Source organism: Corapipo altera, unplaced genomic scaffold (assembly GCF_003945725.1).
Source record: "Corapipo altera isolate COAL_440 unplaced genomic scaffold, ASM394572v1 133, whole genome shotgun sequence".
Taxonomy (NCBI): domain Eukaryota; kingdom Metazoa; phylum Chordata; class Aves; order Passeriformes; family Pipridae; genus Corapipo; species Corapipo altera.
The window spans coordinates 1,683,733-1,823,984 of NW_020884939.1; the positions used below are offsets into that span (position 1 = coordinate 1,683,733).

Consider the following 140,252-nt stretch of genomic DNA (forward strand, 5'->3'; position numbering starts at 1 on the left):
GGGAATTGAAGTGAAGCAGGTGCCCAGTTGAGATATTCTGTTTTCTGTGGCATGATGAAACCCATGTGAGGACATTTGCCCTTCAAGCCCATGATTCAGGAAAACAAATGTTGGAGTGGCCTAGAGGGGCCTGGGGGGGACCTGGCTTTTATAGATGGGGGGCTGGGGGTGTCCATAAAAGAGGGATGAGGTTTTCTGGAAATGCAAGTGCAAAGGTAACTCATGCAGAATAATTAACTGGCACTCTTATGGTTGTTAATTACTGGGCTTTCCCTCTGGAAATGGCAGGGACTTTTCACAATGCTATTGTACTTAAACGTAGAGGCTGGGACACAGCAGGAGTGTGCTTCAAGTGTAAATAAACATCAGTTTTTGGTACAGGGTGAGTTTGGCAGAAAAGCTGTTCTTGTAGGAGCAGGGAAGCCAGGAGGATATGCCATGGAAAACAGCTTTGTGCTGAGGCCTGAGGGTTTTTGGTGTTGGCTATTTTGTTTTGTTTTTTAATATGTCTCAGTAAGGTTATGAAAAAAAGTACAAGTGGATCTGCTGAAAGATTTGTAATATTGAAGAGAAAACCTCACGTCCTACAGATGGAAAGAGAAGAAAATACACTCTATGTGTGCATGTGGAGAACAGGGGTGAGGTGAAATTAGCTTGTAAGAGCAAGAGTTACTCATAGGTGATACTTCACCACCCCATCTTATATCACTCTTGTGGTTCAGGCCAACTCTGTGCAGGAATGTAATGGCATGAGCCCCTGCCAGCAGAGAGGAGCTGTTGAGTTTTTGTCCAGGGCTCGGTTTCTGAATCCAGCTCTAAGTGCTCCTTGATATGCAGCAGGTCTGGATCCTGATCTCCACCTTATTGAGGTCTCTGATTTTTCTAGCCCTGATCTTCAGCTTGCAACTCCTGCCTCCTGCTCCTGTTTTTGGCCAGGGAGGTTAATCCTTGGCTCTCTAGCTTGCATATGAGTGCACAGCAGTGGGGATGTGTGTGTTGTCTCTGTGCTTTTTGCAGGCAGCAGTGTTGTGATGAGGCCAGCATGGTATTTGCTAAGGTTACTGCTCCTGGTTTGGCTTCTGCACTGGTATCCATTGTGCTAACTGTGGGAGGAATTCTCCTTGTTTGATTTCAGGTAAGGAAGTGTGCAAGTGCAGGTAAGTACCTTTTCCTTATCATGCAGAAGTGAGCAGAGATCTCCGGGAAAGATGAGAGCTCATTGCAGGAAAAAATGAATAAAGCCAAGGCAGCATCACCTTACGCCTCTTGCTGCCAGCAGGGTCTACTGACCTAATACAGGAAATTGCCAACAGGGAAGAGGCATTTTGAGGGACACTTCTGGTTTCCAAGGCTTGGGAAAGTAGTGTGTGAAAGTACCTCCTCACCCCCAAGGCAGAAAACTACCTTTACCATTGTACCGTTTCTTGAAGTCAAACACCTTGGAGGGATTTGTCAGTGGGTTGCTATTCCAGACAGGTTTCTGCAAAGTTTCTCTACCTCTTACGTAGATTCTCTGACCCCAGCCACAGGGACCCTCCTTGGTGCAGCTGGAGCAGGAGCAGCCATGTGCAGGGAATGCTGGATGCCCAGGCTTTGCCATTGGAACCTGAGGTAACGGTGCAGGCACTCACTGCCTGCCTTCCCCATGGAAGCATCATCATCAAAAACTGAGCAATGACACCTTTCCTCCTCCCTCCTTCCCCTTTTTTTCCTTCTGAAGAGGCTCAAAGAGCACAGGTCCCTTCTGTGGCTCTCCTCTCCACCAGCTCACCTCCCTCCCTACCCTCAATTGAAGACAGCTGCCAGGAAATATTTTTGGTGTTTGGCTGAAGTGAAAACACATGGAGGTGGGGGGGAAATGAAAGGCAGCCTTTACAACTTAATTTGTGTCATTTCGGGAAACTTGGGTTGAGGTAGGGAGAGCGGTATATTGAGCGTTCATGTGCACAGGGTGAGACGCTCAGAAGATGGCGGCTTTGTCTGAGGCAAAGCGCCACAGCCCTCAGTGGTCCCTGTGAAGAACTGGGGCTGCTACTTGAGCACAGACACCAGTTTATCCCAAGTATCCAGACCACCAAGGGTGAGCATGTGCCCTCTGCCCAGGGCTGTCAGTGGGGCTGAGAGATCTTTGAGGAAAGGCAGGAATGCCCAGGGATGATAGTGAGGTTGAGGGGTCTCTGTGAAGGGAGGTGAGAGCTGCCTGGGGGCAACAGTGAGGTTGAGGGGTCTTTGTGAAAAGAGGTGGGAACTGCCTGAGAATGGCAAAGGGGCTGAGGGGTCTCTGTGAGGAGATGTGGAAACTGCTCAGGGACGGAAGCAGTATTGAGTGGTCTTTGTGGGGGGATGGCGGGAACTGCCTCAGTCACGGCCAGTTCCAGCTGGTTCTGGCGACTGTGCAGCCCTCACAGCCTGTTGGTGTGGTGCCTTGGGGAAATTGAGGTAAAAAAGGGAGAAAATGCTGGAAAACGGAGAGGAACAAGGGGGAGAAAGTGAGGAACAGCCCAGTGAGCACTGGGGGGTGGAGGAGGAGGTGGTGGTCCTCCCCTGCCTCCTGTGGAGACGCCATGAAGGGGCAGGTCTGTGCCCACCATTATCTCCCTGTTGTGCTGAGGCAATGTGTGGATGACAGCTGGGCACCACTAACACAGCACAGCCCGAGCTTGGCTCATGTCATTTATGCGAGGAAAAGGAGGAAAACAAGCCCAGAACCGTGAGTTTCATCTGTGTGGCTGTGGGTTCAAATGACAGACCCCGAGGTGTCAGCTCGAGCCCTAGTGGGCACTAGTTCATGCTGCTGAGTCCACGCAAGGCTTTTAGTTCGGTTTCCTCACTGAAAGAATATTAGGGGAAGTGTTTGTGTGGGTTTTCAGTTTCACGGCACTAGATGCTCTGATGACAACCCAGGTTTAGTGCTGAAGCTCAGAGGTTTCTCTTTTCATGTAAAAAAACCCCATAATGTGTTCATTTTCTGGGGCAAGAATGTGTTTTGTCTACGTAAGGAGGAAGAAAAGTTGCTTTGGCACTTGCAACTGATAATGTATTTTGTGAGACAACTGGTTTTGACTATAGGCTAGATTTGATAGATTTGTGCAAAGTTAAATGAAGATAAGATAATTTTATTGCTATTGTGATGTAAACCGAGACACAGCTCTGCCAAGAAAGGTATCCCTCCCTCTGGTATATTGTAAACTCACATATAGTTTATGAATGTGCAGATTAGCCAGTTTAGGGCTAAAAAGGGATGTTGAAGACTACTACTTTGGATCATTCATTGTGGTTTTGTCCTTGGGAGGGTGGGAGAATGAGGCAGCTTGATGGACTGATTTGCTGTTAGCACAGCCATGGCTTTTCACCAGAAACAATATTTAACTGCTTACTGGTAGGCTTCAAACTGAAAGAGGAGAGATTTAGATTAGGTACTAGGAAGAAATTCTTCCCTGTGAGGGTGGTGAGGCCCTGGGACAGGTTGCCAAGAGAAGCTGTGGCTGCCCCATCCCTGGAAGTGTCCAAGGCCAGGTTGGACAGGGCTTGGAGCAACCTGGGCTAGTGGAAGGTGTCCCTGCCCATGGCAGGGGATGGAATGGGATGAGCTTTAAGGTTCCTTCCAATCCAAACAATTGTAGGATTCATTCTGTGACTCTATGCACTTCCAAACACTGCTCCACACAACAACCCTTGTTTGGTAGGGTAGCCCCAAGAAATCAGTCAGATGAGGATATTTATGAAATAAATTCCCTGAGAGAAGGAGCTTTTGATCCACAACGGATACTTCTTGACATGGAGTGGAAAAAGGTAGTAGACTGCTGCTGCAAACCTGGCTCTGTCTATATGAAGGCAGAGCAAGAAGAGAGAGCTGGTGTGGCAGGCAACAGCTCAGCATTAACAGATTGATAAATATGCCTGCTACTGAGAGGATACCATTGACAGAAATTGCAGACAATTAATATAAATAGTGGAGGTGTGAACTCCAAGCCAGGCTGGGATTTTTCAGTGACTGTTGCCAGCAATGGGCTGTGAGGACTCTTGCTGGTGCTGAGACACATCTGACATAGACACAGCAGCATGGCTGGCCAATATGCTTTTGTCAAAAAAACATACTTTATTTTTCATTATTTCTTTCTGCATTTGGGTATTTTTTTTTTATCAAAACCATTACTGTTTTCTTTCATTTTTCCAAAGGCGCCAAACAAACAAGCCTTTAAAGTGAAATGAGTCCGAGTTTTCTTTTCCCTCAGGAAACTTGTTTTCCATATTTTCAGAAACCAGTTCTTGCTAGTCTCTGCTGCTAGGCCTCCCAGGCCTGTGTCAGGGGAGCATCAAAGGGGACAGGGCCTGAGAGGAGCTGTTTACAATCTGAGAGTTTTCAGGACCAGTTTTGGGTTCACTGTGCTGCAGTTTCCACACTTTCCAAAATGCTAGTTTTTGGGGAGAATCGCCTGAGTTTGGCTTGGATCTTACTGTATAGCTGCCTAGTCCTTCAGACTTTTCAATTTTTTAATTTAATCCAGTGCAGCAATTGAGTATCAGCCCTGGAACTCTCTTGCACACCTGCAGTGATTGCTCATAGTTTAACATGTCAGTCCTTCTGCATATGTTATTTTTTTCATGTCTGCTTTTGCACACATTATTTGATTTACTCTGCAGAGAAGTACAAGGACTTGGCCACAGCAGCACAGGAGTCCAAGGCAGAGCCTGTTAGGACCACAGTGTCCCTTGCGAAGTCAGCCAGGAAAATATTGCATGCCTGCAAATATCCCAAACAAACAGAGGGCAGTTTCAGAGAGATGTGGGCAGGGGAGTGAAACCAAAACAAACTACTCCTTTAAAGTAATATATGGCCCTGGTCTTTGCTACTGTGGACTCTGTGTAATTGTTTGGGCCGGAGCTGAAGTGGCTGTAAAGTGCAACCACTCAGATTTGATGGTGGTTTACACTTCTTTGCTAAATGTGCGTCCCTACAAGAGGTACTGGGAAATGGAGACTCGGGAGATGCGTGGGCACTGTTAGGCTGTGTAGTGGAGACCTGGCAGCAGATCTGCCGGTCTCTGCTGGGTGTTGCTCAACACCTTGGCTCTCCCACACAAGAAATGTGCCTGGCTGAGCCTCTCCATCCAAGCCAGGCACTGTGGTCCTGTTCTTGTGTAATGCAGTGCTCGCTGTGAGGCCCATCAGGCCTGAGTCCACCCAAATGCTCTTAGTTGCAGCACTGGCTTTTAGGTGTGGGCTTCACAAAGTCTTCCAGGAATGATCTTGCCCACCCACAGCATGACTGACATTCATCTGATCTTCTTTGCAAGCTCTGGTTGCCCAGAGATGATGGCCCCAAGTAAGCTTGTTCTCAACCTTTCCCCAAAAAGCTAATTTCAGTCCCATGCATGTTGCTAGGCTGACAGAGCCCCTGAAAACATGAAGATACTTAGGAAGGGCACAGAGGCATTGCAATGGGATGGTTGTTCTTCTATCAGCTTCAGAGCATTAAGAGTGAGGGAGGCTTACTCGTTAGTGTCCCTATGGGCTTCTCAGGTCTCCCTCAGCACCACTCACTGCCTTTCCCTGGACGACACATGGCACATGTCTCTTGGAGGTGTAAGTTGAACACGAGCAGGCTTTTAAATACTGTCCTGGTGACAGGAGCCTTTCCAGATGATGAGGAGGATGTGTTTGTGGGTACCATGAGGCTCAAGACTTGCAAGGTAAGGGTTTGATAACTCTGGCTTGAAACTCTTTGTGGTTGATGGTTTATTCATATTTTTTTTTTCTTCCTTGACCCTGATCAGCAGTTTATCTTAAAGCAACTTATAGTAGCCTTGTTTCCCTGCAGAGGAAAGGAAGGAAGACTCAATGAAAGGCATTCATTGGTCACCAAAGGCCACCAAGCAGCAGAGTGGCATACGGGGGAAAAACACCAAGTTGCCTATCCATCAGGCCACACAGCCCTAGAATTATATGTGCCTTGTAACAGAAAGGCTAAAAGGACAAAAAATGTCACGGGACTGAGAGGAAGCCCCAGACTGTCTATCTGAGCTCTTGTGTGAGCTTACACCAGCCACTGCTGCAGATGATGGGTATCTTCCAATGCCATTTCCCTACAAGCAGTCAGCCCCTGGCATTGCACCTGCCTCTGAGACAAAGTTTGCTCATCTCAGCCTGAGCTGCTGTTCCCAGCAGCTCCTCAAATTGGACACATGGAACAGGGCAGCTCAGAGACCTGCTCCCAGCCACATTTGGGGGCTGCCTCAAGGCACTTGCCACCTCACCTCAGTAGCCCTCAACGAAGCAAATGATAGCTCAGGCTTGTCGTTGTCAATGGCAGCATTTTAACACCCTGTGGCTGTCAGCAGTGTGAGTGTCCCGTGTGTAACGTGCCACTGGCCAGACCCTGGCTGTAACCTAAACCAGGGTTGAATGTATCCTTGATTCCGCCCTGGCAGGAGACAAGAGGATCTTGTGCTATTCAAATGCAAAAGCAGCATGGTGTTTGCTTTCTTAAAATTGCTTTTGATTTGGGTTGGTGTTAAAACAGGTTGAGCAAGCCCAGCAGAGAGAGTCACTCTTGAAAAAGGCAACCTGAAAGGACTTTCCCAGGGAGACCAATCCCTAATCTGGCAGTTACAAAGCTGCTGCAGCTGTCGAATAGGCTTCTAGGAAAAACAACAGGACAGCGAGGCAGGGCTGAAAGCTGAAGTGGTACAGGTGATGGAAAGCGATGCTGCCTCACCAGGAACTGAAGTGACCATTAGCTGTAAAAAACCAAATTGTATGCCAGGGCATGACTTGGGACCTGAATGCACTGGGATATCTGCTGGTGAGTGCAACTGGGTTTTCCATCTGGAAGGCATGACCCAGAAGCCAATTTAAAGTACAAATTAGATCTGTCTCCTCCCTGAAATGCAATAAGGACAGGGTGGTTATATAATATAAACCATTCTTGGTAATTTAGTGGTCCCGAAACAACAAACAAGCCAAGAGGGGAAAAAAATGGTTTGCAGAAGAATTCAAAGCCGAAAGAGCTGGACTGAGGAATTCAGTCCATATGATCCGGCAGAGATGTGTGCTGCTATTCCTGTACGTCTTGAAAGGAAACTGCCACCAGATCCTCTGCTATTTTCTGTCCGCAGGGCCCTACAGATAGGCGTGATATTTCAGCCTCCACGCTAACCCCCCATGCTCCAAATGTGCAGGGACAGTTGTGTGCTCAGCCCAGCAGCGTTCTCCGGTGTGCCTGTGAGAGGCAGCTCTTTCCTTGCTGACGCACAGCAGAGCCCTCAGGAAAGGCAAACCTCTGCGGATCACATGGGCTGTGGGAGCTTTGCCCTGATCCATTGCAACGTCCACTGACATGGGCAGGATGGGCATTTCAGGAAGAATGTCTTCACCGAAAGGGTTGTCAAGCATTGGGACGGGCTGCCCAGGGAGCTGGTGATCCCATTCCTGGAGGTGTTCAAGGAACGGCTGGACATGCACTTAGTACTGTGGTTTAGCTGGACAAGGTGGAGATTGGTCATAGGTTCGACTCAATGATCCTGGAATTCTTTTCCAACCTAAATGATTCTGTGAATTTGCAAGGTGGGTGGTGGGCAGCAATGCCTCCAAAGAAGGGGTTCCATGCTCTCTCCCCGCTGACCCCTTTTAAACAGAGAAGTGTATTTTATTCACTGCACTGATAGCAGCATATGGCCAAATTAAAACAAAAATAATGTTTTGATCCTGAAGGAAGTGAACCACCATTTCAGGTGAATCCTTCAAGGACCATTGCAAGGTGTGTTTACTACTTAATATTGGTCTACTAAGTATATATGCTTTACTCCCTGCTTTTTGAAATCAGCAACAGGCCTCTCAAATTTGAAGCAGGTATGAAGCCCTCACACAAAGTGGATAGCACTGGTTTATTGAGGAGAAAGAGAAGAGGAATGTTGCAATGCATCAAGATGCAGTTTCAGATGCCTGTGGTAAAAATGGGGGGCTTGGCTTTGCCGTGTAGAGACTGAGTTTTGTGGCCAGAGGACCTAGCTCTCCCCCCTTCTCATTGGGACCTTTTTCTGGACTGGCATAAACGTGGAGTGACCACACTGACGTCAAGCTGCCGTGAGACCTAAGTGCCAAAGACTAAGGAGGCTAAAAAGAGCTTTTTTCCATTGACTTTAATGAGTCCCAAGCGAGAAGAACTGGACCCTTTCTCTTAAAACAAGTTCATTTATTGGCACTCAGCTTCAGACATGTCCCTTGGGTGCCGAGCCTGATGGGGATGCAGAGCATTGACACTGCACATCCTGGAGCACTGCAGCCATTGTGTGAACTGGTCTTGCCAAGCGTGCCTTAGGGATGGAAAAGCATCTTTCCATAGTTCCCTTGCAATGCTGCTAAAAGGAGACAAGCCCCTGGTGACAGGTTAAATCCCAACAAGCTGGAAGAGACTCCATAGGTGGCTCAAGGTTTACTGATAGAGCCGCTTTGAATAAAGCAGGTTAACTACCTTGCCAGGAGCTGAGAAAGCAACTGTGGTGGGAGCCATGCTGCTTCCTGACACCATCAATCTGCTTTCAGGAATGGCAGCTCATGTCCTTCCTGCTTTGCTTTGGCTTTGCTCTCCCTCACACTGGAGTGCCGGGGGGATCTGCAGGGAGCTGCGGTGTGGGAGGCAGAGAGCACAAGTGAGGGCTTTGCCCCGTGCAAGGGAAGCACTGGTGTTGCAGAAGGACATTAGCAGTGCTCCTTGTCTCCTGGCTTTCCTCTGCGAGCAATTTCCAGGGAAATTGAACCCGACTCTGCTCCATTAGCCACTAACCTCCTGTCTACTGGGCCTGTCTTTTGCATTACGATGGAGCAGAACTGCTTTGTGCGCTGCTGTCAGGGTCTGAATCAGCTTTGATAAAAGACCAAGTGCTGGAGTGAGAGGAAGTATTTACCCAAAGTTGTTTTCAATTTCCTGAGCTTGCTGTATCCATTCTCCTTCACTTCTGGACTCCAAAACAATCATTCTTCTAGGGGAGCCTCGCTTCATTATTTTTGCTTCCCCTAGTGCAGTTGACACTTAGGCTGGGTTTCCCAATCCTCCCAGCTCTGATTCATTAACTTCAAAGTCCATACAAAGCTGCTGCGGGTTCCCCGGCTGCTTGCACAGGGATCCCCGCCTGCCCCGGCACTGTAGGGCTTGGTTTTCCTAGACAGAACTGTGACACAACTCTGCCAGCCTCTGCACATGCATGTGGCATCTGGTCTGCCCTGGGCAGGATTTTGGGGTTTCCAGATCACCCTATAGTGTGTTCACCCCACGTATGGGCTGGTTGTCCCAGGTGGGTGGCAGCTTGAGCCTGATCTGCATCTGAAGGGTTATTTTAGTGATGTGTGTGGAAATAGGCAGTGGAGGATTAATGGAACTCTGTACCTGGCAGAGGTGAGGGGGAGGCAGGATAGCCCAGCTGTGCAGTGAGGCTAGAGGCATTCAGCAGTATCTTCACACCAAACTGTTTAATGGTAAATCCAAATGCAAATCAGTGCTCTGGCTTATCAGTCCCTCGCGTGCCAATGCACCGCAGGGAGCACCTCAGTGCACCAGTAACTAACTGAGCACACAATGCCTGAGCTTGGCCTTAGCAGAGGGAGGTTTTCTGCTCAGCAAGGAGCTGAGGGGGAGTTGCTGTTGGGAACAGAGGAGCTTTTCTCCAGAGTCCCAGCCTTGTCCTGGAGAACATTGTGCCCTACTGATTTCATGCCTGAAAATCTCACCCTTATTTTTCCACCTGGCTGAGCAGATTTTGAGTGTTCAGTCTGAGAACCTCTTTGCTGCAGCTAATGCTTTGTACTGCTCTAGCTGTGCTGAGAGCCTGTAGTGGTGCTCTGCACCAGGGGTTTCCCAGGTTCACCAAGAGTTTCCAAAGCAGCTTTCCCAGTGTAGGCACATCTCAGTCCTGAGCAAAACGCATCTCCCACAAGGTGCTGTGGGAATTTTTAAGCTTGCAACATACTGGAGAATAGTACTGTAAGGGTGGAGGCTTTTTCTTGTCTTATTTGTAGCAATGTTGTTCCTTTTAATTTACCATCTCTTTCCCACCCAGGCTCTGCAGGAACCAAGATAACAGTGAAAAACAGGCTAGAAGAGATGACCTTCTCTGCAGACTGTAGCAGCACTGAACACAATCCATTAAAAATCAGCTCCAAACACGGAGGAAAAAAGCCAGCAACAAACAAAAAACCCCAAACCACTGCTGAAAAGAAGTAAAACATCTCCATGTGAAATGCTTCTTGGCTGTGAAATGCTTTTTCTGTGAGAAAAAAGTTCCTTCCTCCATGAAGAAGGGTGCAGAGCCTAGTTTGCTCAGAGCCATTCCTCTTGTCATCTGAACAAAAGGTGAGAGGTTAGTTGAAAACACAGGGAGAAGCGTGGGCAACTTAACTGTGTGTCCACCACTTGCTGCCTCACTGTCCTCCTGCAAAGCCTTCCCTCTGCGGGGGGTGCGGGAGAAGGGGTGGCCTTTCAGGAGGGTTGGCCCCAAACTGTGCACAACCCGGGTTTGCTTCACCCTCCCTCGGAGGCTCTGAGCCAGCCTCTGCAGGAGCTGCTGGTGGCTGCATTCCCACCCCTGACGCAGCCCAGCTCTGCTCGGTTGTTCTCACACAGCTCCGGGGACAGGTTCCCACCACTGCGGCTGCACGAAGCCAGTTTGGCTTTGATGGGAGGGAGGCAGCAATGAGCTCAGGCATTTCAGGGTTATGAAAATATAAACCCCCAACCAGATACTACTAACTCTGTTTCTTCCCTACTTTCCTTGCTGCTACCAATGCTAGGAGTTCATATTGTGCAGTGAGCCCCTTTGTTTTGTAGGAAACCAAGTGATTGAAAACAGCCATGATATTACTATGCGTGGACAGTACATTTTTTCCATGTATTTTCATAACTCTTTTCCCAAAGGATCAAATGTGTCTTTATTCTATAACTCTACAATGGGTTAGAGCAGCTCCTTGGGCGGGAATTGTTCTGCTCCATAGGCTACTTAATACTTCCTATAAACAAATGCCAAATTGGGTAGGTAATACTCAATATTACTGACCTTCCTAGCAAAGTATGTGTAGCTGCCCATTAGAAAGACCAGGGTGGAAATACCTATTGTGAACCTAGGGCTAAAGATGGTAAAATACTGGTTGTGGGTGTTTCTTTTTTGTTGCTGTTTTTTTGTTTGTTTGTTTGTTTGGTGTTTTTTTAGTTGTTTGTTGGCTAATTTTTTTATTTTATTTTTATAAGAAGCAAGGGTGTGTGTTCAGCTGCATTTCCCACAAAAGAAATGCATGGAAGCTTTGATCTCAGACCTCTATTGTAACTTGGGCATCTCTGCTACCTAAGCTAAAATCTATCTAGTTGAATTTCACAATAATGCTATAGGATGTATTTTTAAGCTTGCATTTACCTGCTTGCTTTTTGTCCCTAGTTAACACTACGTAATTCTCTAAATATTGTCTAAACCTGAGCCATGACATCAAGACTCTTCATCAGAGCACGACCTTCACAGTCCTTGGGATGGGATGGGAGGTTTCCACTCTGCTTACCCTTTGAGAAGGAGCTGCTTGGGGCAGACAGGACACTGGTGGTGCCCCATGGGGACCCTAGACCAGTGGAGATGCTGCCAAATTGTTGTGGAGGTGACATTACCCCACCATAAGCCTGGCAGTCTCTGGGACATAGAGCAACTTAGGACGAGGGAAGGTCTGTGACCAGGAAAGGAAAAAAACCCACCCAAATCTCTCTGCCTCAGTATCCTATTTGTGTGAGAGCACTATAGCTGTTCCTCACAAGGGCCTTGAAAACTGATGTGAGTTTTTCTATTCCCCCACTGCTGTTTCTCTCAAGCAGTCCCCCTCAGACATCCTACTCTCACTGCCTTGCCTGGGAGGGACACGGCTGCGCTCGCCTCGGCCCCTTGCAGTGCTCCATCTGAGCAGCATTGTGCAAAGGGATGGTCTGCAGGCCATGCACTTCCACTTGCAAGAGTCCTCCCCTGGCCTCGTTTTTTTACTCTCCTCCCTCCTCGCCTTTGCGCTCAGAAAACATCTGTTTCCAGATGTTGTTCTTGAGTCTAATAAACGCAGCGAAAGGCCTTGAGTTAATATATTTACAATAGCTGGAGATGTCGGCTGCTAGTTAATGGCTCATCGAGCACACTAAGACCCCCACGTTTCCTGAGCGGGGGGAGGACAAGAACAGAAAGGAAAAAGAGAACTGGGGTGGGGTTTTTCCTCCCTAGTAAATGACCTGAAAAGGGGAAGTTCTCCTCAGGCAGTTTTGGAGGTTGCTGGTGGGATTGAGGACACAGCCATTTCCATGCAGTTGGCCTCAACTTCCAGTTAGTGACAGGAAGGGCACATGATTTCTTTAAGGAAAGGTTGTGCTTAAAGTGAAGGAAGGTGAGGAAAGCCTGCTGCTATTATCCACCGCTTTCCAGGCCAAGTGAAGATGAGCTGTAGATACCTGGCAGACTTGAACTGTGCTTATAGAAGCAAGAACCTCATCCATGCGCAGGTCTTCTATTTCTGGCCTGTGGCATGGAGTGGTTCATGTCCACAGTGCCTACCTTGGGTCAAAGAGGGTCTGCTGCAATGATACCACATTGTGCCCTGCCTTACACATTGTGCCCCTTTATGAGCACTGGGTGTCCATTGCAGAGCAGTGATGGGCAAACTTTTCCCACGTAGCAATGCCCCCTAGAAAGCTGAACTGACAGTGCCAGCAGCAGACCGAGCAAGCCAGAGGCTTGCCAAACTCTTTGTCACTGATCAATTGCCCCAGTGCCATGTGCTAGATGGGAAACTCTTTCGCTGAACAGAGGAATTCAGCTGCTTTGGGAGGTATACATGGTTATGTTTGCTCCAGATATCATTGTATGTTTGTGCTGAGGTCCATAACCGCCCCAGAGGACCTCCTAGAAGTGGCAGAAGGGTGTGGTTACTGTCCTTGTAAAGAATTGCATCAACCTCCCTGAGGAGAGAGGGATACAGCCTCAAGCTCAGCATATCGAGGGCGGTCTAAGAGTCACCGGTCAGTGAAATCACTCCTGATTTTAACGGAGCATCTGCTTCTACTCAATGAGCCTCAAGAGACACAAACTTGCAGGAGGTTTCAGGCCGGCACCCAGCTCCTCAGGTGCAGTGGGGAGAGCTGAAGGCTGAGCTGTGCTCACCTCATGGAGCGATGACTCCACATGCTGGGGCCCGTCCCTGGAGGCAGCTCATTTGTCGGGCAGCGCTGCAGACGCGACATGCGCAGTTGGCTCAGGTTCGTAGCTAAATTAGTCCATTTGTATCGGTGTGGGATGACAGGGCTCCTTAATGCCTCATGGATAGAAAAATTGCCCTCCTGCACATCTGCAACTAAGGCTTCCGCATGAAACCCGGATGAGTGCGGCTCTCCAGCCTGCGGCATCCATGGCATACCCCCTAAATGAGCTGATCAGCTGGAGAGGGGCTGGCGGGGAGGCAGGAAAAGGCACTTACAGAGTCATTCAGCCGATGCTTGTGTCTGGACAGCAGGGTCTCTATCACAAATAAGAGTGAAAGAGCAGAGACCTCTCCTCAGCCAGTGTGGGGAAATGAGATGTAGACACCCAGCAGATTTCCGTTTTCAGCTTAGAGGGTGGCTTTTTGTGATTTTAGTGCTTAGACTGGTATGAAGGGGAGATAGAGACAGCCTGAGGTGAAACAATGTATAACACAGGCAGGTAGCTGCAGTCATCAGTAGTTCAACCTCAGTCTTAGTGTACTTCAGCACTCTCTAGGATACTCAGCACCCCAGTTGCCAACTGACATTTCCCTGATCTCTGCTTCCCAAACACTGCATCATCAGCCTCTAAGCATCTCCTCTTCACTTCTTGCTGTCTGCTTATTTTTTGTGATTGCAGATGGTATTTTTGGTAACTCCATGGACCATGGTTTATCTCTGGAAAAGCCACAGCCTCAGGGACCCCCTTTCCTTTTGCAAAGAAATTGGCTGCTAATACAGGGAAGAGACCGAGCAGGGGGTAGGAGACGGGGGTGGCTGCGCCTTCCAAACAGACACCCAGTGTGCGCCAGGTCTGTGGGTAACACGTTTCTGCCCTGCTCATATGAGAAACTGTTGAAAGGCTGCAGCCATCAGAGAGGTGTTTTCCATGCGTGCCGGAACAGCAGCGCAAATTGGAGCAGCGAGATGACAAGAAACCTGCTAAAAGAAATAAAGAAAGGATTTCCTGCCTTGCAGACACTAAAGCCCCGTTTTGGGAAGCGAGTGGCTGTGAAAGGCATGAGGCCATTCAAAGAATTGGGGCTGTGTGCTACCGGGTCCTCCAAGGGTTTGTCTGGTGGAGGAGAAACAGCTCATGCTCGCGTTAACCTGCTCCCAGAAGGTCTATTTCTTCCAGCCCTCTGAAACAGAGACCGGGCCAGAGATGAATATGAGTTTTCTCTGCCAGTAATTTCCAGCACAGACTGCACGCAAAATCTTCATTTAAAACGTGTAAATGACAGCGAAAGAGCCACAAGGGAGCCAGATTTTAAGGAGACCAATTTGCTGCCCGGGTTTTAAGGACTGTGCACCATGGTGAGCCCTGTGCTGCTTTGCTGCTGAGCGTGCTCAAGGAAGGGATCAAAGAATGGACAGACAGGCAGGCAGGGGCTCAGCAGAGCCTGCATGTCACCCTGGAGGATAAAATATTGTATGTTATGCTCAGAAAAATTGGGAGAGGTGGGCCTCCCTTGCTCCTGAAGAACAGAAAGAGACTTTGTTTCCCAGACGCGTGGCTCGGAGCTGCCCTACAGCACGTTTTATGGAGACTGCTCCCTGCCAAAGAGGGTTGTCTGTCTGGTGCCCTGCGCCCGCCGGGACACGGAGGAGACGACGAGAAGCTCTGCTTCACTAGAGGGCCTCAGCAGATTATTTCCTCTGAACGCCCTTGGCAGGCTGTACCCCCAAATCAAGTCCCAAAAGTTCCCCCCTTGCACTGCAGCTTGCCTGCCTGGGGTGTTTCTCCCTGTTGCCCTTCGCTTGTTTCTTGCAGAGCCCTCAGCTGCCAGCTCTTGTTTCCAAATGTTTCCCTCTGTTTCTCACCCTGCCTGGCTGATCTCGTCAAAATATCAGGGTCAAAATACCCCGCCGCTGGTGCCTCAGGGATGCCCCAGGATCTGCGTGGGGGACGCGACAAGGCTTTTGCACCATCCCATAAAGTGCTCTCGGCTGCGGGGAGGAAAGGAAGACGCAGGCTGGTGTGAGCCCAGCCTCTGCTTTACAATCTCTTTCCTGCCACTATAAATAACCTCGGCGAGAGTCACTTCAAAGGAAGGGCTGGCGGCGGAGAGGTGCTTTGGGGACCGAGCGGGACAGGGGCGTCCCACTGCCCGATCCCACCCCGGCGCTTTGCATAAATAAATAAATCATGCAGCAAGGGAGAGGTGGAGAGAGAGGGCGAGCAGAGGAGGTTACTTTGGGAAGCCGCGCAGCTCGCTCATCCCAGCCCCGTAGTTCGAAGGGAGTGTGTCATGTTACAGGGGAGCCACGATCAGCCAGAGCACAACGTCGCCAGAGCAGCTGAGAATTACCTCTCTCTAATGGGGACTTTCATGTGCAAGCTCCTGGCCAGTTTGCGAAGGAACTGAAACGGGCGGCTTAGAAGGAATCAAAAACCTCCCAGCGAACCAAAAGACAGAAACACAGGAGGAAAAACAAAAATCTTGATCAGATTATTTTTCCCCCTCGCACTCTTTGCTACAGTTGGATCTCTTTTTTCTGCACCTCTTTTATGTGTGTGTGGTTTGTTTTTATTTTTTTAAAGACTCCCCACCCCCCCCATCCACTTTTGTCATTATTGCTGTCATTTGTCATTTGCTGGCACTGGGATCCTCTTGGATGCTCTTTTTCTGTGCCTTCTGGATTGTGCTTCTTGGAGTAGGAGTGAGGCTTTCTTTATTCTATTTATTTATTTATTGTTTCTCAGGACAGGGAGGGAATGTTGGAGGAGAAGAGCTGGAAAGGCGTCGACGAAGCAGCTTTTGACAGGGGGTGTGTGACTCCCCCCAGGACCGGCGATGGGGAGAGATGCTGCCGCCTCCCTCTCCTGCTGGGCTCGGGGCTGCCCGGCGTCTCCCTGCTTTCTCTGGTGCTGAGCCTCCTGCTGTACTTTCGGACCTCCGATCTGCAGTCCCGGGTGTCCCACTTGGAAGCGGACAGACCCACACAGCTCCCTGCCTGGCTCTCAGCAGACCAAATGGAGACGGCTATTTTGGGAAGAGTTGACCAACTGCTTGATGAGGTCGGTGTCCTTTCATTTTGCATGTATAGTTTGCAGTGCTGTAGATTTTAGGCACGTGCATGCTTGCATAGTTGTGTTATCCATTTTTTTCCCCCCTGCCTTAAAAACCTGTCTCTGCACAAGTGATGCTGCTTCTAGGTTGAATTCCCTGTGTCTCCAGGTCCCTCCCACCTCTCAAACTCATCTGGTGTTTGCTTGTCTCTTCCCTAGCCCACACTGTGGCTGAACCCTGCACTTTGCAAAGAGGAAAACCTCATCCCTGGTCCTGGCAGGGAGGGAAGAACCTCCAGCCTTCTCCGTCTGGTAGTGTTGCCTGCTGAAAGAATTTGAGCTAGAGGTTAAACCTGGGGATTCAGTGTGTGTCTGAGCCCCAGGAGAGGGAGAGGCATGGCACATTGCAGCTAGGGCTTCTATGGGAGGAGGTAATTGCAAACACCCCAGTGTTATGATGGGCTGGCTTTGCTGCTGTGCCAGCCTTGACCCCTTCCACAGCTCCTGGCTCAGGAAAATGAGGCACACACACAAAATGAGGCATTGCCAGGATGGCTTCTAGTATTGCCAGAGCATCAGTGCAGAGCATATGCCTGTGTTATGCCTGCTTGAGCCCCATCCAAGCTCCACTGGACCCTGTGGGTTCTCCTCTGAGGATGGGGGAATGCTGGTGCTGGCTTCAACAGGTCAATAAAGAAGCAGATTTTTGTTGGTGACACCCTTTACTCTGTTGGTGCTGCTGGGGGCTGTCTGAGCTTCTCTACCCTGTGCGGGATGAGTATCCTACAGTATTCCTTGCCTTGTTGGGCTTTGAAGCAGTGTTGACATGTCTGGGAGCAGATGGTGGTTCATGTCTCTGAACTCTTCAGATGGGTCCACACTGACCTGTTCCCACAGCTCTGGGGGAGGCTTGGGGCTGAAATTCAGGGCAGGAGCTGTTTCCACCCACCTCTCATTTTCTCTGTTTACTCCAGCTTTGGTTTGAGTCATGCTGGAGAGATCCCTGGGGCTAGCCCAAAAACTGTTTGTGTCTGAAAAAACCCCCTCTTGTGCTGCTACTGCCAAACGAGGTGAGGAATGGAATGATCCGAGTGGTGGCTATAGGGACCTGCCTTGGGCAGTGCTGCCTGGTACCTGGGGTGACCTTGGCCCCCCTCCTGCTTTCCAGGAGCAGCAAAGGTCTGTGGTGAGGAGTTTAAACCTGCAGCTGACAGGCTCGGCTTCTGTTTATGAGTCTTGTGAGAGCAGTCCCTGGATCGGCTGGGGTTTGCAGCCAAAAGCTGCGAACCTCGAGTTAGCAAACACTGCAGGAGCTGAAGGATTTGGTTTTGAGTTGTCTCTTTGGATGAGGAATAAGGGGTCCATGGGGTAGTACCCCACTTAAAAGAAGATTTTTGGGGAAACAGAAGCATTGCAAGTGGCTGGAAGAGTTGTGCTCTTGAGCTGGAACTCCTTCCCCACTACCAGGCAGGGGATAACATCCAGCGATCCCCCTGTTGCTGCTGGCATGAGTCTGCTGGGAAGTCGCAGTTTATCTCTACCAAGTGATTTGAGAAGTGCTACAGGATGCCTGCCGGGAGCAGTGCCCGAGGCCGGATGGCCCCCTGTGTCCTGCGGGCTCTGCTGGCCACGGCACCTTTCCGCCTTTTTATAGCTCGGCTTAGCGAGGAAATGGGGCTCTCATGGTGCCCGTGTGCCAGGCAGCGCCCCTGTTTTCTGAGCAGCCCCTCCTGTGCCCCTGGGCATGGCACAGTCTCCCTCGCAGCCAGCGTGGGGAGCAGCCGTGGAACAGGAACGATGGCTTGAGGGGCCAGCACTTGCTCCCAGGTACCACCAGGGTTAACAGCTCCATACTGGGTCACAGCTTCCGAAAGAGCTTGGAGAAAAGTGCCGGAGCCTGTGGAGGAGCAGGGATGCCTGGCCCAGGTCTCCTGTCCCTTTACACCTGGGAAGGGCTACTGCCAATGGAGAGAGGAGAGCTGTGCCCCCTGGGTAGGAGACCTTCCCCAGCTCCACTACCCACTTCCCCAGGCTCCTAAACCTCAGGTCTCCACACTCAGCCAGAAGCACTGTCATGGGCCAAGCGGCTCGAGGTCCAGGGTGGGGGTCTGCTGGTGGACAGATGGCGAGATGGCATATGGGGCTTTTGCTTAGGAAAGAAAAACAAATCCCCCTGGTCCTCCTTTTCATTGCGTCTGAAGTGGGGCTAAGTGGGATAGGTCTGGCTGGCAAGGGGCAAGGATGGAGAAAAACAGGGAAGATAAAGGGGAGCAGGAAAAGGATGGGAGAAAAAAAATAAGGAAGGCAAAAGACTGTTCTGAGCATGACTGGAGGAGAGGGGCTGTGAATGGGCTGCCGTGATGGACGTGAAATTCACTCCCCCCTGCTCAGACCCTCGCTGCCTCTCATTGCCACATCCTCACAGAGTTTTCTGGTGTTTTGACCTTAATGGGTTTCACAGCTGCCAGCTCAGTGTTATCCATCACAAAATAAAACAGCAAAGCTTAAAGGAACCCCAGCTTTGGAAAAACCTGGTCTGAGGCAGGCAGGGAGGTGGGAGGTAAGGGGAGTCACGACACAGGAGCACATTTCTAGCTCTGATGGCTGTGAAGATCAGCTAGGGAAAAATGAAGAAGCCAAGTCTGTAAGGGCTAATATAGAGGAACTCTAAGGTTTTGCTCAAAACCGGTACTGTTCTGTACTCCAAGCTGGAGTGTGTAATGCTCTCCAGTCTGTGCCCAGGTGTGCCCTGGATGTTCCCAACGGTCTGTGAGGGACATCATACAGATTGCAGTGAAAAGTGCAAAATGCCAAAGCTCTGTTAGGTGCCTTTCTTCTAGACATGCAAAAATAAAGCAAACTGGCAGGGAGAGGAGCTGGTTTGGTTTGCTTAAAATGTTAATTTTAAGGCAGTTGGTGGGGGTGTTTTCCTGATCTTGGAGCCTGGTTTTTGAGCATCACTGGGTGCTGTGTCAGTGTTTCCATCTCAGTTCAGGAGGAGCAAGGAGAGGGCGGCAGATGCTTTCCCAGAGGCAGCCTGACCAGTGCTTCACTTGCTACTGTGTAAACCTCTTGCCTGGTGTAGGCGAATACCCGAGGGGAATTTCTACCAGACACAAAATGACTGGGTTTTCCTATAAGAACATCTGTGCAGAATGGGCCAGAAACAGGTAGTTCGGGGGAACTTTACCTTCACGTAGGAATTCCTCTGCATTTATGGGACATCATAAAATCATACAAAGAACACAAATAAACTCATATTTGCAGGAGAGGCAAAGCTTTCCAAAGAAGAAAACAAGGTCCTTTCCCATACTGGGTAACATTTGGTACTACTTCATTTGCCGAAAGCTCATCAGGGTGGAGAACGGGATGGATTCAGTGCTGCTGCTAGGAAAAACAATCCCTGAATTTGTGAGCTTGTAGGGATGGAAGTGCGTAAGTGTAACACAACAGCAGGTATCCTGTGCAGCCTGGAGGAAGATCAGCTGCCCCTCTGCACCGTGGTGAGCATGCTCAGCTTCTCAGGGGTTTGTGCTGAAGGTATTTGTTGTGGCTTTAGTGATGCTGAAGGGATTCAGGGACTGTGCTCGTGAATGGGGAGGGAGCATCGATCCTCACTGCTTTCCCAATAGTCTCATTTCGCTGGGATTCTTTCCTCACTTGTGCAAGCAAAGGAGGGACAGCTGAAAACTCCCTTTTCCCTCCCGACTTAAAGCTTTTTTTCTTCTGCTCTTATTCAGTATCTCAAAGCACACTGCTCAATTCTGCTTCCCAGTGTCTGCAAGCTTGCTCTCAACCTGGCCTCCATCTTCAGCTTAGTGTTTTCCATCCCAAAATACCAGATCTGTTTTTTCCTTCCAACTTCTCTGGTAGCAAAGTCCTGCTTCCTTTCGGCTGCTTGCAATCCCTGCACCTAGATGGTGTTATATCCAAGCTTTTTGCTCTATCTGGGAGGACTCCCTGCTTGCTTTTGCTCTGGGCCACATGGTCCCGTGATTCCAGGAGCTGGGCCTTTAAGAAAAAACAGTGAAATTGGAGATAAAACAATAAGAGTTAACAAAACCACCCACCCTTGAAATCCCCCTGATGGTTGTAATAGATTATCTATTTAAGATGTGTTTCTTTTAGCTGTTGGAGATAGTGGTGGGAAATGATTTCACCTTCCCCGGGTGACTGCAAACAACTGGGAATGCTAAAGAGCTATTTATCTGCCCCCTTTGAAGAGGTGCCCTCCCTCTCCCCTGATCTCAAGTGCCCCTCCAAAACAGACAGGCACTTGCAAGGTTTAGGAGACCACAGCCATGGTCCTTTAATGCCAGAAGAGTTCTTGCTTTCTCTTCTCTGTCCGCCCTTGTCAGCCCTGTCCTGTCATGCTTGCAGTAAGTTCACCCACGGGAAAACCCCATGCTGGCTTTACTGCCATTCCCAGCACGTGTGTCAGCCCAGCCCTCCTTGCCTTTCCCTCTTGCAGACAGAGGGTTTCCCCCTTTCCTTGATGCTCAGTGATGTGTGATAGCTCCCTAAACATACAGTGGTGCCCAGTCGGAGCTGGTCAGCTCTGGCTCCAGCGCTGGCAAAGGCTTTTTCAACCACGTTCCTATGTGCAGAGGGAAGGTGCAGCTGTTATGTCACTGGAAAACATGACAGGCAAGAGCAAGCTGGCTCTGCTGACAAGGCAATGCTCTCTAGAGGAAGTGTTTTCAGCCTTTCTGCCAAGGCAAGAGGGAGCCAGTTGCTGCTCTTGGTGTTACATGCTCCAGGTATCCCCCAGGTGAAAAAGCAAACCCCAGTTCCCAGGAAGGAGATCACAAAGCCTAGACTTCCAGAGCCCCACCTTCTTTTAATTTTGCTTACACAAGTCAACCTTGCCCTAAAATTGAATGGTTTTGTGTTGCCTGGGAATGAAAGTTTTCCCTTGAAAACACCATTTTTAGAGGGAAGCCCATTTGTTTTGCTGTCCTGAGCAAAGGCAGCTGCTTGTGTTGGACCAGGCGATATTTTCTACAGTGGTATGAAGGAAGCAGAAAAGGACAGAAAATTGTTTTGTTTCACCATCTCAACTTAAAGTTGAATTGAGGTCTCCAGAAGCCAAGGTTTTTTTTCTATGTTTCAGTTCGTGTTTATTAGACTGTGCAGGAAACTGAATTCCAGGCGCTCCTAAATTCCTGGTAGGGTTTGCCTCCCACTGAAGGGGAGCAATCCCATGGCACCACTGCCCTTTGTATTCCCCAGGGATGTGCAGAGCTCTTGGACTCAAGGGAGGTACCTAGGATGGGGAAAATGCCAAATACCAGTGAGTGCCTGATGGTTGATGGTCATGGTGCACAGTGCTGTGCTCCCATCCCTGCCCAGCAGCTCCTGCACCTTCCTCCTGAGGGCCCCCCCATCCTTGAGAAGGCTATTTCAGTAGTCCCAGGTCTTTCCAGGACCCTGACCCTGCAGATAAAGCCTTGGGGAAATGTTACTGCTCCGGTTCCGTTCCCGGTTATGCTGAAGTCCTGCTGGGTCAGCACTTCCCTGACAAGTCCAATTGCTGGCACAGCAACCCAGACAAGGCTTCTTGCAGCCCACCCAAACTTGGCCCTTTCCCCTTAGCCTCTTCAGTGCCTCTGCACTCAATGGGGCAGCGATCTGTTCCAGGTTTCCTTGCAGATTTCTGTCCTACAAAGGGTCCTGCTGCAGCCAGGGTGTTTGGATCCTTACTGGTTAGGAAATGGCTTTCTGCTCCTGCCTTTGCAACCCATTATCCCTCCCTTGTGCTGAGGCCAATTCCCAAACATGGGAAAGCCACGCAAATGTGGTGGTCTGATGTTGAGACATTTTGGTTGGCATGTGTGTAGATGGAAATGGGAACGTGTATGCCTACATACCAGTGTGAGTATCCAAATAAAGGCTCCTCTGTCCCGTTTGTGCCCATGTTTGACCATTAGCACAAAGTGATTCAGTGCTGCAGAGCAGAACTGTGCCATCGGGGAGGTGGCAGCTAGATGGGAATGTGCTCAAATGCAAAGATTCACATATCAGTGCTTTTAAACTGAGAAGATAAACACAGATAAAAATGCTCTATGGGAACTGGCAATTCTCACCTGAAACCCCCTCCTCACCCTGATATCAAATCAACTCTCTATCAGAACGTTTCAGCACTGAAAATACCCAATCTCTAGTCAATCACAACAACCCTTACTGCTTTTGACTTGCAGTAAGGAAGCCAGTCATTTTAAAGTGAAAAAATGGAAGTGTTCCAGTCAGTTCTGCCTTCCCTCATCCAGGCAGAACCAAGTTGCTTTACTTTTTTCCTCTCTAAAAGGAATTGCCCCCTAACTGATGGCTTCTTTCAGGAAGGTGCTCGATTACTTGTGAAAATAAAGTCATTTCTGTATGATCCTGGGCATGGGCTTCTGTTGCACCCAATATTTCTTTTGGAATGTTGGCCCAGTTGTGAAGTAGGTCAAACAATAGGAAGGTGTAACTGGGATGGGAAGCTGGGCTTGAGGGTTAGAAGGCAACAGGGAGTGACTCATTAGCACAGGCAGCCCAGCAGCTCAGCCTTCTCAGATCATCTCAAATCATTAACCAAGTGTACTTTGCGGGCATTAATGAATAACTTCTTTGGGTTGATTTGCATTTTCTTTAATAAATTACAGCTATTTTAATACAGTCTATGAGGGGTGGTGGGGATGCTGTCTCTAAAGCACATTTGGCTCAGGACATGGGTTAAGTTTAATGACATTTCCAGTGAGGGAAGATTCGGTGACCTCAGGTGGACTCTATTTGCCCTTTAAGAGATACACAGGTGGGCCCAGAGAGCAGGAGACTGACCTGCTGGCACCATTAGAAATCCAAACTCATGGGAAATGAGCATTCTGATGCAATTCGACATTGTGGAAGCTCTTGATAGGTTTTGTTCTGTTCTGCACTTGGAGAAAAGTTAAGTTTCACAGCCTCTGAAGGTTTCAGGAGATGCTGTTGCTGTTCTCAGTTCACCTTCAGCCACAATTTTTTGGTGGGACCCTCCTGTCCATCCAGGTGTATCCATGAGCATAAGGAGCCGCAGGGGGGAAGAGTACCTGCTTCAGATCTTCGGTTTTGTCTGCTGAGTGAGTCTGCTGAGAAATGCAGCTTTTTCACAAGGGCACAGTCACCAATTTATTTGCCAGTGCCAGCTCTTGGTTTTGTAATGCCTGTAAGCACCACATTTGGAGGCCGTTACGAAACTCCCTCGGCCTGCTTTTAATCAAACCCCACATTTCTAGTTAAATACTGTGAACTTTAATGCCTTTCTTCATTCCCAAACTGTTCTGCCCTGTCTTTCCCATCTCTTGGGCACCCCCCCCCCAACTCCCACTTTTCCAAGAATTTGAGGCTTTGGTTTCGATGGTATAAATTAATCCTTTTCCTGTTTCTCCTCTCTTGACAGAAATTGAAATTTCACTTGCCGAGACATCGAGAAGTTCGAGACACACACCAGCGATGCAACTGCCCAGCAGGTAGGGATGTGGGCACAGCTGGCACTTTGGAAGGACCTTTTTCGTCTACATCTCACTGAAGGCTTTTTTAATGCCGTGTCATGTATGAGTGCAAAGTTGTGCGTGTTTGCATCATAGTGCGCTCCAGATATGGGAATTCGATTTGGAGGGGTGCGCAACAAGTCTGGTATGTGCCTAAATACCAACAGGTGACAGGAACAACGGGGCAAGTGTCAAAAGTCCAGATAGATTCTAGACAGACAATAAAGAGAGAAAGATAATATCTAGAGGGCAAATATTCCCAGTGATTTTAGACATCAGTGTTGAAGTGGGCAGAGTGGCTCTTGGGGAGGTGCGTCTTTCTTGGCTGGTTTTGGAAGGTTTGAGACATGTAGGCTAGACCCAACACCAAAGCTGAACAGATGGATTTTGGTGAGCCAGAATGCCTCTGGGATGAGAAGATTTGAATTCCTTGGTGTTGTACCACTATCTGAGGCATCTTGCAGAATAACAGCCTTCTGCTAGAACTGTTCATTTATGAGGGGGTTCAATGAAGTGGTCACTCGAAGTTCTACTTGTATAACATACAGAAATATTATGGGATTGCTTAATTGCATTATGTTTTTAATCATGCTAATATCAAAAGGCTCTTTGAGACACATCTTCTGAAGTGGTTTCAATACAATAAGTGACAAATTGCTATGGAAAAAACATTTGTGAATGGCATTTCATTCCATGACTATGAATCATTCAGCCTTCCTCATTGTCTTTTGATGCATCGAACTGTGTAGAAAAAAAACCAGAGAAGTGCCAGCTACCACTCACATCCTCAGCTGAATTTTTGGGAGAGTTTGAATTTGTATATCAAAACTGGGTATCTGAAGCTCATTTTGCAAAGAAAGAGGCAGGGGAAGTTGTGTCTGGACGAGCATATGCAAGCAGCATTTCTATTTTCTGTGGTTTCTCCTTTGGTTCTCTTTGGTGCCCAACATGAGGTGTTTGACAGTGTCTGGTGGTACACATATCAAAGTGTATTCAAATATGGTCAGCAGTGGGATAATGGTGGAAATTACGGGGGGGTTGTCTTTGCTGTAAGTAATGTCTCAAAATCATTGTATTTAGACCTGTGTAGAGACATAGGAGGCAGTCTCTTGCCACGTTAAAATGGATTTGCAAGGTGGCAGCTTGTAAAAGCAAGAGTTAAAGTTGTACAGGTTTATGATGGAAAAGAACTAAAATCCAGGATCCAGACTTGTAGAACATTGGAAAAATCCTGATTTGACTACTCTGGATCAGGACTGTTGGTCTTCCTTTTTAGTCCCAGAAAGAAACAACTGTAGCTATTTTAGTTTAAATTTAAAAGATAGTACAAATGAAATGTCTTCTACGTGTCTATTCTTCTAAGTATCTATTCTCTAAAGAACAGATCAAAACTGAGCTCAACTGTTTTTAAATGTCAAACTTTTTCCTCCAATGGGAACACAAATCATAGCCCTACTCCATTTTCAAGTTCTTGCCTAGACTCGACATATAAATGCCATAAAACCACAGGAATGAATATCCTCCTGGTGTTTCTGAGCCAGCTTGGAGAAGGAAACTTAGAACTTGAATGCAGAGCAGAGAAAAAAGAGATTCACTGATTTTTGAGGCCATCTGAATGTGACCCCCTGCACCAGGCATGTGATAGATGAATCGCCCAAGTATTTCAGCATCAAGGTCATAATACTTGGTTACAGATACCCACATCCCGTGGGAAGGCTTGGCAGCAGTTGGTGATGGATTTCTCCTAGCACTTGGGTGCCCACTCATCCAGTTAAGCTCATAGTATTGCTGAATGACAGCTTTGATTGAGGAGGACAGTAGTATCGTCTCATAAAGGTTCAGGCTGCCTTTTTACCTGTTAAACTTGCTCGTCTTCATCAAATATTCTACAGATAGGGGTACTATATGTAAATTTTCCCCCCACCCTGTCACCTAATCTGTCGAGGGAAATGAGACCACGGTCTAAAGCTGACATTGTGGCAGGTGAGGTCTTGATTGTCTTGGAGCAGTGCAGAAATGAAGGCACCTTCAGCCAGTTGCTGTCTCTTCTCAGACCCTTTGCTCCAGGGTATTTCCCTTTGGTCTCCAGGCCGATGCAACACAGGCCACCTGAATGCACTGTCGCGCTGTTTCAACGTGGTCTCTCTTCCAGCCCGAGACCTTGGGAATCCTTTTCCCCAGTGCATTTTCCCCCTTGTGTTTAAAATGCCCCAGGGACCAGACAACGTGACTTTTGCGGGAGACCAAGGTATTCAGAAGCGTCAAGATGTTGCAAGACTTGGCGCATGCCCGTTGCTTCTCACTGGCCCACTTCACTGCCTATAAACACATCGTACTCCTCAGCAAAAATAAATGTTTATCAGAAGTGACATTTGAGTTCATCCCGAGCTGCGAGCCAGGTCCCTGCATGGCAGAGAAGGGGAAAAGGAAGACAAGTTCATTTGCTGACCTGTTCAGTGCGGATGTGGAGGTCCAGGGCAGTGTCACCCATTGCCATAGAAGAGCTTCAGAACACAGGGGGCTGTGAACGTAAATGGTTTGGAAACGCTGGGAATAGGAGAGCAAGAAGGTTGTGAAGTGTGTGACTGCGCTGTGGATATCTGAGTGTGTGTGATAAGGACTGTAGGAATAACACGGTCAGGAAAACAGCGCAGCTGTATTTATAGCAAACGATAAGGAAATATAAGTTTCCTTTGGCTGGGAAGCTGCTACTTCAGATCACTTGGGCTGGGGGTGGGTGTGGCTACCTGTGACGCGTCGCTCCTTGGCATTGAGTTTTTTGAGCTCAGGGGTCACAGTGGGCTTTTCCAGCAGCGTCTTGGTGGGGAGGACACAGCCTCTAAATTTAGCACAACCTTTCTGGGTAATTAATGACTTGGTTCCCTCTATCTGATAGGTAACCTACGTGATTCCTTCTGTCCCCACTGTCTGCCAGACTGACCTGGGACAACTTTGCACAGGTTGGGAAAGAGACCCTAAGGCTCAATGGTAGTAATGACTGTAGCTATTCACCACCCCCAGAGCCTGTGCCGTGCTGGGGCCAAGTGTGGGGAGGGAACTCAGCACAGGTTTGGTCTGAGGTTTTTGCATGCTAGGATGAGACTGGGGGAGGTTTTCAGGGGCTGAGCAGATGCTTTTCCATATGGTATGTGGATGTGGTTGAGAGCTACCTGAGGCTGGAGGATCCTCTTACAGCCAACTGGCCTCCCTTGATTTCTTTCACGTAGTAACAAAACACTGTGAGGGAAAGCATTGTCTTTCAAGTCGACAGAGCAAAAAAATCTAAGCTTTCTGTAGATCAGGTCTAATCTAAGATTTCCTTAGATTTTTTCTTATATTATGTCTAATCCAAGATTTCCTTAGATTTTTTCTTAAATCAGGTCTAATCCTGATCCAGTTACATATCCAGACTGTGTCTGCCTGGACAGCCTCAATAGCCAGAGATTACACCAAAATCCGTTCCCACAGCCGTCCTGGCGGAGGTGGGTGCTTGTGTATTTTGTGTACTGTGACTTTTTATTAGACCTTTCCCATCATCCTCTCTTCAGCTCTGATTTTCACAGTCCCCACGTGGCTGTTTTTCACTCTGCTGGCTCTCTGCTCCAGTCTTCAATATCCCTGGCTGCTTTCTGTCTACCCCCACAATGCTTGTTTTGGTCCAGTTTCTCCTTGGGCAGGTTAGGAGCCTGCGGTGCTGGAGGCGGTCAGCCATGCAAGCAAGGAAGCAGCTCGGAGGGATGCCGAATGACTTTTCCATCTCTCCCTGTGGCAGCGCTCGCGGGCAGAGGAGGGACCTCGGCTGCAGGAGGAGGCAGCTCCCGGGAGCTGGGACTGGCAGTCAGAGCGAGGTTGCACAACCCCGCCACAAACCAGCGTACCTTTTGCTGTTACAGGGGCTTGGAGGATGGTGTGGGGCAGCCGCAAGGATTTTGGCACTGAATGGGAACTGGGGTATTCTCGGGAACGTCTGTGAGACTTTACAAAGGAATGTCCCCTAGGCATTTCTTCTACAAAATTCCACCCACGTTCCCTGTCTGCCCCAGCCTGGGGCACAGGGAAAGGTGCTTGGCCACTCTTCAGCTGCAATTAACCTTACAGAAATTATAGCAGGAGATACGGCAACTCAAAAATGTTGCTGCTGTTCCCCTTCTTGCAGGGAGACCTGCAGAAGTCAAGGTGCAGTGGTGGCCCCAGTTGCACCCAGGAGACAAGTGCCATGTGCTGTGCACACTCGGTCCAGGCATTCTGGTCTCCCCCTTGGGCACCCCCCCATCCATGCTGTCCTGACCCCTCGGCACACTGGCAGCTGCTGGAGGAGCCCAGCAAGAAACAGTGTAGGGCTGCAGTGGGGCTCTGGCTCCCACCCAGGATGTGTCACCCAGAGCCAGCAGGGCCAGCTGACGGGAGGCCGCAGGATTAGAGGCATATCCTGACCCCTGCCTGGCCCCATAGGCAGCTGCAGAGGGAGGAAAAAACGCTGGGAAAGGCAGGATTAAGAGTGATGGGGATGGCTGAAGCAGGGGTAGACCCCTGGGCAGCATGGGCTGAGCCTCAGCTCCACAGCATGCAGGCAGAATATTGCATCCAGGTAGATGCATCTGTTTCTCCCTTGGGATTCATATCTTCTCCCCAGATGACTCTGTGGAGATGAGCCAAAAAAGGGAACAGTGACTGAGTCCTGCCTGCTCCCCATATCCCAGCTGACATGCTCCTCTCTTGACAGGTTGTTTTCATGGCTTTTATATTTTCTTGTTGTCATGTTTGGCATGATCCTTTTTCAGCTTGCTGGGGCTGCTTTGGCAGATGATAGAATCATAGATTGGTTTAGGTTGGGAGGGACCTAAAAGATCATCTCCTTCCAACTGCTGTGGGCAGGGACATCTTCCACTAGACCAGATTGCTCCAAGCCCTATCCTGCCTGGCCTTGAACACTTCCAGGGATGGGGCATCCACAGCTTCTCTGGGCAACCTGTGCCAGTGTCTTAATGCTTCTCAGGGGCTCCCATGAGATTAAAAGCCTGAATGCTCTGGTGAGCACTGAGAGGTGGAGAAGGCGTTTGGGATCCCTGGCGTGGGGCAAGGGTGTGGGAGCTATTTAAACACCAGCAGCCATGAGCCGTGTTGGAAGCTCTGGCTCAGAGCCATGAGGAGCATGAGGTGGGAGGATGTAATGAAACACCCATCCCCATGGCCCTCCTGTCAGGAGGTGCAGTGAACTAATTGAAATGATACAGTTTTGTGTTTGACCCCTTTTCAGGATGGTAAATCAATGTGGCTTCCTATGCTGACTGTGCAGAAGGTGTTTTCAGCTTTAAAAGTGTCTGAACACAGCTTTTTGACAAGTGCTAACAAAAAAAATTGGAAAAGAGGACTTTTATCTCAAGCAGCCACTCCTTGCCAAAAGCTCTGAGCTTTCTGATTTGCCTGTTTTCCCTTGAATGCACTGGCAAAGCCCTCATGGCCAGGCTGGCTGGAGAGCCGGGATCTGGAGGGAGCAGTGCCCGGGCTGCTGCGGCACCACCGCAGCCACAGCAGCATGGTGCTGTGTCAGAAAATGTGGTTCTCTGGCACGCCATCCTCATGGCACAGCTGGGAGAAAAATTGCGGCATAATCGTTGCTTAAATAGTACTCCTCCTTTTTTCCCTCCTTTGTAAGACATCTCCCTGGGAATTCCCTGAAATTTAAATATATTCCCCCATCCACATATTTTGGGCCCTCCAGAGTATACACACACTTCAGCCTGGAAGGTTGTTCATGCGCCCTGGCCTGCTGGCTGTATTTTTGGGTCGGGGTTTGTTTGGTTTAGACATACTGTTGTTTCATTTGTTTTGAAGATGCAAACCACACAATGAATTCCACGGATTCTGTGAGCAGTTATGAATAGATGAGGATGAACAATTCAGGAAAAAAAAAAACAAACAAATGGTTTGCTTGGTCACTTAACTCTCTTTCTCTGAACATGTAGGCTGCTGTGCTCTTGCACAACTGCCTGGAGCAACTCGAGGAGTCACCCCCACCTTGGCTCTTGTCACCTGGAGATTGCCATATCCATGGCTGAGGGACAGTAAGAAAGAGGAAGTCAGGATGTTCCTTATGCCTCTAAGCACCATCTCATCCAGCTTAGTCTGTGTATGGGATTTAAGCTGACTTTATTAAGGAGTGTTTAATTGATGTTAATGAACCTGCTGTTGTTGTCTGAGTGCAGACTAGGAGGGCTTGCATATGCCGTTGGTACAGCTGTGAGCATGGCCTGGGCTGGAGGACTTAGAACAGCCCTGTGGTGCTACCATGCTGATGGAGTTTGGATGGCAAAAACCTCGGCCTCTCCCTCTTTATCCAAAGTATGGTTAGAAACAGCCAATGAATTGAAAAGGGTGGGCTCTGAGGCACAGTAATGGGCATAAGTGCTCAGCAAGAGAGTGGCCTGTTTATTCACACTCGTCTGCTTGTTGGTATGATTCCCTCTTGCCGTTCTTAGGCCTGTGTCTGGGACACCCCAGGGCTCCTCTCTTTGCCTTCTATGTGTCTTCTTATTTTAAACTTTTTATTTTAGTTTTTATTATTTTAAGCTGGCTGGAAGGTGGGAGGAGTTTGCTCCAAACACACAGAATTGCTGTGGGACTTTTTCTTCGGAGGCTGAGCTCTACCCAAAGGTGCAAACAGGTGAACCTTTATGTTCAGGTGTGCATGAGTCCTGGTGGCACAAGCATTAATTTTAATGGTGCTTGTATATTATAGCCCAGGTGTTATATCCCAGCCCTGTATAAACCTTGGTTGTTCAGTACAGCCATCTATGCAAAACCATAGATAAACTAACCTCTTCTCTAGGCAAGGGTATGGTGCAGAGAAAGACATTGAGGATTAAATGCACGGGAAGGAGGTTTCCGAGCAGATACCCACCGCAGTGGGCTCCAGCCGGAAGCACAGATTGAGGCAGGAGAAAAGCATTGTGGTTGTGCTGATTTTTATCAGGTGATGGTCCCACTGTGACCTTTGCTGTCCCTGTCCAGCTGTGTCCGAGTAACAGATTCAGTGGCACATGGCATCCCGCATGCAGACCAGGGCCTGACAGGTTGCCTGTGGGGCAGCTGGGATGCATGTCAAGGGCTGCAGCAGGGAGCTTCTGCATATTTGACGGGTTTGTGTACAGATGTTTGGTAGAAGTGTTTACACCATTGCGTGCCTTGTGCTTACAATGTATATGGTACATATGGGCATAAATCAGCGCCTTGACAAAGCAAGGCAAAAACATCCCAGCTGGCTGAGGAAACCCGAGGAGCACATTCGCTGCTACTGTACGGCGACGGCTTTGATTGAGCACGAGCGTGCTACCGGGGTGGAGGATTTTTCCCAGGCCCGGGCTGTGTGCACATGGCCGGGCTGGTTTGCGTCAGCCGCTGACGCACGTCCGGGCCCCGCGACGCGGGCCTCGCGTGTGCTGCCCATGCTGGCAGCGCTGTGGCGGCCGGGGGAATGAGGGCGAGCCGTACTGGCCGCCAAGCGCGGCGGCGGGCGCGGCGCCCGGTGGCGGCCAAGCCCCTTGCGCAAAGCGTGGGCGCCCGCCAGCCGGCGAGGAGCACCGAAAATACCCGGCATGGGCCAAGGGGGACGTCGCAGGTGCCAAGTGGCTCACTTCAAAGTTGCTTGTGAGGGGACTTCGTGCCAGCGCCAGTGGGACATGCTGCCATGTGCTTGAGGGCAATGGGGAAGTAAAAGGTGGGCTGCTGGCCTAGCCAGTGGCAGGATGGCTCTGTTAGGTGTCCCTGTGGTGGGGCAGAGAGGGGCTTTACAATGGGGTAGAGAGGCTTGTGAGGAATCCTCCTCTCCAGGGTGTGTAGTTTCAGTGTGGTGATACCCGATGCCCTCTTGGCTCTTCCGGGCATCTGCCCACACCTTTTCCCTGTGGGGACCAAGGACCAGGCTGATCCCCTAGTGCCCAAGGGTGTCCCAGGATGCAGATCAACAGGAAGAGTGGAGGAGCAGCTTTCCTTCCCCCGGATTGTCTTTCAGCCCTCGTGCCAAGCTGAGGCCACAGGTACGCTGACAGTACAGGGGCAGAGGCAGCCTTAAAAAGGGAGAGGTTGCATCATGTGGGGCTGGGCAGGCTTTGGGAGGCAGAAACCTCATCTGTTAAACACATACCGCCCCCCCTCCGCCAGGGAACATTCAATCCTCTCTTTGATGGACGTCCAAGAAAATACTTCTTCCACATCCTAAACTTGTTAGCACCAGTTAATCATCTTAACCTTCTTCCCCTCTGAACACACACTCCAATGAGTTTCCCATCGCTGGCAGCTGTTAAAGACGCAGCAACGCTTTTCTCACCGACCTTCGCAGGCGAGTGTGCAGCCATTAATTATTGAGCATCCTGGCTGATCCCAGGTGGGAGAGCAGAAACCCATGTCTTCTGCTGAAGGCTCTTCAAAGTGACTGTCCAGTGCGTCACTTTGAGAGTGGATGCAGTTGATGCAGCTCTCCCCTTGCAGGAGCTGGACCAGGTCTCTACCCCTCTGGGCCCTGCCTCACTGACATTCATAACCATAGTAAAAGAGAAGCCTGGAAAATATTTGTCTGCAGTGGAGCAATGCTTCCAGATTAATGTTGCAGAATGCCGGCAGCATGACAACCAGAGGGTTGGAGAGATGTGCTCACCTGAGGGGTCTGTGCCATGCAGCTGGTGAGGGGAGGGGGGGTGTAGCATGACACCTGCTAACTGGGCATTTCCATTTCATCTGGCTATTTCTCCCCTTTCCTGTATGAAAACCCCCTTGTTGCCCATTGCATGTCTTTGATTTTGCCTCCAAAATAAGCTTGTGTTTCAGATAGAGGAAAGGCGACTCCTCGGTGCATCCATCCCCTCTGCAGTTCCTGTGGCTCCAGGGTGGCAGTGATGCCCTTTGATGCTACCTGGCTCTTGTACATGTGGGACTGGGAGGCAGCCCGCTCGCATAGGCTCCCTGGACCAATTCACCCCCTCACTCCTTGGGAGGAGTGATGATTCCTGCTCTGCTTGCCCATCCTGTTCCAGCCTGGCTGCTGCAGCTCAGTGTCCGTTTCTTCCTCATGTGATGTCTTGGGTGAGCAGCGTCACAGACTGTGCAAGCAGGAGGTAATTAAATCAGCGTATTCCCCAGGGAGGGGAGGCTGATTAACAGCACATTTTCCCCACGCCGGGGGGCTGAGACACACACGGGCAGCAGTATCAATCCATTGCTTGCCTCACTCCTCTCCCTTAGGATGTCTGGTTTTTTTCTTTTTGCTTCTTTCAAAGGGAAGATGAAGATTATATCAGCTGAACTGGAATCTGAACTGACAGAGCTTTGTGCGAGGGACTTGTTTATTATGATTTGGTGTTGCTCCGGGCAGTGTACGCGCCTCACTGGGGACCACCCAGCTATCCCAGCCACACCAGGCTCCCCTTGCCATGCGGCTCAACCAGCAGCAGGTAGAGGACCACGGGGCTGCTTTGCCTTTGGCAAGGGGTCTTACAGAGGCCAAATCTGATTCTGGAATGTGGCACTGGGTGGATGTGGCCAGATCCTGGTGGCTGCTCCTTTCTTGGCCTTCACCTCTGTCATCTGCCACTGCTGTCCAAGGGAGGAGATGTTGCTGGAGGCAGTGGCAGCTGCTGGGAGTTGTGTGAAGCTGAAGCACACAATGGGTTGGGATTTTTTTTTTTATCCTTTTTTATTTAGTTTTTAAATATTAGCTTCTTATTAGAGCAATTTTGGCAGCAAAGAGGGAGTACTTATATCTCCCAGAAAGGCAATCATTACCTACAGATTAACTTCCCCTTAAACCCTACTATATACAAGTGCCACACAGATGAAAGAGGGGTTGAAACCCCAAAAGCAGCCCACAGAGCTTATGGGTCTTTGGCACTGCCCTGGCCACAGCGAGGGAGCCATGTCTCAGCTCTCTGCTCACCAGGAAGTGAGGTACCTGGCTCAGACCTGTCACAAACCCAGGGAAAAGCTGTGGTATGGCAAGGCTGTTTGCCATCCCCTGTGCAGTGGGATCTAATGTGGGCTTAAAAACAGAAAGAAAGGAGAGGGGGGAAAAAAGCCCATCTTTTTTTGGAAGATGTAGCCTCATGTTTTTTAGTTTATCCCAATGTGTCTAGGGATCTTTTGCTTATGGATGACCTGAGTGCTTATGGAAAATGCTTTTTTTCTGAGAAAAAAGGAGGAGGTGGGAGTTATCAGGTGCGGTTGTGAATAGTTCTCTCCTTGAATTCCAAAGCCATCCTGGATAAATCCCCATGCTCTGTTATTGCACTAACCCCTATCTTAATGGGCAGGGTCCTGGAGTTTCTTGGGACAGTGATGGGAAGCGCCTCTCAAGTCCTGTAGGAAGGGAAGCTACAAACATGTGACTCTTGGACTGGGAGCTGGTGTGGTGCATGCACTATCCCCAGCCCCACGTGGTTTAGCATGCCTTCAGCCATTCCCCCTTCCTCTACATGGGTTTCTCCATGTGCCTTTCCCCTGCAGCAAACTGCTGCAGACCTCAAGTCCTCATTCCTCCTCTTCGGTCTCTTTTGTTTCTAGAACACTGAGGATTTCCTGTTTCGGTACGACTTGGACCTCTTTAGTGGTGGCTGAGAAACCTCAAGAGTTATTTACCAGGTGTAACACACGCCCCATGTACTTTGGAGAAGTTTCTCTCTAAATGTAATGCCCTTTTCCCCTTATGCCCTCAGGGCCTTTCCTTTTGTCTGGGAGGAAGAGCTTCAGAGTAACTAGTTTCTAAACTTGCTTGAGTTTCTTCCAAGTTGTTTTTTCTCTGCTGTGGGGAGAGGGCAAAATATGTCTTTTCCGTTTTCATTGTGCTCTCTTTTCTTTTTGAGATTATAATGGGATCTCTCACTACCCTAAAAACTAACAACTTATATGCCTAAATAAGAAAAATCTTTTAGTCTCAAACAAGATGAAGGTTCTGACAGAGTTTAGCAAACTTATTGAGTCAAATTTGCCGTGTTGAGAAGACGAGAGAATACAGGTGCCTTCCAGACTGTGCTCTGAGGGAGACAGCATTGGTTGGGGCTATTTTTTGCCTTTCCAGTTCGATGGCTTTCTCCACAGTGTGTGCTCTGCAGAGCATCTGGTTTTGGCACTGGGGGCGGCAGGGAAGGGATCCGCACGCTCAGTTCATTCTAGGTAAGGGAAGCCGTGAGTCCTTCGTCCCTGTGAGCCAGTGCGGGTTGTCTCCATATGTGCAGCTGTCCCAGCCTGGCTCCCACCAGGCAGAGCCCAGCGCTGGAGTAGCCAAGCAAAGCCAGCCTCCCCGAGTTCGAGACGTGCTAAGAAAGCATCAGCTAGATTTGGATGAATGAATGAATACTCTCCTCTTCCTGCGCCATAAAACACGCTGAGCAAACCCACTTAGGCTCGTAAACCCCATCACATTTTTCCTTTTGAAGGGACTAGCACCAGCCCCACTCTCCTCCACATGCTCTGTTTGGAAGCAAGGCAGTGCATCAGGAAGGAGCCTGAAGGAAGAATTTATGGTGTCTCTAATTAGTCAGTTTGTTCCATCCTTGAAGAAGAGGATAACGAGCTACAGGGATGCATTGCTGGCCTCTGGAGGAAGAGTGCTGTGGCTTAGGCTCATGTCCAACTGCTGATAGGGTAATTAGTGGTAACTGGGAGCTATCAATCATCTTGGGTGGAAAAATGTCTGGGCAAAAGGAAAGACCCTCCCAAACATTTTCATAACTCAAAAGGGTGTGAGACAGGGTCTGGAAGACAGTACTGGCAGTCCGTGAGGTATTTGAGGAAGGAGTCTATTAAAAGATAAATTGAACACAATGGCCTTTTGTTCGTCCCTGGGTAGGTGACAGAATTTGCTGTTATAAAAATTGCAAAGTATTTTAGAAGGAGGAAGGAAGAAGAAAAGAGTTAGCAGATGGAAAAGAGGGAAGAATAACAAGAATTCGGGGGAGAAAAAAGTAACAGCGCACTAGTTATTAAAATCAGCTGCTAATTGCAAAAATGATATAGGACGAAAAAGAATTATGCAATTTGACAAGTAAATAAAACGTGTCATTTGCATTTTAAGTGCATGACAGAGAATTTATTTAAATAACTATTAGATATAGTAAGGTCCAACTTTCTACTTTTCCCAGACAACCACATTGTGTGAGAGAGATTTCAATTTTCAGCAGGAAGTAAAAACGCCATGGATTTTGGTTTTTGCTTTACCCAGTCATGATTTACTTTGGCCAGTTTTCCCCTGTTGTTCCTTCCTAATTCTGAGGCTCTCTGAGGAGTAGGACTTGTGCAGGGCCTGGCTGAGTGCTGAAGAAGTGGCCAGCTCCTTGATGGAGGAATGTCAGACTCCTCCTGAATAACCAACTGCAGTTTTCAAACTGGTTTGGATCTCCAGAGTTTTCAGACACCACCCTTTTAGTCCTGCCATGGAATAGGATGTGTTAGCAAATGTAGGATGGGAACTGCAGAGAGATTATCAAACATCTACTCTGCCAAGAGTAGGGTTTTGTTGGAGTGGTAGCTTGCTGCGCTGGCACGTGTGTCTTCAAGCTAAGAGTTGTGAGGTGCTTCTGGAAATGTCCAGGTATTTGAGGTGGATTTCAAAAACATAGAAGGAGCTGGAGAACTGGTGGAGTAGTGCCCCTAGAGAGCAGGAGCTGGGGAAGAAGTTGAGGAAACTCAGCAACCTGGCAGGGAAACTGTTGGAAGCATGAGGAGCTACAGGAAGGGATCAGAGCTACAGGAAGGGATCAGCTAAAGAAAATAACGAACTCCTCAGCAAGCTGAAATTCAAGACAGGAGAAAAGTAAAGCTGAAAAGATTTAAAATGTATGGGTATGCAAGATGAAAATCTGAGAGTCTAGGGTCAGGTGGGACTGTGAATGACACTCAAGAAAATGCTAGAGTTGTTCATTGTGAGTGAGAAGGAGGCCTTCCTCCTCACTGGAACATGAATGCCGGTCACACCAGGCAACAAGGACACCAACTTCCTGAAGAAGTCTCTGAGCCTTTAAGGGCTTGTGAAGGACAAGTGACATGTCAGAACATAAGGGCAAGGCAAAGGTAGTGACAGGGAGCAACTTCATGTCCCTCTGTAAGACCCTGCAGATAAAGTAAATAATCAGTGTGTCTTCTGCCTTCACCACGTTGTGTGCTGTTGACTCCTGCAGTGAGCCAGAGACCAGGTTACTGTTTGAGAACTACACTTCAAGGCGCAAACGGGCCACTGACAGGGAGCAACGAGAACAACCAGAGGTCCAGAAAACATGGCTTCTGCAGAGAGACTGAAAGAATTAGGTTTTGTTTAGTCTAAAGGCAAGAGAAGACTGTGGGGAACAGGACAGCAGACTTCAAACGCATAAGAGGTAACCGCGAGAAGGAGGGAAGTAAAAAAATCTGTTCTTCAAGTTTGCTGTGCATCAGAGGTCACTGACTGACTTAAACAACAACACTGGAAATTTTGGGTAGTCTCTAAGAAAGATAATAAATATGGCCTTATGAATCAGGGCTTGGGTATCGCCTGGACTGGATCACTAGGGAAGCATGTGGTGTCATCATCCCCAGAGGACAGCAACAGGTTAGAGAAATATTTGCCCAAATGGGCTAGGTAGAGACTTTTTATTCCTTTGGTTGCTTTGAAGATGTTCCCTCCTCAATTTCGTGTCACTGTCATTCCACAGGAATCCTTTAATCTCTGTTTGGTTTGCTCAGAGGAGGCAGAAGGGGAAGAGAAAGGGGATAGTCAAGAGCAGCAGTTTTGGGCTGGTGGTTTGCTGTAGCCTGGGGGCACGTGGGCTCTTTGGCAGAAGGTGGTGTAGAGGAATGAGCCTGCCACCATAAGGTTTCAATTTACTGTCCAGGGGTCCGCACCGCTACTGGAAAACCTTGAGGGGGCCTCCAAGCATGAAAACCCACTGGGGGAGCTGACCCCGGGGGTCCTTCTCTGCTTTCTGTGACACTAAGTGCTTCAGCATGGCAGGGACAAATGCGATTGTTTGCTGCTTGGAAAGAGCTTGCTGACCCACGGATGCCTGCCCAAAACAAGCATTGCTGCCCAGCCCTGACCATCCCAGCATCTCTCCCCTGGCAGTGCCGGAGGTGCTGTGCTCGTCCTGGTGCAGCCAGCGCTGTGTGGGCCATCTGTTCTTGACCCTTTCCTGTCCTTTGTTTTCACAAGGAGCTCTCCAAAATGTTTGTCAGACTATTTCTGCTTGCCTATTGTTGAACCCTTGTCTTTAAGCACTTTAATCTGCCTAATGGGCTGCCTGCTGTTATGCCAATGGCCCCAGTTATCCTCATGAGATTCTTCTGGCTCTGGAGGCCCACTGGTTCCCATTGTCCTTACAGACATTTCTTAAAACAAGCAGAGATGCTTGGAGATGCACTTGGAATCTAAACTAAATTCCACTATCAGACCCTCTCTCTTATTTTTGAGACTGCTGCTTAATCATGTTAATTTTGCTGTGAGGCTCCACCTCGGTGTTCACTTTGCTCATGGCATCCTTTGAACTTCTCTCGGTGCTCTGCTTGTGGCCTTCTCCTTGGCTTGGGCTGGTGGTGGTGATGGTGTGCCGGGATGCTCAGAGTGCCTGAGCAGCGACTTTTATCCTCAACAGCTGCTGATATTAACTGCCGAGTCTCGGTGATGTCATGGGTTTGATTTCGGAGGCGAGCTTGAATGACTGGCATAACCTGGTGCCTCAGCTTAGCGTTGGTCAGATTTTTTGGCAGTGAAATCCTGATAGCCCTTTTGCCGTCCAACATTGCTGCGATCCTTTGAAGAACCTCTTGCCACTCTGCAAGGGTGTAGCCGAGAAGGGATTGTTCTGGGGATGGAGAGGCCTGGCCTTTGCAAGAGGTTCACACTCTCTGGAGTGAGTTATAAACTCAGATTGGCTGCTACTGCTGACAACACCTGAAGCATAATTTCTGGAGGTTGTGCTTTGGTTTGCACTGTTGCTTAAAATTTTTCTTATTATTTTCAAGATTTTTCTTGTCTTTAATTTCCCCTGCAGCTAACAATGAAGCTCTCTGAGTTAACGTCCCTTTGCCTCCCCTTGTATCATTTGTCCTCGGCTGGAGATGGGGAAGATGGCTCTTCATGGCTATGAGTACTGTGGGTGTGTTATTTGAAAACTGTAGCTTGGCCAGTCTCTAAAACAGGCCCAAGCCACCATCTGGGCTCCATGCACCCAACTGGGGTCTGCCTGCTCCAAAATGGGATCACTCTGCACTGGACACCCATGGAGCTAGGAACGAGGGGATCCAGGCCACCCTGGATAAGGTCATGCTCAGGCCACTGACATTTTAATCAGCATTTCATAACTAATTGCCTGGCCACAGCTATCTTATTATCAATTAACATAGTCCTGAATGTCAGGAAGTAACTGTATCTCTCTAACTCGCTAAGGCTGCCTTCTGGGTCTGTGAAATGGCTGGATTTCCTCACAGGGATGGATTACATGTTTACATCTTCCCTGCTGCCAGAGTGTGTAGTGTGGATGACCCAAGTAAGCAACAATAATGTCTTCATGTTCTCTCTCTGTCCTCCTCATCTTGTGTAAGCTGTAGAGGGGGAAAAAAGAATCCCCTGTGTGTGAGCTTTTGGAGTAGGCTGGAAGACACCCACATTGCAGGCACTGTACTGCCTGAATCCAAGAAATTAGAGAGAAAAAAAAAAGCTCCAGCATTTGAGAGCCTTTTTAGAATGGACATTTTTCCAGACAGCAGGAAATGCCCTTAAATGGATGGGATCATTTCAATGATCCTTTTGGTCCAGAGAGCATTGCTGTCTCTCAAGCTGGGGGATATCTCTGCCATCAGCGGAAGGTCTCTTACCAAACTGACCTGCTCCAATACGTCCATCTTTTAACATCTGCTATTTTGGAACACGGGACTTTCCAGATTAGGATAAATATGACCCACTTAACAAAACTAAGCATCTCCTCTTGTGAGGCTGAAGAGGGTACAGCATGGAGGGTGGCTTTTTATCTCTCTGCGTGGGTGAGAGCAAAGGGTTCCTTTTAGTTCTGTTTTCGTTAGTCACTGGTTGAACGGGCCATATGGAAGGTCAGGTGAGGAGAGGGCTCTGTGGCATGGCCTTGCTGTTCATTGCAGGTGTGTCCCTTCTGTATCTGCAGTAAGGTGGGTTTAGCCTATCTGCAGACCGTGGCTGCCCATTTACTCATTTGAGCTACAGGGAAGGCAGAGCTACTTTAAGGAAAGCTTGTCTGCATAAAAACCAGAGCAGCTGAGAAGGGACAGTGCAGATGGTGCTAATTTCCAGAGGCCATATGTTTGGAGGGACCCCGGGTACCCCTACAAGAATTCTTTGTTTTCTCAATGTTCAGTTTCAAAGGTGCTCTGGGGGTCTCCTCTTTGCAGGAGACCGCTGCTTCCTCCCACTCATCCACTCCCGACACGTTTGCTCCGTCCCCTCCTCCGTCCCCCGCTGCTCGCCGAGCCCTGCAGCTGGATAAACAGCGATCCAGTGCTTACAGCCCTCCGGTGCCTTCCAGCGAGGCGCCGGCACGGAGAGAGGCTTCCTGAGCTGCCCGTCGTGGGCGGACGGCCGTGCTCAGCCCGCGTGCCAGCGCCAGCATCGCTCCAGGCCCAGCAAGATCAGGTTCAAAACACACGGCATCTGGAGGTGCTAATTACAAATGGAGGTTCTCTGAATGTGCATGGCTGAGGGATTTGGTGGTCTGGGAGCTCTGGGTCTGTCTGCTGCCCGGGCTTAGCTATGGAATGGGCTTAGAAACATTCGTGGTAGCTTTGATCTCTGCTCTGTTGACTCATTGTCCCTTCTCTGTTGACTGTTTGTATGGAAAGGGGATCTAGCTCTTCTCCTGTGCAGCACCACCTCTCACCCCAAAAGAGCCTGCTGTAGGGAGAGGAGGAAAGCCCAGAGGTGTGATTTGTACTTGTGGCTGTTGATAATATTGGCTCCTGGTTGTTTGTGGAGCTCTTTGGAGTTCACCACCATCAAGAGCTGGCCCACCTGGGGGCCAACTGGCAGGCCTGTTTCAACACAGCTGCCCCAGTCTGGCTGGGAATGCAGAACACTGGTGACATGAGGGACAATGTGCATTGGTGTTGTGGTGACTCTGTTGCAGTTCAGGTGGCTTTTGTGAAGGCTCCCATACAGCCTGGTGGACTTGTGTGTTTACCCCCTTGGCTTACAGAGTTGTCAGCGTCCCTGACCAGGCCAGACCTCTGACCAGGGGCAAGTCCAGTGCACTGCCCAGGAGAGGCTGGCTCAGCCTGGCCACCAATGGTTGGAGCAGTTGGGAGTGGAGGTGTACATATCCCTGTCCTCCTTTGCCAGCTGTTTCCTCTAATGTGCCTTTACTACTTGTTTTATTAAGAATACACTTTAGAACCTCTGCTCCACCTTCTTGTTTATCACTGGGACAGAATATGACCAGTGCATTTTGCTGAAGCTTTATTCTGCTTTGTAAAATCCCCAGTGCTTTGCAACAGCTTATCCAGCAACACCTCCTCCCTCCCCGCTGTCTTTGAGACATCTTGCCTCCTCCTCCTCTCCCTTTTCCTCCTCCTCCAGCCCATGTAAGATGATGTTGCTTTTGGAAATGACTCTGTCTGGGGGCTTCGCTTTCTCCTGGGTCACACAGATGATCCCGGCATTTGAAGCCCAGTCCCTGGATGGTCTCTACCAACTGACTTATTGCAGCCAAGACTCTGTCCCTGCAGCTCCCTGATGTGTGTTTACACAAGACTGTGCAGTCCCCCCTTCACAGAACCATTAATTTTATAGAGGGTATATAACAGAGATGGGCCTCCACTATGCCTCCTGCCTTTGATCTGTGTGGGGTGCGTGGCCTGGTGGGCCCAGAGCTGCCGGCAGTGCTGATTTACTCTGCTCTGTGGACAGAGCTTCTGGAGCAAACAAGAGCTTATGTTTTCTCGCAGTGGTAATAGCAATACCGTTACAGGCTGTGCTGCTGGCTGGGTGTTTTGGGGCTAGAAGGGCAGGGATGGCTCAGGGTTTGCTTGTCTTTAAGTTTTTCTTTTAATATTAGCTCAGTGGTTTGGCTCATGCAAGTCGTGAGTGCCCCAAGCCCACGCAGACAGGTAGGCGGGTTATTAAGGGTCTGCAGTGCTACTAATGGAAATAAAGTCCGTGTATTGGCAAGCCATAAGCATTGACCTTGTGACAGGGCGCTCACTCTGAAACAAAATCTCTCCAGAACAGTTCTCTCAGAGAACTTCATTGTCATCCAAGCCAGACTCAGAAAACTTTCTTTTTCTTTTTTTTTCTCCCAGTCTGGCATAAATTAGGATTCCTGGATGTGAGTCTGACCTTGCCCTCCAAAATGACCTCTCTGATGAGGAACCCTTTTGTTGTTTAGACTTGATGTACCAAGTAGGACACTGACCTCAGCATTAACACTGGTTGTGGGGCAATTGCCAGACCAACCAAATCTGGGTTGCCCCTGAAATCCTGTCCTAAATTTGATTGGAGTTGAGCTGTTGAGCCTTCTGGCTGTGAGTGTTGACCTTAGCTCGCTCTGTCAGTCATCACGAAGGTGCTAAGCTTTATTTTTTAACCCAAAGGTACCCTTTAGAGGTAACCTCTTCTAAATGAACCACGATGAAAGCTGTGTCTAACAGTGGCATTTGACAGGGCAGTTTTAGGTCACCAAAGCTTGATAGCCAAACCATTTGCTGAAGCCCCTGGTATGAAAGAGTCATGCTAAGTGAGAGATTTCCAATGTGGAAAACGTTTGTTCATCCAGAGTCTCCGGTTTCTTTTATGGACTTTCAGCCAGGGGCATTTTCAGGATGACGACGTATTCCGCAGGTGCTCACTGTGACATCCGCCTCCCGTGCAAGGAGGAGGCTGCTGCCTGTTATCTGTCAGCTCGCCTGTTATACTGCTTAGCCTTAATTCTTGGCACTCTGTATAGAGAAAAAAAAAGAAAACAAGAGTATCTATAAAGTATGGAAAATGTAGAAGCCCCTGACAGTTGTATGGTGTGTCTTGCTTCTCCCACAGAGAGGAAACCACAAAATAGTGAGTCCAGGGGTTTCTTTCCACACACACAATATCTGTCAGGATTTTGAGGAATTTTCTGGGAACTGATGAAAGAAGCGTGCTCTTTAAGCCCTGATATATACTGCACAACTGTTCTGTACAAGGGAGTTGCAGCACTCCACACTAGCAGGTTCCAAAAAGCTTTCCAAAATAAAAGAAACCCAAAGGATTTCAGGGAATTTCTTCCAAGAGGGCAGATTGGCTTCTGTTGGAACATAGGCAGAAGCAAAGGGGAAAATTTGCTTGTATTAAAGAGAAAAGATACCTGATACGTTTAATAGCTGTAGTTTCCTAATTACCTTTTCACACCTTTGCAAGATCACCAATGCTGGTGGGAAGAGCACAGGAATTTTAGCAGCAAAGGGGCTCTTGCCTCCCTAGATTCAACTTTTTCAGTCCCCAGGGGTGGCAGGGATGTGAGGTGGAGTCACACAAGTAACAAGACCCCCACTCACATGTGCAGAAGGACCAAAACTGTGTGTAACAGCATCAAGAGCCTGACTTGCATGGCCTTCCCGACACAGGGCTGTCAGAGGCTGCCCTGCACTCAGTGATTATTAGCAGCTGCTAATTGTGGGGATACCTTAATTAACAAGCAGAGAGTTGGTGAAAGTGCATCAGCAAATGGAAGCAGCCTCAGGATCAACCCCAAAAGATGGTACAATGTTTTTATCTAGTCCTTCTGGTTAGCATTTATTACATTAAAATAATTAATGATTGTTAATTTTTTTCCTCTCTTTCAGGTCCGCCTGTAAGTACCAAACCTCTATGGTTTTAGAAGCTGTTGACACAGAGTTTGTGGGGCATGAACTGGCACAGTCTCCTGTCTGTGGTGTCTGGTGTGGTAGCCAACTTTGCAGTCCTGGTACCCTGAGATCTCCCAAACAGCAAGTACTGTGGGTTGTCAGGACCTATATTGGAGTGGGATTGCTCTTGCCTGCAATTCAGCCTGTGAGGGGGAGATAGAGTGAGCCAGGGATGGGGACACAGCAAAACCATGTGGTACAGGTGTCTGTGTGTTACCAGTTGGCCCCACATACTCCGGGGGAACCGCCTGCATGTGCTTCACATGCACTGGTGCCACACACTGAACAAGACGTGTGTGCAAAAAAGAGAAAGACAGATCACAAACATGTGGCAGGAGCTGAGCTGGAGGGACTTGTTCCCTGCTACTTCACCCAGGCTTGCTGAACTGCTGGGCTCTCAAGTATAGCTGCACAGCTATCAATTTCCAAGGAAAAATTGTGTTGACAGCTTCCTTTTCAAATGTTAGCTAATGTAAAACCTCAGTGCGGATGATTTAGGCTTCAGGAAAATAGCTAGGTTATTGCAGAAATTTTCTTGTAGCTATTAAGAGACCCACAGTGAACCAGCAGCAGCAATGCAAGGACTGAGGCCATGTATCTCTCAGGATTATAAAGAAACACTATATTGTCTCTAGCACAGTCCTTCCAGGGGAAATGGTTTATATTCGTGTACAATAGAGTGACTATAGTGGGTTTCTGTGGAGGAACATGAGAAGTTAAACATACGGTAGTCATCTTTTGTCTGTTCATGCAAAAATGTCTTAAACAGTTTGCAGATGACGTTCTGAGGAGAAGTAGTTGCTGTGCACAACCTATTTTCTTTCCTGTTTCATCAAGCTGAAATGCTATAGACTGAACTCCCCCAGATATATGAACACAGACGTATTTAATGACAACAGACTTCCAAAAAGTTGAACCTTCTAGACCGAAAGGTCTGAAAGTGTTTCACAGCTGGAAGCCCTGATCCACACAGACCTTCAGCTTATCCCAGGGGCTTTGAGGATGAGGACAGAAGTGGATGTTTTTCAGCATTAGCTGTGCAGCTTTGGAGGGGGCTGCAAGTGGAGTCCGTCCATGGCTGTCCCTCCTACTCCAGCCTGGGCAGCCAGACGTTGGCATTAAATAGATGGGGCGGGCACAAAATTGGTAGTGGTGTTGGTATGTCCATTATTGCTGTGAGAAATTAAAGAGAAATTAATAGCTCAGCACAGACATCTCCTAGAGAGCAGTCGGTGCCTTGTGGGGTGAGGAAGACGCACGATCCAGGCTTCCTCTGCAGCACTAAGAGTTAGAAACCTAATATTGTAATGAGAGATTGAAGCCTGGCAGAAACACATGAGACCACCAGAGAAGTGCTGACATTGTTTGCTACTGTATCCTGGCTTATTGCGACCCCTGAACCTGCCTCTGCATACAGACTTCCAGGACAGGCCATGAGGAGTGCTACAGCCAATGGAAATAATAAGAGGAAGTCAGGCAGACGGAGTGTCGTTAGCCAAGGTGGAATTTGCCCTGGGATAGCAGCACCCTCATCTCATTCAGGACCTCTTGGATTTCTGATGGCTGGTGAGCGAAACCACTGTGAGCGAAAGTTCACCTCTGAAGAGCCAAATGGAATCCTCCATGTCACCACAGGAAATATTTTCCCCCTCGTATTTCTTGTGATTAAAATGGCAATGGTTTTATGAGCAAACTGGCTGACTGTCATATGCACTGTTCCGGAGAGCAACCCCAAAGTGCTGACCACCTCACATCTCTCTCCTGTTTTTGTTTTCCATCTTGCAAAACACAGCATGCAGTGTGGCAGGGCTTAGCTCTCAGTGCTGGTGTTGGCTTGAGTGTGGAGGTGAGCAGAAATTCTCACTAGAAATGCACTGGACCCTGCTTGTAGTCTAGGACAAGGAGAAGAAAAGCCAGGGAAGTGGATGAGCAACACCACAGCAGCAGAAGGGGTCTCCATGCACTCCTCTTGCCCAACTGATGCTCCCCCCCTTATTCATGAAGTCAGTTGAGGCTCTGGTGAAGGCAAGGGCAACCCGCAGTCACGTAAGATATTTGGTGAGATTAAGACTAAAAGGGGCAAAGGAAGGAAGGAAATTATGAAATCGTGCAATAGTCCAGAGGTTTCCAGACTCTTTCACTGTCTGGACCACATCCAAAGCAGAAGATCCTCTCATGGACATTTTCTCTCCCATTTCTGATCATGCAACATTTCTGTGGCAACTGCAGCAATTCCATACATGAAAAAATAATATTTAGCAGATGGAAAGTAAGGAAGAAAGTCAAAGCCCTGTAATTAGCTTGTTCTCCATGGAGTTGCAGATACCTTCAGAGCCCGTGCAGAGAGCTGTGGGCAGAGCCCCGCCGAAAGGAGAGAAAACTTCACAAGCAGGAGATTAGGAAACCAAAGCAATCAGAGCTGATGGTCAAGGAGCTGCGGAGAGTTTTTTAACCATTCTGTTTCCTAAACCCTTCCATGTGATTTCATCTCTTTATCAAGCCCTCCCTTCAGAGTTTGAAGGTAGTTTTTGCTGTTTCTGTGTATTTGTCCCAGGGCCTCACAGAAAGGCCTGGGCTCCCAGTAGGTTTTCCGTCTCATCCCCTCATTCTCTCTGTCTGGCAGTACTTTGATCAGGAGGCCTCCAGCGTTCATAAACTGGGAGAAGGAAGTCTGGCATAGAAAATGTGCTGTGGAACAGAGTATTGCAAATAAGACATGGCTCATACAGAACAGGGACTGCAGGAGCTTTGTAGGACCAAACCTGGGGGTAACATAATCCCCATGAGCCCTCCTATGTGTGGGAAACACTACTTTTGAAGATACCTTTGTCAGCTTAAGAGTCTGGTCGAAGAGGCAGGGTGTGCAGTATTCTTTCTGATGGGACTTGCTAGTTGCAGCAGGATTTAGAAGGCCTAAGTCACTCTGGGACAAGTGCAAAAGTCTGTAATAACAGTATCTGCATCTGAGTTAGTCATGAGTGAGTGAGGAAGGAGTGTGGGTTTTGGAGTTAGAGCTGTGTGCTTTCCTGGTGATGGCTCCCTGCTCCCCAGGCTGCTGCTCACCTGGAGACTGCACGAATTGCAACAGGCAGTTTCCTAATGAAGGAAATGCAAACTGTGCTGCTGGCTCTCCCCTGACTCAGGACAGAGGCTGCTTGTTGCCTTTTGTGCTCCTCTAGCTCCAATGTGGGAGCTTCAGGCGGTTTTGCATGACTTTGTAACCAACCTACATGGTATCATCCACCCACGAGTGCTCTTTCCTGGCTCCCTGTCACAGACAACCTTTCCTTATAAACATCTGGCATTTATTTGCTGTCCTACTGGGAGCTCCCCCTTTGCTGTTGTTGCTCGGAGGGCTGTAATGCTGTGCAGTCACATACCAGATACGGTGCCGTCATGTACCACTCCGACACCAGGTACTCACGGGAGACCTGACACGGCTCAGCCCCGACCTTGGGCTCTTCCTGTTCAGGCACCAGCCACAGCAGAGCCAGGAGAAATGAACTCAGCTTTTACCTCAAACCACGAGGGAGATCAGCCTGGGCTCAGCTGTGGAGGAAAGCAGCATTTAAGGGACTAAAAGCAGAGGAAAGCTCGGTGTTACGTTTTCCAGCAGCCACAAAGGAATCCCAGGCAAGATGCTGACACCAGGAGTTTTGCTCGCTGCTGGCACACAGAGATAGGCAAATATTAGCAGGACTAAGAACCCGCCTAAAACCTTGGAAGAAAGCAGTTTCCCATAATATATCAGGGACAAAATTTAAAATCAAGCAGCTGTTTAGCGTTTGATCCGTCTGCAAGGGATGCTTTTGCAAAGCATGTATTGCTCTTCAATTTATCAAAACATGGGCTGCATGGGAAGGAATGCTCCCCACACCGAACAGCTCCACAGAGGGAAGTTGCTAAACTTCCACCAAGGAATGGTTTGATCCCAGGCAATAATGTTGGAGTTTGGGCTGTACAACCAGAAGAGCCTTTGTGTACACCCGGAAAAACGAATATAGTGAAGTGCCTTCCCTTTCCAGAGATTTCAGAGTATGTTCACACGCGCTGGGGCTGAATGTGGGGGAAGGCACGAAGAGGTGGCACCGATGAGGCTGGTGTCTCCAGCTGCAGAAACCAGAAAACCAGGTTTGTGCCCACAGACACAGTCAGCCATGGGCAGGAAAACTCTGTTTTACATAAGGAAACCCTAAACATTGCTGGAAATAGAACTGAGAGATTATTATCATGTCATTTTTGCAAAATATAGAGCAGAAGCTGCATGACTGCTGAAGCCATAATCATCAAGATCCTTTAGCAATGAGCTTCTGTCTTCCAGATCTGCACAGCCTTCAGTTTTGGTGACCAGGAATGCAGAGGGGAGTGGTTTGTTTTTTTTTTAATTGCATAGTTAAATTTAACTGCAAGAGGCAGCAAACTGCCTTGTAGGTAAGTGGTTGAAGAAAATTGCCACCAGTCCTGTGTTCATGTGTTTACGAGGCTCTGTCCAGTGTCTCCTGACCCACAGTCATTCCCAAAACCACTGTTGGGATCGTTCACACCCTGACAAAGCACTGGGAAGTAACTCAAAGGGGTAGAGGACACTGAACACAGCTGCTCGTATGTCTTCTTCCAGACATGCTTTTTCCTGTGTCAGCTTGTGTTCTCACATTTTTCTATTGCTTCTGGACAGCACTGTATTTTCAAGTCTATGAGAATTGTGTTTCAAAGTGATAACTCTATAAATAAGTAGCTAACACCCAGCTGACTTTGGTCAAGAAAGAGAAAAACGTGACAGTTGGCTACTTCAGGAAGCCAGTTCCCAGGACCTGGATTTTATGAAGTGTTGGAAATCGGGATTACACTTTGTTTGACTGGAGACTCTTGTCCTTCTTTTGCCGCCTAAATTGCAATGTGTGATTTCTGTTGTGAGATTTGCTGGTTTGTCATATATACACATGAACTCGTGGCTCACACATGTTCTCAAAGACAGGTTTGGGCACACGCAAATGCACTTTCCTCTCTTTAACTTTCTTTTTACCCCTCAAAATCCCTTGACACTTGCACCACAGCACAAAGCTGCTGCTGTGGCACACTTCATTTGTGCTGTTTTATAACCTTGCTTTTGGTTAGTTACCAATTGCCTCTGATTTTGCCTTAATTGCCAGGGAGACAAAGGTGCGATGGGGATTCCTGGGCGGCCGGTAAGTCAAAACCTCTTGTGTGTGCATTATCCTCCCCACTCTCTTCCAACCCCCAGGATTTGGCGGGGGGAGCTTTGAGGATGGTCCTTGGCAGGTGTCAGTGTTCTTTCTGAGCCCCACACCTGAGGGGCTCCCCTTGTTGCAGCAGGGTGACCAGCCCTGCAAGCCACACACATGCCAGGAGGGGTGTTTCCATTCCCTCTGCTGTGCTATCCAGGTCCTCCTCTGGTTCAGCATCCCCCTGGTTGGGTGCCTCCTGCTCCACCTCGTGCGCTGGCCAGGCTTGCTAACTGTGGGCTTGCTAACACGCACCCCTGCCTGCCACCAGCAGCTGCCCTTTCCAGATAATTCTGCTCTGAGTGAAGGGGACCATCCCCTGCCTGGCTCAGGGCTGTATTTTGGAGCTGCTCCTTGCTCGGGCATCCCATGATGAGGATGGGGAGGAGGAGTGGGGCAGGAGCTGAGGCCACCCTGCTCATCCCAACCCCATAGCCAGGGTTTTGGGGCGGGAGAGCGTGCCCTTGCCGCTGACACCTGTGTTTGTCTCTCTCTCTCTCTTCCCTGCACCCTCTTGCATGTGGCTGCGGTGGGTGCCACTGACCCAGGGACTAAAAGGGCAATCTGGAGAGAAGGTGAGTCAGCTTCTCATAGCCTGTAGCACCCCCAGACTCTAGGGCCTCCTCTAGGGCCAGCCCAAGCTCCCTGGTCACAGTCGTGGCCACTGCAGCCAGCTTTGGGCTTCCACACCCCCAGGCTGCCCCATCTTCCGTGTCAGTGCAAGTATATTTCCCAAATTCCTTCCAGGCTACTCAGCCTCTGAAGACGCTGCGTTTCTTGTTTATGACAATTTACTAACAGCATAAGAGCCAGCGGGCACACGCAGGGCTTCCCTCCAGGCTTCCTGGGTTTTAACCATTGACTTTCTTCCCCACTGGCAGCTCTGCTTGACCTAATCAACCTGCAGCTCCCCTCCACCTCCCAGGTTAACCTGATCCCTGGTGCAAGCAGGAGCAAGGAAGAAAATGGCACAGCATGCTTCTATTTCTGACACAGTGGGACACCATCTCAAAGACTGCTTGCTGTGTAATGAGTTGGTGTTTTGTGCCCACAAAGAACTGGTGGTTTGCAAAGCACTCTACTGCTGGCCCCTGTTTTGACATTTCAGTGTTAGTGTATTTTCCCCAGAGCTGTGAGTACTTCCCACCCATGAGAACAGGGAAATGGAGGTTTTTGGGGTGTGTGAAAAACTGAGTAACAATGTGTAGGAATTAGGAAAGGGATGAATATTCACCTGACAGGGGTATCACCTGTGCACTACCATACCAGCCCTATTTGCTCCTCTTCATAGTAGATAGAGAGAAAAATACAACAAGGAAGGGTGAGGTAGGAGATTCTCCTTCCTTGCTTTCACTGCTTGCTCATTGGAGCCAACCAACATTATCCAACAGACTAAGATTTCCCCACCTGAAGCCATCCTGTTTTTTCTCTGCATGTCCTTGCATTTTTCTCTGGCCAAAGTTTTCAACATGAAGGGACAGCAGATACATACAAACAAACAGTGGAAAAAAATCCATTGTCCCTTCTTCCCCAAAGCCCTCTGTGAGAGCCCTAGGTCCTTGGCAGGCCACAGCTTTGTTTTGCAGAGAGCTCTACTTGCTTGCAGGCTGCTCGGTTTATGAGATGCTCCATCCCAAAGATCCCCAGCCCTGGGCACTTCTGGAGCTGCCTCTCAGGAGTACACTGTTTTCCAGAGAGAGGGACATGTCTTGCCCATCACACGCTGTGGGTGGCAAGGAACTGGAGAGGCAGCTGTTTTCTTTTCCAGCAAGCACTTTGCTCTGTTTTCATCCACATCTCAGCTGAGTTTGAGAAGTACACAAGCTGCCCACAGCTCCAATTTCCCTGAAGCCCAGTACATCCCTCCTCCTTTCCCTTCTTCTGCAGGACACAGTCCTCCTAGACTCACAGTAAGGAAACAGCAAGGGTTTCAGGCCGTCTTTCACACTTGCAATGGGGCAGAACCTCTGTTTTGCCAGAAAGTGTTTTATGTGTTTATAGTTCTCCTTGCTGTGCAGTTTCCATTTTCTGGCACTTCTGAGCGGCTACAAATGACATCTCTTTTCTCCTAAAGTGTGAGGCAAGAGCTGGGGGAGGCCAGAACGGCAGCTGCCCCATAAGCCCTGAAGGTCTCACACCTGAGGCACCCTCATTTAACCCCAGTCTTGACAGGAGTATCATTGTCTTTGTATTTTCCTTTCCTCCTTTGCTCACTCCTCTTCCTCTCCCTCGTGTCTCTGCAGGGTGCTCCAGGAGAAGCCGGCATGTCTATCATTGGGCCCCGCGGTCCGCCTGTAAGTGGCTTTTTCTCTCTATTTTTGGCTGATGCAGGATGTGGGCAGGTTACTGGGAAAGACTGAGGAGGGGCACTAAGACACAGCATCAGCTGGAAAGAGCAAAAACCCTGTATAATGTGGTTCCCATACTGAGCCAGCCTTGCTTTTATACTGCTATTATATACTATATATAATGAAATTACAGCTCATTCTCCAGAACAAATAAGGAAGCCTTTCCTTGCAAGGAAACCATATTCCTGCATTTAAAAGGAAGAAGCATCCTTTCTTCTTGCAACAGGGCTGCTACCACTTTTGCAGAAAATACGCCCTTTGCCTGGCTGATCTCAACCTTGGTTTCTTCAGCAGGGGACAAACTCCCTGATTTTGATGAAGGAGCAGGATGAGAGCTAAGCTGATGAGTGGCAAACTCACGAAGACGAGTAGTTTGGAGGTCTTGTCAAGTACCCAAAATCTTGGAAACTCTTTGTCAGCACATTTAGTGCTATCTGGGCGGTCCCTTAGCTGTCTGGGGCGATGAGGAAAGTGCAGGCAGGATTATACATCCTGTTCCAGCAAAAGTGTCCCTGCAAGGTGCAACGAGTCAGCCAGACAAAGCTTTTTGCAAGGATAAGGTCATAAAAAAAGACCAAGTTGAAGGGCTGGAGTGTGTTTACGTGCCCTAAACACTGGATGTTTCTTACACTGCGGTTCAGCCGGCAAGCCTCTGCTTTTGTGAGGGTGCAGCCAGTCCTCTCCACTCCATCCCTGCACAGCCTCCACCAGAGATTTCCATGAAAAAAAGACCTGGAGATTCAATTCTCTCCCTCCCAGTGGGCACTTCCGATTTTGATTAACCTGTGAAGAGCACCATCCTTGACCTGCAGAGAGGATGGGCCGCTGGAGCCTTTGTTTCACAGCAGAGGTCAAGTGAGAGAGACCTAGGCAGTGAGAACACTTGGCTACATCTGGCTTTCCAATTAACTTTCCAAAAGCCCCATGGCAAGTGTTTCTAATAACAAACAGCTTTGCCGGTTCCCAGACCCACCTGCCTGGGATGCTGGAGTTTGAGAAGTGACAGAACCAAAACTCAGGACCCAAACAATATGCCCAGCAGATGGTCCCTGGCCATATGTCCAGGCAAGGAGGAACAGCTGGCAGGTCTCTCAATGCCAAGATCTGAGCAAGACCACCCTGCTCCACAAAGAGCAGATTTTGGAGGGTAAGTGTCCTGTGGATTTTGCTGTTTCTCCCAGGCTGTGGCTCTCAGCCTTCTGGACAGTGTAGTTACACTAATTGGAGAGAAAAGCCATCAGTCCCTGTCCATGTAGGTCCTGCAGAGAGAGACAGGCATCACTGTTTTCTTGAGGGACACATGCCTGGTTTGCAGGACAGTTTTTAATATCTGCTTTGGTGCTGCTGCTGTGGTTTGGGAAAGTGCAGAACATGTTGCATCTTCAAAGCAGCAGAAAATTTAGATGGCAAATGGTACCTAACATGGGATTTTGCCTACACCAGTCAAAGCCCTGATATGCCAGGACTGGCACAATTCCCCACTTTTCCCGCTGCAAGCCTACTGTGAAGATGATCCAGTTTCCTGGGGAGCTGGTGATAGGTCAAAAGGATGGCTGAGCACTGAAGACAAACACGGAAACCCTGGCCAAGGGGCCACTCAGAAAGACGTGGGATGACAAATAGTTTCCAGATTTTTGTTTGGAGGTTGAAGTTTTTGCTCAAGCTCAGAGCTGCTTAACTTCTGGCCAGAGAGGGACAGTGCAGCGATAGTGGCAGAAACAGACAGTCTCCATGATTTGGCAGCTCCCAGGATTACATTCTTCATACAATCAACATTTTAAAAAGAAGACAAGGAAAAGCAGCCACCCAACAAAAACAGTCTCTTGGAGTCACTCACTGCTGAACTGTTGTCTTGGCGTGAAACTGTGCAAATCACGCTGCTGTCCTCCAGAGAAAGAGGCAACAGTCTGTAGTCTACAGAGGAAGCCAAATTGCACCATTTCCAGGTTTTTCTCTCTAATTCTTTTTTTAGCACTTCTTGTCCGGGGAAGTGTCCAACCGGGAACCAAAACTAATGAATTGTGGCTAGACTCTTCTTGCTTCTTGCCTTTTCAGAAGCCAGCGGTGGACACATCCTCTAATTTATAGCCTATCTTCCCTCCTGGTCACTGGCCAACAGGACCAGGTGGTTTTCTATGTATCTTGCAAAGCAAAGCTGACCAAGTTCAACTCTGCAGAACTAAAAAGCCAGTGCAAATGTGATAAGTTCCTGCTAGCATTGTGTACAAAACCAGAACTGCCAGTGCAACATGAGGCATTTTGTGGAACGGGCACATCCCTCAAACCCTGCAAAAGGACTGTTTGGCCCCATCCTCTGCAGGGTTAAACATTCACTGAGTCTCTCTGCAGATAGAGGGAGGAGATGTAACCTGAAGGTGAAGGTTTTCCCTACCAGTGTAGCTCTGAGGTCTCTCCTAAAGGGTTCTTATTGCTTCACTGTGGCAAACCTCAGTCTCACAGCCCAGCAGGCCTGTCCCCTCCTTCCCCTTCCCTTCCCTCAGCACCACACAGGATCACTCTGGTTAAGGCAGAGTTGCACCCTTGTTTATAGCTCTTTCCTGGGAAACCCTTGTGGGACTCAAACAGTCCAGTCATGGTGTCTCAAATTGCTGAAGAAAGCATTTTCTTCCCCAGAATGGGAGAGTACATAAGGAACCTGGGCTTTTTGGCATCATAGCATAGCTTTCAGGGTAGGCAAGATGCTGCAGTGGTCACCTGATGAGCATGGTACAGGATTTACCTCATCCTTCTGCTTCCATCTACATGAGTGCTTCAAAATCTGCTGAAGTCTGGACCATATGGACCGTAAGCTTCCTGACTTGGCTCACACATTTTTTAATTTTTTTTTTTAATTTGAGATTGAAAATCTCTAAGTAAAGTGGTATCTTTTCTGGATACCCACAAATCTACGGTCACTGTGACCTGGGGTGTCACAGGTCCCAAAAACTGAAGAACTGGGGAAAAGTAACAGCCAGGACATTTTCTTTTTTTTTGGTGTTTTTAAGTGGGTGATGAAGAAGCTGCCAAACACATCCCAAGCCAGTGTTTGCTGTACCTGATCCCAAACTGGTAGCCAATTCTGGCTAGCTAGCAAGAGGCGGGGAAAAGACTTGGTGCTCATGTTCCTCTTGTCACACTGCCTAACTCTCCTTTTTCTCTTAGCTTTCAGAGGACCAAAAAAAAAACCACACCAAAACAAACAAACCAGAAAAGAAAAAAATCATCTCTTCTCCAGAATTATTTGTGAGGAAAATGAATGTGCTGAGACTTGAGATTAGGGGAGGAGGAGAAGGGGGATGGTTGTGTTTAGACAGCAGTGATCTGTGAGGCTTGTCTTGCACAGAGCAGCACCCTGCATTAAACGCCTCCGGTTTATGGCAGCAAGAATTGCCATAAAATGAGCTCAGCCTCTGGAATATACTCCAAAAGCCTAGCATATGGGCTAGGGACACCCATTTAATTAATGTAAAAACTTCAAGGAAACTGCTTGCAGTCCAAAATGGAGCTGCTCCAGCATTTTCTTGGCCCTATACAAGCTGGAGTGGGGATGAGAGATTTCCCCTCCTTCCCAAGACACTTTCCCCTTGGAGGAGAATTAGGTGTCTCTTCAGAGAGTCCTAGGATAATTGGTCAGAGGCTGGAGGAAAGGCTCTGTAGAGAGGACTTAGGGTCTATCAAAATTCATTTCAGTTCCTCTAAACTGCTGTCTGTGTTTCATCCTTCCCAGGGACAGCCTGGAACAAGAGGTTTTCCTGGATTCCCGGTAAGTGTAACTGTTAATTTATGAGGTACGAGTGTGTGATGTTACTAGGAAGCCTCATTAGTGCCTGCTGTATCTCATCATTTCTTCCTGAAACCAATTACCTGATCTGATATCACTGGAAAAAGTAATTCTTTCTTCATTTGTTTTTCTTTTTTTTTTTCCTTTTAAGTGATACTTAGGGGGGAAAAAAAACTCCAAACCACACAACTCCAGAAGGAAATTATTTTAAAAAAAACCTCAAGTGTTAAAATAACATAGGTGAAGCCAGATCTGTTCAATAAAAGTAAACCATCCTAAGAAATATCCCCCAAAAAAGAAAATAACCCCTAGGTAGATGAAATTCCAACCTTAATTGAGCTTTTAGGTGATATTCCAATAGCAGGAAGTGCCTGGGATCCAAAGGGGGCCCTACATGGTGAGGGTCAGCTGGGGACTGTGCTGGGCTGAACACCCTGGTCATGCCAAAGGGAGAGTACATAAAACATGAGAGGGAATTCTTCTGAAACACTGTTGCAGATGGGCAAGGGAACAGAGAACAAACAAGCCCAGGAGAGGACAAAGCAAATTTCATTTCAATCCTACAGCTGCTGGCAACACTCTCTGAAGCACTGAGGCTGCTGGAGAACTCAAACGGTTGCTATTTATTCATATGCATTTATCCTGGACAACTAGGGAGCCTAAGGCAAACACCCCCCACATCCCTGCTCCTGCCAGGCAGCTCAGCTGCTGCTCCAGGACACTGGATGTGCCAGAGCAGGTCTGCGGGGGAGACTCTCATGCCTGGAAAATGGGAGGAATTGGCAGCCTCTGAGCTGTCTGACCACGCTCAGTGGCTCTGCCCTGTGTGGAAAGAGGGGCTGTGAGCTGCCCCGGGGCTGAGGAGAAGCAGATCTCTCCGGGCCATTGTGGTCTTTTGCTTTTGGAGGAGCAGAAAACAAATCAGCCCAGCTCATGAGAAAGTGCCGAGTGGGACTGCGCTCTGTGGAGCCTGTTTCTCATCAAACACTACCTTCAGCATGTGCTCAGCCGTGTGTCACCTCTTCCTGGGGACACTTTTATTATTCTATCACTTGCAAAAATGCCTTTTCCCCAAAGGTGTATGCCCTTTTAAGTTAAGTCTTGAGAAAACTGCTGATTTTCAGCTAGTTTACCGGACACCGTAGGATTTTAAATTCTGAAGGCTTTTTGCAAATTGCCTATGAATCCCTCCTCTCTTCCCTTCTTGTGTCCAGCATTGCTGCTGAAATGGGCTGACAGTGAGCAGGTCCCTGCTGGAGCAATTGGGAATCTGGGCTTGTACTCAGTGGGCCAGGGACCTGCCAGGACCCGGCCAGAGGGCACGGAGAGTCACCTCACCTCACCCCAGTCCATGCAGTCTTGTGGCACATGGTGCTTCCTGGGGCAGATGGACAGACACCCCGGGAAAAGCACTTCTCATCATTTTTCCTTTTTTATTTCAGGGCCCTATTGGCTTGGACGGCAAACCGGTAAGCAAAAACTTCTCTGCAGGCTTCCTGTCCTGCCTCCTGCTAGGTCCCACTGCCCTGCCAACCTGTGTCTTATACAGTATGTTTTTAAGGGGATTGTTTTGCAAAGTCATGCACGTGCATGAATTAAAAGAAAATTAGGAGATTGGCAGGTAGGAGGATACCACAGATGCCTTGGGGGGAGATGCAGGAGTCAGGAGAACTCGGGAAGGCAGAGTGTGGCCTCTTCCCTCCTAGGCAGATCTATAAAATAGCACATCACAGGGAAAGCCTTAGCAGGCACTCCCAGCCCGAATCAGACAGGCAGAGCAGGTCCCCAAGGCAGCAGCCCTCTGCCTCAGCCAACAGCTTCCTTTGAAGTTGACCCTACAGCGTCTTTCTCTTCACTGCTTTGCTGAAAAGAGCTGCAGTAGAAGAGGGAAGGATCCTAAAGATCTCCATGAGACCTCCATGCTTTCCTTAGAGCCTCCTCATAATCAGCTTTGTAGTAGAGAGACTGAAGTTCTTCCCATCCTTTGGAGAGCCAGGTGCAAACACAGCTACTTCCCCATGAACCCAGCAGACATGAAACCCACAGCTCCATGTAGCAGCCACACAGCCAGGTTCACCACCAACTTCCTCTAGCCATGCTGCAATGGAAAAGGAGCTGGTAGCTCATACCTCTGGCATCTAACTTCCTGCAGCAGGATCCTGTTTTTGCCATGAGGAACATGATCCCCAAGAGAGACACAGCAGCCTCTCTCTTGTACTGCTCTGTGGGCACACACTGCACTCAGCAGAAGCTGCTCTGCCAGCCCGAGGGGGGCTGAACTTTGTCCCAGCCATGCCCTGCAGAGCCTTTTCACCCTGTATTCAGCCCCCAGAGCTTTGTTCTGAGCATTCTGCGTAGCAGGGAGTGGTGTCCTCTTAGTTGTGTGAGCAAAGCTCGGCGCTGCATCCCCCTTTGGAGGTACCTCCCGAGGTAAGGGGGAAGTGGGGTAAATCAACATCTTCTAGTGACTGTGGCGGCCAAAGCTGATGCGTATTTTCTTTCTTTTGCAGGGTCATCCTGGACAGAAGGGAGAGACGGTAAAAATATACATGTTTGTCTGCAGGTGATGGGTAGGTTTGAAATGATGTTGCCTCTCAGCTGGAAACAAGCTCATAGGCAGGGTAGCAATCTTCGTTCAGCTGATGCACGAGCTGCATCCCTAATTCTGTAACTTCATAATAGCAGTGCTGGGATGCATGGCTGTAATTTTTACATTATGGCTATCAGATTCATCATGTCACAACAGCAACTCTCTAGTTATGCCCGGGATGTGTTTTCCTTGCACTTAGCAATTATGTTCTTTAAATATATTCTGGGAACTGACATTTTTCGTGGTTGGCCTCATAGCAAAAGTAAAAGTTGATGGAAAGATTTCTCAAAACCCATCTGGCAGCTTTCAACTTATCTAACAACAACCAAAACCCTCATATTTTTTGTATTAAATGCGTTCCCCCTCCTCCCCCTTGAAGCTCTGTTTCATATGTGCATCATACTTAAAATGCGTTTGGTTGAAAATGATAAACTTAGGCTGCACTTGATGGAAGCCCAAATGCGGTCTTGTTCCTCTTGACATCTCTGATGATGAAATCCCAAACATGAGTGTGCCGAGCTAGCAGCTCTGTAGTCACCTTCGCTCACTGAGTGCTGAATGTTTTCTTCTGCTAATTCTGTTTTTTGAGCCTGAGTGTCAGTACAACCCTCTGGCAAGCACATGTTGAAGATCCCTGCTCCCCACTCCCATTGTGCAATCCTAGCTCAGGCTTCAGTCCTGGCTGCTTCTGGTTCCATCCCAGTGCGTCGGCCGAGGAGCTGCGCTGTCAACTGAGGTCCTGGGAACAATAAGGGTGTGTTTTCCTGATGATTTTTCCCCTCTCCTTTTAATAATTCCCCCCTGCAGTGCAGCCAGAACATGTGTGCATTTTTACTCCTCCGGAGTAACAAAGGGAGCCCAGACTTCTTTTGGGAGTTTTCTCCACAATTGTTTTTAAAAGCTGAGTTTTTCACCTACTTCATACACTGAGAGTTGTTGTCTTCTTGTCACTGTAAATGGGAAACCATCTCATGCTCACATATGTATTTCTTTAAAGGGTGCTCCAGGTCCCAGGGGACAACCTGTAAGTATCCAAGTATCCTGTCTCATCCCTATCCCATGTCTCCCCCTAATCCCTCTCCCTTGGCATTCACTGAACTCCTTAATTTACTGAGGCCTATTTCATCACTTTTCTTTTATAGGGACCCCCAGGACAAAAAGGAGAAAAGGTAAATTCAATGGGAGACGTGTTAAGAATTAAATGTAAAGAGCGGAAGGGACTCAGTGGACTTGGTGCTGCTCGGTCTGAGTGGCTGAGGAGTACAGCAAGAGCAGAGGGCTCAGGGGATAGGTGACAGGAGGCAGGCTGCTTGTCGGGTGCAAATTGGTATAACTGCACTGAATTTGATATAGTCACAATGATTTACACCTTCTGGATCTGACCCCGTGTGCCTATTTCGGTCCCCTCTGTTTGTGGTTTAAACTCTTTCCTTTTAATCCTGTTCTTTCACAGGGTCAGTGTGCAGAGTACCCGCACAGGGTAAGTCATTAGTGTTATTATCCTCTGTCCCGTGCCTTCCTGCATGTTAATCCTCCCTCGTTTGAATGGCTTTTTGTTGTAAGTAGAGATCGTCTCATTAATAAGATGCGTCATCTGGGCCCTGAGGGCAGCGCTCCGCTGATTGATGTGTTTCACAGAAAAGCAGCAGATAAGGTTTTCCAGGAGGGATGTTGGTTCTCCGGTCTGTTCCTGCCCACCGGGGCTGACCCCTAGATATCTGCTGTCATTGCTGCTTCCTGGAGATTTGTGCTGGAGAAGGGAAGGTCTGTGTCCTCACCCCAAAACCCAGTGAAACCTGAGGTTTCTGGAGAAGTAGGGGTCACTCACATCTTGTGCTGCTGCACCAGCTCCGTGCTGCTTCCACAGCCTCTGCGGTGGTTGTGTGGCCAGGAGCAGTGTGGGGTTTGAAGACGTGGGGGAAACTATCACCCCTGCATAGAGGCAAGAGGCTGTGCTCCCTGACCCACCCACAGTGCTCTGGCTGGTCCCTGTGTCAGTCCCCAAGCCTGGTGGACTTTCTGCCTGCAAGGAAGAGGCTGAGAGGTCGATGCCAGCAACCATTTAATGAAAGCCAGGATGTTGCCCCACTTGCCCCTTCATCCTGGCCTGGCCAGCATCCACAGCCAAGAGCAGAGAGAGTACATCATAGGGTTTGAGGGGATTTAACCAGTTCTAAAAACAACCAGAGTGCTGAAAATCCACTGGAAATGCATTGGAACGACATCATATGAAGTGGCTGGAATTTGTAATCTGGGTGTACAGGGAGACAGGCTTAAGAGCTTTCTGTTTATTTTTGACGGGCCTCTGGATAATTAGCTGGGCTCTGGTCCCTGGCCCCGAGGGAGCAGGGCTGGGATGCTCGGAGCAGCAGAGCCAGTGGAGAGAGAGCTTGGCTGGCAGCAAGGGAGAAGGGAGCTGTGGGTATGTGCCAGTCCCCGTGCAATAACAGCTGGTCAGCTGTGTTTATTTAGCGAGCGGGCTCACTAGATTGTTATGTTAAAAAGAAGCTAACAACCGTGTTCACCGAGCAGCTCCTGGGTCATGTTACAGCCCTTGGCTCCCACCCTCCCAGCGCTCAAGGTGAAAAGCAGTGGCAGACCCAAAGCAATACTGGGAAGGGAGATGCAGCTGCTGCATCCCTGGAAGTAGCCTAGGCTCGGGCTCGGGGGCAAAGGCACGCTGGTTTGGTGGGCTGGGGTTGTAGGGTGACACGCTGCAGGGCTGTGACAGCAGGAAAGGGGTGGGTGCAAAGCATCCACATCTTAGCAGTGTTTCCTTGGCTCTCATGGAGATACTTTTGGTTGCATGAGGCAGCAAGTTCAACATTTTCAAAAGCCTATGAGTTGTTCCAAGGCAGAGACATGCTCATGGAAAGGGTGACTGTCCTCAGATCAACTCAAGAATGGGCTGTGCTGAAGGCTCTGGTCACAGACTGTGCAAGCTCAGGGAGCCAGAGGCACAGACCAGTTAACAGAGGTGCAGTTCTCTTTCTTCCTCCCTGAATGAAAATTAGGATGTTGTAAAAATGCTACACAGCTGACTGAATTGCAATTTATTCTTGCTTTTCTGTTTGACAAGGTTCTTTGTCAGATGTTCTGGGTGAGGAAATGAAAACCAGCATCCTGAAAAACCAGGGATGTTGTTTCAGTTTTGTTTCATCTTTGTTTTTGTAGGAAGGAAATACAAAGTCAGGCTATATGCCTTGGCTCTTGTTGTAGTTTCCTATTTTTTTTCTGTATAAGTCTGTATGGCCTGCACTGCTGTGAGGGATGAGCCCAGGCACTGGGGCTACACATGTGGGGTGAGATGGCCACTCGAGCTGCTCGAAGTGCTGCTTGGGGGAAGGGGGGATGAGCTGTGCTCCGTCTGCTCTCAGAAATGCCGTGTGTGTCTAACTGACCCCGTTTGTCTCATGTGTCTTCACTGTTCCCCAGGAATACCTAAGTACCACCCTTGCAGCCCTGCGCTCTAACCAGATCCTTACGCTGAAGGTTTGTGGGTAATAGTCTGATGTGACCCAGTTCTGAAGCAAAGGCATGAGGATGTGACTCCAATATTGCACATTGCCTTCTGAAAAAACTTCCCTTTGGGACACAGAGGAGGCAGGGCAGGAGCTGGGTGGGAGAGCCTTCAGATTCCTTCACTAAACTCTCCCACTTGCACCTGAATCCATTGCTGGGTCTTGTCTCGCCTCTGTTTTTTTCCTCCTTATCCTTTTCAGCATCCTCCTTCTGCTTCTCTGTAAGCTGCATAATATTTCAGATACCCTTCAGCACTTGAGGAGCCAGTCAAAGCCAGTTCAGCTGGCTCTCCTGAGCTGTGGGGCCTTCTGCACTGTCTTTTAGAAAGGGATAGAATTGCCTTTGGATAAAATCAGCCCAGCTGAGTTTCCAGCAGCACTGCTTCTGGAGTGATAGCTTGTGGCTGTCTGGATCGAAGCATTCAAACACAACCACTTGATCACAATGCTGCAAGATTGGGTTACCTCTTCTCTTTGCAACAGAACTGGATCCTTGCTTTCACTGCGCACAAGAAGTACAATGTTCAATGGGAATAAAGTGCGCTGCTTGGAAGCGTATGGTGACGGTGGTGGGAGACCCGTGGGCACACCTCTGGGATCTGAGCACACAGCTCACATGGGGAATGGCACACACGGGCACGATTTTGTGTCTGGGCACAGAAAGCCTCTCCCTGTGTAAATCAAGAGCAGCTTCAATGGAAAACTGATAGCAACAGGAAAGTGGATCAGGCCAGAGGAGCATTCCTGGGCCTGGAGCCGGCACGGTGGGTGCCAGGCTGACAGCAGCGTGCATGCAAGTGGAAACTGGATACAGCAGAAGGATGAACAAATGCTCCTGAGCTTTAGTGCATTTGATTTCTGTGTGTCCGGGTCAGCTTTGTACCCTAAGGCAGCATTCCTGGCTATAAGCAGTCAGAGGGTGATGTTACTGTTGAGCAGAAAAAGCAAAGCACTGGCTACCAAGGCAATGTCCTTCTGCAGAAAACTGCCATTTGGATAGTTGCCCCAAATCTGATGATGAGAAATTAAGAGAAACAGTTTCATCACTGCAGATCTTAGCAGAGCCAGTGGGGGTATGTCTTGAAGTGAACAGTGCCTACCTAAGGATATCAGTGGAGCTAAGTTAAAAACCCCCTCGGTAAGTTCTGTTTCTGAGCAGAGGAAGCTGTAAAAGCTCTGTACAGTGGGAGCATCAAGATGGTGAGTGACCACCCTGCACCTGCCAGGCTGGCACTGCCAGTCCCTCTGTGAGCAGCGTGGGGAGCTCAGAGGTCTGCCCGCAGGTCCCTGTGCTGTGCTCATGCTGGGCTTTATTTTCATGGCAATCTCTCTGTTCCCCTCTTCTCTGTTCTCTCCCCTGGCTACTCTCTGACTCTTGGTGCCCTAATGGCCTCCTTTGCCCTGTGACCTTCTGGTTTGATCTTCTTCAGCTGTTGCCTCTCCTCAATTCAGTGCGGCTGGCTCCACCTCCGGTCATAAAGAGACGCACTTTCCAGGTAGACTTCTCCTCCTCATTGCCTGTTTCTAAGCTTATCCTGATGCTTGCCATTAATCAGCTTGCTACCTGTCTTTCTTCCCCTACAGAGGGGTTTCCAAGAGTTTCAGGCAGAGCTGAGGGACTTTCTTTGAAGCAGAGGAAATCTTTGATGTGATAATGTTGCTAAAAAGAAATGCAGTGAAGCCAGTTTTTTAAACTGAAAGAAATGGGCCATGAAACTGTTCTTAGGGCTGTCGACAAGCAGCCTCCTCCCTAAAGGAGTCAGTTCCTGCATATTCAATCTCCAGAAAAGGTTAGAAACCTCTTGCTGAAATGCAGCTAATGTCTGTGAAATTTAACTGAGATGAATGAATAGGCAAATGCTTCTTCCGAGGACTAGTCTAGTCTGAGGCACTTGGGAAATGTGTTTAAATAAGCTCTTAGAATGGTTTCATTAAATTGCATTAAATCTTTGTGTAAACACATTTATTTTTGTTTCCAGGACCATAATTCATGTTTAGTTTATTTTGGGAATTAATTCATAAAGTGAATTACGGACATATGAATAGTGAATAAGAGTGTCCATAGTCAGAGTTCATGTGGCTTTTAATGAGCCCACTTTAAGCTCCCTCATTCCATCAATTGGAATTAACTCTCCGTGTGGACAAACCGCTGTACTTACCCCGTGAAGTGTGCTGGGCACTCTCTATTAAGTTGCTGGGTTTTGTCACCCTGCTGCCTGTCTAGACAGTTGGATGCTAGCAGGGAACTGTAGGATGCAATTAGAGACCTTTATCATGAGGTGCCTGGTCCTTGCCCAGTACTGGACAAATCTTGACCTGACCAGTTGAGCCTATGCTTTCAGTTCAGTTTCTATCGATTCAGCATTTGCACCACACAGAGCCCCATGGCTTGCACTGTTTGCCCTTTAAAGTGACAGTCTGGAGAGCCAGGCCAAGGACTGACCTCTTGGGAAGGCTTTGAAAGCTGAAGTTCCTCTCCAGGATGAAGTGGGAAACTTGAATAGCTGCCCTACGTCCTGTCGTCAGCCAGGGCTGCAAATTCCCTCTGTCCGCAGAGGCTTTAACTTCACCGGAGAGTTTTGCCATGATCTGTTTTGCTGTTGCTGTTTCGTTCTCTAAGTGCAACAGAGTGTAATCCGCTCCTACAGGTCTGCCAGCACCAGGCAATTCCAGGAGCCCAGCATATGAATACTAAGAAAAAAAGTGAGGCCGCAAAATGAATGTAGTGCCAGCGCCTGGAAGAGAGGAAAACCATGCTGCTGCCTCTGAGCACATCAACAGGAGTGCTCTGCCCAAGGGCTGGGGCTTAGCTGAGAGAGGGGCTGAGCAGGGTCCTGTGTGAGGAGGCTGAGCAAGAATTGCAGTACTGGGCACAGTCAGGGTGGCTGCCTGGCGTTTAAAAGAACTGAAAAGTAGCTACAGTCGATGGCTAAAAATATAGAATACAACTGACGAAAATGACACCTGATCTCCCACTTACTGTCTGGTTAGCTCTGTGGGGGTCCTTTTGTGCTGAACACATTAATAAGACTATAATGATGTGGTAATAATGCTTTGTGTGTTTAGGGATCTGCGTGGACGGGCACTCTCCTCAACAAAACACGCTCTAAGACAGCAAAGCAAAGCAAGGGTGATGTGAATGGGAGTTTGGGTGAGCTCCTTCCAGCTGCTCCCCATGCTGGGGCAGGGTGCTGCTCTTCCCAGCACCTTGTCCCCTGCCAGCACCCCTTCCCAGCACCATGCTGAATTTTAGTGCCCTAAATCTGGAGCATGGACTGGGCTGGCAGAGAGCAGATGAGCTGGGAACAGGACAGAGAGCCAAAGTGAGATGGGCAAAAAGCCCCTTTTGCCTTCCCATGGTGCACCCATGCTGGGGGTGCTGTAAGATGGAGTGGGAGGGAAGTCTCTGAAGTTGGAATGAGAGGTCAAGGCATGAGGAAATCTAGGAATACACTCTAGCATCCTCCCAACATCTTCATTAGATCCAAATTACCTTCCACATTTAAAAGCTATGAGACCATTTACAGAACAGTTGAATAGCACTGAGTGTGGAGGATAGTGAAGCTTAGGAAAGATCCTGTGTTCCCTTGCATGGGCCATAGGATACACTTAAAAAATGGGGGAAAGTGAGGATGCCCCTCCTGCCTGGCCCAGCAGGCTTCCCAGTGTGGGCTGTGGGTCCAGTGGTGAGGAGCAGGAGAAGGGCTGTGGCTCTACACATGACTGAGCTTCTTGTGAGCCTGGCCCACGTGTTGGAAATTTTCTTTTAAATAAAGCTCATGGAAGAAGGGGTGAAATTTGCAGCTTATTACTTTCATCTATCATTCTAAATAAAGCAAACATCCCTGTATCTGCATGTTTTACTAAAGGCAGCCAGGATAAACAGCACACTTGGTAGGAACACGTGCAGGGGACAGATTTCATGCATCCTCCTGCAGTGTATAAGGCTGTAGAGAGGATAAATGCAGTGGAGACCCAACTGCACACCTAGTGATTTTTAACTGAGAAACAGCCATGTTTGATTTCTGGCTTCCCATGGATCCACCAAGTAGTTTTTCAAATTTAAATTGGATCACTAACAGTGATCACTGTCATGATACTTTATCCAGGGAGGGGAGCCTGTGAGACGAACAGTGCAGCGCGGGTGCCACGGTGCCTCAGGATCTCGCTGGATTCATCAATTATGGATCAGCAGTCTGGTATTCAAATGTGGCGCTTCCAACCCACTGTCTCCTCAGCGCCGCTGGGTCCCACGTCCAGGTCCTTGGGGCCAGATGACATTGCTGAGGCATGAGCCACAGCCCCCGAACGGCTACTGAGGGCCTGGGGAGGAACCGGCTCAAACGGCCCCGTGGCAGAGAGCTTAAAATGGCAGGTGGCTCGGCACGCACTGCCTTGTTAAATCTTAGAAAAACAGGCTATGCCTGGTGCACATGGGCCTGCTTTGGGTGGGCTCCAGAAATGCCATGATGATCGTGTTATTTTCTTTTGGGTTTGTGGCATTTCTACTTTTGGTCCTTGGCAAAACAGAGGGAGTGTTGTCCAACAAATATAGCATGGGGGAAAAAATAGGCTGAGGTAAGACACTGCGGGTTTGCCTGGAAGTGCCAGTGTGGTCATGGGAGGCTTTGCTTCACATGTGACTGTCAAGTGCTTTGGAAACCCTCCTCAGAGGCTCAAGAGACGTCGGTCTTTCACATAAATATTGTACTTGACCGACTCAATGAAGAAAAAGGTCTCTTTGGACTGCTCTGTCATCTATAGATCCCTTTAAAAGAGAGGTCTGACCAGGCAGCTTCAGATGTCTTTGCAAACCGTAGGGTGCTGGCTCCTGCCACCCAGGCAGCCCAGCCATCCTCAGCAGGGCTCTCCATCACTCTTGGAAACTTCTCCTGGCACTAACCTGTGACTTGCTTCTACCTCATCTGCTTCAGCCAGGCTGGTCTGCCTTGAGCCCTTGGGGTGGCGGTGTGAAGGGTTTGCTCCGCCAGCTGATAACCTCTTGCTTTACAAACCACAGGGTGAACAAGGACAAGCGGGGATCCAAGGTCCCCCGGGGCCCCCTGGACCACCAGGGCCCACTGGACCGGCTGGACCTGAAGGAACCCCAGGACGTCCTGGGCCAGCTGGACCCCCTGTAAGTCCAATTACTGAAAAACAAATTCTTCTGCTTCCCCTTCCCCTGGGGCACAGGCAATTTCCTCTGGCCTCTCTTGCCTCTGCTGAAGCTGAGATAGTCACGGACAAGAGACTTGCAGAGGATGTGGATGTGTGGAGCGGATGAAGTTCCCAGGAAGGAGGGGAGCGAGAGGGAAGGCAGAGGTGTGCACAGGGCACTGCTGCTATCTGGGCACACAAGGCTCATTTCCTCCTTCTCAGACCCTGCAGAGGGCCCTGGAGAGGAAGTAACACGAAGGGTGTAATTGTGCTCAGAACAGAAACCTGACTGATAAGAATCCCTGCCACCCCTTTGAAGTCCTGTCCCTGCTCTAGCAAGCAGCCAAGGAGGGAGAGGACAGAAGCACCATTTGTGAAGTCATACCATTGCTAAATGGCAGGGGACAGGGCAGAAACCCCTGCTAATGTACCTCTCTCTTGTAACAGGGCAGAGCGGGAGAACCTGGGAAGCCTGGCAGAGATGGAAAGGTGGGTACCAGGAACCAGCTCCGTTCCTGGGAGCTGCAGGGGGAGACATGGCACACTGGCTCTGCAGCCTCTGCGGAATGAAAGGAGTTTCCATCTCAAAGAGTTTTCAAGGCCTGCTAGCAGGACAAGCAGGTCTTTTCCCCAGAGGCAAAAGCACCTCTCCACACATAGTACCAGCGTCAGGGATCCTGTAAGCATCCTGTTTCTCTCTGAGCTCTGAGGAGCCAAGGATAGGATGGCTGAACACTTGAATTGCCATAAGCAGGCAACATCAAGGGTGGTATAGGCATCAGAGCATATCTAGAGTAGTTTCCCCCTTCTGTCTACTCACATACAGCTCTCCCACTGATATTTTGTTTATTTATATTTACATACACACATATCTAGTATGTTTCATGGTTCATATCAGGTAAATTGTTTAGTTATTTCTCATTTAAAGACATGAGTGGTTTGTTTGTTAATATATTCTATTTAGCTTGTCAGAGGAAGCTGCAAATGCCTGATTTACTCCAGAGCTGCACAGTGGGTACAAATTTCCCAGGCAAGCCAGAGAAGCAGAAAAGGTTCTAGAGCGTAAGGCAAAGCAGCTCTTTGGTTTTCAGATTCAGCTAGATCAAAGCCAGGGGGATGGAGCACTACAGACATGGATTTATTTGAGTCTATGGGTTAAGACAGTATTCATCTATATGAAGAATAGATTGGGGGTGTTTGAGCTCACCAGCATAAATCATCCCGGTAAATCATCTCATTTCAAACCAAAGCAGCCAGCGTCTCCCATCACCCTGCAGCCCATGTAATGTCTACGTTTGCCAACCCCAGTGTCTGTTTTGATTTTATCCACAGGGCTTACCTGGGCCTCCTGGACCAAAGGTGAGACATCTCACCTCATTTAGAGGTGTAGCATGGTGATAAACAGGGATGGATACTCCTGGTGAGGACAGATGTGTACATTTTGACGGATGGAGGAGGGGAAAGGAGGTTACATCAAATCGCTGAGAAAGATTTCTGACCCAGCTCAGCATTGCCTTTGGGGCCCAGCCGGTGTGCTGATTCATGGGTTTTGTCCAGGCGACACGTCTGAGTTGCATCTTGACTGAGCCAGGCACGCCTCATCAGCCCCTCTTGCAAAATTGTTTGCCACACACAGCTTTATTGGCTTCTTCCATTCTCAAAGCATTTCCCAGCGCTTCAGGAATGGATTTTGCAATGCTATTGTTAACTCCGCCACGGGTTCCCATTTATTCACTTGCCAAAGTGCGAGGAGGGGGGTGGTTGTTGTTGTTTTTCAGCTGCAGCCACCCACCCTAATTAGTTTTTATCTAAGATATGTAGCCAGGGTGAGGAGATGGGAACCATGGAGCTGGGGCACAGAGCTGGCACGTGTTATCCGGCTGCCAGGGATTACTGTGCCTTTCCTGCCAGGACTTAGCCCAGTGCAAGAAATGGTGACCCATGGGTTTGAAGGGTCAGGAGCTCAGTGGAGTTGCTCTGAGCAAAAGAGGAATTTCCTCCCCTGGAATGCCCTCCCATCCCAGCAGTAACTCAGGGAAAAGAGTAGAGATTTGTCCTTCTCAGGCCAAGCCTCACTTTCTTTTGTCTTTTTGCCTTTTGCAGGGAGAGGCTGGGATTCAGGGATACCCTGGCAGAAAGGTAAGAAGGGGAGCTCCAGTGCTGTTATATGAATTAAGTGCACTGATGCCCTGTGGAATCATGGCTGCAAATCAGTGGACTACTCTGGAGCCCGCTGTGGAGCTCTGCTCCCACGGGACATGGGGCTCTGGCAGGCCCACAGATCTCCTCCTGTCACCCACATCAGGAGAGCCTGGGCCCAGAGGTGTCTTTAACTCTCCAGCAGCTATGGAACAGACTCCCCGTGTGTGTGCCCCTCTACACCCACTTCCAGGCTGAAATGCAGGTCTTGTTTATCCAGACCTGAACAGGAGGCTGGAAAGGGCCAAATCCCTGGCTGTGTACTGCTTTCTGGAATACAGGAAAGAGTCCTTAACCTCCTCCAGGTTAAGAGGCAGAAGCTGGCAATGTCCGAATGCCTTCAGCAGCAGCTGATCAGCAGCAGGGTTGTCAAGGCCGGAGGGTGTAATGAAGAGACAGAAAGAGAGACAGAGGAAGGACACAAAGGAAGATCAAAGGGGAGAGAGAGAATAAAGAGATGTTAGCTGGAGAAGGGGAAGGTGAACGTTCCCAGCAGGCAGGAGTCCTGTGTCCCCTGTTATCTCCACCTTGCTTTATGGGTGCTCTGCGAGTAAAATGGCAAGACCTGAGAGCTTTTTAATTAGATCTGTATAAACTGAGAAGTTTTTGTTATGTCAGGAAGTGGAAATTATAGCCCCTGCAGACCACAGCCCACTCCTGCAGACAGACACAATTTATTGCCCCTTCTCCCGGTGAACCGTTGGATTTTCCATTAGGAGCCCATCCTGTTCTGTGTGCGCTGGGCGGGCGGTCCCGGCAGCGACCTCACAGCGAGGGCCTCTGCTACCAGCTCCTCTTACACAAAACCACTTGTCTGGCTAATTTACTTCCGAGCAAAGAGCCTGCACTGATCTTGGAGGAATGAGCCCAAGGTTGTGACCTTTCTCTGGGAAAGGTGGAAGGAATAGATGAAAGTAGGGGAGCAAATCCTAAGAAAAGGGAAAATAAAGCAAAATGTAGGGGAAAATTGTTAACTCAGATATAATACAGGACATGGGACCACTCCCTTCCCGACATTTCACGCACATCTTTTTTGATGCAGAATGGCGCTCCTCTCCCAGAGAGACCCAGGTGGTAGGTTGGTGTGTGGGAGAAACCTCAGTGTGGGACATCCCTCTCACACCTCTGCTGATCTTCCTGGCAACCCACAGTTCCTTTTCTTGCTGCTGTGTTTGCTCCTTCCTCCATTTTCTTCTCTTCCTCAGGGTGAGGTGGGCGAGTCAGGCCTGCCTGGTGCCCGTGGCCTCCCTGGAGCCTCTGGCCCCAAGGTAACCCTTAAACTCGAGTCAGTGGGGGCATCTCCCAAGGGCAGATAACTGGCCCACAAGGCTAGAGACACACTAAAGGATGTCAAAGGCTGGGGACTGGAGGCAGTTCTCTAGAGCCTGTAACGAGCCATGTAACCAGGAACACTTGCTCCTGAGTGGGGAGCCTGGGCAATTGTTGGCCAAGGTGATTTCATGCTATCTGAACCAGTACCTGCACAGGGCTTCATTATAGACTAAAACTGACCCAGCCTTTAGAGGCTTTTGCACCAGGGTTGAGGGAATGAGGGAATGAGCCATGAAACATTTTGACGGTTTCTACACCCAAATCATGTGGAAGAACATTAGTATGGGTGACCTCCAGCATCTACTCCAGAAACCTAAACTGCCTTGCATTCCCTGGGAGGGGTGGGCTGCAGCCAGTGCTTGGGCTGGTACCGTGTTGCTGTCAGGAGAACCAGAGGCCTGGGGTTGCATTATCACACCTCTCTTTTGGCTGCTTCCTCTCTGTCCCTCACTGTTATGATTGCTTGCTCAGTTTCTCTTTATGTTCACTGTCCCTCTCTCTCTTCCCCCCCCCCCTTCTCTCTCTTTTGCTGGGCAGGGTGAAAAAGGGGACGCTGGCATAAAGGTAGGCATGAGGAATATGTTTCTCTAAGGCGCGGTAGATCACCTGGGAGATAGATACTGCTCCTTGGGCTGATGGATTGCAAGGGGAAGTTGGGTCCGAGGCAGCTCTGTGGGGTATTTAATGGAGTGCACATCTGTGCTCTGATTAACCACAGACAGGCACTCTGAGCTCAGGCAATAAAAGCAGCCTTTATCCGTTCGGTGGAATTCGATTCTTACCAAAGGCATTTCTCTGACTATGAAGCTTGCTAGTGATTTGTTACATCTCTCTATTTGATGGGCTAGGTTGGGGTTTCCTCATAAAATCTGGTTAGCTGACGCATCAAATCCGCTCAAACTCTGCAACTCAGGCTGAGGTTTGGCACCAGGCATTTCTGTCTGTTTCTGGACACTTTTTACAGGCTCATATGGTCTGTGCCCAGATGTTATCTATTTGACTGAAATTTACTGTACCCATATATTTAAAGTATATTACTCAATGTAGGCTGTGCTTAAAACATTACAACACTGGCTAGTGTTCATGGCAGTCAGAGCACACTGTGTCATTCCATACATCTTAAAACATCACGAGGAAAGACCGGTCCTGTAATACTTGGAAAAGCATTAGCTGTGACACGTATATTTCAAGTATCTAGTGCGTGGCATGCAGCTCATTTATCGTGCAGCACATACACTTTCTATATCTTTTCCATCTGGGTGGATTATTGTTTGAAGGGAGAAAAGGCCCCTTCAGAGGTTACCGGGGATGTGTAACATGGAGTTTAAAGAAATATTCTTAGGGAATGCAGGATCTGGGTCCATAGTTGAATAGAACAACAGCAATTGTCTTCCTACAAGAAAACTATACCTCCTCAGAAATACTGAGATGCATGTACAGTCCAAAGGTTCCCTGTGTCCATCTCCACATCAGTGTAATTCCATCAAGCACAAAGGCATCGCTCCTGTTTGTGCCAGTGTGAATAAAGGTGGAATTGCACCCAGAAGTGATGTTTTGGGGCTCAGAGTTTGTTTTCATCTCTCCTGTTAAGCAGAACTGGAGGACTGAAGCTGAGTGTAGCCCGGGGGGAAGGAAAGGCTGGAAGGGGAAGTCATGTTTCACCCCTGCTTATACTGCCATGTTTCACTGCCAGCAGACATTTGCTCTGCTTGTGCACATCTAACCAGCCCTTCACTAGATCTCTGGCAAAGGGCAGTCTCCAGGTATTACAGTGATGTCTCAGGGCCATCCACAGGCAAAAGCCTTCCCTCACTCAGGGTCATGCTGGAGACACACTCTTCCTACTTGGCTCCTTATTCATCCCATGTCACAAAGAGCAGAGATGAAACCGGAGACGCTTTTTTGTGTTACTAAATTGCTGCTCCAAAGGGGCACCTCCCCAGACCCAAAGTGGCATCTTCTTTCACACACAGACTTTAATTTGGTATTGTCAGGATCACTTTTCTCTCGACTTCCTTTCTTTTTGCTCAGAGGAGTTGAAAGGGAAGTGCAGAGGTACCCTTAAATCAGCAGCCAGACCTCACCCAGTAGCAGCTCTTGAGCGTCTGACAGCACGTGCATTTGTTGTCTTCGGAAATTACTTCTTTCTGTTGTCTCCCACCTAAGAGGATTGATTTAGATTCTAGAAGACTTTTAATGCTTCCAATGTTGGATCCAGTTATTTGGGCTAGATTCTAGCTTCTCTTAGCTTTGAGGAGCTCTGGACAAACGCTATTATTCATGGTTTAGCTGTCATGACCAATTTTGCATGGGATATCACTGCTTTGGCTGGCAGTGAAGAACATCTCAGGCCCGAAGAGGTTTGCTAGTATAACACAGACCCCGGTGCTAATTTAACCACCTCTCCCCACCCAGTGACAGATGCAGCACAGTTTAGATTCTCTCAGCTATGGCCACGATTCGTACTTTGATCATGTAAGGACCTAAATCTGTGTCCCATAAAGGTCATTAGCCAGTGATTGTGATCACCTGGGCTTCTTGAATGAGCATTTGACTCACTGCCCCCAGCCTGTCACATGCAGCTTCACTGATGTTTTCTTTTTTCTGAAAGGTCTGTACTATGAGGCTTTTTGTCGTGCTCTGAGGAAGGAGCAATAAATAAAGTGCCCACAGCCTTGCTATATAACCCCCTCATAATCTACCTCTCCCCTCAAGGAGCAATAAGGAAGGGTGTCTGCTTTAATTGGGGGCTAACGAGCTAATCAGCCTGGGGCGTCACTGGCACCCCGTGGGGATAAAGCTGCTCACACCAGGTGGAGGGTAAGCGAGTGTGAGGGGAGAGGTGTAGCCTAACTTTTCGGGAGACATGGGGGAGGTGTTTCCTAAATCGGCGTGAAGCTTCTGAGAGCTGGGAGATGCTGCTGATTGCCTTCCTGGAGCCCACTGGGGACTTGTGGTGGGTGTTTTGCCTTTTGCACCCACCTTTGGTGATGTTTCCGAGCTCTTGGCTTGGCTGCACCCTTCCAGTGCTGCTTTTGATGGGCTGCTGCTGTCTGGCTACAGTGCCCTGTGCAGCTTGGAGGGCACCGGGGGATCACAGAGGGATCAGCCCAGCGGGTGCTCATTGCGCTACAATGGCTTTCAAACACATAAGGGTTTAAAGATGTTTTGGAGATGTTTTTCTCTGGCTCTGGGATTCCATTCTGCTCTTCAGTGGTGCAGTGTCACGTTTGCTGCTCCCACTCTCTAATTAGCTCTAGTGCCTGTGTGATCCTGCCGGTGCCGGGGCAGTGCCAGCGGGCTGAGGCCGTCTTCAGAAAACACAGGGCGGGGTGGTTGCTCTGTAACTTGCCCCCTGTGGGGGGTTACCCTGCTGCCTCTCGCTGAGGGGGCTTTGCTTGTGCAGAGCTAAATAATTAAGCATCTCTTCAGGCAGGCAGTGTTTCCAGGAAAGTCTCTGGGATGAGGAATTACTGTCACAGCCAGAGCTGCCCTGTGGGAATGGTCTCTGCAAACAGCGTGGGTGCCTCCCAGCAGAAAGCATTGGTCTTCTTTGCTTGGTCTCACTAAAAAAAACCAGGGAGCATAATTGGGAAGGAGAGTGAGAGAGTGGTCCCCATTTTCCATTACAAAGCATTCATAACTATTGCTTTACAGCTGAAAATAGGGTAGTTAAGTATGTTGTACAGGGCAGGAGGTGCTCACACTGCCTCGGTTATGTGTATTATGGTATTAGAAGGTATTTTACAAAATATAGTTCACAGGATGGCACAATTACAAACAGTGCTTTTTAAAAAAAGCATACACATACATCCCTGCTGAATAGTCTTTCCAAGCAAGGACTAAACACCCAGAACAAAACAACAACAGCATGCAGATTGCCTGAAGAGGTTTTATTTTCCAGTTATCACCAGACAAAATTCAGGCTAACAGTACGAAGGCAAGCCTTGGATTCTCTGCTTCTCCAGATAAGTTTGTTTGTCCTGTAGTCACTGCAGACTGACTCCCTGTGCCCCTGCAGCATGCCATGCCATGTGGCAGCAGGAATCAGAGACTGTGGCACTCTAGTGGGGTTGGTCATGCTATAAGCAACAGGCTTGAGAGGTGCCACTGAAGGGAAAGGTCTCTGGTTAGGACAGTCAGTTGGGTGAGAGTCAGATGGGGAGAACGGGCCATGTCTCATCTCACCCAGGAGGGTTTCTCATCACCTGTGCCCTGGGCACTCTGCATGGAGGCCTGAGAGGACTCATCTCCTGTCTCCTGCTCTCTTTCTCTGTGTGTCTTGCTCTGCTTCCAGGGGGAGAGAGGCATGCCAGGGCTGCCAGGAAGACATGGCTCTAAGGTACCTTGTAACCAGAGGAGTGATGCTTGTCTGCTTGATCTCACCCTTAACACTCGCCTGTCCCTGATGCACAAGCATCGCCTGGAGTTGTGTGTGTGTCCGTTAGTTAGTGACTGTCCTCAGCTGAGTTATTTCTGCTTCTAAATTGCAAAATATAGGGCCTAATTTATGCAGGGGATAAAGTGTTTTAGCAAGCAAATGGCATGCCCAGTCCAAGGCTGACTTGCAGCATCAGGATCTTAATGCTTTACGCCAGTGAGAGCGGCCAGTGCCAGTAGGGAATTGGTGTTTTGTAAATTGGGGGTCCCAGGTGACTGCAGCAAATGTGGGATCAGCAGGGCCAACCCAGACTAATGCAGCGGTGAATCAGGGTCAGTGTGTGAGCAACCCTGCATGTCTGTGTCTTGCAGTTTAAGTACTAGAGAATAACCTCATCCACACTCACTGCCATCTGAAGGCCGAAGAGTGAGGAACAGGCATCCCACCTGCACTGCAAAAGTCTAACCCAAAGCTGCTTGTTGCACGTTATCCCTTTTCATGGCTCTAGCCTGTATTCACTGAAACCTACTGACCCTGAGACAATCTGGAATGCTTTTTCCCTCCGTTTATTGCATAGAATCCCTGATCTCCATCTTCTGTCCTTGTGTTTTTTAGCTTTTGTCCCCGATTTCTGTTTCAGAAAGCTGAGAGGTATGATCCTGCTGCTCTCTGGCTCCCCACTCCTCCTTGTTTGAACTTTTCCAAGCTCTTTTCACTTTCAACTTGGCTCCCAGTCCTCCTCTCTGCCTTGTGCTACATCCCAGTCCCTCACGTTTCCTGACTTCTAACACCACTTCACTCCCTGCCCTCTCCTTAGTTGACCCTCATATTTGTTTTTGTAACTTGACCTTTATGCCAGGACCTAACTACTACTAATACAGGGCATTCAGAGATTTCAGAGCAGAGGGTTGATAGGGAGACCTGCTTTTTGCATTAGTGCTATCGAGGGCAATGTGGCAGTGCCTATGGGAGCAGCTGCCGGGGGCTCCGAGGCTCCCGTCTGGGATGGCAGGGCAGGCTGGACCCCACTGTCCTGTGGCAGTGCCTCGCTCTGTGCTGCAGAATGACACCTGAGTGGCAGATGTGTGGCTTCAGAGCTCTCCTGAAAATGTTTTACTGCAGGGTTTGTCTTCTGTGATAAAAACAGAATGATGGGAAATAGCAAGGCCAAGGCTCTGGGGTACGAGCTGGCCTTTCTCGAGATGCTCAGGCTGATGTATCTGGGCTCAAGCACTGAACTGGGGGTTTGGTCCTTGGTCTGTCTTTGCATTCCTCAGTTATTTGACACTGTTCATCTTGTTGGCCTTTGCTTCACTTGCAAGACTAAAAGCAGGATGGGGGTGGAAATCTGGTTGTCTTGACTGGGTTGTGCTTTGGAGGAGCTTTCTGGAATGCAGAGCCACTGCCGTAGGTGAGTGACCTGCGCAGGGAAGGAGAGTGTGTGCTGTGTGTTGTTACAGCATTACTTCTGAGTTGTGGAAAGGAAAAGATGTGGATTTTTGCCTTTTTAGTTCCACCTGACTGATACTGTTTTGCTTTTTAAAATTTTGTGTCTGATTAATTTTCAAACAAGGTGTTCCTGTCTTTCTTCTCTGCCAGGGCGCTCCTGGGATGGCCGCTGCAGGGATGAAGGTCAGTTTTACACTGCAGTGCCTTGAGTAGGGCACGGGCTGGGGCTGGGAGAGCGCAAGGCGCTGGAAAATGGTCGGACAGCTCCCACTAAAGGGAAATATCAGAACTGCCATGCCTTTGGCAGAGGTACTGGACCTGTCTCCAGCAGCAGCCCTGCTACCCGGCACCGCTCTCGCAGAGATTAGTGAACTCGGATCATCACAGCCTCCCTCAGCCCCAGCTGCACCCGCAGCCTTGCTCTGCCCCTCTGCACGCACAGCAGGCAAATTCCAGGAGATGAGTCTTGTCTTACTATGCTCCCTGGTACCTGGTAAGCCTCTTGAAGTACTGCAAGGTGATTACTCAGTTTTGTAGAAGCCATTACTCTCAGGTTTGCTGGTTTCTTACAGCAGCCTGGACCCTGGCTAATGAAGATAAACTCCAGGCACAAAAGTCTGCACCTAAAGCATTCTTACGCCCTTATTTACAAGCCCAAAGGCCTCACAGATGAAGGTTCCTTTCTCTACTCTGATAGCTGTAGGAGGATTTGTACTCTCTCCTCTGGCTTTTCACTTTATTTTCCTGTCTCTTCCTCACCAGGGCGAGCCTGGGACTCCAGGAGAAAAGGTACTCTCAGAAGGCTTTACTGTGAGCCTGTACTTCTAGTTGGTTTATGTATCTTTATTTTTTTTTCCCTCCCGGAGCAGCTGAGGGATGGCTTTGTACTTCCCAGTGCCCAAATCCAGGCCCAAATGGCACCTGCTGGTGTAAGCAAAATGGTAATAGGATACAGGGATACCAAGTGAGAGAGGGACTGTATTGCAAACATTCCCTCCTTCCTACTTCTGTCTGTGTGGATGGGAATACCCTCCTCCAGCTGCCTTCCTCCTCTCCTCCCTACTCCACAAAATATGCACAGCATGCTTTGCTTAGTGAATATGTTCCCTCTGTCCCTTCCCCATCCCCTTCTGCCTCCCAGGACTTCTGATCCCACCAGCAGCCTTCCCCTGTCCCTGCAGGGGGCTGTTCAGCTGTGCAGTGTCTGCCCATGTTCTCAGTGTAGCCTGACCTGGTTTGAGTTCCCGGGGCAGGCACAGTACAGAAGTACCCCATCCATGAGCTCTCCATCCCTAAGCAACCACTTTGGCTTGGGAGCAGTTGGCCCCTCTGGTTTGAGGCTGGCTGGGTTGTGTTACAGCGTGTGACAACCACGTAACAGACACATTCTCTGTCTCTTTTCTTCTCCACAAAGGGAGATCCTGGAGTCCCAGGGAGGATGGGCCCCCCAGGTTTGCCAGGGAAGAGGGGGCAGCGGGTAGGACATTGTGTGTTTGGGATGGGTGTCCTGGCAGTGCTGTACTGTGTTCCCTGCGAGCAGGAGCTGGCGGGAGCCTGCTGTGTGTTGAATCATTGTGCTTGCAGGGGATTATGTGTCCTTTGCTGGCTCTTGCCCCCTTGGTGAAGTGTGTTTGCATGTTCCCGCTTGCAGGAGTGGGGGGCTGGTGGCAGGCAGGGCAGCATGAGATGCCTGGGATGTAGTCTTGTCCTGGGAATGATTAAGGACAGTGCCGCCTCTTTTTGACTCCAGAAATAACACTCTACAGAGGGATTCAGTAATCTGACCTCCCTCCTCAAGAAATCTACTGCTTTGCACCTTAGTTCTGGCAGCACAGGATGTTTTCAGTAGCCCTTATGGCCATCTGTATTCAAAATTAGTCCTTGAATGAAAAGTGGGATACTGAGGCAGAATTGGGTATTCACAGAGGCCTGGGACAGGATTAGCCATTATATCTCTACAAAAACCCCAAATGCCCAGCCTTTTCTTTGGATTCTGCAAATGTTTTCACTCTTTCCAGGGATAGAAGCATTAATTTATGGCAGCAATGTGCACGTTCCAGCAGGGGAGGAAAACTGTGGGGGTCTTACATGTGGCTGGAGGCCAAATTACCTTGGAGAAAGGGGTCACTGGGACACCTAGGATTGCCTGAAAAAAAGATTGCTGCTAGTTAATTATTTTCCATGGAACCACCAGTGCATGTCTGTTCCTGGAGCGTTGATGCTCTAGGAGTCTCACTGAGTCCCCTGCATGTCAGATGGGTGCCCTTGAGTTCTGATAAGCAGCACCAACCTCTGCAGGCAGAGACAGGGCTCCAGGAGCCATTGTGGAGAGAGCTGGGCAACGTGTGAGGGGAAGGAGGGTTTGAATTGTTCTGTGTAATCTGTACAAGTTGCTAAGTCTTCGAGGTGTGAGGGTTGAAGGTAAGAACACACCTCTCCCTGGTGATGCATTTGAAACATCTTTTCAGGGTAACAGAAACTTCTGATATCTCTCTCTGTCCTGGCAAAATTCACACTCCCAAACAGGACACTGTGCCTGGAAACCATGGATTTAGCAGCTGGATGGAATGGGGCTGAATAAAACTTAACTTCAGCATAAAGACCACTAATTGAGTTCCAATATTGAAAATATGGCCCAGCTGTCATGGTGAACTAAGCAAAGCCACTTCACCAAGGGAGTGCTGGGTGCCCTCCATTGTTCACTGCCCGTGGCATCCTCTGTGGTGCCTCACATGGCCCAGCCTGCACCCCTTGCTCTCCAGGCGTCATCTTACACCATCAGCTGCTGTCTTAGCCACTTTTGCCACTCTTGTCTTCGCTGCTTTTCACGACCAGTGCGTGTCGCAGAGCTTGGCTGCCAACTGAGATGCTGCACTGCCTGTTTTTTGTAAGAGCATGATGAGACTGGGATTTGGAGCTAGGGAAGAGGAGCAAGGCATGGAGAAAGTCCTGTGTGCCAAATAAAATTTGCCCTGGGCAACAGCTTCTCTGTAAGTATAGAACAGGGAGATCCTGGGCTGAAGGACTGTCAGGGAAATGGGTTTAGCAGACTAGAGCGATAAGGAAGATTCTCGGGGGGACCCTGGATCCCTTTCCTACTCACCTTCCTTTGGAGAGAAATGACAGTGATGTGTAGAGATAGTCAACAGGACAGAAGAAAACATTCACTGCTGGAGGATGTCCTGGCTGTGCCTAAAATAAAATGACTGGGGAGGGGAAGGAGGGTTTGAAACCAGGAGCAGTTCACCCTTTGGCTGCTCCTCCAGGATGAAGAGTCTGCAGAGGCAGCCCTGACCGTGTCTGCTTTGCCAACAGGGCGAGAAGGGACGAGCTGGTGACCCTGGGCTTCCTGGACTCCCTGGGCCAAAGGTTTGTCTCTTCCCTGATATTTTGTTTTTGGTGGGACCACTCTCCTCCCCTTTCCTTCCTCCCTCCTGTGTGGCGCAGCTCTCGCGCTCTTAGGTGACTGTGGCAGCGTGTTCCACAGCACTCAGCTGGATGTTCGTGCCCCAGGGATGTGAGGGGGCACACAAAGGATACCTTTTGGTGAGGAATTCCATGTGCTCATGCATGGGGGAGAGGTTGTGGTCCTGGGGATGGGACCATGGAACCACATTCCAGTAACTCTGTGTTAAAAGCATGACCTCAGATGTAACATGGCATTTCAGCCTCCCTCCAGCTCCAAGGTCCTTGTGTAATGAGGAGATGGGCTTTTTGGGAGCTGCACTGCTGTGCTCTGAGTTGGAAGAGTGGTCTTGTGCTTGGAGAGACCCAGGGCAGGTCAGCTAAAGCTAAGCCTTCAAACTGACCTTTTCCCGGTGCTCTGAGGTTTCTAGATAGAAATCACACCTTTCAAATCAGACTTTCACAAAGTGCTTTTCCTTTGGGCGAGGGGACAGTGCATCGAATGACAGTGGTCATTTCAGGAAGCGGTGTAATGGCAAAGGTTTCCTGTTGCTGCCTTTTTATCTGCTGTGTGCAAGGGATGTGGTGTGCAGGTCTGACTGGCTAATGACTACAGTTCCTGAGAGAGACATTGCAAAGGAAGCCACTCTCAGGTGGTTTTACCAGCTCAGTTTTAACAATACAACACAGCTGTGTTCAGGCTGGAGACCAGGGATGAGGTCTGTGCACAGGCCCTGGGCAGTAAGTGCTGAGCAGCCGCAGGGATGAGGATACCTTTGGCTGCTGGCAGGGCTTGACATGGACCCCTGCAGGACTGGCCTGGTTCCTGGCCAACTCCTGGTTCTGGAGCAGTGCCTTTCTGGGCTATCAAGAGTCCAGCTGATGGACCTTGTCTTGGGCCATGGCTCTTGAACCCAGCAGTTTGGCAAGTGAAATTACAGAGGTGGAGAATCTGATCTGTGACACATGCCTTGTTCTTCTTTGCAAACAGGGAGAGAAGGGAACTGCTGAGAATGCCTTGGTGGGAGCTAAAGGAGAACCTGGCCCTCCAGGTCTGCCTGGACCCCCTGGACCAAAGGTGAGTGTTTTGTTTTTTTTTTCCTTCAGGGACTTGTGTGTTGTGAGGGATTGTGCCCAGCAAAAGGTGTGTAGAAAGGAGCAAAGGTTGCATTCATCTGTGCCCACCTCTGATTACCTGCTGAAGGGATATCAGGTGCTGCAGAGTGTTTTAGTACTGTTGTTCTAAATGCTGAAAGTGATTTGTGAACTGTGTTTCTGGAAGGAAAATACCCTCCTTGTGCTCAAGTAACTCCCCTCTAGGCTCTGTGAGAAACCAGTCTGAACACTCCCTCTGCACTGGGTAGAACAGAAGGGCTCCTGGTGGGAAGTCGTGGCAGGAGATTTGGGCTTCCCAAGGAGAAGGGGGCACAGCAGGGCCTCTTGGCTGGTGCAGTTCTTCCTCCTAGAAATGCAAAGCCAAAGTCAAGTCACCCCTGGTCCACACAACACAAACCCATTCCTTTCCCTTTCTCTTCTACCAGGGAGAAGCTGGTGACGTTGGCCGGCCTGGTGCTGCAGGGTCACAGGGAGAAAAGGTACAGAGTTTCTACATAAACCAACTCCAGGTTCAGAGGTTCAGTAGCTGCAAGTTTGTTCCCACATGTTCAAAATTTACTGGAAAAGGAGAATTTTTAAATTAAGCTGTCAAGCCCAGACTGTTCCAAAGGACCAGCACAGAATGATTCCTGGAGTTTGAGCAAGTGAAGGGGCAGGCTCTGTTGACAGCATATTCTTCTTGTTACAGGGGGAACGTGGTTCACCAGGAGACCAGGGACCCATGGGCCCAAGGGTAGGTGTTCCTTCACTAATGAGGAGTTTGGGCCCTTCAGAGGGGTCTGAGGATAGTTGGGGCCATACTGACAGTCCAGAATCAGGTCTTCCTGTCACTAAAATGCTCATAGCTGGGCAATGGCTAAGTTTGAGACAGGCCATTTATTTCTCCACTCCGTGTCCCACCTTTACATTAGAAGGAAAAAGTCTTCCAAGCCATCTCAGTGTGGCTCGTTTGTAGGAGGAGGTGGGTTTGGACATCCCAGTCTGAACTCAGGCCCTTGGGCTATGAGAGAAGGGCAGCAGGAGGGTGCTTGGTGCGTGCCCGAGTCCAACAACTGGTCAAAAATCCAGTTCCTGGATTCTGGCTTCAACTGCACCTCTTCCCAGACTTGAAAGCTTTGATGGTCAAGGCATGATGATCTGGGCTGGGCTGGCTGCACTTCTGTAGTGTTTCCTACCCTACAGAAACTTTCTGTAATAAACAAAGAACTGGACACTGATGAAATGGGTCCCACTGAGCCCCATTTTCAGGATGAACCACAGCTCTGAGCACCCCAAGGGAAGGGCAGTCCCAACCCCTGGCTAAAGAGGTGGTACTTTGCAGGGCCCCAAAGGAGAGCCTGGGAAGGATGAAATTATGGACTATGATGGGAACATCAGTGAAGCTCTCCAGGTGAGCAACTGCCCTCCTGTCCTGTGAGGTGACTGCTGGATGCTTTACAATTTTCCAGGGGATGCAGGCAGCTGGGAACAAGGTAGAACTGCTTCCTCAGCAGTAGCAGCAAAGGGAAGCACTTGGACTATGTGCCATAGTCCCCGCCATCCCACAGCTCCCTGCATGTAGTGTTTTTGTCAATACCTGGGCACCTTGCTGGGCTGATGGATTAACACCAGTGGGTGTAGAGGTCATGTGAATCCCCTCAGGAGTGGCCTATGGTGTGGGATAGGTGGTGAGTGAAGGTCACCAAAGCTTCCTGGGAAGTGTGCACTGAGGATGAGCAGTGAGTGAGTGGCTGTGTCCAGCTCTGAGTTAGCCTGGGTTCCACTTTGGAAAAGGGGAAATTGTAGAATAACAGCTCTGTGGGACTCAGAGTGAGGGTTTTTTTGCTCTTGTAAATTCCGTAGGTTCCTTGCTCACTTAGACCAGTGTTACATTAGTGGAGAAGAAACTACCTCCAGGAAAAAGCTTAGTTTTCTGATAACTGTTTTAGTTTTTAATTTTAATTTTTTCCTGTATTTTCCTAGGAAATAAGAACATTGGCCTTGATGGTGAGTTCTGGTCTTTGCTGTGGGGTTTTGCACGAGTAGCCTTATGCCCATCCTAGGCAGAAGGCCTGACAATTTAGATGCAGCTAAAATGTTTGGCCTTTGCTCTTGGGAGATAAAGCTGGGGCAGCTGACAGCTGAAGGGAGAGCTCATCTTGCCTTCTGATCTTGAATTCTAATCAGGACTTTGATCTCTTTGCTTTAAGACTTAATACATGCTGCTGAGAACAGTGAGTGCTCAGAAGGAGCAGGGAAGAGCAACTCTGAGGACTTTCCACTGCTTGGCTTCCCAGCCAAATAGGATTTTAGGAGTTCCTTGAAAAATTCCCTGTGATTTCCCTTTAAACTCCAGAGAGCCTTTGGGTTTCAAAACACAAAAATAAAAACCCTGTTGATAATATGAAAATGAACTTTTTCTTTATCTAGGGACCCCCAGGACTTCCAGGTGTGGCTGGACCTCCAGGGCCACCAGGACAGAAGGTACTGGCTCAGTTCAGCACTTGCAAAGCTTAAGGAAACACAGGAGTAGCCCAGGAAGAATTCCCACCCACAACTCTTCCCTGTGCTCCTATCTCCCTGTCCAGCACTCTTGAACTGTCCTGCTGGCCTCTACCACTCCTCCTCATGCACTATATCCTGAAAATCTCTTTTCCCACAATGATAATGCCTTATCCAAAAGATGAAGGATCCTTTCTACTTTCCCTCCCCTTCAGAGAGCAGCTTGTGGGAACTGCATTCTGTGGGATTGTGTCGGTTGGGGACTGTGTTACAGTACTGGGGCTGTGAACTGGCAGTCAGGATCAACAAGACATGGAAAATGCTCAGGCAGTCACACAATGTATTGTTTCAGCAGAGGCTTCCATGCTTTATTTTCTATAAAAAATAAAAACCCCCAGGTTTTCCCACGCTTTTTTCCTGTGACTAGTCCCTGCAGTCATTTCTGCAATGCCTGTCCTTCATTGTCACAATGGAGGAGTCACAACAGCTCCTTTCAAACTGCCAGAGTAACAATTCTGTGTTTCAGGGTGAAATTGGCTTGCCAGGTCCTCCAGGCCATGATGGAGAAAAGGTAAGGCATGATGCTCTTCCCTTCAGTGGCCTTACCTGGAGTCAGTGTGTTCCACCTCTGTCACTGACAGAGCACAGTTGCTTTTCCCACAGGGGAAAACAGTATTTTGCTTGACAAAAGTGAGCATTAATGGCTTATCAATGTCCTAACATTTGTCACGGCAATGCTACTTTGTCCTGTCTCCAAAGGGCATAGCCATGAGGGAGAGGATGAGCGCTGGGAGAGGCTCTGGGCCAGGCAGGAGTAAACTTTCTCTTATCTGTAAAAACTTCACTTTGTGTTGTGTGAATTTTTTTTTAGGGACCACGTGGCAAGCCTGGAGAAATGGGCCCCCCTGGCCCTCATGGACTGCCAGGAAAGGATGGACCCCCTGGAATAAAGGGAGAGCCAGGCCATGTCGGGGTCAGAGGAGAGAAGGGCGATAAGGGAGAACCAGGACAAACGGGCTCACCGGTGAGTAAACCAAGGCCTCCCAGACTACTGGTTGCTACCCAGGTTATGGGCAAGGCCCTGGGACTCCTTGGGCACCTCCGAGCCCCTCCGAGGTGGGTACTGCTGTGTGAAGTGTGACACTACAGAAGTGAGATCCTGGCATCTGGTAGATGTGCTCTCCCCGCTGCCTGCCCTGCTCTCTGGGCCCTGTGTCACTGCCTCAGCTTGCTGCCTGGCATGTTACTGGCACTGACTCTGAGCAAGGAGGCTGAGGCACCAGTACGCCCCATCCTGGGAGGGCACCTGCATGGGGTAACCCGTGACATCCTGGCCACTAACAGGGGCACAGTGCCCGGGCTCCCAGCTTGTCTGTCACAGCTTCTGTGTCCCCAGCACTGCTCAAGGACAACGACTTCCTGCCTCTCTATAAGATCACTAGGATAAAACCCCTGCTGTCTCAACAGCTGGCTGTTGGGGAGTGATTCCTAGCATGGATTCCAGCAAACTGCATAACCACGAGCAGAACATGGAGGCAGGAAAGCAGTGCCCCATCCCTGCTCTGGGGACGGGCACATCCACAGTGGCAGGAGGATGTTCAGCCATTTCCTCGTCCACTTCCAATACTAGTGAAGCCCAGCATTTCCCCGGGCACCTGATAGATGTCTGGGGTTTTCAGGGAGCTCTTGGGATGGCCAGAGCCAGTCTTGACTCCTGCAATGGTGTCTTGTGTGTCTGTCTGACTTAGTCTTGCAAAAAATCCACAAATCTTTCTTGATCCATAGGGTCTAGATGGCCCCACTGGAGAGAAGGGCGAACGAGGTGACCAAGGGATGCCAGGACCGTCAGGATTGCCAGGTCCCATTGGACTTCCAGGATTGACAGTAAGAATGGGAAAGACAGACTGCTCTTTCCTGCTTGGTAAAGAGAAAACAGAGCTGCACAGAGCAGCACACAAGGGTTCATTTCCCAAAGTGCTGAGTATCCTGGGAGACTCAGAGCCCTACCCTTAATTAGGTGTCACAGAATGTCCGTCTGGTCTCCAGCAGCAGGCAGGGAATGTGGAATACGTGGTCTGCTCACGCTCCTCCCTGAAGGAGCTGCTGCTGGCCAGCACATGGGTGGTTCACAGACTGCTTCTGGTGGAGGGAGACTCCAGAGCAAAGCCAGTGGTGACAGGGTCTGTTGTTGTGTGCAGGGAGAGAAGGGTGAGCCTGGGGAACATGGAGACAAAGGAAATCCAGGAGAATCGGTAGGTCACCTTTCTCATGTTTTTTCTGCAATCTGGGCAGCTAGGGAGGGACGATTTGTCAGCAGAGCTGCTGGAAACAGGCACGTCCCACCCTCTGGTGACACCCCCTCACTGAGGACAGCAAGGCCTCGGGACTGGATCACCAGCCACCTCTAGCTCCTGATGCCCCCCTTTCCCTGACACAAGAACAATCTATCTCACAACCAGTAGTCAATAAGGACTGCCTGGGGTAGAACAGAAGATCTTGGAAAGTGTAACAAATATTTTCCTCAGCATTTGCAGTATAGGGGTTTCTTAGCAATACTTGCATATATATATACACACACACAGATATGTTTAGGGTTTTTTCAGTAGATTTTAGGGTTCTTGAATTTGCCCACTCTCCCCTCAGAACTCACCCCTAGGTTTTAGAATGCCCTGCAGCAAGGAGTCCCACAGGCTGTCGACATGTGTGGAGCTAGCCACCTTCTTCCCTATCTTTTGCTCTTTGACCCTGTGCCTCCTTGTGTGAACTGTGGTAGAGTAGTGAAAGCGGACATTTCTTTGGCAAAAACCTCACTGCTTTCTCTCCTCCTAAATATTTGCAACTGCTGCATAACCCTCCCCAGCGTCCTGCTGCTGCTTCCCAGTCGCTCTGTCCTGGATTGCTGCTGCTTCCAAATGCAGTCCTTAGGGGGAGTCCAGGTTTCCCAGCCCAGCAGAGCTGTGCTGCACCTTGTGCCCTGTCTACCTTTGTCTCTAGGGCAGCACATTGACGGTGACTTCTCCTGGTTTGCTTTCTAGATATCTGGCCCCCCCGGACCCCAAGGTCCTCCTGGACCTCCAGTAAGTTTTGAGTGATTCACCTCAGGAGCAAGGCACTGGGAATGGGGGGGATAGAGTGGGAAGTGGCTGGGGAGGATTCTGTGTGGAGAAAACAGGCAGAACCAGTGCAGTGCTGAAATGGGAACAAGTATCACTTCCAAACCCACCCCCAGGGTAGGTCAGAGCTATGGTGGGCTGGGTGGGCAAAGAGAGGGGGTTATGTTAGTCTCAGATGAAAGGGAAGACAGTAGTAAGATGGGATGATGGGATTAAAGGGATCAACTGCAGAAATGGTCTTAATAGCACACCTGGCCCCCTGCCAGGGTGTGCTTGGCAAGAGCCTTCTTGTTACCAGATGAGAACAGTACATGAAGTGCCCGTGACACAAATAAAGATGCCTCTGTGCCCTCAGAAAGCGAAAGCTCTGTACTGAACACTGAGCTGGGATTCCTGGAGTTTAAAGCCCATCCTGAAACATTACTCATGTCTTGTCTCTCATCCCAAATACAGGGTCTTCAGGGCCTCCCAGGACCTAAGGTAAGGCTGCAAAATATTACATCCTGAAATTTAACTGAAGTTGTCCTAGGTGTTAGAATTCCCTTCAGTAACAACTTCCTAGTGTTCAAATAGTACTTTTCTTCTATCTTTGTAAGAGGACAAATCCTTCTGGATGTTTTCTTGAAGGAAATGGATTAGAAGCTCTCACTTTAGGGCCCAAAGGGCTGATCGTTCCCTCCAATTTTCACCCAGAGAAGTGGGAAGTCACTGGTCCATGGAAATCTTCCCATGAGAACACAGTTGAAATCTTTGCCTGAAGGGTCAAGATCTGTACAGCAGGATGAACATACATCATACATCCCTAAGTAACTGACCTGTAGCTTGAAAGGAGCCTTAAAATTACCCTGTACGTTCTGCTGTAAAGCACTTGAGAACTTCCCTGTCCTTGGTAGTGAGAATCTTTTTAACCTCCGTCTAAATGCTCAGCCCACACTATTGCTTTGCCTGCTGTAAAACAGCTCCTAGACAAAAAATTGTTCAAGGAGAGCTGCATCTTTCCTCTGACATTCTGGGCAAAGATTGAAAAATGTGGCAAACATCTTAATTCTTCTGGTTATCCTCAGTATTTGGCCACCAGCACTGTTTGAGTTGCTGAAGGGGATGGTGTCCTTATCCTGATTCTCCTTTCCTCCAGATGTTATTACAGACATGGTAATCTGTGTGGTCTATAACTCAGTAGCCACTGCTATCAGGTGGCTGGGAGACTTGTGTAAGAGACTGTGCAAACTTGCTTCTTCTGACACTTCTGTCTCAAAATAATGTCTTAAAATGCCTCATGAACAGGAATGAGGGGAAAGAAGCTTTGGGTTACACTTCGAGTTTGTGAGAAAAAAATTATTAAACGTATTGTTTTGTTTAATATTGCTATATTGTTCATAATACAGAATTTAAAAAATATAGTTGGGAAAGGAATGATGAAATTATTTTCCCCAAATGTTTAAACTGATGCCTTTGCATTTACAAAAGTCTTTGCAAAGATGACTTCTGCATGATTTTTCTTTGAAGCTTGTAGACACCTGTCATTCACTTTTAATGAATCCACATCTTAAAATGTAAACCTGCCCTATCAGATAACTTCTGGTTATTTGTCTATAAATATATATACAGCAACAACAGCAGGGAGAGCAGCACAGGAGTGAGCCCAGTTCCCCTTTCAACATCTTTACTCAAAGGGCTTGGATCTCCCCCATCTGCCATTAACTTAGAACAGGTGCTCACACAGGGGGAATTTGACTGACAGTGGTTTTCTTCAAATTGGGCTGAGAATTGGGCTAAAGCATTACTCTGGTGCCTCTTGTATCCCCCCTGCTGCTCCGGGGCTCTCTGAAGGGAGGAATGTTTGTTATATAAGTGCTGTTATGGTGAGTTTATTTTCTGCTTCATCCTTCCTTTAGGGGGAAGCAGGGATTGATGGAGTGAAAGGAGAGAAGGGTGCCCAGGGTGAAAAAGGAGACAGAGGGCCACTGGGATTACCCGTAAGTATCCAGGAAGCAAACAGCACTTTGTGAGCCAAACTTGTGTCAGCTGTAAAAAGATCCCTCAATAGGAGACGCATGCGGGGATTTGATATGTAAAGACAGAGAAAGAGATGGTCTATAAATAACTGTGCCTTTGCTCTGTACAGAGCCTTCAACTTTGAGATCTGTTGAGTAGATCAGCCATCACTTTATTTCTTCCTGCTTCTGGGAGGATTGGGAAAAACAAGCAGTAGCTTTCCTGGGGGTTCTCTGCACTTCGGGGCAAAGGGACAAGGCCAGAAACAGAGGTCAGAGATGTGGAAAAGTAAATGCCTTCCCAGCCACTTGTCACCCGGGCCAAGCTTTGTACAAAGCGTGGTGGTTCTCAGTGCACCCAACTTCTTCAATAGCCAAAACATTCCTGTGATGTCACACACTTTTTTGATGCTACGAATCTGTCTGGAATCAGCGCTTTCCCTGCCCTGGCGTGTCCCTGCTGTGCGTGAACTCAGTCCTTTTAGCCTGTGTTAGTGCACTGCTTGGCAGCTAAAGGAATTGTGGCTCAATACATTACAGAGAAATTGGAGGAGCTTTAGATACAAACCTGGGGACCTGGTGAAGCTCTTGGCTTACATCTGCTGTGTGAGCTGACAGCTGATAATGAGTTAGTCCCACCCAGTTGCTCCACTGGCCCCAAAGCTCTCTCCTCATGAAAAGCACTGGTGGCACAGTACACCCTCTCCCTTTCCTGAATGCCCTGGAATGAGCACTGCAGATTGCATCTCATGTACTGTGTGACTTTGTTGTTCTGTGTTTGACCACCCAGATCCCTTGTCCCTGACTTTGGCTGAAACGTGCGTGTCTTTGTTTGTAAAACGTTTTCCTCCTTTAGTTGTGCTGTGTAGCAATTCCCTTCCAGGGCCTGAATGCATCCCCACCGAGTCTAGGCCCCCAAGTGAGCTCACATGACTGTATTCCTGTGGCTTCAGGCAGAACCAGTGGGGAGAAAGCAGTGCTTTGGGAAGGCCACAACAACCCCATGCAGTGCTACAGGCTGGGGACAGAGTGGCTGGAGAGCAGCCAGACAGAAAGGGACCTGGGAGTCTGGATTGACAGGAAGCTGAACATGAGCCAGCAGTGTACCCAGGTGGCCAAGAAGGCCAATGGCATCCTGGCCTGCATCAGGAACAGTGTGGCCAACAGGTCCAGGGAAGTGATTCTTCCCCAGTACTCAGCACTGGTGAGGTCACACCAGTTCAGGAAGGATACTGAGGGGCTGGAGCATGTTCAGAGAAGAGCAACGAGGCTGGGGAAGGGACTGGAGCACAAGTCCTATGAGGAGAGACCGAGGGAGGTGGGGTTGTTGAGCCTGGAGAAGAGGAGGCTCAGGGGAGACCTCCTCACTCTACAACTCCCTGACAGGAGGTTGTAGCCAGGTGGGAGTTGGTCTCTTCTCCCAGGCAGCGATCAGCAAGACAAGAGGGCTTGGTCTTAAGCTCTGCCAGGGGAGGTTTAGGTTCGATATTAGGAAGAAATTCTTTACAGAGAGGGTAATCAGGCATTGGAATGGCTGCCAAGGGAAGTGGTAGATTCTCCATCCCTGGAGGTTTTTAAGATGAGACTGGATGTGGCATCAGTGCCATGGTCTGGGAACCACGGTAGTAGTGGATCAAGGGTTGGACTTGATGATCTGGGAGGTCCCTTCCAACCCAGCTGATTCCATGATTCTGTGATTCTATGATCAAATGCAGAGGATTGTGCTGCAGTGAGAAAGCAGAGCCCAGTCCCATGAGAAATAGAAACAGAAGCTTTCTGTGTAGATGGTTATTCCCTCAAGGCTGTGGGGTATCTGGACAGCGAAAGGAGATCCTTGTGACAGTCTGAGAAGAAGATGCCCCAGCAATTGTCCGGAGAAGCTCACCAGCATGGCAGGCAATGTGCTGGCTGCTTCTCCTAGAGCCCCATTAGCCCCCAGGGTCCCTTGGCTTCTCGTGTCACTCTTCCTGAGCTGTGGAGGACGGAAGGCTCAGAAGTGTCCTCTCAGAAATATTTTGTATTTGGATCAGCACTATCAGCTGGCCAACCAGGAAGCACAATTACTGAGCTGCTGGTAAGATCAGACACTGTGGACCTTGTGTCCCTCCTCAGAGCCACTGAACTCTGTTCCTAAGCTTTTCCATGCCTGATCCTGTGTCTTCAGCCTGTAAAACTAAATGCAGTGCCAGACAGGTACTGAACTATTTCAGACTCTGTAAAGTCCTGCAGCTGGATCTGTTGCCTTTTCCTCTGTGACTAAGGGCTTGACATGATGCCAGAATTTCAGCCCTGATCATCTGCAACAGCCTTAGGCTTCTCTATGGCAATGCAGGTTCCAACTCTGCTGTCACATTGTCCTTTTTGCGATCTATCACAGAACAGCTGCTTCCCCAGGAGTTTTCTTGGTGGCATTGAGAAAAGGAAATTTACCCTCTTTAAGAGGATCTAAAAGTTGCAGGTCAATGTTATATGTATTCAGTGTTTCTGTGTTTTTGTTGGTTTGCTTGTAAGTACCATCACCTGTCCTTGAGATCTTAATTTTTGTTAATTACAAGCATATGTTTGTCTCAAGTCACTGCTTCACTCACCTCTCCCCTCCCCTCTCCTCCTGCCTTGTTTTTGTGAACCCTCCCCGTCTGTTCAGGGTGCTTCAGGTTTAGACGGCAGGCCTGGACCACCGGTGAGTTCCATTTCTCCATTGCCCTATGTTCCTCCTCCCCAGTTCCATGATTTGTTTTGTGTCTTCCAGCCCAGTTCTAGTTTACACCAGGAATAACCTTAATTTGTTCCAAAGCAGGCTTGGGAGGGTGGCTAAACTTAGACTGGGGAGTGACGTCACACACTTGTCTTTTTTGATGCTATGAATCTGTCTGGATCCTGGGATCACCGCTGCCTTGTTCCACTTTGCCTCAGTAACAAGATGAATGAAACCTCTGCATGGTTCCATGATGTTCTGTTCTCCTGTCCTCTCTGTCCTGAGGGGTCTCTGTCCTGTAGTTCTCTGTGGTAGCCTTGCTTGCTGCCTTTACACAACAGGAGCTCTTCAGTTTTGTCTGAGGTGTAATAACACCGGAGCGTTTTGTGCTGTGGGCAGGAACGTTTGTGTCAGCTGCTCTGACTTCTGAACAGAACCTGAATGGCAGCTTATACACTCACTTGTTTGGGGATATTGTAGGTTTAATTTTATAGATGTGCAAGGGAGACCTCAGTGTATTTCAAGTCACTGAGTGATGTCGAAGTGCAGGCAATTAAGATTTCCATGATTGTATGAACTCAAGGAGAGCCCGATTTTTCTTACTTCCTTCACCTCACTGAAATTGTGTGCTGCATGAGCTACTCCTCCACTTGTATTCTGCAGATCTTAACTTGTCTGAAAACCTCTCCTGATCCACATGAATCATCCTGCTCACATCGGAGGGGTTACTTCAGTGACTAAGGATTGCAGGCTGATGTTAAAAAATGCAAACCCCTTTTGCCTTAAGGCTTTTAGAAAAAGACTTCTCAAGCCTTGGCTCTTCCTAGGAGGCAGGTAATATGCCTCAAAAATATCCTTTTATTGAGGATCCATGATGGAAATGTAGATCCATACCTGTGTGGTTAGCAAAGTGTGGATGGAGTTCAAGGGGTCTATAAAAGTTAAAAGCACCCAAATCCTGTTCTTAGCCAGAAGGACTATTGCTGAACTGCTGCACTGCCCACATTAAAGATCAGCTTTGGCTGATTCATTTCCCAAAGCTCACGCAAGTTTCAGGAGCACTGGGAAAGAAGTTTGGTATGCTGGTGGGAGATGGCCCCTGTGTCAAAGGGTTAGGAACAACACTGGGTTTTCCTATTGGCACTACTGGGAGCCTGGTGGAGTGACAGGAACGGCATAGAGGGAACAGAGGGACTGAAGGGTACCCCTCTTAGTTCACATCTCTGCCTGTGCACCCCTGCATTCCTCGCTGCACCACGGGGTCTGTCACCTTGCATGCACAACTCACTGGCTGCCTGCCACCACGTAACCGGACGCTTTCCATTTTGCTCAGCTCTGCTGATTCGGGGCGGGGGGGGCAAAGGGAAAATAAGGAAATAAAGGAAAAGAGAATTGCCTAACATAATTCTAAATGGCCTTTATTCTGCTACAGCTTTCAGCCTTGTCTGATATAAACTAGAGAGAAAGAAATCCTGTCTGTGGAGTTGATAGAAATGCCTGCTGAAACAATTGTCAAGGGAAAGCTTCAAAATTAAAAATAAGGCTCTGTACAGTGGTGCTGGTGTGATCTAACTTAGCAGTTCCCATGTTGTTCAAACTGCCTGTACCAACTACTTCAGATCACCACCAACACTGAAAGCTGTAGTGGTGCGAGGTGCCTTCCACCACCAGACTGTCCTTCCAAGCTGTGCTTTTCCTCGGGGAGCAGCGGTGTCTCCTGGCTTTAATGAGGCCCTAGAATAAAAGCATCCTGATGTGTTTTCCTTTCTACAACTGCAGGGTACTCCAGGACCAATTGGGGTTTCAGGACCAGCAGGACCAAAAGGAGAAAGGGTGAGTTTGCTTCAGAACTGACTGATGCTCTGTAACTTCTCTGCAGATGTGACAGCTCTGAGGAATAGAGGAGATCTAGGCTTTTCCAGAGATGGAACTGCCCTCTTCTTGTGCATACAAGACTCTCAGCTGGGCCTCTTTGATATTTGAGTACCTCATCCTTGGGGGTTTTAGGTGCTTTGAATTGCATCCTTTGCTTTTTCTTCTCTAGTGCTTTGCTCCCTATTTGTACTGAGTAGGAACATAGCAATTTCTACCCTTTTGTCTCCATTTCAGGGCAGTAAAGGAGATCCTGGAGTTGCGGGACCAATGGGGCCAGCAGGGCTTCCTGTAAGTATGGGCATATGAGGGATTTATCTACAGAGCCTGTACCACTGACAGCTGAAGATGCTGCAGTAATCCAGTGTTTGCAATCACAGCTGGGTTGAGTGTAGCTCCAGTTACAAACCTTTACTCACTACGGGAGTGACAGAAAGAGCTCAAGAGCAATGATTCAGAGGGAGGAGGAGGAAGCTGAAGGGAAACTGTTCATTCACCCTGGTCCTCAAGCTACCAAAAGAAGCTGAGTGGGGCTCCCAGGACAGGTATTTTAGTCCAAAATGCTTTGGAGCACATCTGCTTTTGCAGCCTGGCTGGGAGAGCTCTGTCCTGTCATTGCAGGGACAAAAGCTGCCTCCAGTGAGGCTAACAAATTCCACTGTTTGGGATCACTTTTGGAAAAAGGGGGCCAGTGTTGGAACTCTAGTGTAATGTAATCATGAAGCTGCTTTGTTGCTTAACACAAAAAAGGAAGTTTGCTGCTTTTATCAAGGACTGCCTTCTCTAAACTAGTTTGTTTTTTATCTGAAGAACCCTTAGAGGAGTAGTGCTGTTACAGCCTGGATGGTCTGATGAAACAGAGGTTGTCTGCTGGAAAAGTTTTGTTTGTTTGTAACATAAGTGGAAAAAACCCCAAACCCCTGAGCACACATTCTTCTTTTTGAGTGGGAAAACAGTGGGACCTACTTGTTTTAAAATATTTTATGTTGATGCATTTCAGGGTTTACAAGGTCTGCCTGGTGACAAAGGAATCCGGGTAAGTTACCAGGCAAACTTCTTGTACTTAATTACTAACACCTTTACACAGGGACAGCCCAGTTAACTCTGAGCACCTCTAGTAGCCAGCATGTGTTTGTCTGCTAGACCTTCACACAAGTGACTTTGCATACCTGGATTTTAGAAGGTGATACCTGTAGCTTGTCCCATCGCCTGGGACATTGTGGCACATCTGTCTGAAGGCTGAAGGAGGGATTTTCTAATGTGTTCATTGCTGTCACAGCTCTGTTCTCACCAAAGCATGGGACTTCATGTGTAGTTCAGTTAGGCCAGTGTGGTGTGCTTTAGGAAATCCTACTTATCTACTTACTGATGTGTGTGAATTCCCATGAGAATTAGCTGAGGTGCAGCCACAAATCTTATTTTGGTACTTTTAAATTCCCCCTGAAGCATGAAAAAGAAGGTTGTCCTCTAGCAAACGCTCCTCCAGAGAATTTGGAAGATGGAAATTTGGAAAAGATAAATTAAATTTGCCTGCCTTAAAGAGTCAGACATGAAATCTCTTCAGGCATTACCCTGAATAGATATGATGGTGAAGAGTTGGGTCAAAACCAGTAACATGAATGGCAGACTTTCCATTGTACTACCCATGTTAATAGAAAGATAAATATTACCAAGAAGTGTATGTTGAGAAGCTCCTTCTTTTTCATCAGGTTTTCTTGCCTGTTAAAGCTCTGAATCTTTTCGATAAAGCCACTTGAGAGCTATAGTTGAATATAATTTATATTTATATTATTTATATTTCTGGATTCGAGTCTTTGTAAGATAACAATTGTCTCAATGTCAAGCAGTTCAATAAAGTACAAGTGTGTGTACTCACACAACTCTTCCTATGACTCTGGTATCACCTGAATTTATCTGAAAACGTAAATTTTGATAGTGCATGTGCCCATGTGGTGATTTCATTATATGGGTTTGCTTTTGATACATAGTGAGTCCTCCATCTGCAATGGATTTCTGACCTTACTTTGCACAGAAAGGGCAGTTGTGTAAAGAAGCAGCCAACTGGCATCTTAAACTAGGGGAGAAAGGCTCAAGGGAGCCCCAAAGTTCTCCCCTTTTTTAATCATTGCATTTCTGGCTTTGCTTCTTAACTTCCTCTTCCCTAGCATGTGTTTTGTTTTGTTTTGTTTGTGTGGCTTCTAAACAAAAAGTAACTTTTAATTCCTAGACTTTTTCAGTTGGTTTTTAAACTGGGTGTCTTAGTTACAGAAGGATCTGTCATTAGCTGTAGATGGGATTTTTCTGAGCTCTGGCATAAAAGCAAGTGAAACTGGGAGAAATTGCAACTCCTTGTAGAGGATGAGTTCGAAAGCACGAGTGGGAGGTTGTACTGGCCCCTTGAAATGTGCATGCACTTTGCATCACTGCAACCCATAATTTGCAATGATGAAAAAGTGTGAGAAACTTGAGAGTGTAAATGGGCAAGTGTGATATTTTAGCAGATGGGATCCTAGAAAACACCCTTCTTCCCACTGAGTAGAGGGGATTCCCCTTACTCCTCCAAAAGTCCCAGGCAATTTGCCAAAATCCTGCCTGTTCCTTTAGGCAGAACAGGGCTCTTTAAATGCCAGAAATGTTCCTGCTGTCCTCTGCTCCAAGTGGGAGATGAGCGTAGCTGTGCCTCGGGTTGTGGTTGTGCCCTGGGTAGGGGTGGGAACCGGCAGAGTTTTGTGTAACCCAGCTGAAAAAGTGGGACCCCTGAACTCGTGCTGCCAACCTGATGCCTTCACTCTTATTTTAATGCCTGTGGTTTTTTTTTCTTGTGTGTATGTGCCTCTTCCTCGCTCCTACAGGTCCACCTTTGTCCCCTTTATCCCTCCGTCCTGTTCCGCCTTTCTTCCTGGTTCCTTCCTCCTTCCTCCAGAGCAACCCATGGCGCACTTTTCCTGGATTATCCTCTCCATTCCTGAGCTTGGCTCTGGGTGACTTCTCCTCATTGCCTCTCCTCTCCCATCCATTTCTCTTGCCAGCTTTGGGTTTAATGCTTCTTTTTTTTTTTTTTTTTTTTTTTTTTTTTTAAGAGACAGCAGCCCGTGCTGTCTGACTTTATCCCTTAATTCCTTAAGCGCTCGCTACAAGTTCAGAGTTCAGTTCCCTGTGCAGCAGCCCCTTCCCCTGTTTCATGCTCAGCAGCTCTGAGGATTTTGTGTTATACAGAAAGATTTGGTATAGATGTAGCTGGCAAATACCATGCTATACCCTTGTGCTGCCAGGTAAGAGGGTCAGGGAGCAGCTGCTGCCCTGTGGCTGTGCTAGTCCCTGGTCTAACAGGGTTTTTGGGAGAACACTACTCAGAGCATCCTAAGGGGCATCCAGGTTGTATGGACTCTCAGGGCTGAGTACTTCCTTTATTCCCTGGCAGAGAGTTCTCTGAGTGAGACTTTCATTAAGAATGAGAATTCAGAGTGGTAAGAAAAGCATCTTAGTGCCATCCCAGAGCTGGATTGGCAGAGGAGGGACCTTCCCAGCCAGCTGCAGATTGAGATGGGGTGGCACACTGCTGGCCAGAGGGGTGTTTGCCCATCCTGTGAGTCTGGGGTCAGCATGTTCCCTGGTGTACCTCTCTCTGGAGTGTGGGAAGCCCCAAGAAGTCCTCTGATGATCCCTTTGATGCTGAGCCCTCCCAGTCTGTCAGTGTGGGACTGCAGCCACAGCCAGTGTGTTTATGCAGCTCAGTTACAGCTCAGCAGCTTTTCACTTAACATCTCAAATGGAGATTTTTCTTCTTTTAAAATGTTTCCTAAATGTTTATCCTTTTTTTAAACTGTCGCTGACATTTGTTTGAAATGGATGATCCTAAAGCTTTTGTGTATTCTTTTTTTCTCGGACTAAACTATTATTTACAGGGGGAGAGGGGCAAGAAAGGCTCTAGAGGGTCTAAAGGGGATAAGGGAGACCAAGGAGCGCCTGGATTAGATGCACCCTGTCCGTTGGTATGTTCTGTTTCATCAAATGTATTGTTTTAAAATGTGTTGATGGGGAAGACAGAAGGAAATCATAACATAAATAATGGTCTTGCAAAAGTACAACACTTGGATAAGGCCTGGCTGGGTTCCCACCTCAGCCTGTGGCAAAGCTGCTTTCTCCAGGGGGAGAACCCCTGATCCTCTGAGTGACCAGGCTGCTGAGTGACCATGGTTATGTTCCTTCCTCTTCCAGAGCCCGCTGAGGTTTGGGGTACATGGGGGTGTCCCATGTGCTGGGAGCCCAGGGCTTTCTCCTTTGTGGATAGAGCCCTGTCTCCTTTGCTGCCAGTTGCAGCTCTTCTCTGAGATGGTCAGTGTGATCCTGTCTACGAGATGGCAAAACTGGAACGCTGGTTCCCCTGCCTCGGAATAACGGCCAGCTGATGGGACGGCCTGAGAGCACAAGGGGCACTTGAGCTGCAGCACCCAGAGGAAAAACAAATCTCACTTATCCTAAATGGGATGTGTGTCTGTCAAAACAGATTGGCTATAAATCTAGGCAAATTAATGAATATAGGAATATGTGTACACTTTTATCTAAACTCATATGCTGCAGCGAATTCTGCCAAAAATCTGTAGCAGTGCCACAAATCCCAGGAGTACCTGTGGATCATGCAGCTAGAAATCCAGCTGCTGGGTTTCCTAGTGAGGGTCAGAGGAAGGGGTGATTCTGAAACTGAGAAAACACCGTTCCCATCCTCTCAGCTTCAGCTCAGAGAAGCATCTCCTGGCTCACAGATCATGGAAAACCCAAAAGGAAACTGCTGGTGCTGCTGATTGTCTAAGTGTGCAGACAGCTGTGTGCTGGGTGTGCAGCAGAGTGCCCTGTGAGGGTCCCGGTGGGGGCTCAGCCGCCCCCCGTGACACAGAGCTGGCAGTGACTGAAATAACGACAGTGGTTGATTTCATGAACAGGGTCTCCGAGGTTTTAAAGGCGAGAAGGGTGAGCCGGGGTTACCTGGGCTGGACGGCCTGGATGCCCCATGCCCATTGGTATGGCCTACCTTCCCTTTCCTGCATGCTCGTTTGCTTTTTGGGGTCTTGGGTGCTATTTCTGATACCTCCAAATAGCTGCATGCCCTAGAAACACCTGGCAACTCCTTCCTTACCTGTCTCCATCCTCTGTTCCTCACATTGCTGCTGTTAGAACCAGGCCCTTCCCTTCACGCTGTGATTCCCAGCTGCTGCCAGCACTACTTTGTGGCATGAGGAAAAACAGTGGGAATGCAGATTTATTTACAAGTGCTTCACTTCTTCCTTTGCCTTCCCTTTGGCAACTTCCACTAAATCAGCCTATGCAGACCCAGCTCTGCACTGGCTTTGCTTCCTTGCGAGGAGCTGTGATGCTCGTGTCCTTCATTAACTCTATTTTTAAGTGCTTGTGTGTGGTAGGCACGGCCTGACGTGGCTCTGTATTGCCTCAGTCACCCCCTACAATAAGATGACTGAAAATAATAGTTATCCTGTTAGCAAGCCCATGTGAAACATATTAACTGGACACTTAGCCTCCCTGCGAGATAATTGCTATTTATGACTCTCCCCAGAAGTCCAAATTGTACTCATAGCGGCAAAAAAACTTGCGTGTTTCCCAACATCCAACTTAAGTCATAAAATGATTATTGTACTAGTGCCTAATCTAGCCCAAGTGCTGTAAGACAAAGGCCTTCAGGAACACTTAATCTCAACTGATTTCAAAGTGTCCCCCTGAACATCACCAGTTTATTAATTTTCTCTGAGATTTTCTGGAGATGCAGCGTTCAGGTGAGGTTTTTGCTCCCTACAACAGTCTCAACATCTCCATGATACATAGAAACTACTGCCCTTCTGGCCTATTTGGCATGACAAAGTTTGCTTGAGGGTGGTCTGTCTAAGCTCCCTTAAGGATGTTTGATGCCATTCACAAGGGATGGAAGATCTGTTAGTTCAGCTAGCTGGAAAAATGCTCCCAAAGCAAAAAGCCACATTTAGTTTGGAAGGTTTTCTTAGTTCTCCCAGGGAGAAAAAAAGCTGTGAAATTGCCATTAAAAGCCTTTGTTATTTGAGCTTTGTGAAGAGCTAACCAGTTTTCCTCCCAGCACCCCCTTCTTTGGGCACTGCTGTGTCCTCTTTGGAGCACTGACTCTAGCAGTGGCCACTGGTAAAGTCTCAGTTGCTGCTCTGTAAATTCTGGGTAGTAGAAAGAAACTTCTGCCAGTCCCACAGGTGAAACCAGACCTGCCCAGAATGGCCCATAAAGGAGGAAAACCACAGAGCCATGTGTTCTGCCTCCTGATGGTCATAGCCAGGCTTCTATGGAGTTAAGTTTTGGCTGAGTAAGGCACCTGATTCCCAATCCCTGTAAGGATTCCACGGGTGCCTGGCAGACCACCCCTCTGTTTGTGTCACTGCTCCCAGTTAGGATTCACCCCACATGGCCATGTTGGAACACACACTTCTTGTCATTCCTATTTTTGTTAAGGGAAACTTGCCAGAAAATCTGATGAAATACAGATGCCATTATTTTTTTATATATAGTGTTCTGGCATGTGAGCTAGCTTGGGAACGTGAATAAGCATGTTTTTGGATCCAACTAGGTTAAAAGCTTAGCATCCAGCTGACACATCCATCTATGTAACTTATGGAGGCTGTGAACTAACGCTTTGCACATCTGAGATATGTGGAAGGAGATCCTTGATGCTAATAAGCATGTCACGTTTCCGTTCTCAGCACATTCGCCTGCAACAAACACTTCCTTGTGACCCTGGTCTTCCTTTGATCCCTAAGCTGTAACTCCCTGGCCTCCCATTCCTTCATACACCTAACTTCCCATCTCCTCCTGCGCTGCACTACACCAGTCATTCCTACCACCATCAGTGTACCAATGGGAACACCGCAATATGCCCAGTAATTAACTGGTAACTCCATATTTCCACATGGGCGGGGGGAAGAGGAGGAGACAGCACAAGGAGACCACAGTCCAAAAAATGCATTTGAAGAGCAATATTGTTGTGGCAACGTTCAGTTCAACAGGCCCCTGAAAGTGCATCTCTGTTAAATAGTTCATTTCTCAGTATACTACTGTGCATTTGCTTTTCTGTTTGTATTGGTTTTGGTTTTCCTGGGGAATAGTGAGATAGCCTATAAATGGGCCAAATGGACACAGCACAAGTGTTTGATTTCTCATGTCAGAGATGTATCTCCTTACCTCTGACTTCACCTCCTGCTCAAGAGCACCTTAGCACTGACATAACATCCTGTTTTCTCCTGTCAAACAGGGCTTCACAGAGATGATATGAATGGCAGCCACTCACAAAAGCCTTTCCCAACCATGGGGCCCTTAAAGTGTCCAACCTTCTTCAACATTAAACAAAAATTAAAAAATAATAATGACAACAACACACCCACCTGGGGCTGTGCAGCCCAAGACATCAGGGTTGCAGAGGTGCTGGGGAATATTCACGGAAATCCCACTGCTGTTATTGAAGCCCAAGACCCTTTTCAGGGAGTCAGCTGAGGCATCCTGAACCAGCACAGGCACTGCCCAGCTGCTTGCCTTCCTAATTTCTCTGGAGCGGGATCTCCTCAGAGGCAAGAGGGGACAGCTGGGCAGGATCTCACATGACAAAGCAAACCCTTTAGCAAACAGGGCAGAAAGGAAATGGAGGTTTTTTATAGACCCTCCTCAGGATCAGAGGTTAGTGCTGACTCTGGGGTTTGCTTATAACCTCAGCACTACAGAATCAAGCATTAGGACACAGACCCACCATCTCACAGTTTCCACTGCCTTCCTTCCTCCTTCCTTCACGGAAGCCTGGATAAACTATTCCTTGAGGAAGAATGAGAACAAGCCTACAGACCTCATGTGCGTAAGTCCTTTGCATAGCCTGAGGCCTCTGCCCTCTTCAGCCCCAGCCCTTGCTTCAGGTTCTTTGAGCCAGAAGTCCAGGTCACTCCAAAAGGCTGAGGAATATCTCAGACTATTCCTCCAGCCCTGATTCACACTGTTTGTTGCAGCTGTTATAGTTAACCCACGCCTTCTTTCCTCCATCTCTGCACTACTGTCTGTGTCTAAACTGCTATTTCATCCATCTCGTTTTCAGGGGGAAGATGGGCTTCCAGTTCAAGGCTGCTGGAATAAGGTAAAATAATCTTGGAAATGCTGCTGTGCTGAGTTGGCAGTGCCGTATGTTCTGCTAGTGTTTTCCAGTGAGTCTGGTTAAGAGCAAAAGAGGTGTGGAGGCATGGATGGGATTTCCAGGACTGTGCCCCTGTGCTGGTTTAAAGGTAAACTGGCAGAGGAAATGAACTCAGCTCAAAGGAGAGATTATAAGTCAGAATAACAATTTAATAAAATACTACAATAACTACGATTATACAGACAAACAGCTGGTTTTAACCCACAAACCCCAAATGTATAACCCGGCACCCTGGGGCATGAACAGAGTGGTGTTCTTTGGGCCCCCTGAGTCCAAAGTAAAAGGAGAGGGAAAAACCTGTTGGTGAGGGTGCTGTTGTAGTCTGGTCAAGAGTGGTGATTGCAGTCTGGTTGAGAGTGGTGGTCTACAGTCTTCCTCTGGATCCCACGAGTGGTTAAAAAGGTCCCAAGACTCCAAGATTATATATCCCCCAGTTCAGGCAGGAATGCCCAGTACCTCCCTCAGGGCGGGGAGTTCCACAATGGGTGTGAGGACAGGAGCACCCTCCTGTCTCACAGGCCTCTTAACACCCAGTTTATAGCCTGAGGAGTCAGGGCTGCTCTGGGCAGAGGGTGTAAATGGTTTATTGATAACAGTTCCTGGGAAATGGCATGGAAGGCTATAGAATACACAGTTTTGGGTTACACCCATCCAGTGATAGCTGTTCTAACTAGGACAACCCTTGAAAAGCAGCAACCAAAACTCCTCCTTGTTTGCGTATCACAGTACAGCTCTATCTGCTACAAAGGAGAGAACTATATGTGTGGCCTTTGAGCTGCCTGGCCCCAAAGTGCCCTAATCTTTGCACAAAGATGAGATTTCCACATGGATTCCCTCAGACCCCCTGGGGTCTGGCCCACCTTCAGCACCTGTTGTGGGTATAAATGCCAGGTCCTCAAGCTGCAGTGGTGGGAAGATGGTGGAGGCAGAGTCAGCCCAAGCTGAACCTCCCGCCCTCACTCAGGGAAGTGGAAAGGATCCCTGCTGAGATTCCCATTGCTCTTCCTCCTGGAGCCAGCTTCCCTAATGCTGTCCTTCCCTCCACACCTTGTGAGCTGTCATTAACACTTGGTATTGAGGTGTCACTAACACTCGTTTGTGTTTTCTTTTGCAGTGATGATTCTAACCTGGACTGGCCTGTGTGTGTTACTGTACATAGGATATTTATTTTTATACAGTGTTCTTCTCCAAAATGCCAAAAGTTATGCATTTTTACAAATTATCAAAAAGCCGCATATTTTTTTGTACAGAAAATACTAGATTTTTTTCCCCCTGTTTGTCAGTTCTCTGTATGATTCTATGTCTGCATTATGCTTCTTTTGTCATGGAGTACAGCTGTAATATTTACATGATACTTGTGCACACATGATGAATATAGGAACTTAATAAATTATTGCATTAAAGATGCCCGAAGGAACTGCCCTGTATAGATTTAAAGGTCATTTTCATTTTCCAAGCTGGGTCATTCAAGAATATTTCAAAATATTATGTATTTTTTATTAAAGTGAAATATAAACAGTTTTGTTGCGACTGAATTAAAGTGTTGCTGAAAAACCTGCTGGTAGTCACCGTGCACTGGGAATGTAAAGACTCCATGATTTATAATCATCCTTCCATGGGCTGGAATAACGCTCATGACAATGAGCCCTGGCTGGCAAGAAATTCTAACCCCTTTCTAAATTGTAGGTGTGCAAGTAGCTCAGTGAAAACCTCATTTAAAATTAAGCATAACGCAGCATTCCTCGATGATATCCTAATGAATGTTTGTTAGAGAAATCAATCCACGTGGCTTTTCAAAACATTAACCAAAGGTCACATGCAGATTTGCAGTGTGCCATTGCAGTTTGCATCTGTACATCTTAATTATCCGTCCTGACCTACCCTTGTTGATGTCTCAAGTCTAAACTACCCAGAAAGGAAAGTACTGCCAGGCTAAAGTGACTATTTCAATATGCTTTCCTTAGAAAACGAGTGGAAGCCTAAATCCATTTCTTAAAACATGTCCACTGGCATTGGCCCTTCACGTAGGGAGAAAGGCAACCCAGGAGATTCAGGGGGAAGCCACCATGTTTAACGATCCCAAGGGAGAAACGTGAGTGGTGGTTCATTAGTGAGCCTGATCCACTCAAGTCCTGCTCTTTGCATGATGCTGCCACTGAGACAGGAGTTGGGCTTCCCCTGGCTGCGGCTGTGCCAGCTGGAGTGGTCTCCACCACCACCCCTTCTGTACTCGGCTACGCTGCTCAATTATTCATCTGTTCATAAACCATTCGTTAGTTATTTTCCAGATGATTCCATACAGTCTTTTAGCACCATCAGAGTCAAGTGACGGGGTATAAGGGATGTACTTCCCTGGTACACAGGGACTGCCCAAGGAACCCAGCGCAGCCCCTGACTGCTGCAACCCATCTGTCACCTCACCCTTTCAGAAATTTATTGAATTTCATCTAAAAACCAGTGAGGCCTGTGTCCCCTCCCTCCCCACCCCGCAGGCTGTTCCGACTCAAGTGCTCTCGCGGTTAGGAAACTCCTTGCAACTTTCAACCTAAACTAATTCATGGTATTTACAACCATTTCTTCTCATGCCAACATTGTCTTTGGGATGGAACTTTTCCATGCATGATGTTTTCGTGAGATGCTTGGGCTACTGGAGCTGAAATGGCACAGAAGGAAAATGAACCACAGAGCCATGAGGGGTTCTTGTTGGTTTTCTCAGTAATAGCTATCGTTAATATAAGCCCCAGCTCCCTGTTACAGGGCTTTGCAGCTGTGGAGCTGAGCTAATTGGAACAGCCAGTGTTCTAGTTGTGTTTTAATTGCTCACCTGTTAAACAAAGCAATTCCTAAAGACCCAGATGGGTACACTGGGGGTGCTTTGGGTTTGGGAGTTCATAGCAGCAGTGAATTTCTGCTCTGATCTTGAAGCATTCAGCTGCAAGGTAGAATGTTTGAACGCTTTGCCCCTTCTGAAAATGCTGGCTGTCCTTAATCCTCGAAAACTTACAGATCCCTAGGAGAACCTGCCAATGCTTCCTGTCCCCTTTGGTCTCTGTAGAGTGTTTTTGTTTTGTAGCTGGTATTTGTGATTGCACTGCATGGGGTTGTTGTTGCTTGGTTTTATCTGATCCTAAAGCAAAGTGCACGTCTGTAACCTTGCCCTGGCACAGCTACTGAAAGGTCAAGGACTTCTGAGGTGATAGTGTACCTGTTTTATTTCTTGAGCTGTTTTTTGACTGATACATTTGTGAGGAAGCTCTTGCCTGAGGTGCAGGAGGCCTTGAAATGTAGTTGCCAGAACTCTTGAAAGTACCTGACTTGGGTCAGCAAAGACTTATCTGTTTCTGGGGGAAATGTGTAAGGTACCGGCTCACCTGTCCTAAAGGCGGGAACGTGGTGACAAATGTTCCCTGCGGTTGCTGCAGCCATAGCCTGGGATTTTAACTGAAGTAGATGAGTGAACATTTTGGATTGCTCTTTCTACAGCCCCCGTACTAACATAATCCTATCAGCCACTGGGATAGACCGAGGGTCAGTGACACCACACCGATCCGCTGCTCTTTCCAAACCTGAGCACTTTGCATGTCAAGAGAAACCCAAACGGTGGCAGCGAGGTTTGCATCACCCTGAGTGTGACAGTTTCGTTTCAGGGTCTGTCCCTACTAAAACCTGTAACCTGATTACTGTTGATTCTGCCTGGCTGTTTTTACATGAAACACTTTGTCTGCCACTTCAAGGGTCAAACTCCTTGGCTGATAGCCAGAAAGTGAGTCTGAGGGTGGAGAAGCTTGAGAAATGGCAGCAGAGTGAAAGGAGAAGGAGGACCTTCCTGAAGATTTGCTGGAGATGTTTTGCAAGTTGCCTCCCTGGAGCCTGGGAAGAGTTGTTGAGCTGCGCACCAGGAATGTGCCTGCTTGGGGCTGCGGGAGCTCGGCGTGCCAGCGCTTTCTGCTTTGCTCTCTCTTCTCCCAGAGGCCAGAGGCAGGGGTCGAAAATGACACCATTTATATTCTTTTCCTTTGGTCATTTTCACTTCATTCGACTTTTGTGGTCTGACTCTTCAGATGAAGAATTAGGCTCGTTTTCCAGCAGCGGCTGCATAAATAAGTGCAAGACATAGACAATATTTCTGGGGGGGGGGGGGGGGGGGGGTCCTTTGGATAGGGGGGAAACTTTTTTGAACGATTCTTTTTTGGAGAAGGAGGGCCCCCCCCCCCCGTGTTCAGCTGAGAGTGCTGCTCAGAGAGGACACGATCACACTTTTTGCTTTTGTTTCTGGTTACCAGGTGACAGACTTCCACCTGTATCACTGATGATTCCATCTTTAACCTTTTCATCACAAACTTTCTTCTCCTGTGAAATTATAAGGAAATGACATTGTTTTTTGGGTATTTTTTTTAACTGCTCTGGATTTTGAAGGCGTGAACTATGTGTTCAAAGGAGGCAAATGTGGAGTGTGGAAAAAGTCTGGTTTCACTGACTAATTCCTTTGCTTCCTGTACTTGTGCTTTGGTCTCCACTGCACACACTGGATGTACTTTGTCTGGAGCCCTCCAGAAATGTTTTCTGCTGGCCCATTAAGGCCCTTTTGTGGGTATCTCTCTGCAGACGTACTTCCAGATGGAAAATAAGGATCACAGAGGTTCAATTCCACTGTTACATGTTTTAATACATTCACTGAAGGGAAAAAAAGAATTGGCCAAGTACTGAGGGCTTCGGAGGATGTTTCCCAGCTGCCTGAAGGGCAGAATATACAATCCTGGATACCTCCTACCAACTGCAAACCTGGCATCCCTTCCTCAGCCCTTGCTGCTGAAGATTAAATTCTGTTCACATGTAAGCTCTAGTGTCTTGCCACCACAGCTCTTGCAATTTATTAAAAAAACCCCAAACCTAAAATAAATAATTAAGTATGTATCTTATGAACATGACTCATAACATTGCTACTTCCCTGAGTGCATTGGGAATCCCGTTTGCCCAAGCACTAAAACACACATTTAACTCTGAGCCTGTGATTCCCGCTGGCCTAAATGATGCCATTTGCATACTGAAGTACTCTGGTGAGCCAGGGCCATTGTTATTAGAGCTAATGAATGATGTTATCTGAGTCATTAGGCAGAATTAAACGATAAGCAATTCATGTTACAGTTCAGAAAGAAAGAGCTGATTTCAAGCTCAAAGGGATGTATTTAAACCAGAGCAATCCCAGATTCGGACGCCCTTTGTTAGCACTGGAATCATCCTGACCTTCTGATAAGGACACCTGTACCTGACACCCACCTCCTCCTGCCAACGCACAGGAACTCTACTGTTAAAATAATTCCAGGTTTACAAAGATTGGGGGGAAAGTCCTACTTTCAGTTTCATCTGATGAATTGCAGGGTTTTTCCTTAAGGCTTCTAACAGATGTATTCAGTGCATAGAGTAACAGGGGAAGAAATTGTTTCTGTTAGGAACCAGACTGGTGGAAAGGTTAATTTATTTTATTTGTATTTTTTTATTTTTACTTTTTCGGGGGGGGGCGGGGAGGGGGTTGGAGGGAGAACCTGACCAGAACTGCAGGCGGTAGGTGTGCTTTTTTCCTTCTTTTTTATTGAAAACATTTATATATATAATTTGATAATGTTACTTTTACTGTTCTTTTTATTAATGATTTTGGGGGGGGGGCAATTTGTTTGCTCTGTTGTGTTTTCTTCGAGGTATATTTTTAATGGGCTTTTAGAATAAGCGTGTAAAAGTTCCTCACCGAAAACGTCCTAAGGACATTTCTATCGTCTTTTTTTTTCTCCCTAAGTTCAGTAGTAAAATGGTGCTTTCCACAGGCAAACCAGTTTTCAGTGGGGATAAACATATTCCCACAGGCCACACCGAGGGACCAGGTAGCAGTGACCTCTCCCAGACAAAACAGCTCTCTCCACACTCCCCATTTACATTTACAAAGATGAAAAGGGCTATGTGAGGGACCAGCCGACTGGAAATGGTCCCTTCCCACCTCGGGGGTCTGTCGGGAGGCAGCTGGTCTAGCAAGAGCCGCTGTGTCCCCTTCGGCTGCATTCTACAGCTGGGCTAGAAAGCTCGTTAAAATTAAATTAAAAAGCCACGTTTATTTGAAGATGGCAAGTTCTTGGAGGGTACCTGCTACGGTATTGCTGTCTCTTGTTATTGTTTTCCCTCCTCGGAATCCAGCAACACACTCAGGTTCAAGCTTAGCTTTAGGCTGTGCTTCACCCTGAGCCTATCTGCAAATGCTTTGCTGGATGAGGGTCTCCCCTTCTTTTCCATATTTTTTTTGTTGTGTTTTTTTTTTTTTCCTCCCCTTCTCTTGTTTGTGTCCCTATTGCTTCCAGATGTTTTTGTCCTGGACAAAGTAGTTCCCCCCCCCCCCCCCCCCACATTTTCAGAAAATCTCTGTTGGTCACATTTTGATTATTTTCCACTCACTTTTATTATCAATCCTTCCTGCTATCCTTCTGCCCTCCGTGTAGGCCTGCTTTGTTAAACATTTTGATCTGATGAGAACATCATGGCAAAACATGAATTAAGATTGTAGATGTTTGTTGATATTTCTTAGAGTTGACTGTAAAGCTTCTACTGTTTAAAACACATGGCAACAAAACCAGTGTAGCTTTGTAGCTTTCTTATGATCTTTGTTTGGTTTTTTGAACAGACTCATTCTGAGTCCGAATATTGCAAAAATTTTTTTCACGAAAAACCTGCTAAACTTTTGTTTTTCCTGAAAAACGTGAGTTTGTTGAACTGCTGTTGCAAGGTTTAGTAGGTTAGACATTAATGACAGGTATGAGAGGACTGGTTGTGGAACCTGTGGAGTGCAACTTACACGCTTGCTTTCCATTGTACACTGTTTGTTGGTCTGTTGTCTCTGGTGGGGGTTTGCTGGGAGTGTGAAATTCCATTTTGTGATAATTCCACTGGGTTTTTTTCCCCACATTTGTGTTTCAAAGTGTTGCTTCAGTAAATCTTCCCTTTTGCTCTCCTGCAAAGATTTTGCATTTACCCTGATGTTGCACCCTGCCAGCAGTGCCACAGACCGAGCAGTTTCACCCGTTTTTTGAGCCTTCCAAAGGAAGTGTGTCATCTCCCTAAACTCCACAGCCTTTTCTGCAGTGGGATGATGTCCATGAAAAGGAGAGAGGCAGCAAGGCTGTGCAGGCCACCATAAGGAGACTCCTTCTCCGAGCCTCGTCCCTCACCATTCACTCACGACCTGCCCCATTACCACTCCCTTCCCTGTGTTATTGTTCTCCCTCACCAGTCAAAGGCAGAGAAAACATTGTCATGGTCATGTTCAGCCCAGCCCCAGAAGGACTGAGATGACCCCCTGGATGCGGGGAGGAACCATTCTCATGGCTCCAGACGTTGGGCAGTGCAGGGACTGGAGGGAGTTCCTGATCCTGGGGGATGGCCTGCAGGCGTCACGGGCTCTCCCGCTGGCAGTGCCCGAGTTCCAGGCCACACTCCCACTGCGTGTGTGGAGGTATTGCTCCTGATGCCCTGGCTTGCGGGAGTGTCCCCCATCCAGGGCAGTTTGCTTCACCAAGAAGTCAAGTTGTTCTCCCCTTGACAGGGTCCTCGGAGCAATAGAAAACCCCTCCCTGATTCCACCTAGAATGCTTGTGTCATTGGCACTGCTCCTGTTTCTCATCTGTACATCAGCTGGACACCAAATTGACCTAATCCCTGCGGGAGAATGATTTCTGAAGCAACTTTATGTTGTTACATATCTGGTTTCCTTGAATTTTACAACAGAGATTTTACTTCTGTTTTCCCTTTGGTGGCATAGACTGTAGAATATTTATTATAGCTGTAGTAAAGTGATGATTTATGAGTAGACCTTGACAGGGCATTGTTTCTGTGTTTCTCTTACAAACACTGATTAATTAAGATGTTTAAATCTGAATACACTTTTTACACTTTTTTTTTGTTTTGTTTTTACATTGAGCTTTTCAGCCTGTGTATTGAATATCCAATGTTATTTGGCATTCATTAATGTGTGTGCTGTGTATACTTTGTGTTACCAGGAATTTTTACTGTCATTGTGCTGTTTCTAAGACATTGTTTCAACTCCTTTTGACACAGTTTAACTATTTGGAATTTTTTGGCCTTCCAGACAATTCTACACTAAGTAATTGCTACAATGAAGAGAACAAAGGGCTGTTCTTTCCCACAAGCTTTTCAACCTCAGCAGGAGCTTCTTCAGCCAAAATGAGCATTTGATTTTCTTCTTTCACTTTTTCCTTGTTAATATGACAACATTCTTTTGTTTTGTTTTTCAATCCTGGGAATTCTGAATTCCATATTGGGCATTTCTAGCAATATTTTAGAAAAACAGAGATAGCTGTGCCATAAGGAGTTACTGATCATAACAGAATTGAAATACTGTAATTATTTTGGAGTTGTTAGTAAGTATTTTTTCCACTATTAAGTTTTTAAGCAAATCTTTTCACAGTGTGATAAAATATTAAAAAAGACACTAAAGGACTAAGCACTCAACATGAGGAAAGGGATTCAGGTAAATGATTTCCATCCATATGAATGAAGAATAGCTTAGGAATTTTAATGTCAGAACAAATGCTGGGCCTCAGTTACCCATTTCCTGTGTCCATTAATTAATCCAGTGATTTCAATGAAACCACACCTGGCCTGGAAACTAAGGGCACACTTACAGGACTCACTGAATCACTCCTCAGTAGAGTGATTTGTCAGATAAAGAAACTAGTGCTGATGTTGTTCAGAGGTGCTGGTTTATACTGTGATAAAAACTGCTCCGCAGAGCTGTATGTTGCCATTTTAAATACCTCAGCCTAGTAATGACATTAGGAGAACAAAGGTTCCAGGAGCAAGTTAGTCTGGGGAATGGACTTTTGGAAAATCAAAGGAGGGCTAAAAAACAAGCAGGAGGCAATGAAAAATGTTGTCGTAATGGTAAACATAATATGTGAAGTGACATCCTACTGTTTTCCAAGAGGAGTCTGCCCGTGCCTTCTGTTGAAGCTTTACTCCTTTGTGTCAATGTTTTAGTGAGGTTTCTGTTTTAATTTATAAATTAAATACATACATACGTATTCCAGTACAGTCTGCATTTGTTACCTGTGATGTACATACCTTCTTCTCCCTTCTATAAAAATCCCTGTTTATGTACAACTAGTTTCTGTCTTTTGTAAATGACACCACATGCAGATCATAACTCATAAATGCCCATAGAGGTGAATTCACTTCCCATGTCGGGTTTTAGGCTCATCTCCTGAGACAACCGCGCCATCTGCTGTTTGCCATCAGGCCCGGGAACTGTGGAACTCGGTGGGAAATGTCAACCAATTTAGCAGGGCAGAATTCTCCAAAGTACTGTTGTCACTATGAAACTGGACAGCTGGAGAGAGGACAGAGTCCTTCCCAGTGCCTGGGCAAAGGGAAAGGCAGCAACCCCGGCTGAGACACAGTGCTGGACACTGGGGAATGTGCTTGGGAGAAAGGCAGCCTGAGCCCTCCTATGGCATGAACAGCCTTACTGGAGCCCACTCTTACAGTGTTAATTAGTCATAAAACACAAAGCCACACTAATTGTGGAACTGAGAGGGCAAGGGCAAAGAGGGGAGAGAGGGAAGACCAGAGGAAAGTAGAGACTGACTCTCTAGTCATGCCCACGCTAAAATGATCATAATTATCAGCCGTGGGTATTGTCTGTCTTTCCTCAAAGCAGACAGAACCAAAGAGAAGGTGTCCATCCATCTCTCTGTTGCCCTCAGCTTAGGTGTCCATCCTCTCCCCCCCTCCTGCTCTCCTGTGTGCTCGGGTGTGTATCTGTGTGAGCCCAAATCACAGTGGTGGTTCCTTGGAATGAAAGCCACGTGCTGAACAACCATTAGCTCCTGAACAGACAGCAACAGTGTGTGCTTTGCTCCTGACCTCCTCTGGGTACAGATACAATGGGCCTCGGAGCGTAAGGCAAAACCCTCAAGGATCTGGAAGTTTAGCAGTGACTGATGCATCAAGTTATTTAGGAAAACGGACATGTTTCGATGCTCCAGCTTGGAATGGAGAATGTGTTTGAAACTTATGGCTTTTATCATTCCTGAAGGCTTCAAGGTCACTCTTGCTTTATAAAAATGATGGCTCCTGGATGTGTATTGCTGCACCCTGGGAGAGTAGTGAAATCTTGCACTGGTGCAATAAATAAACGTTCTGGAGGTTTGTTGTGTGCTGCCTCAGACCCAAGGGAGGCTTGTTTCAAGGCATTTTCATTTATTTATGTGTCACAGCTGAGATTTTTTTTTTCCCCCCCTAAGGGCTCTGCAGTTAGCAGGAAAAGTAGTTAATGAAGTAAATTGTCTTGTTTTAAATCAAACTCAGGATCAATTATGAAAGCAGACAAACAAGCAGTGCTGTGCAGTCCTGACCTGTGAAGCTTCTCTGAAAAGAACTTGGAGCTTAGTGGTCCCATCCAGGGAGAGGATGTGCTTGTTTGTGCCACCAGAGGAGAAAGGAAACGTGTGTCACTGCTCCAAACTGCACCAAAGAGTGTAACTGCGAGGGGACAGACATCTCTGCTGGCACAGAAAAATCCATCAGATATAAGACCCCTTTGCAACAACTGTGAGAAGTGGGAAATATGATATATTTCGTATGTGAAATGCCAGTTTGCTAAGCATGTCCCCTGCAGCACAGATCTGGAGTTTCCATAATTCTGAAAGATATATTTGTAAATCTCCATTAGACCAAAAAAACCAAAAAAAGTCATGATTATTGTGATTAAACATGACTCAGATATTTGTATTCGATTAATATTTTTACTTACATGACTAAGGAATAATTAAGACAATGATCTCTGCAGTCTGCATTGCTGCATTTAAGGACAAGTAACAAGGATTAAAACCTGCTTTTAAATAACAAGGATGAAAACGCATTTTTTATATTTTTTTAAGCTAATAACCAGCATTAAACCTTTGGAATCAGTTGGTGTTTGGGCAGGAAAGACCTCTCTCATTGCTTACAGATTATAACTAATCTGTGACTGCAGCTAGTGAGCCTACTTTATACACCATATGTCAGAATCTGACACACACAAAAACGTTAAATTCTGAAGTATGTGGGATGGTCTAATTTAAAAAATGCTACTTAAAAGAGAGCTCTCCAGAAAGTTGGGATTTAGCTTTTCTGTGCCCAACCTAGCAGCATAACAACCCCGTAAGCAGTATGGAGGGCGGAGGAAGGGTTAAAAAGGGCTCAAAGAACTCCTTACAGAAGTACAGAGTATTTGCAGAACTTGGTTATTACATCTGTGCTCTGCTGCCACAATATTGACACACATCAGCTTTGACCGTGTTTGGTTATCCCAACGACAGGGCAGCGCTTACACTGGTTGATCAGATTCCTGGATTATATACTCCCGTGAAACAGAGCTTTTGGAGCACTTGAGGTTCCCGCCCTGCCAGGGAGACCCTGGACACCTGCCAGCCTGAGCGAGAGTGAAGCTGTAACTCCTGGTGCCAGAGCTATGAAATATTCATTACAGTGTTTGAGATGTAACAGCTTCTGGCCCAAAGTGACGGTGCCATAAACAGGCTGGTTTTCCCATAGCTGGGGAGTCAGGCAGTCAGCACTCTGTAAATGCTCCTCCGATGGATCTGTTGTTTATTTTGACAAAGTAACAGATTGTATTTGCGCTCGGAAGGCAACCGGCAGATGGTCTTTGCACAACCTCGTGAGGGCAGGCCCCGCTCCTGCTGAGTGGGGAAAGCTCTTCAATCCTGCGCTGCGCGTTTTTCCCTCGCACAATGTTAGTTAGTAACAGTTCTTCCCTGAACAACCAGGGCTAAGCGGCCACGACACACAGCTACTGTGGCCAAAAAAATAGGTCTTTTAGCCGCTGGTTCCAAAAGTGTGGTTACTGCAGAGCAGTTCACACGTGTGGGAACTCTCTCCAGATGCTGCCTTGGTCTGATCTGCTAAAAAATTCTTTATTCTAGTGTCACAAAGCAACTCAGAATATTCCAGAAACACTCGAAGCAACAAAAAACATCCATATAATCCTGTTAATATTTAGGTTAAGGATAGAGGTTGTATCCACTGGAGAAATAAGGAGGGGAAATTGAGTTTATGGGACTATTAAAAATCACAACAGTAGGAAAACTGGTCTATAACTGCAGACATCTATGACTGGCTTAAAGATAAAAACTGTTATATTGTGAAAATCCTTTATGTCCTCTCTCACACTTCTCCAGAATTCCCGTTTCCTTATGGGGAATGTTGTTTATAAACAGAAAAATGTTGCTGTAAACAGAGTGAGTTGTCCTAACGTTGAAAGCTTGCCTCACATAAAGACTTTTTTTTTTCCTTGAAAGGCCTCCCACACATTTGTGTTCTTATCACACAGCAACTACTTGATGTTAAACTGGGAATGTTTTCAAAAACTTGGGATGCTTATTTTGCCTCATCTCAAATTATATTTGATTACAAAGCTATGTATCACATGCATGAGTGTGAGGGTTATTGGATGCAATTATTTGTATCTGGAAATAAGACAAACGTAAATGCTTTACTTCCTTCTTCACATGGGTTTTATGTTGTCATTTATTTTCATGCTTAAGTGCTTGAAAATCTTCTTCAGATTCCTCCTGCCCTCCCAGTATGGTTCAGTACACTGACAAGTCTTACAGGTATCTTTTTCCTTTGCTAAATTCCAAGCCTCAGCAGGGAAGATCCAGGTAAGACTTTCCATTACCTGTAAAATAAAAGTCACTCGCACATGTGAGGTTTTTCTCTTATGATTTCAAAGCACCTTGACCTTGTTTTCAAAAAGAAGTGGGGAATAGACTCCAAAGCATTAATCCACAGAAATGTGTTAAAGCTCTTACTCATTGCTTAAAAAGAGGCAAGATATTTTTATTTCCGTTTTAATGACAGTCAAAATACAGCTGTGTGTTTGAAATGCCTTACTCAAGGTCACAGAGTAGCCCAGGAAAACACAGGTCCTCACCTCATGCCCTTTTTCTTCAGGAGATGGTGCAATCCACAATTAATATAACCTGAGGGAATATTCCATTGCTTCTTTTCCCCACCAAATCCAATTCTATACAGACACAAAATTGTTTACTTTGGCAGAGCCAAAAACCAAACTCCAGCGAATCTGCATGATTTTTTTACAGCAACAAAGGGAAAGCTGAAACCATGGATGACTCTTTATCACTCCGTTGTTCCCAGACACCCTCCTGAAGTAACACCGCGGGTTGGAGTGGTCTGGGTTAACAATGTATCTCCTAGTGCGTTACAGTAGCCCTCAAATGTCTTTATTGTGAAATTGGTGCAACGACACAAAGTATTTGTATAGGCATGATGATATAAACCCAGTTTCATATAACAATGTACCTGAGGTTAGAGGTAACCTGCACTCTTCTGTCTGCACCATCCCGCGCTCACGGATTTGGCGCTGCCAACACAATCGCTTATTGCGTCTCTCGGAGTTCAAGCTCCTGAATCCGTGTGGCTGCGGGGAAGCAAAGCAAAGCCCTCAGCTTTCGTTCAGAAGGGAAGTTTGCAGCCCCCGTGGATGAGTTGGAAAGCCTGCGAGAGCCCGGAACGCCAGACGACACAAAGAGCCGCCGACACTCTTTGTTACGGCCGTTCCCAGCCAGCTTGGGGATGCTGGAATATTTGGGCTGGAGGCACCGTGGCGAGGCACGCGGGTCACCTTGCTAAAGGGACAGAGGGACGGGTGGCTCCCTGTAACAAAAAACAGGCGACTCACGAGCTTCAGCCCAAGCTGGGGTTGCCTTGAAACCTCTCCCGTCTCCAAACTCCCCCACCCTGGGGAAGGATGGGAAGGCTTTCTGCCTTTATGCTCCCGACCGCCACAAGCCCACTGGGACCGGGGCCAAGGGGACCCTTTCCCCGCTGGGCGGGGAGGGGGTTCCTGCCCCCGCTGCAGCCCTGGGGCCCGGGCAAGGAGGGCGGCAGCCGACAGAGGGGGGTTGTTGCGGGCCCGGGCTGCAGTGACTCCTCCTAGAGGCGGTATGTGCGGAGCGGGAGGAAGCCCCTGCCGCCCCCCTCAGCAGCAGCCGCCATCGCCATCGGAACATACAATACGGGCAGAGCTGCCGAGGCGGAGCGAGGGCGGGGGGAGCCCGACAGCGAGAGTGGGGAGGGCAGGCGAGGGGGGGCAAGGAGAGGAGGAAAAGAGGGGGAGGAAAAAGAGGACGGGAGAAGAAGAAGGAGGAGGAGGAGGCGGCGGCGGCGGCGGCGGCGGCAGGTGAGGGGAGCGGCGGCGCGGGGGCTCCGGGGGCCGCGGCGAGGCCGGCCCTGCTCCTCTCCTTCCCCCTCTGCCCGGCCGCACGACCCACCTCCTCCTCCTCCTCCTCCTCTTCCTCCTTCTCTTCCCGCCGCCGCCGATGCCTTTCTTCGGGCAGGTCCGGCCGGGGCCGTGAGGGGAGGGGGGGGGCGGCCGTGAGGGGGGCGGGGGTCGCGAGGCGGCGGCGCGCGCGGGGCCGGCCCCGGGGAGGGAGGGTGTGTGTGTGTGTGTGTGTGTGTGTGTGTGTGGGGGCGGGGGGACGGGGGGGGGGCGGCTCTTCCTCGCTCGCTGCCTCCTCTTCGCCCCCGCCGCGCTTCCCGTGTCGAGGCCGCGCCGCCGCCGCCCCTCAGCGGGGCAGCGGGCGAAGCCTCGGCAGCGGCGGCGAACGCTGAGGGCGGGGAGGGGGCGTGGGGGGGGAGCGTTTGCGCGGGAAAGCCGCGGCCACACCCCCCGCACCACACCCCGCCGCGCCCCAGCGCGCCTGCGCGCCAGGGCGGCACCGCCCGCCCCTCGCCCGTCCATCAAGCGGCTCGCGGCCAATCAGCGCGCTTTCCCCGTGGCCCGGGCTGCCGCAGCGGCCAATCAGCGCGGGGGTGGGCGGGGCGGTGGTGTGTGGGCAACGTCGAGGCGCGCGCGGAGCGGGCGGGCCCAGAGGGGCGCGGGGCGGGCTCTGAGGCGGGACGGGGCGTTCCCCTGGTCCGGCCGCGCTCAAACGGCTCCGGACGCTCGGTCTGGGTGTCAATAGCCAGGCCCATCCCTTCAGCCGCTGTGCTTTGTGAGGGGGAGCTGCCCAGGCAGGCGCCCCGGGGTTTGGGGTGCTCGGGAAGCTGCTTTCGCAGGAACGCGCTCTGTGCCTGCTCCTGGGGTCCGGGGGATACCCCGCCTGCCCGCTGCACAGCGCTGTGTTTGTGCCCTGCGTGTGCCTCACCGCGGGCATTCGCGTAACCAGCACCTGCTCTGGGGCTCCTGGATTATTTTTCACAAGTATCTTGTGTGTATATGAGTGTGCAGCCGAAGTTGGCCCGCGATAAAACGTTTGTGGGTTCCTTGTCAGCTCGTAACTGTTCTAGTAGATCTTTGGCTGGAGATGAGGACAGTGCAAGTGTGTTGATAGTCCCACGTGTCCTTTGTTTCAGTCTTTGCCTGCCGAGTTCGAGCTCTCTCGGTGTTTGGAAGTCAAGATGCTCTGAGGGCTGGAGCCCCTCTGCTCTGGAGCCAGGCTGGGAGAGATGGGGGTGTTCATCTGGAGAAGAGAAGGATCCAGGGAGACCTTATTGCAGCCTTCCAGTACTTGAATAAAAAAGAGAAAGAGGGACTTTTTACATGGGCAGGACAAAGGGGATTGGTTTTAAACTAAAAGAGATTTACATTAGATATGTGGAAGAAATTCTTCCCTGTGAGGGTGCTGAGGCCCTGGCACAGGTTGCCCAGAGAAGCTGTGGCTGCCCCATCCCTGGAAGTGTCCAAGGCCAGGTTGGACAGGGCTTGGAGCAACCTGGTCTAGTGGAAGGTGTCCCTGCCCATGGCAGGGGGTGGAATGAGATGAGCTTTAAGGTTCCTTCCAATCCAAACCATTCTGTGATTCTAAGTACTGCCAGCCTGGTTCTGCAAACCACTCTGCTGTTCTGGGGTAACAGCTATTAAATAACAGCCAAGTGTTTTCAATCCCTCTTGGGAAATCCCGCATCACGTGTGTAAAATCCATTTGGCTATTTAAAAACAAAAAGCAATTCCTCCTCCTCAGAATTTACTATTCTCCACCAGTGTTGCAAGAGTTTTGGTGCTATATTGTTCAAACTAATCTTTCTTTTACTGTTGTCTGTGGTTTTTCTTAGAGAAAAATTTAGATTTGGTGTCTCTTAGGCATTTTGTACAGCACTGAACTCTCTGATGTGAGTCCCTGCTTTCTGGCACCATCTTGACACTCTAATTTCTGAAATTGTTTTCTGGCCAAGTCCAGGTTCTTTTGGGGGTTTCATCTGTTTCTGTGTCAGCAAGTTGTTTATATTTTCCAAAAGTTACATGTGCTTTTCCTGTCCAAAGATGATTATGAGAGTTTGTTCTTCAAACTCTCAAACCTGTGTAGGATGGACAGAAATGTGTTTTTAAGGTGGCTGTGGTAAAGCTTGATCCACTGGGATGTGGTGTGAGATGCAGATGGCACAATGGTGAGAGGAATATCCCAGGGCAGTCTGTCATCTCAGTGTCCTTGTGGAGCAGTCCTTACCCTCTGCTGATAACTGTGGTGGGAGAAAAGAGGGTGGTCACGTCTGCAGAGAAGGAACCCTACCAGTGGCCAAAGCAGACCTACCTGAGAGAGGTGAGGAGGCAGAGCTCTCTCCAGCAGGCAGAAGGAAAATGTCACTGATTATCTGGGCTCTGAAGAAGGTAAAACTCAACAGATGAACGCCCATCTTGCAGAAGTCTACCCTGTTTCCATCACAGAGAGCTCTGGGAGATGTGGTAGCTGCTCAATCCCCCATAGCAACACAGGGATGTTGGAGTCATGGCAGAGTAGGAGTGTGCTGTGACCAATTAAGGGATTGGGAAAATTAATCACTTTAAATTGCCCAGGCCTCGTGATGTCATGGTAGCCAGATATAGACTCTTCCAGCTCAGCGAGGACGGACTTCGCACGAACGGCACAGGCGTATCTTTAAATGGAGGCTGTGCTTTGTGAGGACAAACGTAGAGATGATGAATCAGCTGGCACAGAGGGAATTCATGTGGGTAGACTCGAGAGCTTTTCAAATGAGAAGCCCTTGAGGCTTGGCTGTGTCATCAGAAGAGAATAATTAGGATGGCAGTGCCCAACTTGTAGCTCTTTACCTGTTGGTTGCAGTCCAGGTGAGTGCCCTACCTAACTGTGGCAGGGCTGAGCTCAGGGGCATCCTCCAAGGTGATGGTGCTGCAAAGGAAACCAAACCCTTGCCTGTGGGATTCCTTTGTCCAGGTCCGCAGGAGCTGATGTGCACATTTCTTTGTCCAGGTCCACAGGAGCTGATGTGACTATGCCATAGCTTGGCTTTCTACCAAAAAATTGCCTCCTGTGGGATTCAAGACAAGACAAGAACACAGTGTTGTCTGTATTGCTCCTCAGTGTACCCTGGTCCACGTTAAGTTGCAAAGAAGAGAGAGAGAGACAGTGCTAGCAGAGTTTTGAAACCTCTTTTGTATTTACAAATGTATCTCAAAAAGTCCCACAATCATAACCTGCTCTGTCAGCTGCAGAGTATTTGGAAAAATATTTTGGGATTCCAAAAGTTGGCTTGGCAGCAGGGGGATAAAAATTACTGAGGCTTGCTGTGAGAGAGAAGGGGAAAATAAAGGAGTAGACAGGGTGGAATGTTGAGTGAGGCAATGGAAGAATGAGACAGAAGTGAGTAATTAAACATAAATTTATATAATGCTACAGCATGCCCAGGGCAATGTGGTTAGTTATATACAAATATGTTTGGATTTTCTATCACAGAGATCAAGTACAACTATGGTATTTTCTGTGGGTGTAATCTCTTGATGTTTGCCTTTTCTCATTGATTTACAAGCAAGTGGGATTTGATACTATGGGAACAAACATATGAGGAGTGAGCTTAATATGATTTTGATACATGTAGTGTACTCTGCCAGCATGGCTCTCTGTAGGGATTTCAGTGGTGGACTGAACTCTTGGGTGGTGGAACCAGTTCCTGCCCTACTTGCATACACTTATTAAGTTCCACCTTAAAATGAGTTACTGTTGCTCGTGTTGCTCAGAAGTGAAGGCTGTTCCAGAAACTGGCTCCTCTGACAGCTAAGAAACCTACTTCCCTACCTTTATTCAGTAGTTTGAGTGTCGGTTACCTCGAATGAAAAAGACACACTTTAAGGGTTGTTATTATTATGAAACTGAAAGTTTGTAAGGAGTTTGTCACAAATCGCAAGTTTCATTGAGGAAAGGGCCTTGGGAGATCACCTCCAGTCCCAGGGCAGATCCAATGCTGTCCGGTGATTTCTGGCATTCATTCTGTAACTGTTTTAAAGCTGTGGGAAGGTTCTGCTGCCTCCTGTCTGACCGAGTCCGGTGCTCTGCTCCCCCCCTGCTACACAGTTTCTGTGAGAGCCACTGCTGTAGGGAACACTCACTCTCTCCACCTTCGCAGCATCCTCTTACATCTCTGAAGCAATCTCTTAAACTTGTCATGTCTCCCCACTCCCCTTTCTACCTTCCCTTTTACCACCACTCGTGATTCCAGGCTGGCAGTCAGCAGGGAGCTTGGAGTGGGATGATGAGCAACAGCAATTTTGACGTGTCCCTGTCTGATAGGTTTACTGCTTTAATCTTTCCCAACTTTTCTTATCATGCCCACGTAATGTGTTGCACACGGAATAAAAAAATTGGCCGATCCACAAGGACATGCCAGGGTTTTATAGATCCCTGCTGATATTGTTTTCCTTGACACCATAAACGAAACCAGTGTTCAACTTGGGTTATTGTAGAAACTGCCCCTTGGCTTTGGCTGTTATGGATGAGATGGTTTCTGGGAATGCCTGGCTTTGTATGGACAGATGACTCTCTTTGTACATGCACTTCATTTATAATAATCAGGATAAGACTGAAACAGATTTCTGTGCCCTGCTTGGGTGAATGTTGATTGTTCCTGAGGGCTTGCCATGGTGTCAAATGAAATATATTTTTATTTTTCCGGAAGACTGTTTAAAATGAAGATTGTGATAAAGTTTAACAATATCACCTAAATTCATAGTTTATTTTTTCACCCCCAAATTATCTCCCTCCTTGTGTTTCCTCGTTTCACTGGGGTGAACGAATACTGGGAATGAAGTAGCTGTGCCTTCACTGACAGAAATACCACCTGTGGCAGACCTGCTCTTCGTTGGCTTCAGAAGAGTAACCAGGCTGGTAATTGGGCCTCCAGGGCAGCTGTCAAAATGGAGTTAAAACCAGGTTTTGTAAACAGAGTTAAAACATCCCCATTATTTGGCTGTGAACTAGGGGTGTAATAGGACCACTCGCATCCTTTGGAGTAGAGTGGCAGATTCCAGGGTTTGTTGCCTGTTTGCCTGTAATCTCGTGAAAAATACGGAGAAAAATGAGGTTTGTTTTCTTTATTCCTGATATTGCTTTCCTGACGGTGCAGTTCAAAAGCAAAGTTACAGCAAATATCCCAGTTATCCAACTTTTAATGAATAATGCCTCAGGTATTGAGGGCGGGCTTGGATTTTTTTTCCTCCTGGAACAACAACAACAATGCATAGAGATGTTTCCCACGCGCTGAACACCGACCCTGTTTGCCTTCTCTTGCAGCTTGTGGATTTGGAGCAAGGTGTTCGGAGTCACCAGGGGGGTGAGAAGCACAAGGCTGCGAGATGTCGGGCCGGAGCGGGAAGAAGAAAATGTCCAAACTGTCCCGTTCCAGCAGGGCCGGTGTCATTTTCCCCGTGGGGAGGATGATGCGCTACCTGAAGAAAGGGACGTACAAGTACCGGATTGGTGTGGGAGCGCCCGTGTACATGGCAGCTGTCATAGAGTACCTCGCAGGTAAACCAAGAACCTGGGCCTGCAGCTGCTGAGCACGCACAGGAGCCAGGCATGTCCAAGGGATGGGGCAGGAGCGTGTGGAGCACTTCTGAAAATCAGGCTCTGCCAGTGCAGCACTTGCTGATGTTTGCTAAAAACGCTGAGGAGGTTAACTTGTTTCTTGAAGAGGCCAAGGGTGGAAGTTTTCTCCTATGGAGGCACCAGCTGGACAGGATAATAACTGATATTATATTATTATGTTAAGCTTTTGACACACCTAAATGTGACCAGTGACAGGACCTGAGGGAGTGGCCTGAAGTTGTGCCAGAGAAGATTTAGGTTGGATATTAGAACAAGGTTCTTCCCCCGGAGGGTGGTTGGGCTCCCCAGGTGGGGGTCACAGCACCAAGGCTGGCAGAGCTCAAGGAGTGTTTGAATGATCCTCTCAGGCCCATGGTGTGACTCTTGGGGATGGTCCTGTGCAGGGCCAGGAGTTGGACTCGATGATCCTTATGGGTCCCTTCCAGCTCAGCAGATTCTGTGATTCTGTGAATAACAGGAGAAAAAAAGTAAACCTACCTTGTACATCTTTTGTGCTTTTCAAGTGAGCGAACTGTTTTGCTGGCTGTGTTTCTCCTTACGGGACAGTGTCAAAAGTGTTATGAAATATAAAGGTTGTTCTTTTGTATTTTAAAAACACTTTTGCTTTGTGTAAGCGTGTAAAGAAAGTGCTTCAGGGTTTAAATCTTCCCATGTACCCCAAGTTTTCTTTTTCCTTCCTTTCTGAAACTGAACTCAGAGGAAGGGGCAGGTGTCACGTGGTGATACAATATCCTGTGATTCTGTACAGTAATGTTTCGGAGTGTCCTGTGGTCACATCTGCTCAGTTTCTTATTTAATTATGGAAAATAACACTTTAGGAAATTGTTAGAACTCACCGTGCAGAGAGGATTCTGGTTCAGGTTACTCAGGTGTTACAGATCAAGACTGAGGTGCATTAGAGAATCAGTGAGGAGCCACAGCCTGGATGGAATTAGTTGAGTGGATTGTGTTTCAGGAGCATAGTTTATTGCCAAAGTGGCAGGAAGAAGCTTGCATGGAGCCTTGGTGTCCATGTAAAAGCATGCCAGGCTTTACATAAACATCTCTGTCTTTTTTACACATGAAGGCCTGTTCTCACTACCAGGCAATAAAAGCACTATTTTCTTTCAAAGGTGTGGAGAAAATATAAAATCTCGCTATTAAATTTCACTAATTTCACCATTAAAATTAAATTTCTGATGATGCCTAATAGCATATTACAGAAGCTTCCATGTTTGTGCTGGTACATTGCAGGATGAGAATTGACTTTTTTTGTTGTTTTCTGAGGCTACTTCTGGAGCTGGAGTGACAAAGTATTGCTTGTATTGAAGAAATCACACTAACTTTTATAACATAATATGCTGCACTGTGACTCTGCTGACCCTCTGTCTGGGGAGGAATATGTCTTTTCTTTTCCCACTCCACATGGATCCAGAGCATTCAAAGGAGCTTCTAGGATAAACATTTGGAGATGCTTGTTCTGAACTGTGGCAATTATTACAAGGTGCAGTAATAAATTGTCAGCAGCACATCTGGTGTGTGCAGCATTTCAGTAGTGCAGACTGAGTTATGGTCAGCACTGTTGACCTATTACCTGAACTAGAACAATGTGTATCTTGGCTCTGCTCCTGGCTAGTAAATGCAGTTTAATTTGGGTCATTAATATTATATGGACAGATTATGTGTGGGCCTACTCTTTGTTTTAGGAAAAAAAAAAGAATGTGTAGTGAACCGGGCAAGAAAATTGCTAGAGGTGTGGGCTGGGAGCCCACATAAATTGTAAAGGAATGCTATTTTAAGCTGCTTGGTTGAGCAGAGAACCCAAGCCTGCATATATTGTCATAGAATGGAGTAATGTTTCTGAGCAAACACCTATTGCTGGTGGATAGTGGCCTTTCCAAAACAAAGTTTCTGTGCTCCGTCCAGAGTTTTGTTTGGAAATACTACAAAGGTGGAGAGTTCGATTAAAAAAACAGTGTGGCAACATCTAATCCTGCTGATCTAGTTATTCCTAATACTTTGTGTGAATAAAGTCTTTGGTTTTGGTAAGCCTGTAGAAACAAAATGTGTTTTTCCAAGGCTGTTGTTAAAGAGGGTATTACATGTCAAACTGGCAAATTTTCTTAACATTATCTGATGCTTCCTGTTACAAATGCCATTCTTTTCTCATGGACTTGCAGCTAGGAAATGCTGGTTACTCAGGATGAAAGGCTGCATGCAGGGGAACTGCTTCAGGCTAAATCTGGGACAGTGGCAATAAGGGAGTCTGGCTTTTTAGCTGTTTCACAGAAGCAGGTCAAACCATATATTTTTGTTGTGTTAAGGCATTCATGAGAACTTCTCTAAATCCCTGAGTGCTTCTCTGCATTTGGGCAGAGATTTGATGCTTTACAAAAGGGGAAGGGTGATCTCTATGCCTTTCATTTAAATCTCTCTATGCTGTTTTATATCTTAGGCTGGAAAATCATATTGCAAAACTGCAGCTTAATTCCTGTCTAGAAAGTTTTGTTTGCTGGAACAGCGTTGGGCTCCACTGGCTTCAGAGTTAAAGCTCTGGAAAATTGGACTCGGTCCCATTGGATTTATGGAGTCTGCAGCAGACTCATGCTCTGAGTGTGCACAGGGCTGACTGCAGTCACAGTCATCTAAATCAAACATCAGCTGCATGTGTCCCACAGTGCACCTTCCCAAAAAGCAGGCAGAGAATGCAGAGGCCCCTTGGTTAGGAGGCAGAAGTCATGTGAAGGGGGTGCTGCTCAGAGGAACTCATGGAAGACGCCAATGGAAAGCCATCCCCTCTAAATTAGGGCAGAACACATCACCAAGAAAGGCTTCTTCCTTCACAGAAATCACCTGGCATGATCTGCCTCACACAGCTTATCCTAAAGGGGAGGTGGACAACAAGATAAATAACCTGTATGAAATCTTTCCAGTTTGCTATCCGTAATTCTCATAGACCTTTCTTATCAGTCCAGCTTCACAGAAACAGGCTGAGCTCAGCTGAACAAATACCTTTGGCCTGGCTAGGAGGCTTTTACTTCACAGACACTCCAAATGTGTTGATCCATCAGCCAGAGAAACCTCTTTTTTTCTGGTATGTCACAGGATGAGGAGATGTAATCCCATTCAGGTCATGGCTTGGCTGCTGCTCGTGTCGGCTGGGAGTTATATTCTTCCCTGGTCCGAGTGCTTATCAAACAAAAGAAAAGGCTCCTTTAAAGATACTTTAAAAAGAGGTGTTGGGTATAGCAGTGGAGAGTTCTGGGCACTGCTTTGTAGCCCAGCATTCGATGTGTGCCAGAGTCCCTCAAGGAGCTGGTTTGCTTGTAGCCCCCCTGTGCTGAAGATGTCTGGACTTGAAGTTACACTTCTGGTGTGGAGGCATCTTTGTGGGTTTTGAATCTTGAGGGAAGCAAGGTTGTTTCAGATTTCGCTTTAATTCTTACTGCCTGCTGCTGAGAGCACATAAAGTAAAACCAAGTTATGGCTGAGAATATCAAGATGCCCGACTGCCAGAGAGCTTGTTGTAGTACATGCTTTTGTTGTAGGACCTATATTCTCGGACTAGTCTTAGAATTTAGGTAACCTCAGCTGTTAAGATGTTTCTTCTTGAAATGTAAAGCATTTTCTTTACGAATCTGTTATTATCAGCAGAGGATGTGACAACTGAAGCCTCTAGTTTTGATGTGTATTTTGCAAGTGCCATTTTATATTATTAAGACTGTGAGTCCCTGCCTCTACCATTAGAAAAATATGCATATAAACCACCGTTAGAAAGAGGTGAGGTGATTATTTACCTATGCAGATATTTGGCATCCTTTGGTAAGTTGTATATACATTTTCCACAATCTGCCATACATCACCTCTGCCTCGGATTCCCTTCTTCCCAGTGTCCTGTGGTGGATGGCTGGCATTTGAGTGTTCTGCCTTTTTTGCTCTTGACATTAGGCAGAGGACATTTGGGTGCACCATCAGGATGCTGCTGGCCAAAGGACCCAAACCTGGGGGAGTGGGGTGAGCACACAGGTAGCAGGATGTGCCTGTTGTTGGCACACCTGAAAGAACTTCAGTTCCCATGCAGGTAAGTATGTGTTGCTTTTTTGGATTTTTTTTTTTCCCCCCCGATGCAGTTTTCCTTTGCTATCAGCACACATCTGCAAAACCCACTGGAGAAGCCTGGGTCTCTTTTCTTGCTCTCTGCTGGTCTGCACAATGGATGGAATCTGTTCCTGCTGTCTGCTGCTGCCTTAGCTCCACTGGCAGAGGCCTGGGAGAGGGTCTGAAACTTCCAGCCCCGTGGGGGTGAATTATAGCTGGATTATGCAGAATTTCTTTTCAGTCTCTCTTAAAATCCAGGACAGACTCTAGGAAATGCTAGAGCTGAGAGGTTCCTCCCCTAACTCCTACAATTCACTGTGAATATGTACATAAATTTAAAAATATAGGCTTTTACATCTCCAGCATTCATTTAAATACGTTCACTGTGTACTAGTGAAAACTGGAAGACGAATATGTACTTTTGTTATTCTTACTGAGTGATATTGAAAACTTGTATTTTTCCCAAGAGCCAAGAGCTAAGCCTCATGTTGAAATCATCTGGATTTTATCCAGACAGCATTATGTACGTTTCCACTAGATTCTTCATTAAAGTTCTTCTTCTTATAATAGTTACAGTTCTTTATTTAGGAGTAAGGTATCATTAGGACACTGATGGGCTGTAGTTTTCATACCCCTGTATGAAATGCAAAACACAAACAAATGCAAACAACAAACCCCAAAACCAAAAGACAGGGACACTGTATGCTTTTAAAATGAAACAAAGTTTGAATATGATTTTTATGATTATTTGGAGGGGAGGGGGAAAAAAATCCCTTCTTCCTTCCCAGTGTTTCAGTAGAGTTCTCACCTGAGAAATAGCTTCTGAGTAGGGGCCAAACTGTGTAAGTTAATGAATTCTAATGATTGTTTACTGCAGTCCAAGTAAACTTAGAAAGATGTGTCTATATTTCCTCCATAACACTTAGGAGAAGCTCGGTGACTTTGGTTGCAGTATAAATGTTACTGCTAATTTAGAGAAACTGCTTTTGAAGTGAACTCCTGTTCCCAGAGATGTAGAAGGAACCTTCTGTCAATATTTCGTGCACTGAAGCTCTTACGTTGTCTCTGCTTGCACCTAAGGCAAACCTCTCATATCTTGACCTGAAATGAAGCTTCTCACAGATTTTCAGTGCCCTTTTATTCCAGCAGTGCCTGGCTAGTGTGTTGGCTTTCCAAGTATTTCTTCAAATGCACCTCAGTCTTCATCTTACCTGGTCCTGAGAATCCTTGCTGTTTGGCAGAGCTGTCTGTGCCAGGTTTGGGGTTTCACTGCATGCTTGACTGTTCTGTTGTTACGGTGCTACTGCTAAATTTTGGACTGCTAATTTTTATAGGGTAGTTCTTTTGTCTTTTTGAAAGAATTATGACTTGGGGCTTGTAAAAGAAATGACATGAACCAAGCTTAGCATATTTTCTGCTAGCTCTCCTTCGGGGGGTACCGGGAAGGACAAATTAATTGACCTAAATTTACAAATACATTGAGTGGGATTTGGTTTCTGCCTTTCCGTAGCAAAGACCCTTTAAATCTGGAAACGTCCCGAGAAGGTAAATGGATATTCAGAAGGAATGTAAAGCGTGACTGCAGTGTGTACCTGAGGTGCATTTTTGTTGCTCATTTCTATCTCGGTGTGTTGCAGCTGAAATTCTAGAGCTGGCGGGAAACGCGGCGCGGGACAACAAGAAAGGGAGAATTGCCCCCAGACACATCCTCCTGGCAGTTGCAAATGATGAGGAACTGAATCAGGTACCTGTTCACTTTTTAGTGCAGGAGTCAAGTGCTGTGGCATAGGGGAAGGCTGGAAACAGTTTAGTCTGAGACATGAACGTGGTTGTCAGAGCAGAAGGCAAGACCGTGCCCTCTTAAATAAAAGCAAACAAAACCAAAGGTTCTGAGATACCTTATCTTAAATCTTATGGACATAAATTTTGCTTCTTTTGTAGCCTGTGGGTCCTGTTGAAGTGTGTAGGCTTGATGCTTCATTCTTCTCAGGGTCATGCAACACTTGAAGAAAATGTACCTTCTGCAAGACCATTTCCCAAAAAGCTTAGAAATGCATGTTTTCTATTATACTGGCTGTGAGGCCCGTCTTGGGTAGGGATCTGGCTCACTCTGTTGCTGCCTCCCCACCCATTTGCCCATTAGCTGTTGTTTGCAGTGCTCTGACTCTCAGGATCACGTGTGGATTCACTTCTGCTAAACTTGGTGAGTGCGGACAGAAATCATTAGGATGACCTGTAAATAGTATTGTTCAGGGATGCCAAAAAGGTTCAGGCAGCATCAGAGTATCTCTTCTTGGTGGGCCCCATGTTAAGATGGATGACATCATTCACACTTTGAATACTCCTGCACTTAATTTGCCTGCTTTAAATAATGAAAATGTGGTGCCCATGAAGTCATGTGACTGTTTCTACTCAAGCAGACTGAAAAGTCAAAGCAGAGGCCAGGAGAGAAGGAAAAGCATGCTAACACTACCAGCCCTTTCCCAGCTCTGTGGTTCTGGCCGGTGACCTGTGAACTGGGATCTGTAGAGATCCAGTGTTGTCTGTTAGGAATTAGCCAGACATTGTCCTCCACATAATATCACAGCCCACTCCTGTTGTTTGTCTCTGCAGAGCAGGTCCTTGGGGCTCTTCCTTGCTTTGTCACTGCATGTTTCCCTGCCAAAGGGGTCTGCATCCAGTCCTTTGAGCAGGGCTGTGGGACAGGCACTTTCTTAAGCAGCCCACAGGCACTTTTCTTATTTTACCCACACTCAGTGTTTCTGAGTCACCAAGGACAAGTTTACACAAGGATCACTGCACTGGAAGAGACAAGAGTGATTGTACAGCAGCAGAGTTCCCAGGATGTGCTGGCTGACTTTGCTGTCACCTGCCAAGTTCCTTTGTATTGTGGATTTTCTCCCTAACAGTTTTTTGGTGGTGCAGGGTAAGAGGATCTGTAATATGCTTCTCTACACTGCTTCTCCTGGCAGTTGCTAAAAGGTGTGACTATTGCAAGTGGGGGTGTCCTGCCCAGAATTCAGCCTGAGCTTCTGGCCAAGAAACGGGGTGCCAAAGGCAAGTCTGAGACCATCCTTTCCCCTGCTCCTGAGAAGAAGGGGAGGAAATCCATGGTGAACAAAAAGAGTGGGAAGAAGGCAAAGTCTCCCAAGGCCCGGACATCCAAAAAGGTAAGCACAAGGCAGGTGCACATTCCATGCTGCCCTTTGCAGTACTTTCTTGATAACTGTGTGGAATCTCTTTACCTCCACACTAACTGTGTGGCAGTGAGCTCTTGCTTTTAAACATTGTCTACTGGAGGGATGTCATGCCTTCAGCCTTGTGCAGTTGCTGAATTGCTGTTAGAGATTTTCCTAACTGCCCAGAGAACTTGTCCTGACGTGGTATGGCAGTGCCATTGTGACAAGCTCTTTGTTCCATGTGTTCTTAGCTGTGCTGTTGTTAGTGGTTTTTAAAAGAAGAAAAAATGAATCGGAACTTGAGCACTGCACCTTCTCTCGTGGTTACCCTTCCTCTGTCACTATCCAAAATGGTTTAATTTGGTAAAGCAGTAACCCAGATCAGTGCTCTTGGTTTGTCGTTCCAGAGCATGCACCTTAAAATGCTGCTAGGTTTTGTTTGGGTAGGATTAGATGATATTAAGCTTTGACTTAAGCTTTTAAACTTGCATTAAGCACATTTTTCTAGAGGCCTTTAAGCTTTGGTAGAGTTCCGTATCTGAGGATATGCAGAGACAACTTTTGAAAAGAAAACAGGAGTTGCTTAATAGGATGTTTATTAGGATGCCTCTGTGTATTGATCTCAGCCACCACCTTACTTTGAATTGTGCACATCAGAGTTTGAACTTGTTAGGAAGAGTTAGCTTCTTGACATACCTTAAAGCAAATACTGAAAGATGTGAGGAGATGCTCCTGCAGCCCTCCAGGGCTGGTGTGTTTGCTGCTCCTGGAGCTAAGCAGCAAGAAGGATTTATGATTTATTAACTGAGACTTAACAGGGTTTTTTTCAGATCACAAAGTTGTTTTTTCTTCAGATTGGGATATTTGACTGGGTTACTAAGTTACTAAATCTGATTTATTATGAGCTCTGCTCTGTTAGCAACAAAAATAAACTAGCACACACCCACCCATAAATACAACTTTAATTGTTAGTGAAACTACAGATGGCTGTGGGTGCCCCGAATCCGAATGTAACCACAAATGTATGTAATACCTCAGATGAACCACTGATGTTTAACATTATATAGACAGAGCAGACCTCTGTTGTTATATAATCTTTGGGGATTAGAAGGCTACAAGTAATATATCGATCTGAGAAGATTAGATTTATAGTAACTAATTAAATCTATCCATTACTCAATAATGGTATATGTTGATTTTTTTTTTCCCTTTTGAGAGTCCTTGCTTCCTTGCTTTTTTTGTCCCCTCAAATAGAACAAACAAAAAGACAATGAAAAAGAAGGAGCTTCAAACTCAACATCTGAGGATGGACCTGGGGATGGTTTCACTATCTTGTCCTCCAAGAGCCTTGTGCCAGGACAAAAGGTAATATGAAGTTAGAACGGATTGGGATCACAGCAGTGGGGCCTGGCATTGACAAAAGGATGAGTTTGATCCAACAGCACTGCAAAATCTCTGTGTTCTGCCTTAGTGGTTCCAAATTTAAGGCCAAAACTCGCTCAAGTCATTGGCAAAGTCTCAAAAGTATGTCTGCAGATAAGTGCTGGTCAGCCCCTCTGCAGAGATCCACACTGAGTCATTTCTTGGCCTAAGCAGGACTGGGGTTTTGATCGGTTTGGCTTTGTCTGTGTTGTGCTGACATACTGCCAAACCAGGTTTAAACTTCTAGGCTATTTACTGTTTCTAAAAGAGTATTTCTGGGCCAGGTCCCAGGATCACCCAGAGCTTGTTGGTTTGTGCCAGAAGCCTGGGTGCTCCATCTGAAAGTGGGCTGTGGGACTCTGCTTTGTCAGTGTTCCAACTGAGGACCTCACCAGAGCTGCAGAACATTCCTACTGCTCCATCCCAGCACAGGCTGTGGCATCTTGCCTGGCCGGAGTTACAAAACTGTCCCACCAAAATACATCTCCTTGGTGTTCCATTGACTGTGCCCTGTGTTTATTACTTTTTGTTCCCCTGTACCCTCCAAGAACAAGAGGGTTTTTTGTCTTCCTTAATTTTTGAACCCTCTGAATTAAACTGGAGGTTTTCTTACAGATTTAGCTATGGGAATATAATCAATTTTTTATTATTATTTATGCCAGGAATGGGTAATTAATCTCTGGGTTTGTGAAGCCTTCATAGATCAGGATAGTGCTCAGCCCATCTTCTCAGCCCCCTTACAGTAGTTCTCTGAGGGCAAGTGCTTCTACAGGAGAAATACTTTTTAGTTTCTTTATTTTTCTCTTTAAACCAAAGCATTTCCAAAATCAGCCCTTTTTTCTCCAAAGTGTGATGCTAGAACACTGATTTTTCTAGCAGTAACTTCCTCTGGAGCAAACTCCCAAGCTGTGGGCATATCACCAAATAATTGGAGCAGTGTACAAATTAATTAATCAAAAGCTGAAAATCAGAATCACACACACTGAACACAATAAAATAACTGATCTCTGAAAGACTGAATCCAGACTTCTTTCATTTTAGTTTTTTTTGTGGTATGAAAATGCTTTTGCACTCGCATTACTATTTTATTTTTTTCCTATCCCCTCATTATTATTTTTCAGCTTTCTCTGACACAGAGTGACATCAGCCATATTGGCTCCATGAAAGTAGAAGGCATCGTTCACCCCACAACTGCTGAAATAGATCTCAAGGAGGAAATAGGTGAGGTTCTGCTACAGGCAGAAGAAACAGGTCTAGAGTTGGAACAGTAGCTGGTCTACTGGCTGCCTGCTGAGATCCCATCCTGTTTCATCTGAATCTTCCCCAGGCCATAAGTATCATTTACAACACTTCTGAAAATCAGGCTGGATCTGGCTAGGTATAACAGGCTAATCACTAATTTATCTTTGTTTTGTTTTTTTTAATGATGCCTTGTGACAAGCAAAACACAGATAATTGGTTGAAGCACATGAGCAGCAAAGGTGTAAATAATCATTACTGCTGTCTTTTCTTGGATTATTTTTATGTTTGCCTCTGAAATTTCTCTTACAAAACTTATACATTAATAGCACTGCTAATTATGCTTTTCAGTATAGGATATGACATAATTTAGAAGTACTCATGTACAAAGCCTTATCCTGCTCATGTGAAATAAGGAAATATTATCATTACAAATACAGAAATTGAAGCAGGAGGGAGGTAAAAAGCTATTAGTCCCTCACGTAGGGGGGCACAGAATCTAGTAACAGGCTTTGAGATCATTGTTTTGTAGTCATCAAGACCTTCACTGGCATCTCAGCTGTGTTTGTTTCAGCAAGTAGTAGGGTTTGTATGCTGAACTGATTCTGGAGGCTGAAAATCTGAGTCCTGAAAATCCTCACTATTTTAGCCATAAATCAGAGTAAGTAAGATAGCTTTCTTGCAGATATTTATATTAAAGTCATTTCCAGTAATATAATAGAGGGCTCTTCAAAACCAATAAAAAGTAACTTTATCTGTGTCTAGGCACAGTGGCAAACATAAACATCAGCTGCTGCTGATAGAGGGAGACAGGATAATAAGTGTACAGTGTTCTTTGAAAGAATGCAGAGTTGTTTTTCCACGCTGATGCTCTGAAGCCAAGGCCTTTTGCTCTGTGTCCTTGCAGGCAAGGCGTTGGAAAAGGCTGGAGGAAAAGAGTTTTTAGAAACGGTGAAAGAGCTTCGCAAATCTCAAGGACCTTTGGAAGTTGCTGAAGGTAAAAAGGATACTGCAGTCTGCCTTGGAACCAGCTCATTTCATGTGTTCTTTTCTCTGGACATTCTGGTCTGTTCTGGATTATATATGTGCCTTTGCTTGTGTGATGTAAGTGTTTCCTCTTCGAAGCTGCTGCTGATGTGAACAACCTGCTGAGGGGGCAAAAAAGGAGGAATAGGATACCTGTGTGCTGTGCACGTTCTGTCTTTGGGCTGATTAATTTCTCTTAGGCAACTTCTGTCTGCAGGAGCCCTAAAACTAAGAAAATCTTGTGCTGTCACCTATGTGCCATCTTTCCTGCTCTGTTTGTACTGATTTTTGGAAGAGCAATTGCTCAGGCACTACAGCTAAATTATTAGAAGAGCTCCCTGCAAGGGTTTAATGCATCTGTAGCAGTGAATGGGTTGGGACTTGAGCTTGTGCTTTCCTTTGTGGACAAATTAAACCAGTTTATAGGGATTAAAGGTGGCTGGAAGACGGATTACAGAAAGTTATAATATGTTTTATTTGACTTAGTATCTCAATACTCAAGAAAGTAAATGCTTTAAATTGTCTCATTTTGGAAATTTTCTAAATGAGTAGCCTAGTTTTATAATCTCAAATGACAGGGAAATTTTTATACAAGATAATGTGCTTCACTTTCACATCTAATCAAATTTATCTGCCCTAAAATCAAAGTAAACTGCTTTTCTCTGTAATGGTGGACATGTGAATACATCAAAGTTTTTCATCCTTGGGCTAATTTCATCCTGCACAGCTAATATCAGAGAGTTTAACCTGAGATTCCCCAGACCCAGATTTCCAGTAGTTCTGATGGTCACAGTTACAACAAAAGCAAACTGATGCCATGCTGTGGACTCTGCAGGTCCTGGAGAAATATTAAGCTTTCTGAAAAATTAATCTGAGTTTCCTAATTGGACATAACTGGTGGGGACTTTCAACAAGCATCTTTGATTTTCTTGTCCTTATCTGAAATTGCCCAGCTGTGTAAATATTACTCCCCAACACTCTGGAGCTGTAATATGATGGTGATGATGATGCAGGATATTTGTGCAAAGCATTTGGTGACAGCACTGCAGAAATGGAGGATGAGCGCTGCTGCGTTCAGGGCAACGTTTCAGTACTTTGCATAAAAAAAACTCAGAGGCCATGCTGAATGAGAGAGCTGAAAACCATTATTGAATAACTGTGTGCTAACCAAATGAGCTCTGGGTTCTTTGGTCTCCAAAGAAATAACCATTGATCACAAAGGTAATGATGAGACAGTCAGATTATGATTGCGAGCGAGCCACTGTGGCGTGTCGTAATTCCAAATGTATTTCTTTGGAGAGGTAATGTAATTAAGAAGTGCATTGGGTTGAGAGGTCAGCGCAGGGTGGTTCCTGTTCGACACTAAATGTTACATTTCCGTTTGTGTTAGCTGCACTCACTCAGTCTAGCGGCCTAGCAGCAAAGTTTGTCATCCACTGTCACATCCCACAGTGGGGCTCGGACAAGTGTGAAGAGCAGCTCGAGGAGACTGTCAAGAACTGCTTAACAGCTGCAGAAGACAAGAAGTTGAAGTCCGTGGCGTTCCCTCCGTTTCCCAGCGGCAGGTAGGACTCTGGCTGCACAGGAGGGTTCTGTGTCAGGGAGCAGTGGTGTAATTGGCTGTCAGAGAGCTGCTGCTGTGGCAGAGAGGTGCCCTCTGCTCTGTGACCCTGCCTCTGCCCCTGCCATCCGACACCGTGCTGCTCCAGGGGAAACCAGCCTCGAGGGCAGCGCTGGCAGGACACTGCCAGAAAGCCTTTGTGAAGAGAAATTAGCCACCTCACCGGAGAGCTGAGTGGGCTTGTTGTGTTTTGTATTGCTGGGCACTCATTTTCCTTCCTCTGTTACGGGCCTACACCCCCTCAGGTCCCTTCGTTTGGCTGTAGGGGTCTTATTAAAACTGAGGGCAGGTAACAGGGATGCAACCTGAGGTAGGTAAGTAGGTGTGGGGTGCTCACTTAAGTCACCCTGGCAATATCTATTAAACAGACTAGTCACACAAAATCTCTTTTTTCAAAAGAAAATGTTTCTCAAATGTATATTTGCTTTAAAAAGGGAACTATGAAACTAGCTGTGAAGCTACATGTTTCTGTCTCAGTGACTAGCAAAGAAAATGTGGTTGACTAAGATATCCGAAGTATTTATCTTTTTCTTTTTTTTTTTTTTCTTTTTAACTTCTTTTTAAACCAACAGTTTGTTGGTCTCTGATCACAAGAAACGTTAGACAAGCCCTGCTAACTGCAGAACTTGTTCTTCTGTGTTAAGAGTTTGAAGGCTTATATTTGATTTTAAATGTATCTGCTGGTTTTGGTAGTAGGGCCCAAAGAGTAGAGCACATAGTACAGTCCAGTTGTGTTGGCCCGACAGTGAGTAAAATGAAAGTAAAACTGTGTTTTAATCAGTGGAATCACCCCACATCACTGAATACACAGGAGGTGAAAGTGCCATTTTTACACAGACAATTCTTAAAGTAGAATAATATTTTTATGAATCAGGACAAAAGAATAAATAGAGGGGCAGTGCAATATTTAGTGATTTTTTTATATATACAGATCTTTTTGTTTATGGTTTTCAGTCAGAGCAAATCGTGATAATTTTTTTTAACACTCTAATAATAAAGAGTACCTTTCAAAAATGAACTGTAACTTTTAATGCCAATAGAAATAGTTTTGAGACCTCTTGTCTTCTGTGAGCATAGAATTAGAATAATCCAGTCTTGGACCATTAGTCTTGATGCAGATCCTTCTGCTGCTTTGTTCTGTGTCACTCTGTTGCTCTTACAATTACTCCTGCTAACAGAAAATAGAATAAATGTTACCAAGTGGTAAGATTTATCAAAGGACCTCAAAATTTTCTGAAAAAAGGGAAGAATTTTTCAAACTGGACTTAATGGCTTTGTTTTCATTTTATTCTCCCTACATGTCTGCACAGGAAATACTGGTTTTGTGAGTAGATCACAAATTATGCTGCATCAGTCCTGTGAATTTTTTACATTTTCCTCTGTCCCATCCTTGGGACTGTTTGCAGTAACTGATGTAACGCTACAATAGATGGGATATTTCAGTTGAGCCAGACCTTTTTGATGGTTTTCAGTATAAATATGAGAGGTAGTCTGAAATCACTCACATAAAACTGAGTAAAGAGAAGTGAGAAGTACTAAACATAGAAAGTGAAATACAAAACACATGCAAATGTTACCAAAAAATGGGGGGGGAAGGAAAAAACACTGCAAAGGCAGTTCTGGATGCTGTTAGAAGAAATACTGTAATCTCTCAAGTGTAAAGATTGTTAGGCACTGGAATGGCTTATCTGTGTATTCTGCTGTAGCCCCACCAAAGATCTATAAGTATAAGTTAGACAAACCTTTTTCAGAGCACAAAAGTTTTATATGTAATCCTATCTCAGAGGAAGGGCACGGCCTAGGTTGTGCTGACCAACTATTTTTGGCGTGGATCAAAATTCCTCTGGAGCATTATCACACAGCAGAATCTAAATAGGAATCAAAAAGCCCACATACTGTAACAACTGGTAGCTTTTAGCTGTTCAGATTGTAGGTTAGAGAATATTACCATCAAAATGAGTGAATGAGTGTGTCTTGACCTTAATTTGGCTTGGAGCTGTAATTTCAATTATTTTCACAGGAGTCCCAAGCAAAGTATTTTTAATGACAGAGTGAGGAAGTCAGCTAAGTAGGTGATGTTTTGGTTTTGGTTTTTTGTTGTTGGTTGTTTTTTTTTTTCAGTTTTCAGCTGAAAAACATAATCATCCTTTGAACTTTCTAGCCTGCCCAGCATGGCACGGAAAAGTTTAATTCTAAGGGGGGGAGCATTAAAAAAAACCTTTGTGTGGTTATAAAAAGGAGAAGCAACTGAAAACAGCAGCTATGCCAGCAAGGAGACTGATATAGCAGCAGGTGAATATTGCTATCAAAACCTTGGGGTTTGCTTCTGGATTTGCCAGACTGTGACTGGCACTGTCTTGGCAGCAGCGCTGGCTGGTTGTTTTCACCATCACATGTACCCAGTGCCTGCCCTGTGACACTCACCTGTGCTCTTCTCTTCCCCTCCCACACAGAAACTGCTTCCCAAAACAGACGGCAGCCCAGGTTACTCTCAGAGCTATTTCCACCCATTTTGATGGCACCAGCTCTTCCTCCTTGAAGAACATTTACTTCCTGCTCTTCGACAGTGAAAGCATCGGCATCTACGTGCAAGAAATGGCCAAGCTAGACACCAAGTAGCAGTGGCAGCCAAATGAAATTTTATTTTTCAACAAACTTGAGTAGCATTAAAAACATTAGAGGTGGGTTTTATTTTTTCAGTGTGATGAGGAGGGGGAGTGGTAGTAGTGTGATGTGTTGTGACTTGATGAAGAGCTGTGACTAGAGATGAGAGGGGTTTAGTCCGATTCCTTCATGCTATCAGCATCCTCTAACCATTTCTATCACCTTAAGCAATTGAGTTACCATCTGTTTTTGGGAGTTTAGTGTCCCTTGGTACTTTAGTTTAGGAGTTTTTAAAGAGTAACCTCATTTTAGATTTGTAGTGATGATTTCTCCACACACACCACTTTAAAGAAAGCTCTTAAAAATGTTCTGCTCCCTTTTCCCCTCTCTTGAGGGTAGATGGTAAATTGCCTTCAGCCCCCAGAGAGAGGGGAAAAGGATTTTAGAAGTGATGCATGAGAAGCTTCTGTTTTGCTTTTAACTCACAATAACCTCTGTAATTACTGAGAATATTTCATGGTGATTTTGTTTGTTTTATAAGAAAAAAAAATGTGTCAAGCGTGGTTATTGTTATAATCCCTAATTTTGTTCTGGGAATTTCTCACCTTAAAAAAAAAAAAAAAAAGAAAGCAGCATCAACTCTAATTAAGTACTTGCTGTATCACAACAGCAGTTTTTCTGGCTGAAGTGTAATGCTATAAGTGACGTGATCAAAGCATCTGTGGTGATTTTGACACAAAGCTGCATTAATGCATTATATAGATATAATATATATAATATATATGTAATAATATAATAATATATATTATATATAATATATATAATATGTAATAATATAATAATACATTATTATAGGAATATATATATATATTCCTGTCGAATCCCAGGATTACATTAGCCCCTCCTAGGTTTTAGGCAGGCTTTTCCCTGGCAGCACTGAGAGCCATTCTCCCTGCATGCTGCAGAACAGATTCCAGATCTGTAAGAGGCAGGTACTTTTTAGAAGAGCAAGAATAGAGAAAGCCAGGGAAAAAAGAAAACCCACATAACAAATAAAACACGGAGATTCTGAAAACCACAGTGTTTATTGTTACAAATCAAGGTAAGCCAAGCTTCTTGCTCAGAGATATCTCAGCAGGGGAGTAAAAGAGACATTCCTTCCCTGTTTTTTATCATGGGAACTTCTGTGCAAATTGTTTGGGAAGTGCTTCCTTCCCCTTTAGAGCAAGGCAGGGCGCTCTGTTAATGTGGCACGGGTGGTCGAGGAGGTGCTGCAGGAGACAGCACCAGCCAGTCCAAGCAACAGGAATGCACCTCACCCTCCAGTGGCTGTTTTCCTTGCTGGCTTGTTCCTGGTGTCCTCCTAAGAGGGCATTGTCTGCCCCATCGTCTTCCAGCTCTTGGAGACGAACAGGTCCCGGCTCTTGGCAATGGTCACCAAGAGACGTCCCACGTAGTACCCGTTCACCTGGCCCACACCATCATTCCTGCCCATGGACAGCAGGAATGTTAGTGACCCTGGAAAGAAGATGTAGAGGCTTAAGTTAAGCAACTGCTGTCCAGATCCGCTGCATCCATGTGGAACAGCTCTCGACACAGCTACGGTTAGTGTTTACATCAGTGCTTTATGACTGAGACCCATCGCCCAGCTAGATTTTTGTATAGTTTGTTGTACAGTTGAAGAGGAGAAAGGCAAGCCATCTCCTTGTTCAAACAAGTATGATGAATAGCAGACTCCCAGCAGCAGATTTTTCAGGAAGATATTGGTGAAGAAAGGACACGTTGTGTCAGTAGACTGGCACAGGTAATAGGCAGTCCTTTGGCAAGGACTAAGATGAAGTCTGAGCTATCAACTGACATAGTCAGCCCCAGCTGTGGTCAGTGTCCTCTAATCAGTGTCCTATGCAAGTTGAACAGCTGCTCCCTGCAGCAAAGCAGCCCAACACCTAAGGCCAGGAGCTAGGAGATGACCTTACCTGGCTCGTAGGTTTTAAGAGGCTTCTGTGTGAGGCTGTTGATGATGTTTGTCACCACGATGTTGGCGTGGAGCCCGGCATGGTAGGCCATCTTGGGCTCTTTGAGATCTGCACAGTCCCCAATGGCATAGATGTTCTCATAGCCTTCCACCTGGAGGTGCTTGTTCACTTTCAAAGCACCATTACTTGCCATTTTGTCACCTGTTTTGCCAAACAGAAGGTTTTTATAAGGAGCTTTGTGTTGCTTCTTGTGGCCCAAGACTCCAAAATACTGCTGATGTTATTGACACAAAGTAAGGAGCTGGCTTTTCACCCTTTTTTCTACATGTCAGGGAAGAGATGCTTTTTGCCTTGCTGTGGTTAATCACTGCAGTCTCATGCAGTGCATCATCCTTTGATATTTCAGTAGAATATCCCCTACAGGTCGTATACAGTTCATTCCTCACCTCACACCCCTCAAGCACAAGATACTGAAGGGCTGTGCTGGTTCCCCCACCCAGTGGGGTTTTTTTCACTTACCAAATGCAGCAGCGTATGCTGAAGAGTTAATCTTTATCCCCGTGCACAGCACCACCATGTCAGCAACCACCTCGGTGCCCTTTTCTGTCCTCACCACCATGTCCTTCTGGAACTGGTTTGTCGTGAGGTTTTCCACATCCCTGACCCTTTCACCTGTTGCAACAGAGAGCCCTGGGTCACAAACCTTTGTTAAGCTGCTGTTTCCAGCTAGCCCAGAGGAACAGGAATTCAAGGGAGCCACACTTTGTCAGAAAGAGGACATCAGGAGATGCTTTGGCTAAAGGAAGAGCAGCCCATAGATCCTCTGAGGCATTGTTAAGTACGTACTTAGCAGGAGCCGCACTCCTTTCCTGAGGAGAATCTCCTTGACCTCCTGACGGACGCTGGCGAGCAGCTCCACATCAGCCAGGGCAGGTTTGGAGTGCATGAGGATGACCTGTTGGGGACAGAACAGCAAATGGGGACACAGGAGTGGGACAGGACTCGCTGCATGCCATGTGGGAGCAGCTGTAGCTGGCTTCCCTCTCCCTGCAAGGAGAGTGAGCCAAGGAGAGGCTTTTAGTGCCAGTTGCTGCTGGTGGCAGGCCATAGGGTGCTCTCAGTAACTCCTGATGTGCAATCATCTTGGATACCTCCAGCAGCACCACCACAGAACAGTCTCAGAGAACAGGATGAAGTTCATTGTAACAGAGATGCTCCTACCTCTTTGGCTGGGTACTCCGTTTTGATCTCAGCAGCCATCTCAGCTCCGGCAGAACCACCTCCCACTACCAGGATGCGCCCAGATTTCTCAACCTTGAAGAGGCAACTCGTGTTACAATAGAACCACAAAAGGTCTGATGCCTTCAGCCACTCTGCGAACGTTCTGAGGCACAGCACAGGCCCAACAGCAACAAACCACTTAGTTCGTTAAGAGGAAACAAAAAGGGAGAACCCTGTGCTGCCTTCCTGCCTACACTGTAACACTGTTGAGCATTTCAGGTCTCCCCTTGTGCAGAATGCTAGACAAGCCTTGATGAGCTCCTTGTCCTGGCCTGTCCCTACAGGCATTTTATTGTGGCCTCTTGTTCAAGGACGCAGATGGCTACAGATATCCATAGTGCTGCCTGGGACAGGTAGGCTGAACAAAGGCAGGCGGCACCTACTAGGAAATAAGTTGATTACTCACCTCTTTAACCATGTCTTCATAGGTCTGGATGGCACTTTCCATGTCAATAACTTTGTTGAACTTGCCAGGGAACGGCCCATCACTGCCTGTTGCAAGAATGAGATGGGAGTAGTGAAGCTCCTGGGAGGGCAGAAAGTGGAATGGGATGTTAGACCTCTTGAAAACGGAGCCTAGGACACAGTGGTTGCCTCCTAGGTTCTAGTCACTCATTGCCTCTTCTCCAGCCCTTCCTGGTAACTAGGAAAGTGCTTGTTATTGTCAGGAAGTGACTTTAGGAGGAGACCTGGTCCAGGTGACACCAAGTAACTGCCGTTCTCAGGGTCTGAGAGAAGCACCATTCAGGTGAGCTGGGAGCTTTAAAGAAATTACCATACGTTTACAGGGTAAAGTTATGTTTATTTTACACTTTATGTTTAACTTATGTGGTATTTATGCTGGACAGTCACAGCTGGCTCCAGAGCATAGCATCTCTCCTTCATCCTCTTCTGAACAGAGGTGGGATGCTCTGGCTGGAAAGAGTGACTGGAGCTGCTGCCCTTGTCTCTTCCTGCAGTTAAATAAGGGTCTGAGCTCCAGGGTTAATTGCTGAGCTCTAAATCCAGCTCTAAGAATAAAAGCTCGTCTGAGCAGGAGATGGGATGGGGTATTTACTGCACACCCATGTCCCACACAGCTCTAGGCCACTCAGCTTGGCTGGAAGGGATGGTGCCATGCAGGGAATGACGGGGGCTGTTGCCCTGCTCCTCAGGATGGTGAAAACACCACCTGCACTAGCAGGTGATCCCATAAGGCAGCCAGGTCATTGCAACACCCACCTCACCGTCACTGAGCAGGACTTGTTGCCTCCCAGGGTCTATGCCCACAACCTTGCCTTGTCGGAAGCTGTCCCCAAAGGTGATGGAGTAGGAGATGAAAGTCTTCTTGGCAAATCCTGTGGTAAGAGGAGACAGCAGAGAAGAGCTCTCCCTCTGTGGAGGCTAAACCCCCCCTCCCTTCTGCCCTCA

General features: G+C 47.6%; 3 protein-coding genes and 1 long non-coding RNA gene across 22 annotated transcripts in view; 2 read left to right on the forward strand and 2 right to left on the reverse strand.

Moving 5' to 3' along the window:
* Positions 1–14,545: 14,545 nt before the first annotated feature.
* On the forward strand, positions 14,546–102,055 carry COL13A1 (collagen type XIII alpha 1 chain). Of its 16 annotated transcripts, none has more exons than XM_027661001.1 (45): positions 14,546–14,563; positions 15,954–16,268; positions 23,677–23,746; positions 43,562–43,569; positions 48,775–48,810; positions 49,416–49,442; positions 51,111–51,161; positions 54,943–54,978; positions 56,439–56,465; positions 57,507–57,533; positions 58,584–58,610; positions 58,729–58,755; positions 59,040–59,066; positions 61,022–61,078; positions 66,128–66,244; positions 66,712–66,753; positions 67,597–67,623; positions 68,368–68,403; positions 69,669–69,731; positions 70,333–70,359; positions 74,093–74,137; positions 75,776–75,808; positions 76,388–76,414; positions 77,040–77,102; positions 78,941–78,994; positions 80,022–80,108; positions 80,572–80,625; positions 80,835–80,879; positions 81,468–81,536; positions 82,109–82,132; positions 82,556–82,609; positions 83,154–83,198; positions 83,499–83,651; positions 84,413–84,511; positions 84,826–84,879; positions 85,663–85,704; positions 86,194–86,220; positions 87,636–87,716; positions 90,379–90,414; positions 92,209–92,262; positions 92,539–92,592; positions 93,302–93,337; positions 96,207–96,293; positions 100,406–100,444; positions 101,616–102,055. In XM_027661001.1, exons 1-45 carry the CDS (start codon positions 14,561–14,563, stop codon positions 101,616–101,618), a joined length of 2,415 nt encoding a protein of 804 aa, XP_027516802.1. In that variant the 5' UTR covers positions 14,546–14,560; the 3' UTR covers positions 101,619–102,055. The 16 variants fall into 16 exon arrangements, with proteins under 16 accessions (XP_027516802.1, XP_027516801.1, XP_027516806.1 ...); XM_027661000.1 differs by lacking the exon at positions 61,022–61,078 and adding an exon at positions 62,538–62,603; XM_027661002.1 differs by lacking the exons at positions 14,546–14,563; positions 61,022–61,078 and adding exons at positions 15,309–15,762; positions 62,538–62,603.
* An 11,000-nt stretch (positions 102,056–113,055) lies between these two features.
* Positions 113,056–115,188, reverse strand: LOC113955474. 2 transcript variants are annotated; one of them, XR_003530574.1, is made up of 3 exons: positions 114,853–115,188; positions 113,882–113,999; positions 113,056–113,237 (listed from the first exon to the last, which is right to left on the reverse strand). It is a non-coding gene; the product is annotated as an uncharacterized LOC113955474 (long non-coding RNA). The 2 variants fall into 2 exon arrangements; XR_003530575.1 differs by having other exon boundaries at positions 113,882–114,235.
* Positions 114,506–136,135, forward strand: LOC113955473 (core histone macro-H2A.2). Of its 3 annotated transcripts, none has more exons than XM_027661033.1 (9): positions 114,506–114,523; positions 120,103–120,336; positions 126,132–126,238; positions 127,467–127,664; positions 128,928–129,038; positions 130,217–130,316; positions 131,242–131,331; positions 132,751–132,925; positions 135,435–136,135. In XM_027661033.1, exons 2-9 carry the CDS (start codon positions 120,165–120,167, stop codon positions 135,598–135,600), a joined length of 1,119 nt encoding a protein of 372 aa, XP_027516834.1. In that variant the 5' UTR covers positions 114,506–114,523; positions 120,103–120,164; the 3' UTR covers positions 135,601–136,135. The 3 variants fall into 3 exon arrangements, 2 of the variants coding, with proteins under 2 accessions (XP_027516834.1, XP_027516833.1); XM_027661032.1 differs by lacking the exon at positions 114,506–114,523 and adding an exon at positions 114,702–114,761; XR_003530573.1 differs by lacking the exon at positions 114,506–114,523 and having other exon boundaries at positions 120,112–120,336; positions 132,813–132,925; positions 135,435–135,542.
* A 516-nt stretch (positions 136,136–136,651) lies between these two features.
* Positions 136,652–140,252, reverse strand: part of AIFM2 (apoptosis inducing factor, mitochondria associated 2) — a 4,622-nt gene continuing 1,021 nt past the window's right edge. Inside the window, exons 2-8 of the mRNA XM_027661041.1 lie at positions 140,064–140,179; positions 139,249–139,368; positions 138,783–138,875; positions 138,408–138,516; positions 138,081–138,233; positions 137,562–137,762; positions 136,652–137,103 (exon numbers count right to left, since the gene is read on the reverse strand). Coding sequence (XP_027516842.1) covers positions 136,949–137,103; positions 137,562–137,762; positions 138,081–138,233; positions 138,408–138,516; positions 138,783–138,875; positions 139,249–139,368; positions 140,064–140,179 — 947 coding nt within the window. The 3' untranslated portion in view covers positions 136,652–136,948. The remainder of the gene's footprint in view (positions 137,104–137,561; positions 137,763–138,080; positions 138,234–138,407; positions 138,517–138,782; positions 138,876–139,248; positions 139,369–140,063; positions 140,180–140,252) is intronic.

Excerpts from the sequence above, each read along its gene's own strand:
- COL13A1 (XM_027661000.1), top strand. Across the intron at positions 68,404-69,668 it reads AGGGATACCCTGGCAGAAAG|GGTGAGGTGGGCGAGTCAGG; the intron begins GTAAGAAGGGGA and ends TCTCTTCCTCAG. Across the intron at positions 70,360-74,092 it reads AAGGGGACGCTGGCATAAAG|GGGGAGAGAGGCATGCCAGG; the intron begins GTAGGCATGAGG and ends CTCTGCTTCCAG.
- LOC113955473 (XM_027661033.1), top strand. The coding sequence starts at position 120,165 with ATGTCGGGCCGGAGCGGGAAGAAGAAAATGTCCAAACTGTCCCGTTCC. Across the intron at positions 129,039-130,216 it reads GCCTTGTGCCAGGACAAAAG|CTTTCTCTGACACAGAGTGA; the intron begins GTAATATGAAGT and ends ATTATTTTTCAG. Across the intron at positions 130,317-131,241 it reads AGATCTCAAGGAGGAAATAG|GCAAGGCGTTGGAAAAGGCT; the intron begins GTGAGGTTCTGC and ends GTGTCCTTGCAG.